Below are 140,508 nucleotides of genomic sequence, written 5' to 3' on the forward strand. Positions count from 1 at the left end.
TAAGGCTGCTGGAAGAAGACCGGCAATGAAATAGTACTTTGTAGGAGAGAAGCTATAGTAGCCGACAGGATTTGAAAGCCCTTCAAAGTCAGGACAGGTTCCCTTTCCTGTCTGTCTGCGCCTTTAGGATACAGCACAGACTCCTCCTCTCTGATCCCCACCCTACCTCCCCCACCAGCAGAAATGGGCGCTATTGCAAAGCTAGCAAGCCAGAAAGAAAAGCCTGTGTAAGATTTCCATGAAAACTCATGTTGTCTTACGCTTTTTTTTTTTTCATTATTGCATATCTATATGCTGAAAAGGAAAAGAAAAGCTCTGAGCAAAACCAAGTTTTTACAGCATGCTTTGTGCTCTGGGGAAACAGTTCTTACCCAAGTCCTTGAATGTCGCGATGAATTTGGAGCCTGCGCACAGGAAGGAGAGCTGTACACTTGAAATGGCATTTTCATTTAAAATTGAGGTTTAGTGTTGTGAAACTAAGGAATAATGGTTGTACAGAACCGGTTTTGGGCATAGCGAGCACTCAATTTATGATGGGTATGGTTATCGACCGGGAAATGTGGCATCCTTGCTACGCAATCCTAAGAGAAAATTATAGAGTCGTAGCTATGTATCGATCTTAGAGTAAACTTGACTAGGATGCATTTGAGAATAGTTTTTAGAAAGCATTATAGCTCATTTGTTGAAAGCATGCGTGGCTCTGAAAAGAGCCTTTGGGTTTGGGGAAGGAGACGCTTACTTGGCACGTTTACTTGGAGCTGGTGTACTTGGTGACGGCCTTGGTGCCCTCGGACACGGCGTGCTTGGCCAGCTCCCCGGGCAGCAGCAGGCGCACGGCCGTCTGGATCTCCCTGGACGTGATGGTCGAGCGCTTGTTGTAATGCGCCAGGCGCGACGCCTCGCCCGCGATGCGCTCGAAGATGTCGTTGACGAACGAGTTCATGATGCCCATGGCCTTGGACGAGATGCCCGTGTCGGGGTGCACCTGCTTCAGCACCTTGTACACGTACACCGAGTAGCTCTCCTTGCGGCTGCGCTTGCGCTTCTTGCCGTCCTTCTTCTGCGCCTTGGTCACCGCCTTCTTGGAGCCCTTCTTCGGGGCCGGCGCGGACTTGGTGGGTTCTGGCATAGTGACCTTAACTACCACACGTTCGATAAAGCTGGAGGAAAAATATCAGCCACCGTAAGACCCCGTTTATTTATAGAGGAGGCATTCGAATGAGTTTAGTAAGATCATTTACGATTGGATTAATTTTACTGTGTCGTCACAAATACGAAAGTAAAAGGTACTTGCAATTCTAGCGTTTCATTGGCTGCCTCGTTACTGTGCTTCGACCCAATCAGAAGGTCTAGACTTGGCTACCAAAGGTTACTATATATAATCTTCTTCAACGCCAGTATGTATTTTAACTTTGAGGTAGTGTAACGGAGATTTGTGTGTGGACAGTTTTTGTTGGTTAGAACAACTTCCTGCACTAGGTTGGGTGTTGCCCAGCGGAAGCCTGGTGGCCACTGGTGGCCAAACTGACGTCCTAGGTATTGGAGCTGGTGGGTAAGTGCTTGTTGAGGAAATGGCGCAATTCCATGATTAAGATAATGGAAAGACCATCGGAATACTTCATAGTTTTCTACCAATACAGTATAAAGATCCACGGTGACCGGAGTACTTTCTATTACGTGGCAAATCGGTTTCAAAGTTCGTTTTGCAAATAACTTCTCCCCTATGTATATTACCCCTATTGCGCCTTGTGGACTACGGGCCAATTTAGGTTGAACCAGCGCACTTACCAGACTAGAGGAGAAATCATTGTCCCATTTGAAATTTCCCCAGGCCCGTATGCACTTAACAGGCGCCCCTGTAGGTGTGGCTCCGGGCTCGCCAGTCTCCCCTCCCGCCACGCCCCCTTTCTGCAGAGTGCCGCAGCTCTTTTCGGAGGTTTGGGTGGCTCTGAAAAGAGCCGTTAAAAAGATCCTAAACTACTCTGTATTCTTATTTCTTCTTGGCAGCCACTTTCTTGGGTTTGGCCGCCTTGGGCTTGGCTGCCTTGGGCTTCGGGGCTTTGGTCTTGGCCGGACTCTTGGCCGCCTTCTTGGGCTTGGCCGCCTTCGCCTTCTTGGGGCTCTTGGCCACCTTCTTGGTGACGGTGGCCGCGGCGGGCTTCTTGGCCTTCTTCGGGGTCTTCTTGGTGCTCTTCTTGGGGGTGCCGGTCCCCGCTGCCTTCTTGGGCTTCTTGGCCGTCCCCGCCGCCCGCTTGGGCTTGGCCGCGCCCGCCTTCTTGGCCTTGGCCTCCCCGGAGGCCGCCTTCTTGTTGAGCTTGAAGGAGCCCGAGGCGCCGGTGCCCTTGGTCTGCACCAGGGTCCCCTTGCTCACCAGGCTCTTGAGGCCCAGCTTGATGCGGCTGTTGTTCTTCTCCACGTCGTAGCCGGCGGCCGCCAGCGCCTTCTTGAGCGCGGCCAGGGACACGCCGCTGCGCTCCTTGGACGCGGCCACGGCCTTGGTGATGAGCTCGGACACCGGGGGCCCGGACGCCTTGCGCTTGGCTGCGCCGGCGGACTTGCGGGCCTTCTTCTTCACCGGCGTCTTCTCCGCGGGGGCCGGTGCTGGAGGCGCAGCAGGAGCGGTCTCGGACATAGTGGGTTTTGGTTCCTGAAGATGAAAGGAAAAAAATAATATTAATCGAGTCTCGGAGTTGAGCTGCTTGGTTAGGCGTGCGTGTGTGCGTGTGTGTATATATACAACAAGGACGCCGCGCGCTGATTGGCTCCGAGCTCAGTCCTCCAACTTGACAGCAACCTGGTGTCAGCTCTGTCCAGGAATTGTGTTTGTTACAGTTGGGGAAAGCAAAAAAATTAAAATTTCCTGGGGAGGAATCACGCTGATTACACTCTATAGCGAAGTGGGACCCCTCATGCTTTGACATCTTCGTGTTTTCTTCTTCTAGTTTTCATCATCTGGGTTTCAGCTCTTTTCAAAAGCCCCTGACACCCTGAGAGATTCACAGGTCAGAGAGACAACTTCTTGATTTTCCTTTAAAATATAAATTCTTCGCTTTGTGCTTTCAATAACTTGCTCTCTAGGGTTATTCTATGCCTTCTTGGCTTCTCATATGTTCAACAGCTGCTTAGTTCTCATCGAGATTTAACCAGAAAATCTGTTTCATATGTAGGGAAATAACACAGGCTCTCTCCCCATTTCTCTACAAGAATGATAGTAAAGGATTCTTGTAAGAACTGCTAATTCTGACAAGAACGGTCATTATTTTGTCCGTAAAACCTTTATCATAGCTGCTAGTAACGATTTGCAGAGTTAGTTTGGGGTTTCTGCATTTAGTATTTGTCTAGAAAAATGGGAAATGCAGCAAGTACGATCCTCCTGACCTGGTTGTTTGGCTTATGTTTGTTTTAGATGATGATAGGAGATTTAGAAGTGGCATAAGAGAAGTTGGGTACCTTTATTAGTTGAAAATATTATCTTATATTGATTTTATTGGTAGAGATCAGTTACTGAAATGTGTACAAGTTTGGGTATAGAAATCTGCCATTCTTGAGAAAGAGAAATTTGGAAAGTATTAAAGTAACAAAGATTATAAACATGCACAACACACACAGACATGCACACACTTATGGCATTCCCTTGAGAGGGGGACCTTTTTTAAAAGTATGTTTTATATTCACTAGTATATTTTTCATTTATGGAAGGCATCACATTACAGCTTATGCTTACTGTTGAATGGGAAATAGGTTTATGGTAGGAAGTGATTTAATGTGATTTTCTTCACAAATTCCTTTTTTCTCTTTAACATATTATATTTATTTTGAAACATGAACTAATCTGTGTTCCACTATGACAGTGAAAGAAGGAAACACAGCAAAGCTCAAGAGGGGGAAGGTATCACTTTCCTTTATTATCCCCTCAAAATCAAGAAATGACTGATTATTTCTTTCAGTCAATCCAAGTGAAACATGAAAATTAATGTCACTATAGGTTAAATATTAACATGATAAAGGGGTGAGATATCAGCTTAGTATAAATAATTTTTACTTTGTGTATTCACTTTTTATAGAGCTTACGTATTCTTATTTCTTTTAAAGTGGTTTTGAAAAAAAAACTAGTTTTGATTCATTATAGTTGGTTTTGAAACTCATTTCAAGATTATTCTTTGATAATCTTCTTTGATAATTTGATAATTATTCTTTGACAAGTAATACTCCAGGAATTGCAGAGACATTGAGTCATAAGGCTGTGACAGTATTTAGTGCATACAAGAAATAGGAGAGTCAAGATTATACCCAAAGAGACACAGTGACACCAAGGAAGAGCTGTTTCTTGGACATGTCAGTGTAGGGAGTCTCTCCAAGGTACTGCCCCTATCACCTTCATGGATGGGCTTATGAGTCACCTCAATGTGAGTAACTTCGAAGTCTGTCTCTTCAAATCGGTCCTTTTGCCTAAATATCAAACTTGTATTTCTGGGCACTTGGTGGGTATTTGCCTTTGCACCTGTCTCCACTGTACTACATTCTCCCTATAATCTCTTTCCTGTTGCTAAGAGGAGAAAATTATTATTTTTTTTTTCAAAAAAAATTTTTCTTATTTACTTATGATAGTCACAGAGAGAGGGAGAGAGAGAGGCAGAGACACAGGCAGAGGGAGAAGCAGGCTCCATGCACTGGGAGCCCGACGTGGGATTCGATCCCCGGTCTCCAGGATCGGGCCCTGGGCCAAAGGCAGGCGCTAAACCTCTGCGCCACCCAGGGATCCTGAGGAGAAAATTATTGCCATTTACCCTTACACACCTCCATCAGGTTACTATTACGTATTAATTTCATGCCAACATTCATGTCATTTCCTAATGCTTCTCTCTGCACATTTTCAAAACCCAGAGTCTTTCAAGGCTCTGAAGATCCCTTTGACCCTTCTTTGTTCATGTCAAGGGCTTCTTTATATATCTGATAAGGCTTATGGGCCCCTTCCCAGGGCAATGTTTTTAAGAGTTTAAGAGAATATACATTGGATTATAATGGGAAAGAATTAATATTACAATACCTTTATCAAATCCCCAAACTGTAAAGTGTTAACAAATGTGTGTGGTTTCTTTTTAAAGATTTTATTTATTTATTTGTGAAAGACACACAGAGAGAGGCAGATACATATTCAGAGGGAGAAGCAGACTCTCTGCCGGGAACCCAATGTGGGACTAGATCCCACATTGGCTCACGCCATGAGCCAAAGGCAGATGCTCAACCACTTAGGCACCCTAACAGATGTGTTTTTTAATTAATCCGTTAGAGTCACAAGATAGCTCTTGTGAGCAAGAATGAACACAGTGTAGAAGGAATAAAGTGTCTAAATGGTCTTGAAAACACTGAGAGCTTCAGTTTACGTGACATGCACACAGGACAGGTCCTGCCCATCACAGTTTGCTGCCTATATTTGTAAGTGGAAGAAATGCTAAGCTTCAATTGAGGGATAGTACAGATAAAGATGGACTTATGTTCTATACAAGTTCCTAGATGTCTTGAATCCTGTCATTGTATCAGAGAGTAAGAACACAACTTGTTGTCTTACTGGCATTTTTCCCATGCACCGCCCACAAACTCAGAAATCAGTTTTAATGAACTATGTCCTCCTCACAGACCCTTGGGGAGAAGCCAAATCCCCACAGTCAACTAGAACCCCACAAACGGATTAGTGCTGAATTCAGTCTTTCAGTGCTTCTTGTTTTTAAGGAGTTCTGGAAAGAAATATGTAGGAAACGAGGATGCTGTTAGGCTCATCATTCCGAGGAGTGATTAGTGAGTGAAGGATCAGAGAAACATCCACAATAATATATCATAATCATTTTGTGAGTGCTTATTTGCGGATAGTAAACGCTTTACGTGGGTTTTCCCTTTGAAAATTCAATGCTCTATGACTTAGACTTTCTTATACATTTGGAAAGGAAAAGAAGCGAGTATAGCCCGCCCGAGGTCCTGTAGGTAGCACGGCGGCAGGCTGTGTCCAGAGCCGCGTTCTAGGTTATGCCAAAGGCCGGAGCACCAGAACGTGGAGGCGGACACCGCGCTACCTCTAAGCTGTGCATAACTAAGTATACACTGAAGTCGCAGAGTGGAGACTCACAGCAGAACCCGGCTCTCCTCCCTTTGGCCTACAGGCGTTTACAAAGGCTCAGCGCAGCCTTCAGGGTGGAACCTGACTTGACTTTGAAATGTTTAAGGCGATTGTGTCCGTTCCCTCCGCAGGGACCGGACAGCCTGCATCCCAGCCAGCCAGCCCTCCGCAGGGACCGGACACCCATCGGTGGATAACACGAACAGAATCTTAGCAATACAGATAGGATTAGCTTTAAATGTTCTTGAAAACCTCTCCTAGGGACGACAGCGAGGAGGATCTAAATATTTCTGCCCTTGTTTGGGAAATGTGAAGGACGAGGTCTTTGTGGAAAGCGTATGCATTGGTGGCCGGCATAGCGGGTGCCCGGCATAGCGGCTGCAAGTGCTGCAAGGCCACTGCACGGATCACATACTCGAGAGGATTTACGGAATCCCCTTGCCCCGGCACAGACTCCTGCTTGGGGCGCCCGGCCTTCCGGGTCTGCACAGTCTGAGCAAAGGCTAGAAGGGCGATGGGCGGGAACGGAGTGTGGATCCGCCCCTGCGCTTGCGGTTTTCAAACAGGTCCGTCAAATTGTTATAAAAATGCGGCGTGGGGGCAGCTGGTAGTGCCGTGCAGGTTCCGGAGATTCCGGTCTCGTCATGTCAGGCCGCGGCAAGGGCGGGAAGGGGCTGGGCAAGGGCGGCGCCAAGCGCCACCGCAAGGTGCTGCGCGACAACATCCAGGGCATCACCAAGCCCGCCATCCGGCGGCTGGCCCGGCGCGGCGGCGTCAAGCGCATCTCGGGCCTCATCTACGAGGAGACCCGCGGGGTGCTCAAGGTGTTCCTGGAGAACGTGATCCGGGACGCCGTCACCTACACGGAGCACGCCAAGCGCAAGACGGTCACGGCCATGGACGTGGTCTACGCGCTCAAGCGCCAGGGCCGCACCCTCTACGGCTTCGGCGGCTGAGTTGTGAGTTCAGCTCCAGGAAATCCCAGTTTGCAACCAAAGGCCCTTTTCAGGGCCACCTATCTAGTCTACAGAAAGAGGTGCTCACTTTGTACTATCGCTGTGAATTTCTTACTTCCGGCAGATTACACCTAGTTGGGTGTCTCCATTTGCCCAGGCAACTGTGCTCCCCTTCTAAATTTGACCCCTTAGCGCCGGTCAGTCGTGAGGCATCTTGTGGGGGGGAAGGACCTGTCCGCCTCGCCTCCACTGAATTCCATTCAGAGGTTCTGATCTTCCTCCAAGACCACCTAATGTACACGTGCTATAGGTCCACTTAAGAGGTGCTTTAATCGAGTGCCTTCGTTAATTATCGGACATAGTCTTAGGCTTCTGAGGTCCCTTCAGTTAACAGGTGATGGTTCTATGGTCTGCATGCAGCCTATCCTGACTGTGCGAGCCCAGGTTTTTAGGGCTTAAATCCCACCTTGCCTAGTATCAGCAGATTAGGGAGAAATTACGTTGGTTTTCTAGTGAGTTCCCGCTTTCTTGTTCTTAGGTTCTTTAAGCATGCCACAGACTGCCACCTTACCCCTGTATCCTTTGGTGTGATCCCAGTGTGTTTGGTTTTGTGGAGAGTCTTAGAGGTTCCTTGCTGTGTAGGCTGGCTTCCCCGCCCCCCCCCCCCCCCCCCCCCCATTAAGATTGTTCACTTGAACAGAATAAACTACACAGCTGGGCGGGTGGCCTTGTAGCCTTAGGCAACATGTCCCAGCTTTCCTGGAACACAGGTAAGAATGTGGCTAAGAGCTCCAAAAGTCAGAAGTCACTCCCAGGTCTGGGCTTTCCCCTTTCCCACCAGGTAAGAAGGTGATCCAACAGTCCCTTGGCAGGGACATCAGGTCCCAGGGGATAGCAGAGCAATGACTTGACGGGAAAAGATCCTGGACTTATCAGGAAGAGCAGAGTTGCCCTTCAGAGGTGAACTGATCACGGTGGATCTGTCCTGTGTGACATGAATAACTCCTTAAAGTTAAAGCTTGAAAGTACAAACTGAGTCTCACATGATTTGGGGGTAAATACAAGCAATGAGGAATTAATTTTCACCCTGATTCAGGAGGAAGTCATGAATTTTTCCTAAGGCCCACTGAAATGTCTTCCATTCACCCATCTGGGTAAATAACAGTACAAGGCCTCAGTATGTAGTAGTCTAGGTCTTTGAGCAAATCATAGGTTAAGTTTACAAGTCCCCAATATCATGTCAGGTATATATAAAATCTATGAAACTGGAAGCCTTGTACAGAGAGAGATTTGTGCTTGTGTTGTCTTTGGTTGAGTCACTTAACCTCTCTGTGTCTCTGTTGCCCCATCTGTAAAATGGGGAAAACAGTAGTATCGACCTTATAGGTTTGGGGTGAATAAAACCAAACCATTTGTCCAGTGCATGGTGCACGGTAAGTGCTCTAGGTTTTCTCTTTGATTATTATTGCTGTTACTATTATCATTATTGCTCATGACATTAGGCCCAGAGAAAAAGAAGGGGACCTATAAATTATGAATACATGCTCTTAAAGTCCTGACCTGTCTCTTTCTGTCTTTGTGGTCTGCAGCAAATCACTAACCACTCTCCATCATAGGTAACGTGAGGGTAAGTTAATACTTCTGTGACACTGAGCAGGATAGTGGAGGATGATTAACATGACCATATTTGACTTTACATGTTTCCCTGAGAAGTTGTGAGTGAAATGATGAACGATTTGTGGATGCAACCATAAAAACTCAATTCCAGTTTATTTAAGCAATGTAAAAAACCTTTGAAGGAGATGTTCTCCTACCACCCTGACAAAATTGCTGAGCAGGCAGGACTTTCTGTTCTGTCCTGTTTTCTAGTTTCTAGGAAAGCAAACCTAACTGATCCAGCTGGAGAGGTGCCAGCATCAGTCATCCATGATGACCCAAGACAGAGAGGAACAACATAGTGCGGACACTTAAAGCCTAGGTAAGAGGGAATACTCCTGAAGCTGTCCCCCCGAAATCTGGGTAACTCTTTGTTACCTATAATCCGAATCTCCAGTGAGATCCATTTATCATATGCAAAGGTCATTTTCCTCATCTCATACACATCACCATAGGTTGGCCATGTCCTCTTTCCTGACATACTCTTTTCTTGACTTTTGTGAGTCTATTCTCCTCATTCTCTTCCTAAGCATCTAGAATCTTTGGCTCCCTCCTTTTTCTCTGAAGTTTGAGTCATTCCTTATTCTTTCTCCATGGGTAAATACCAGTGTTAATGTGTGCCAAGCACAGTAAAATTGCCACTCCAAATATTTAAACATTTCTTTGTACAGTCCCAAAGTTGCCTCTGAATATCAGGTTCATATCTACAACTACTTACTTGACCCTCCAGTGGAATGTTGATGGGGATTTAAAAATGGTCCTGTCCCAGTTTCTGAAACCTCAGCCTGTCCCATGGTTGGTGATCATTCATCCAAGAACTTCAGCCTCATCGTAGGCTGTGGGCAAGCACACAACCTGTGGGCAAGCACACATCTGGTTCCACTCCATCCCCACACCTGGCTCATCCCTAGTCAACTAGACAGAGAGAATGGTTGTATGTGGGTACTGTGGATGTTGAGAAGGATGATGTGAGCTGCCCTTTAAGGAGAGAGTCTGGCACAGTGTCTTCAACACCTGGAAAGTGCTCCATCAATGTCATCCACACTTTTCTTTACCCATGAAACTGTGTTCATCAATGAATTCTTGGGACTTTCTCGTCCATAGCACCTGTAATAATTTCACCAGGGTTATTGCAATAACTCTTCCATTCTTTCTTCTGCTTGTTTCTACCTCTAAACCCACAAATACCATTTTCCACACAGCACCCTGAGTGCTTTCAAATTCTAATAGTTTCTCTTGACACAATAATTATCTGGGTGCCTTCTTTGGCCCACAAAGCCCAACATTTTCAGGCACCCGTTTAACCCTCGGTCTTATGTCCTAACACCTGACCTTTGCTTACAAGTCTCCCAGCCTCTGAGCCACCCTGGATCCCTTCCACCCATGAGCACAAAGTCATCCCTGCCCTAGGACTTTATTGTACCAACAGTCCCTTGCCCTGGACTACCCCCTAGGTCATTGGTTTCCTCATTGGAAGCATCATCTCATCAGTATCAGGGCACCTGTTTTATTTCAAATGATTTCATAGCGGTGAGAACTGCTATTTGAAATGATTGAGCTGAGGCATCAGTGTGATGATGATCTCTCCTCTCCCACCGGGATCTCAGGCCCAGAGAGCGGTCTCTTGTCCAACACTTCCTGCTGTAGCTTAATACCTCACACAGAGGAAATCAATATCTGACCAAATAAAGGAATTGCTTCAACTCTCCTCTGATTTTTCTTTCCTCATTTTTAAATAAGATTTTATTTGAGAGAGATCGAGAGCACAAGAGTGGGGTGGGTGTAGAGGGAGAAGCAGATTCTCCTCCGAGCAGGGAGCCCAAATGTGGGGCTTGAACCCAGGTCCCTGGGATCATAACCTGAGGTAAAGGCAGATGCTGAACTGACAGAGCCACCCAGGCACTCCTGATTTTCCTTTCCTCATATGTCATAAGCTCAACTTTACCATCAGAACCCCCCCCACCACCCCCCCCCCCCACACACACACACAGGAAGGGCTTTTGTTTGGCTTGTTCTCCATGTATCAGATGTTCTCAAAGCAGAGTAGCTACAAGCAACATTTGTATCTGTGGAAACTTGTTAGGAAGCCAAGTTCCCAGATTTTGCCCAGAGCCAAGGAACAGAATCTCTGGGAGTGGGTCCAGTAATCTGTCCTCCAGCAAGCCTCCAGGTGATTTTGATGCACTCATAAGGTTAGAAGCCCTGCTCTGAATCCCCAGGACACAATTAAGTGCTTGGCACCTGGGTAGGAATGACCAAATGGATGCTCTTTCTTTCTGCCTAGAAGGCTTTGTATCAGGCGGTGCCATGACACCACCCCTCCCCCCCTTTTCTCTAACGTTTTTCAGTGTTGTCTGGGTCTCCCCTTGCTGGTTGTCCTGTGCTCCAGGGAAGGCAGAGTTTCTCACTAGTCTCAGGGATCAGGTCCTGATTCAATGGCAGTAGTCCTGAGGGTCCCAGCCATTTAGTAATGATTAGTCTGGGGCTGGGAATCCAGCCAGTCCTTTGTGGCCGGCTGTGAGAGACTTTATTAGTGTGGCTCAGCTTCTCCAATAGCGTTTTGATTGAGCAGAAAGGTGAGTTGTTGATTTAAAAAACTGTGCGTCCGTGTGTTTGTTAGGGATGCAGTGGAGTTAAGGACATTTCAGGCAGAGAACATTTTAAAATCCTGGAGGCTGGAGATGTCACAGGGAATTCCTGACAGTGAAAAAAAGCAAACCAAGAAGAAAAGAGAATACTAATAATAAAAAAATTAGGGAAATAGCAAGAGGGAAAGAATCCTCTGAGGTTTGGTTTGAGTTTTAGGTGAGGGGCAGGGTATGGGCTCGATTTCTGATTTTGTGCAGCAGGGGAGGGGTCCCTGAAAGGCCCTGAGAGGAATAATACATGAGCAGGTGGGCTCCCTCTGGTATGGGAAGTAGATTCTCTACGCACAGGAGAGTTTTGGTATTATCTCAGAATGGAACAAGAGGATCAGAATTTGAAGTGCAGTTTTAATTTGGCAACCTGAAAATACTTGTTTCCTTGTGATTGTTTGCCTTTTTGGGAGAATAAGGGATAGAGGAGGACAGAGTTAGCTATTCCTGGGTGCGTTAGGTCTTTCCGTTTACAGGTGAGGTGTTCTGGACCCAATCCTTCTCACCTAACTTCGAAAAGGAAGCCTCCACATGGCAGCGTGCGGAGAAATGAAGCAAGGAGACCGATTCTACTTTTAACTTTTGGGGTGTAGGCTCTTGGGCATCAGGTCTCACAATCCACAAACCTTCCAGACCTTGGTGTCCCGCATCACAATGTTAAAACGCACATCCTGCTCTTCTCCGCTCTCTGAGCCCGGGTGTCGGGTCTTCTCTCCGGGATCACTGAGCTGGGGGGCCGGGGCTGGAGACAGGACAGGTGGACGGCTCAGAGGGGACTCGCCCGTGACAGAAAAGGTTGGACTCGGGGTGCTGAGCCAGCCTTCTCCTCCTGTGGCTGCGCTAGGGAGGAGACGGAGGCGCCTGAAGGCCCAGAAAGGTCTTCGCAGGTCATGTGGGAGTCAGGGACCCTGAGAGCGGGAGAGGAACGCAGTCTCCCCCATAACCCCTAAGCATCAAATATAACGAACCCCTTTTCAGAGCAGCTGAGGAAGGAAAGGGTACAGCCACGCCTGCTAACTCTACGGACCTGTGTCCTCACTGGAGCGTTCAGCCGCCCAACACACTTACAGACCCGCAGCAGGTGTCCAGCCAGGTCCCTGATAGCCCGGAGCAGGCGAGTGGGACAGAGGGAGGCGGGGAGGAATCCGAGCCACACAAGGAACCCGGGGTCGCGAGCCCTGTGGCACCAAAGAGGAAACCTCGCCTGTAGAAGGCGCGCTTTTCAAAGGTCCCTGTGGCCGTCCCCACCCTGTGGGGGGACACTGAACAGAAGGCGGGAGCCCGGTGCCTCCAGGTCAGTCCTCGGAGCGGAGATCCCTCCAGCACTGCCCGCGCCCGAACACCTCTCCGGAAGGCGATCCGGGGCTCCAAGGGCGAGGGCTGCGAATGGGGACCATTCCAATGCGCCTTCATTCACACTGCTGGGGACGCGCGTACACACCACGGCTGTCAAGAGTCACGGGCAGGGAGCCCGCCACCCGACATCGGCTACGGGCGGTGGCGTCCCGCAGGTCCCTACTAACCTGACCGAACCCCAAGCTACGAGTACAGCGAGTGCCAGTTGCGCAGCTCTGCTGGTGAAACCGTGTGGCTCTGAAAAGAGCCTTTGGGTTGGATGGTGCCTCGGAGAGGGCTCACTTGGAGCTGGTGTACTTGGTGACGGCCTTGGTACCCTCGGACACGGCGTGCTTGGCCAGCTCCCCGGGCAGCAGCAGGCGCACGGCCGTCTGGATCTCCCTGGACGTGATGGTCGAGCGCTTGTTGTAATGCGCCAGGCGCGACGCCTCGCCCGCGATGCGCTCGAAGATGTCGTTGACGAACGAGTTCATGATGCCCATGGCCTTGGACGAGATGCCCGTGTCGGGGTGCACCTGCTTCAGCACCTTGTACACGTACACCGAGTAGCTCTCCTTGCGGCTGCGCTTGCGCTTCTTGCCGTCCTTCTTCTGCGCCTTGGTCACCGCCTTCTTGGAGCCCTTCTTCGGGGCCGGCGCGGACTTGGCGGGCTCGGGCATACCGACTGGGCTTTCTCCTGAGAAGAGAAAATGGAGTCCGCCTCTGGATCCTGTCTATTTGTAGCCAAGGTTATGCAAATGAAGGATAGGCTTTGCCACCGCTGATTCGTCGGTTTGTGGTACGGCCTGCCGTCTAGTGATTGGCTGGAGTTCTGCTCTCCCATTGGTCAGATCTTGATGCAGCGGGTCAGCCTGGCTGCTTTAGTTAAAGGTGTTTTATTATAGTAAGCTCTGATTATTAATAGGAATGCCGATTAACTTATGGATTAATATTCAATATTAGAAATCACACTCTTGTATTTTCGAATGCCAGGTAGGCAATCTAGTGTATAACATATTCGGATTTTTTATAGTGTAGTTGTTCAGGAAGGGCCACTGCCCTGCAGTTGTGAGTCTTTGGAGTGTGGGTTATTTTGAGTTGAAGGCGCTTGAGACCCCGCATACCTGGGATATTTTTCTTCTTCTCTTAACGATAGAGGAGAATCTAAATTGGATAAAGGGTACCTTTCTCGAATAAGTATTATTAACAGAGATAAGTTTTATATCAGTGACACACACCTATGGTAGGTCAATCATCTATCAAACATCTGCTCTAGGTAGTGCGTTGGGTTCCTCCCAAACTCCTTCGGCGAAGCGACTCCATTTTCTCTTCTCTCAGGAGAAAGCCGGGTCGATATGCCCGAGCCAGGCAAGTCCGCGCCGGCCCCGAAGAAGGGCTCCAATATATATATATATATATATATATCTCACATACTGTATAGTATATATGTGTATGGTGTATATATATACTAGTTTCCTTAGTTTACTGTGGTATATATATACTGTATAATATATATATAAATATATATCTATATATACTGTATATATACTATATGTATATATCTGCTTCATTTTCCCTGTCTTTGGAATATCCGTGTCTTTGTGAATTCCCCATATGTACAGTGTATGGTTGGTTTTCTCTTTTTAAGTCTTTTCATACCAATTTGAGTCTAGCCTCAGGGAGCTTTGAAGGGACAGGATTATTTGCTCCCCTACAGCTGTCCTAAATGCCAGGATACTTTAACTCCTTGGATACTTCTTGCCCCAGACTCTGCTGCAGCTTAGAAACTTAGGAGATCTGCCACGTTGCTGGCATCAGGTAAGATTTATCATCTCTGCCTCTTTTAGTCTCTGTGGAGTGCAAGGGTAGTGATGGAGCAAGAATGGTAAGAATTCTTTTTCTCTCTTTCTACGTTTAGATTAGGAACAGAGAATATTTATGGGACTAGTTTCTTGGACTAAATGACTCTGCTTAATTTGACAGAGTACTCTTTGGTAACTAACTGATCCTTTCCTCCCAGAGATGGTCTTTGCTTTTTTTTTTTTTTTTCTTGTCTTTTATGCTGTTTGTGTTCTCTTGCTAAGGGACTTCTTGGGAGCCAAAGCATCATAATTTGTGGGTATGGATTGAGCACTCTAAAGCTATTTGAATGCTGGCTAGCGCAAGAAGAAGACACTCATGATAGGATAAGTTTGGTCTGGAAAGGGTTATGTTGACACTAGGTCACCCCCAAACTCAAATAAACTTCGTGAAGTAAGTACACTGGAAAAGAACATGGAGTCCCAACTCCACAGCACATACTTCCCAGGTATTAGTGTGGCTCCAGGAGTCCGAAGGCTTTGATCTGTTACTATTTTCCTTTTGTCTTGTTCTATGTCCTAAGAGCTTGGCTTTTGCCCAATGCAAAAATTCTTTTTGGTCTCCCCTGTCACCATCGGGAGGGTGCACTTACCAGGGTGCACCTTGGTGGGCAATCGAATCCACTGGGGATCAGAATTTCTCTGTTCAGCTGTGTCATGAGAGGTCCCAGTTCATAGGCATCTTTGTCGTCTCAGCATTCCTTCCTCCTTAGTGCTGGAAAGTCTCTTTCCAGAAGCGCCTACCTGATATCATGAATTAGTGGATCTGAGACTGGAGATGTATCACATTGTCATGAGAGACCAGGCACATCTTATTCATTATACCATCCTTACTGCCTGCGCAGTGAAGGTCTTTGCTCTCTTAGACTAATTTCATAAGTACACTTTTGGATCAGGGGGGCTGCATCGTCTGCATCCTCTCTAGACACCTATTGTGTCTTTGGTTAAGCCATCAGAAAGCTCATTGGTTTAAGTGACTATTAACAGGGGTCGCCTGGGTGGCTCAGAGGTTGAGCATCTGCCTTTGGCTCTGGGCCTGATCCCAGGGTCTGGGATCCAGTCCCACATCAGGCTCCCTGAGAGGAGCCTGCTTCTCCCCCTGCCTATGTCTCTGCTTCTATCTCTGTGTCTTTCATGAGGAAGTAAATAAAGTCTTAAAAAAAAGCAAGAGAAGTCACTATTAATAGATCCTAAGCATCAATGGCCACACAATGTATCATTCATTTATTTTTACAATGGATCCTTTAAATTGACTGTATTAAAATATATCTATTAAGGAGCCCTCAATTGTCTTATAGTGGCTCACCTTAGGGACTCCACTGACAAGATAAAAGACCAGAAATCAGATGGAAGACAAAAAGAAATGTCCACAGGCAATGTAAATTCTCCTTCTTAAAGTTTGGCTGCAAGTGCCTGTTTTAATTCCCCTTTCCTACAAGATTTACAGAGATCACTCTGGCTTAATCTCTAGGTTCAAAATATACATGTTGCTCAGGTAAATGCTGAAAGCCAGAAAATGAGTTTCACAAAAGCAGCAGGAGATTAGCAATCAAGGTTGCTTTGGTCCTACCTGCCTTAGCTCTGTAATCAAGTTCTGCAAGCCTCAAGCATGCCTATACAATCAATGCCCTTTGCAGGAGTATGCTAGATTGACTGCCCTCCTGTCTGCACCCAGCCCCACAGCAACACAACAGCAAAATCCAGTTCCCCTGGATCACAGCCAAGCTTTTCAATTATAAAGCTTTTCAATTATAAAGCCCCTTTACTCTGAAAGATTCTACCACATTTTGGGTGTGATTTGAAAGATTACTTGACTGTATTCACAACTTTGGCTTCTGAGGAAATATATAACCAAAATATCCCTTAGGCCCTCCGATAAATGATTTACAAAAGGCCAATATTCAGGCCCAGTTTAAATTGTGTATCCAGAAAAACAAGGCTGTTGTTTAAATGCTTTAGATAGACTTTACAAAGGCAAAAATTTTGGGCTTCTAATTTGGTTAAACTTCTCTGTAATATGAAGAAGTAAATTCATTTAAAAAGATGGGCCAATCCTTTGATATAATCCAGCCTTTTGGGAATTAGGAATAACTCTCCTTATTTTACAAATCTCTACAGAATCTCCACAACTCTAGAAACAAGTTAAAGCCCAGCTGTCTTTACGAATCTCCAAACCTTGCATATTCCTTTCAAAATGTTTGTGGATATTATTTTAAAAATCAGCATATTGGAACAAAATTGTTCTGTACTTTAAAAAGAGGAGTAAGTTTTTAATAGGAATTACCCTGAAACTCTTGACAAAAATTTCTTTTGCATTCTCAGTCCCTTGAGATTATAAATCTTACATGTCTTTGAAATATAAACACATTCCACAATTTCCTGAGACTGAATTTATTTTTATTTATTTATTTATTTATTTATTTATTTATTTATTTATTTGAGACTGAATTTAAAAAGAGGAGAGGGTAGGGTGGAGGGAAAGAGGCCTTTTTAACATGCAGGGGATGCCTGAGTGGCTCTGTGGTTGAGCACTGGCCTTTAGCTCATGTCCTGATCCCACAACCCCGGGATCCAGTCCCACATCCGGCTCCCTGCATGGAGCCTGCTTCTTCCTCTGCCTCTGTGTGTGTGTGTCTCACAGAAATAAATAAATAAAATCTTTAAGAAAAAATCAATAAAATTAAGTGCAAACTTCTGAAAAGTGCTTTTATGGCCAGAGTATACAGTACCTATGATAACAGGCAGAGATGCTCCAAATATCCACCTTCAAGAAAACTTATATACTCTCTCTCTGCTTTTGATATACATTTTCTACCTCCATTTTCTCTAAGACCCAGAGCCAGTCTTTTTGACATGCAAACTTTAGGGAGAAATTTTTCATAAAAATCGATAGATAGATAGATAGATAGATAGATAGACAGATAGATAGATAGATGGAACTATTTAAAAATTAGGCCTAGTAGCGCCTGGATTGCTCATTGGTTACATGTCTGACTCTTGATTTTAGCTCAAGTCATGATCTCAGAGTGGTGAATTCAAGTCCTGCTTTGGGCTCTGTGCTTGGTGTGGAGTCTGAGATTCTCTCCTTCTCTGTCCCTCTGCTCCTCCCCCTGCTTTCTCTCTCTCTCTCTCTCTTTCTCTCTCTCTCTGTCTCTCTCCCCCCTCCTCAAATAAATAGATAAATTTTTTTTTTTTAAAAATTGGAGCTACAATATCCTCTCCACAAATATCAAAATTTTGTTTGTATCTTGTCTGTATTTTGTGGTGTGTGTGTGTCCATGTATGTTTTAATGTGAGATATTTGCTCTCTCTCTGGATGGTATTGGTATAGTTAACACATACAAGAACTCTATTTAGTTTGAAGGTACATGTTTGTAGAGATTGGGCATTCCAACATTCAGAAAGTTAGAAATAAATTTAAACTCATGTAATCTGAGAACATATTTGGTATTAAGCTAAATTAAGTTTGTTGGCTTAATTAAAATAGTTATGTTTTTAGAGTTATCACCATTAAATATAAAATTTTTATTCTGCTTGTGTTTAGTAAAAGTCAAATAAGTTCATGGTATTTCTGTTGCAAAATTTGTCTGAAAGAAAAAAGCTTAGACTAATGTTGAGTCTGTCTAATGCCTCATGAAGTTTTTGTGGACAGTGATGTGGGAGAGAAAGGAAGAAGAAAAATATCTAAATTTCCTTACAACTTATAGCCCACTGACATGTCCTTGAAACAGGCAGAGTGACCTTCCTCGAGGGACTCAGCTGCCTGGTGTTCATACTTTGCTAAGGGCAGAAGGCAATCTTAGCCCAACCCCAGGACCCTGTAAGTCTACTTTATGTATGTATGTATGTATGTATGTATGTATGTATGTATTTATTTTTAAGATTTTATTTATTTATTCATGAGAGACACACAGAGAGAGGGAGGTAGAGACACAGGCATAGGGAGAAGCAGGCTCCATGCAGGGAGCCTGACATGGGACTCAATCTGGGGTCTCCAGGATCAGGCCCTGGGCTGAAGGAGGCGCTAAACCGCTGAGCCACTGGGGCTGCCCTATCAGTCTACGTTAACATATACAAACTTCTTTAGAAATTTCCCTTATCTCTAACCACCAAGGTATCTATTAGCAAGCATCTTCTAAGAATATGGCCCACCGATAGAAGTCTGAAGCATCTCATGACTCGGGTTTTATTAGACAGTAATAAATGACCTTTCTCAACAACAGCTAGCCCCTCAAGGTCCTGGCAACCTTGTTTGAAAATTCCTTAGACTGTGCTCTCCCTAACCCTCTTCCAACTTGAGTGCATGTAATAGGCCATTTCTCATGAGCTCAGGGCAGCTCTTCCTGCCCTTGGGTACTGTCCCTGGGCTTTAGTAAAATCACCTTTTTTTGCACCAAAGATGTCTCAAGAATTCTTTTCTTGGCCATAGGCTTCGAGCCCTCACTCTTTCCTACATCAGGTAATCTATGCATAATTGTTAAAAGAAGTAAATGAAATAAAATAAATTTAATTTAAAATAAATTTTAATTTTAAAAATAAAATAAAAAGCTTTTTAGGTAACTTCTAATTAGCTTCCAAAATCTTTGGAAAGCTAAAAATTTGAAAGTTTTGCTAAGGTAAATGATGAGTAAAGCGAGGTTTGTTAGTAATCTAGATCTCTTCCGAGTAAGAGAAAATAATGAACCATTAAGTACTGAACATGTCTATCTACTTCTGTCTTATTATAGAGAAACTAAAGATAAATTTGGGTCTGTTAATAAACACATTTTATGCTTTATTGAAAGATTATATTATAAAAAATACATGCTTCTAAAAATAATGAAACATATTCATAGATTTGGCAACCTGAAGAGTTCTGATATAACGGTTCACAACTACTTACTACTAGTTTTCACTAGAAATTAAGGTTTCGTTAAGCATTAAGAATATTAAGAAATGTAATTAAGGCTACTGGAAATGACAATTCTATGTGAGGAAAGTAAGATAGTGTTTTTGCTAAGAAGCAGCATGAAAAATAAAAGTACATAATTGTTGAGACTGAAAAGGAAGTATTACAGCAAGACTGGTTATTATAGAGGGAAAATTTAGGTCAAAATTTGAGTGTTAAATAAAGAAAGTTGTACATTTAGGGTGAAAAACTCTTTGGGAAGAAACTTTATGTGTGGTCAGTAGTGGCTAAGATTAGGATAAATTTAAATAAGTAAATAAGATTTATTTATGTATTTATGTATTTATTCATGAAAGACCCAGAGAGAGAGAGAGAGAGAGAGAGAGAGACAGAGAGAGACAGAGAGAGGCAGAGACATAGGCAGAGGGAGAAGCAGGCTCCTCGCAGGGAGCCAGATGTGGGACTCCAGGATCATACCCTGGGCTGAAGGCAGGTGCTCAATCGCTGAGCCACCCAGGCATCCCAGGAAACAAGTTTAATATCAAAAGTACAAGGGTGCAAAGTTTCTGTTTTCTCTTTGTTGGAAGAACAAAGTTTTCTTAAACTGTTGCTTTGCCCTTGATGAGAAATTGTAAACAATAGTTGTTCTTTACTTTTTAAATTATCTGCCTAAAAAAACCAATGATTCTAAGTTTCCCAAAATAATGTCTATGCTTATCGGGTCTTTGATTACTTAAGAAAACAGTCTTAATATTGAAAGAACCAAATTTTATTCACAACTATGTAACCGTCTGTATTTGCCTCTGCTACCTTTTCTTGTTGGTTTCATTAAATGGAACAATTATATATTGTTTCGTAATGACTGTGATCCTATTTAATCAAATGCTCAAACCTTCTGTTACATTTTTTGGACATACTTCCCACAATAAAATTCCAAAATTAAGTCCTTTAAGCAGAATCTAAGTGCAATTTCCCACCAGACCCCAGGTAGATTAAAAAAAAAAAAATTTTTTTTTTTTTTTTTTTTTTTTTTTTTTTAAGAAATAAAACTAACTAGGCTTATTTAGTATGTGAAATTACATGAGAAGCATTGCCAACAAGGTGATACTAAACCCTGTTAGGTTATATTTATGTAGACCTGTTATCTAAAATTATGTGAAACTCCTAGAAATATGATGTCTTGGTATGTTATTATTTTAAAGTATTGTATGTCACAAAAAAAATCAAATTTCCTTGTCAATCACATTGTAATGAACTCTAATCAGATCCTTAACTCTGGCCATTTTTAAGTCTTTATCATTTACAGACAGTTATACTTTTACTTAGATGCCACTATAAAAGTTTCCTGCAAACGTGCTACAGTTATGGAAAAAATTCCACGTATAGGTGTCTGGTAACCTTAAGATCATAAAACTGAATTACGTTGGGGAGCCTAGGTGGCTTAATTGGCTAAGCGTCCAAATCTTGATTTCGGTTCATGATCTTGGGGTCTTGAGAGGAGCCTCACTTTGGGCTCTGCACTGGGCTTGGAGCCTGCTTAAGATTCTCTCTCTTCCTCTGCTCCTCTCCCCTAGTCACTCTCTCAATAAAACCCAAACCCAAACCAAAACACCGAACTATGTAAAGATTTCCAGGACTATTGGAAAGATTGTATTCAAACAGAACAAGAATTAATAACATGGGATTGAATGACTTGAGGAAAATAATTATACTTTTTATGACTTTTTGTTTCTAACATTACTGGCTTTTTTTTTTTTTTAAGACTTTATTTATTCATGAGAGACACACGGAGAGAGGCAGAGACAGAGGCAGAGAGAGAGGCAGGCTCCCCACCCAGGGCCTCATGCAGGATTAGTTCCTGGGACTCTGGGATCAGGACCTGAGCCAAAGGCAGATGCTCAACAACTGAGCCACTCAGGCGCCTCAAAACATTACTGATTTTTAAAAAAAATGCCTCTTCCCCACCCCCACCCCAGAGTTAAGAATCTCTCAGGTTACCTAACTTACAACAATTTGACAAAATACGCCTTTGTGCACCAATTGAAAAATTTATCTTCTCGCCTTACCTGAATGCTCTGGAAAATCTCAGTGACAATTCTTATATTTTTATGGCAATATATTTATTTGCATAAGTGCAATAAACATGTGTTCTCCTTATGACAAGACATAATTGGAAACAGTAGTCATATTACAGAGGCTTTGACTGGATGTCATATTTGAGAGAATGGCATAGACTCAGATATAATTAGGCAGCTTTAAGGAACTAAAGCTGATTTTATGGAGCCAATAAAGACCCTTGGAAATGTTACCCTGATACCTTGCTTTCCGAATTCCAAACAACCTTACTAGGTGAGTAGAGGTTACCTCCTGGCATGTGCAGGAATCCCAGGATATATTGGGGACCTCGAGAAGAGTGGAATTCACCCAAACATATGGGTATTGCAGGTTAGGTCTGATGGCAAGGATTTGGCTTGGCTTCTGGCCTTAAGAGAATTTAAAGTTCGATTTAGAGTTTCCCCCAAAAGTTGAAAATAGAGCTGCCCTATGACCTAGCAATTGCAGTCTTGGATATTTACTCCAAAGATAGAAATGTAGTAATCCGAAGGGGCACCCGTACCTCAATGCTTATAGCAGCAATGTCCACAATAACCAAATTATGGAAAGAGCCCAGATGTCCATCAACAGATGAATGGATAAAGAAGATGTGGAATATTATGGAATATTCCAATGGAATATTACTCAGCCTTTGAAAAATGAAATCGGGCCATTTGCAACAACATGGATGGAAGTGAGGGTATTATGCTAAGTGAAGTGAGTCAATCAGAGAAAGACAAATATCATATAACCTCACTCATTGTGGAATTTAAGAATCAAAACAGAGGGTCATAGGGGAACAGAGGGAAAAAAATAAGATCAAATCAGGGAGGGAGACAAACTGTAAGAGACTTAATCATAGGAAACAAACAGAGGGTTGCTGGAGGGAAGGGGTGTGAGGGGACGGGGTAACTTGGTGATGGCCATTAAGGAGGGCATATGATTGGGGCATCTAGGTGGTTCAGTTGGGTAAGTGTTTCCCTTTGGCTCAGGTGGTGATCCCAGGCTCCCTGCTCAGCAGGGGTCTGCTTGTCCCTCTACCCCTCCCCCTGCTCATCCTTGTACTCTCTCTCTCTGTCTCTCAAATAAATAAATAAAATCTTAAGAAAAGGGAAGACACATGATGTAATGGGCACTGGGTGTGATATGCCATTGATAAAATACTGACCACTACTCCTGAAACCAGTAATAATATATGTTTATTAACTGAATTTAAATTTTAAAAATCTAAAAAAATATTTTAAAAAAGTTTTGATACGGAGACTCTTTGTGAAACCTCCAGCATTACAGATTTTAAAAAGTCTGTAGGGTTAACCACTGTTCTTGCTGCACTTATATGAATAATCAGGGCAAGATTTTTTTGATACTAGACTCATTTTGGAAACAAAATACTGTTAATGTGGCTATCTTTGGTAAAAATGAGGGGGAGTATAGAGAGAAAATATGTTTCAATAACATATCTTTGTAGATACACTACTTTAATACTATCCATTACAAACTGAACTCGATCGTAATTTCTTCTTAGTGTCCTCCAATGCGTGGCTTCAAGTCTCCAAACTAACATTTTGATTCTTCTCCCATTTCTCTGACTTCAAATCCTTTGAGATCTAAGACTTCCCTTTCTCCTGGAGCCCTGGCAAACTAAGTATAAATCACTTGATGTGAAGAAAGTGCCATAATAGCTCATGCATAGACAGTCTTTGTCCTGTTGCTCTATGGGCCACTCAAGAGATCCCCAGAGACATCTGAAGTATAATCTAGGAAGATCCGTCAGATTGCCAATATGTGACCTCATTCTAATTGAAGATGCTTCAAGTTTGACTTCAGAAGTTTTCTCAACTGGCTATCCTGAGACTCAGGATTCCACCCCTCAGGTTCCACCCCAGGGAACCCTGGGTGGCTCAGCGGTTTAGCGCCTGCCTTTGGCCCAGGGCAGGATCCTGGAGTCCCGGGATCGAGTCCCATGTCTGGCTCCTGGCATGGAGCCCGCTTCTCCCTCCTCCTGTGTCTCTACCTCTCTCTCTCTCTCTATGTCCATCATAAATTAAGAAAAACAAAACAAAAAAACTGGGTTAACGTTTGATCCAAACATTAACCATTGCTTCTCTTTTGTTTCCATAGAAATTTCTCTTATTTAGTGCCTGATTAGGCCTAAACTGGAGATTACAACTGGATCACTGCCTCCTGAAATGAGTTTGACTAAACTGCCCCATTGTCAGGACTAGGAGACTAGATCAATGAGATGAAACAACTTACCAGCTCAACTTTTAATATGTAAAACTCCCAAGGAATTTTTAGATGTGGAAACTGAAGAACAGTCAAGACCACTCCACTCCAAATGTGCCACTTTGGCATGTCGATTATTTTGAGGTAAAGGCACTTGATACCCCACAGTCTCAGGAGAACTTTTGTCCCTCTCTTAACCAAACAGAAGATTCTAAATTGGTGGTGTTTCCTAGAAAAAGAGTTATTAACAGAGATAAATTTTATCTGAGTGACTCATTTTTCATTTTTTAAAAGATTATTTATTTATTCACGAGACACACACACACACACACACACACACACAGAGAGAGAGAGAGAGAGAGAGGCAGAGACATAGACAGAAGCAGGCTCCCTCTGGGGAGACCGATGAAGGACTTGATCCCAGGACCCTGAGATCAGGATCTGAGCTGAAGGCCGACCCTCAACCACTGAGCCACCCAGGCATTCATCTGAGTGACCCATTTGTACGGTAGGGCAAACATCTAATTACCAAACATCTGCTCTTCTTATCCCTCTGTGAAGGGGAGACCTTCCCTCTCTATGAAGACCCAGACCCCTACCCTGTCTTCTTCATTCAGAACAACAAATATACCTTATTTTGCCTGTCTTTGAAATTCCCATATCTATGTGGCTTCCCCATACAGACAGTATTAAGTTTGAGTTTCAAGTCTTCATCTTCCCATATCAATTTGATTCTTAGTCCAGCTAAAAGGACCTTGAATTGCAGAGAAATTCTTCCTCCCCAACATTAGAGTTCTGGAATGTGCACCATATTTTATCTTTTTATGCTGCTTATATTTTTCTATAAACCAAGAAAGCATGTATGACACAAAATGCATAAAAACGTGCTCCTCTTGAGTCTGAAAACAAATCATGCATGGATTTGTAAAATACTAATAAAGAAAAAATAAGGATGGGGGAAAATATGCCTGGAAAATGTTACCAAGAGACAGCAAGTACAGCAATAATAATATTAAACAAATTTGAAGGCTCAAAGTATTCGATAGAGAGGTACACTGTAAGGACTTTTGGTTCCAGTGTGGACAAGAAAATATTCTGGAAAGCCACCCTGAAGCAAAATAGCTAAGGACTAGATAAACTGCAAAAACACTGTAACACATCATGGCCCAGAGAAGAAGAAACCAAGGAAAACTGATCTCCAAGAACAATACACATCTAGGAGCTGAAGCCTCATAAACACAGCTGATTGGGTTCCCTGGGGCAAATACCATGATCAGATTCTGCACTTTGTCAATTAATGCCAGCCTCTTCGGAAAAAAAGGATTCTAGGCTTTTCAACTGAACTGCAGACAGCTAGCATGGGGCCACGGCTCTTGAGAAAGCTCAGGCTTGAGGAAACAATATCTATCAAAGATTTCTAAGAAGGAAACCTGTTTGTCTCAGAAGTGGCACTGTGGAGAAAGGCAGAGGAATTTTACCATAAGGATTTCTCCAAAGGCCTAGAGTCTAGACTTTCATAGAAAGTTACCTGAAATTAAGGAGTGGTGGGCGCCCTCTAGTGTCTCAGGGCCTCAAACTTAAACCTTTTCCAGGAAGGAAGCATCTTTAACCCATGTTGTCTAGGTAGGTATGCATTTACTATCTATCTATCTATCTATCTATCTATCTATCTATCTATCTATCATCTATCTATCTATCTATCATCTATCTATCTATCTATCTATCTATCTATCCATCTACCTACCTATCCATCCATCCGTCTATCTATCCATCCATCCACCTACCTACCTATTTATCTATCAATCATCTATCTAAGTATTCACGTATTATTTGCTGAGCGCATGTTAAACACCAAGCCCTCTCCGAGCAGTCGGGGGTGTACAAATATAAACTCAAATTAATGTGACCTAATCGAGGAAGAAACCACACTGTGACAAGTTAGGCTTCCAAATAAAGAGATCACGTCCTCTCCCTCAGACAAATAATTTCAGATATTAAAATTATACTTAAAGTTTAACGAAGTAAGAATGCAATAATGTAGGTGAGAAGCAAGGGACATTCAAAACAATACCCATTTTTAAAACTAATGACATAGAACTTCCGGTCATGAGAAAGAACTATACTCCCTAATGACAAAATAAAAATCCCCTGGTAAGATGCAACATTCAGGGTCTTGATGCACCTGACCACACAGCCACTATGTATGGCGGGAACTGCCAGAATTAGAACTTCATGTTTATAACTGTAGGGCAAGTTTTCAGCATGGTACTCTTGGAATCTCATATAACCAAGGAAAACGCTTACGGTTATAGAAGACTGAACAATGAACATACTTCATCTGTGATTCCTGCACCTAACGCATACAAATATCTGATTTATTACAAGGTATACATTTATTATTATTTTTTTAGTTTTTTGTTTGTTTGTTTAATGATAGTCACAGAGAGAGAGAGAGAGAGAGAGAGAGAGAGAGAGAGACAGAGACACAGGCAGAGGGAGAAGCAGGCTCCATTCACCGGGAGCCCGACGTGGGATTTGATCCTGGATCTCCAGGTTCGCGCCCTGGGCCAAAGGCAGGCACCAAACCGCTGCGCCACCCAGGGATCCCTACAAGGTATACATTTAATAATTTCAAACTTCAAGTCTGGCTTCAGAAAAATAACAATATCCCCCAAAAAACAGTTTCACATATTCTGAACTCATTTATCATCATTTAACTAAACTGTAATAGAAAGGACTTTTCTAAGATAGAAAAGAAAAAAAATCTTCTCACATGCTTGCCAAGTAAAAGCAGTTCTAGATACATGGATGAGAATGACTATCATGAAAGAAACTACTATTCGAATATTTGCAGGAAGGGTCCTATAAATTTGGGACAGTCCTTGGGGCTGTGAAAGCCAGCTGTCCTGCGCAAGCTCCGCGAGGGTCCCTCGGCCACTGCAGACGAGGAGCAGGGCCAGCTCACGCAGCCGCACAGGAGGACACCGCGGTCCCGCTGCTCAGGCTGCACACTGCTAGGCTCTGCGTCCTTCTCTGCGCACCGCCCAGCGTTGCTGCGAAGGTCCAGAGGCAGCTGTGCGAGGCCGGGTGCAGCAGGGGGCGCCGCGGAAAACCGCCAAGGCGAAGGCGACGCGCGACCCCACGGGGGCGGGGGCGGGGGAGGGGGAGACCCGGAAGAACGTAGCGTGACGCACGCGGAACGGGAGGCTCCTTGGGGCACTGGGCGGGCCGTGTGCGCGGAAGCGGACCAATGAGAGGGCAGCGTGGAAGGCGTGGAAGGAGGGGCCACTGAGGGAGCCGGCGTCGGGGCGTGGCTAGGAGCCCGGGGACGTGGGGGTGGGGCTTGTCGGGGCTCGTGGTCATTTCCACTCCCTAGTGGACGCAGGGGGCGGAGGACGGCGCTGCCACTTCTTAGGACTTTCCAGTTCCCGTTGAAAGGGGAGTGTGATTGTTGTGTGGCTGTTTCGTATTAGTATTGCGAGGAAATCCCCTCTTCTGGTGGAAAGCCCATTTCTGTGGTGTGAGTCCTGCACCAGGAGCATCGCAGCAGCACTTGGATAACATGGAAATGCAAATAATGGGATCCTGCTAGAGATCCAGGGAATCAGGATCTGTGAGGTGGGCCCAGCCATCTGTTTTACAAAAGCAGTGCAGGTGATTTTGGTGCACGCTGAAGTTTGAGACTGCTTCCAAGTATTGTGATTCCCTTAATTCAGATGCTGGAGGTGACCCCTCAAATGTCAGCTGAGCTGAACCAAGCTGTTGACCTTCAAGATCATCACCAAAGCCAAACCAGTGCTTAGGTCTTACCCACTCAGACATCCATTCCAGGCTATAAAGTGAAAAACAAATTGTATGTCTGGAAAGGCGAGATCTAGAAGGATTGTTATCTACAATCAATGCGGAATTCCATTTCTCCAGATTTTATTAATCATCCCTTTTCATTTACAGACGTTTTGCACTCATTTAGACTTCCCAGCAAAGGTAGTCCGTGGTAAATAATGAATTCCCAATCACTGGGCCTGTAACAGAAGTAAATTCTGCTTTTATAATTAGAGCAAAAACTACAATGAAAATGCTAAGACACTTTATGTAGGCTCTTACTGAGGTAATGCTCTCACTCTAATGAATCAGTGTACAGCAAACCAGGACAGGTTAGATTTGAGCGGGATACACACACTAATTATTCTCAGGCAGATCAGACTTTCATACTTCATAAATTCCATGAGGTCATCCATATTTTCAGTTGCTGTTTGCATTCATTTCTTCTCTGCATTCGTACCTCTCCTATGTCTGAAGAAGAAAAAAGGGTTCTTCTTCAGTCCCATTTTGCCATCAGTATTAATATTTGTTATACAGGGAAGAGAGTTCTTTTAATATGTTTGTATAATGTGCTATGAGATATCTTTACTCCCGTGTTACGTGTGTTTTAGTCATTGTTAGCACAAGCAGTTAATGAGTCAAACCATTTTTAGTCGAGATATTCTTGAATGATATTATCTTTCTTCCAAATCCCCCAAGTATACTCCTTGAGGTGGGATTCTAGTCATCCGAAGGCTCCTATTTTCTTGTTAGTCTTTCTTCTGAGAAGAATTGGCTACTCCGATTGTCCTTTTAATTCAGTGACTAAAGAAAATGGACTTGCTAGCGATTGTTGCTTACTAAATGTCCATCAGTGTTGTTAAACCTTTACATGATATATCTCATTTAATCCTTCAACGTACACTACTTCCTAGAATTATTATTGTTGTTGTACAGATGTGGAAATAAGTATCAAAACGCTGAGTCACTAAATCAATGGGACCATTGCAATAACTCAGCCCTGGCCTCTCTCCTTATTGTTACAGATTGATGTTCATTGACAGCCTACTGTATGGGTAGAACAGCTTTGGGCATTTGGAGGTCAGCTGCAAAAAGAAACCTAACCCAACCCAGTGGAGAATGGGAAGAGGAAACAAATAATACACAGATTCATGTCAGTTAGTGCTAAGTGTAATGAAGAAGAATAAACAGAGCAAGTTATGAAGGAGATAGAAGGGTGCCATTTTACTTTTGCAGGTCAGAGAGTACCTCCCAGACATGGTAACATTGTAACCCATCCACTCGCCCCAAGACCCACGAAACGTGGGGAGTATTTCAATATGTAACAGGTGCTATGCCCAGGTGAAGTGCCCAAAAGATGATAAGGTCTATCCCCTCATCTCCCTCTTTTCCCTTTCTGCTCTCTCTGGCTAGTGTGCTCTGTGGCTTCTCTTCCATCTTCAGGCTCTTTAGCCATTTGCTGCTTCCATTCTTTTTCTGAGTCCCTCTCAATATCTCTCACCTTCTTTCCCTATGCTCCATGTTTCTCCTTAAAAAATCGTCATAATTTGGCTGTGATACTTATTATTGTATTGTACTATGAAATACAGCCTAACAACCTTCATGGTTAAACTTTTAGACAAAATTCTAAAACTTTAGTCCTTCACTTCTTCCACAATTCCCAGTCCCTATCCATGGTAGCAAATGTCATGGTTATGGAAGGAAAAGCCATTCAAATGCTGCTGTTCATGTAAAGCAAAGGGAGCCTTCTGTTCTGTGCAGCACTGCATGTCCACGACACCAAAATGAAACTTGAGAACTGTGGGCATCCCCCGGGTGATCTCCACCGCTCCTCAGTCTTCCTTCCAGCGCCAGGGTTTGGAGGACCACTGGAAGTATAAATCAGGCGGGACACAGCTGAAGTTGTTCATCTGAACAAAGTACAAAAAATAGCCTTCGGTAAGAAGTCTCCTCCTTATAACTTTTGAGTCCACACTCGACCTGAATAATCCAAACTATTTGACAGAACCATCAAAAGGCAAATAGTTGGAGAATTCAAGTTCTGGTCAATGACAGATATCTGATCAAAACTGTAAAAACATAGTTTTTCTTAAGACGATGTGCATAGTAAAGAGCTAATATTACGCGAAGGGAGGTGTGGCCTTTGCCCTTTGCTGAGAGGTGATGTGTAGGCCCTTGGAATGTCCTGCAGGATAAGAATACCTTTGCTTACAAAGAGGCCTTGGGCTGTTCGGGACACTGTACTAATGTCCTTTATGTTGGGGGCTTTGGGCCGTGTGGTGCCTGGACTACCTCCAGAGGGACTGCTGAGTAAGAGATCAGCCACGTGGACAGTAAACCATGTGTATGTGATGAAGCCCCTTGGTTGGCAATGTGTACTGTGTTGTTAAAATATTGTTGTGCTGCAGGGAGGCAATAACTCTCCCTATTCCCCCAAAGGGCAAGGACTACAGAAGCTCCGAGTTAGGAACCCTCAGAGACCCTGCTCTTCTGCTTCTTACATTGGCTTAACCTATTCTTTTGTTATAATAAACCCCAACTTTGAGTATAATAACTCTTAGTGAATTCTGTGAATCATCTAAAGAATAACTAAATCTGAGGATGGTTTTGGTAAACCCATCAACTTTGCAGCTGATGTCAGACATGAGGGCAATCTTATGGGACTATACCTTGACTTCGGACTATAGCACAAAGATATTAGTATTACTCTATTCTAAATATGACTAAAATATTTGGATGAATATTTTGCATCAATTTAATGAGTTCTGTACTTCCCATAAACCGGCCAGCAGATTTCTAAAGAGTGATAGACATTTTAGGTGTCAGTAAATGATTATTAAAATAAATAAATAAATAAGAAGCAAGCAATGAGCTGTGGGTTTCCTTGATCGCCTACAAACCCGAGCGCTCCAGAAGGACAAGAACAACCTCATCTCTCTTTGTATCTCTAGTGCCCAAAGATCTTCCATGACTATCTCTGGATTTATAAGAAATACTTGGAATGATTGCCATGGTACAATTTAGTAGGGAATTTAGACACATGTCAAGGGTCTCCTTATAAGCCTTCATGACGAAACTATGCTTTTAGTTTCTTCTTTCATGTCCTTCTGCTACCTCCTAATCTGTTACTTTACACTTGAAGCATTGTAGGTCATTTTTAAGTCTGACTCAATCATTAACTCAAATTTTGCCTTTGAAGTCTATTAATGTAGCTTTAACTTGTCCAATTGCAAAATTTATTAATTGGTCCTTCCATATTGTTAATTTCTTATATTTTCATAAGTTAAAATATTTTCTGGGGTTTTATCTTTTTATTTTGTTTTCTCTTTTAACTTGTTTTCTCCGCACCCATTAGTTTTGTTGGACATTCTTATAACCCTCATGAACCAGAGTCTTGTTGTACAGATGGCTGTTTAGGAGTTTTCAGATGAATTCATTCAATATTTTCTCTAAGTACCTGCAATGTGCTGCTATATGTAATGCAGAGACCACTGTTTGGTCCCTTACAATCTTAGGGAAAATTCGACCTGGGCATCATGAGGGAGTTTCATTGGATTTTGTGTTTATGGATAGTGGTCAATTATGGTCTAATTTCCTGGAATCCTTTTTTTTTTTTTTTTTTTTTAAAGATTTTACTTATTTATTTACCAGAGACAGAGAGAGCACCAGCAGTGGGAAGTGGCAGAGGGAGAAGCAGACTCCCCCACTGAGCAGGGAGCCCAATGCAGGGCTCCATCCCAGGACCCTGGGATCATGACCTGAGCTGAAGGCAGATGCTTAACTGAGCAATCCAGATGCCCCCAATTTCCTGGAATTCTTAAAGAGCTACCACTTAGAAAAGTATTAGGTCCAAGTGATTATACAGCTGACTTCTATCTACTTTCTAAAGCACAAATACTTTTATACAATCAAGTATTTAAAGCATAAAAAAGACAATGTGTTGGTTTCACAGTATGTTCAAAAATGTGCTATCCTTTCCTTGAAAGGTGGAGCCTAGTTGCCCTTCTGGGTATACGCCATTTTTTAAGTGACTTGTTTCTAATTAATAGAAAGTGGCAGAAGTGACAGCGTGTGACATTTGGAACTAGGTCGTAGAGACTCTGTGACAAATTCCTCCTCCCTTCTCTCTATGATTTGTCTTTGTGGAAGAGAGCCAGTTAGCAGTCCTGACAGGTCTATGTGGCTAGAGTCGGAGGTCCACCTGCTGAGAGCCCACAGGAACTTGGGTGGCATGGGAGTGAGCCACCTTGGAAGGGAACCCACAGTTAAGCTTCAGGTGACTGCTGTGCGTGTTTGCATCTTGACTTCAGCCTCATGAGAGATCCTGGCCAGAACTTCCCAGGAAATCACTTCTAGGTTCCTGATCCCTCCCCGCCCCCCGCAAAAAATAGATAATAAATGTTCATTGATTTAAGCTGTTGAATTTTGGGGTAGTTTGTTACCTAGCAGCAGATAATGGAGGAGAGGCTCACAATTAAGCGTTCAAAGTTACCATAGTCTTATTGACCAAATCTGATACAGGTTAACCAACAAGGGAAAATCACAGAATGACTTTATGTGTGTAGGGAGGAGGAAAAATCCCCCGGAAATCTAAAATGTGCGCAGCCAGTATTTAAGATACTAATAGAAAATGACCAAAGAAGATTTGGCCTTGGAATACAAGTATAGGGTAGCATTAGGGAATCTACTCGTAATTTATTGTAGCAGGCTTGATGTGGGAAAGCCCTTGATTTCATCAAATACCGAAAATTCACACATCATTCGTGATAAAACCTTTAAAAATATATTTAGAAGGAAACTAACCAACACACACAGATTATATACATATCCATGCATGCAAGCAAACAGGTATTTAACAAGTCAGGAACTACAAAAGCCACTTTAGTGAAAAGGAAGAAAATGACGGTGATGCCTTAACATGGCATATAGCGTGTGACATTAACTAACACAAAACCATGATAAAGATAGTTACAGAAATAGTTATTGGAAAAAATATCAAAGTTTCTGGTCTGCTAATGATAGTACTATATGTAACGAACTCAGGACAGTCCATTAAATCATTAAACATTGATTAGGTTTTGCAAAATTTGGTAATCAGATAGATATCAAGTGCATGTAAATAATCTATTTGTCAATTATCTTCCCACCCTCAGAAATCTATAACAGTGCTTCAGTCTATTGCCATCTAGCAGAACAGATTAGAAAACTAGCTTTACGTTTGTTTGGAGAATTTATGGGGTTTGGTTCACAGTGTGACAGAGTGACCCCCGTTTTGGTGTATGAGTTTCACCCTATTTTATTGATTTTGAGTTACATGAGTAATCCATTAACTCTGAAAAATTCTCAGCCATGATCATTGGAAGCTCACACCAGCATCAATCTCTCTGGTTGTCCTTGTGGTGCCATGATTAGACACATGGCAGACAATTTTACTACTAATTCCAGATCTCTTAAACTCACTTTTACATTTCTCTCCCCGCATTTTGGATAAATAAGGTCTGCTTACAGAACTCATTAAAATTCTTCATCTGGAGCCTATTGATTTTTTTTGGCCCATTTAGCAAGCCTTTAATTTTAATTTTCATATGATTAATGTATATATATAACGTGTATATCCACAACTTCATTTCTGGAAGTCGTATTTGGTTCTTTCGACTGTTTTTGGAAAATTCTTTGTATTCTTAATCCCTCAGCATATTTCACTTAGTGTTTTCCTTTACCTTTTTAAAGATATTCAAGTTAGCAACTTGAAGTTTGTATCTGTTCATTTTCTTTTTACTCCTTTTGTTTCCACTGTGCCTGTGCGCTTCTCTTCTTCTTGGTTACATTGTCTTGTTGAATTCTGTGTTGATTTTGGTTGTGAAGCTGCTCTTTCATTTTCTTTGCTATCTTATGTGTGGAGGATTTGCTGAGACCAAAAATGAAGCTTATTCCTTCAGAGAGGATTTGTATTTGCCTTGAGCAGGTGCTCAGGGGTACAAAGCCAGCTTGGGAGATCTCGGAGTTAATCCTCAGCCCGGGTGTTCCGAATCCCTGTGATGTCAGTGCCAGAAGCAAGTGAGTGGTGGTCGGAATTGTGGGTGGCACAATCTACCTTGCTCAGCACGGAGGGTGAGCACACACTGTTGCCATCTTCTGGGCGAGTGGGTGTGTGGGGGTGCCCATGTGCTGTCTGGTCCTGTGCTCATTTCTAGTTCATCCTTCTACCGTGAGGATGGAACCGGTGAGTGTGTCAGCTACACCCGGAAAGATAATCTCATCCGTTTTCTTGGGGGAACTCTCAACTGTTGACTGCTTACCCCCTGGCCAGTTCCTCCCAGCTCCCCAGCTTTTTCCCCCAGATTTCTTTTCCCCACAATAATCCATTCCCAGCAGCAGCAGAAACCCTTTATGCCATCTGACCTTGTGCAGCAGAAGCCACATCCTCCCGGGAAGGGCTTTCTTTCCCTTTCTACCTCCTCTCAGTCCTTGCCTCTCAGGGACACGGGGCAAGGGGCCAGGGGAGGAAAGGGGGCCTCAGTCCTGGGGTAACTATTGCCTATCCAGTCAGACACTTTATGGGATTGAGTAGCGGGCTTCTCTCTTGTGACCCTAGGGTCTTCCCAGCTAAGGCTGCTGGAAGAAGACCGGCAATGAAATAGTACTTTGTAGGAGAGAAGCTATAGTAGCCGACAGGATTTGAAAGCCCTTCAAAGTCAGGACAGGTTCCCTTTCCTGTCTGTCTGCGCCTTTAGGATACAGCACAGACTCCTCCTCTCTGATCCCCACCCTACCTCCCCCACCAGCAGAAATGGGCGCTATTGCAAAGCTAGCAAGCCAGAAAGAAAAGCCTGTGTAAGATTTCCATGAAAACTCATGTTGTCTTACGCTTTTTTTTTTTTCATTATTGCATATCTATATGCTGAAAAGGAAAAGAAAAGCTCTGAGCAAAACCAAGTTTTTACAGCATGCTTTGTGCTCTGGGGAAACAGTTCTTACCCAAGTCCTTGAATGTCGCGATGAATTTGGAGCCTGCGCACAGGAAGGAGAGCTGTACACTTGAAATGGCATTTTCATTTAAAATTGAGGTTTAGTGTTGTGAAACTAAGGAATAATGGTTGTACAGAACCGGTTTTGGGCATAGCGAGCACTCAATTTATGATGGGTATGGTTATCGACCGGGAAATGTGGCATCCTTGCTACGCAATCCTAAGAGAAAATTATAGAGTCGTAGCTATGTATCGATCTTAGAGTAAACTTGACTAGGATGCATTTGAGAATAGTTTTTAGAAAGCATTATAGCTCATTTGTTGAAAGCATGCGTGGCTCTGAAAAGAGCCTTTGGGTTTGGGGAAGGAGACGCTTACTTGGCACGTTTACTTGGAGCTGGTGTACTTGGTGACGGCCTTGGTGCCCTCGGACACGGCGTGCTTGGCCAGCTCCCCGGGCAGCAGCAGGCGCACGGCCGTCTGGATCTCCCTGGACGTGATGGTCGAGCGCTTGTTGTAATGCGCCAGGCGCGACGCCTCGCCCGCGATGCGCTCGAAGATGTCGTTGACGAACGAGTTCATGATGCCCATGGCCTTGGACGAGATGCCCGTGTCGGGGTGCACCTGCTTCAGCACCTTGTACACGTACACCGAGTAGCTCTCCTTGCGGCTGCGCTTGCGCTTCTTGCCGTCCTTCTTCTGCGCCTTGGTCACCGCCTTCTTGGAGCCCTTCTTCGGGGCCGGCGCGGACTTGGCGGGTTCTGGCATCGTATCGTTTAGTTAGAACACTATAACTAAAACTTGGGTAAAGCCCCAAAGCCTCGTTTATTTATAGATGCGGTATTCAAATGTGGTTAGTAGCATTTCGCTTGTGATTGGATTAGTTTTACTGTGTCGTCACAAATGCGAATTGTAAAAGATACTTGCAAATCTAGCTTTTCATTGGCTGCCTCGTTTCTTTGCTTCCTTCCAATCAGAAGGTTCAGAGTAGGGTGCCGAAAGCTACTATAAATAAGCCTCTAAAGCAATTGCGCTTGTTTCAGTGAGAGCTAATGAAGTTTTGCTAATAGGTTAGGTTTGGGACTTTTGTTATAGATTGCTCTCTGCTGGCTAGTAAGAGTTTCCTGCGTTGAGTCTGAGGCTTGCACGGGGGGGGGCACACCTGGTGGCCATGCGGACGTCCTAGATGCTGAGTTCTGGAGCAAGTGTAATTATACTCACAAGTACATTATATTCCTTGCCAGCTAACCTAATCGACTTAGTAGCAGGACGTGTAATTGTTAGCCTAAAAAAAAAAAAAAAGGGTCCCTACAATTTGTTCCCATCGCCCCGTAGCACTGTTATCACCTTTAGGAGGCAGAGGGATGACTGGGGAAACAGCATTATCTGCTCGGTTTCATGCACCATAAACCCCGGAACCTAAAAGTTGCTAAAGCATGGTGTGCGTGGCTGGCGTAGCTACGAGAATCCCGTCCTTTCGCCCAAGTCCCGCCCATTCGCTGTCGCGGCGTCCTTCCCGTCACGCCCCCTGCGCACGCACAGTGCCACAGCTCTTTTACTGAGATCTGGGGGTGGCTCTGAAAAGAGCCTTTGGGTTGTGTTGAGCTAAGTAGTTGGCCGAAGAAACTTATTTCTTCTTAGCGGCTGCCTTCTTTGGCTTGGCTGCCTTGGGCTTAGCGGTCTTTGGCTTGGCCGCCTTGGGTTTCACAGCTTTGGCCTTCGCAGGGCTCTTAGGCGCCTTCTTGGGCTTGGCCGCTTTCGCCTTCTTGGGGCTTTTGGCCTTTTTGGCTCCTGCGGCGGCGGCGGGCTTCTTAGCCTTCTTCGGGGTCTTCTTAGCGCTCTTCTTGGGGGTACCGGCCCCCCCCGCCTTTTTGGGCTTCTTGGCCGTCCCCGCCGCCCGCTTGGGCTTGGCCGCGCCCGCCTTCTTGGCCTTGGGCTTGGCCTCCCCGGAAGCCGCCTTCTTGTTGAGCTTGAAGGAGCCCGAGGCGCCGGTGCCCTTGGTCTGCACCAGGGTCCCCTTGCTCACCAGGCTCTTGAGGCCCAGCTTGATGCGGCTGTTGTTCTTCTCCACGTCGTAGCCGGCGGCCGCCAGCGCCTTCTTGAGCGCGGCCAGGGACACGCCGCTGCGCTCCTTGGACGCGGCCACGGCCTTGGTGATGAGCTCGGACACCGGGGGCCCGGACGCCTTGCGCTTGGCTGCGCCGGCGGACTTGCGGGCCTTCTTCTTCACCGGCGTCTTCTCCGCGGGGGCCGGGGCGGCGGGCGCGGCGGGCGCGGTTTCAGACATGTCGAAAGCGGGCGCGGGGAGAGAACTCGAGCCGGAAGCGGAGGCACTGGCCGGGACTCGGGCCGCGCCGCTGCGCCCTCCCGTTTATATAGGGCGGAGCTGCGCCGTGATTGGTGCGCTGTCCAGCCCGCCTCGCTGGCAGCCTCAGAGTGTCCTCTCGGATCCGGAGTTGTGTTTGTTACACCTCAAAAAATGCCAAAAATATCAAAATTCTCTGCATCGAATCGACCGGTTTTTCTCCGAAAATGATCCCTGAAGCCTCGGGCTTCACGCTGGTCTCAAATGATGAAGATAGCACCAAGCTTTATGCCAAAAACTTGCCATATTTCCCGCCGTGCTCTTCAAATTTCAACTCAGAGCAACAAAACTTTCTATTTTCTTCGTAAATTATAAACCGATCTTTAACTGTGTAGTTTTCTGACCTCTCAAATAGGATTCTCCAAGTGGTTAGCTTCTTATATGTCCAAAAACTATGCCACTGGCACTAAGATTTTTATTATAAATCTGCGCTTAAGTGAGGGAAGTAACACAGGCTCCTAGGAGAGTCCTGCCTATTGAGCCGAGGGCATTTGAGTTCATCAACCTGGTTTAGTTTAATGCCAAACAAATTGCTACCCATTTGGGGTTAGATTTTGAACCCTTGGTACATCAATCTATGCAGTCATGGTTTTATTTCTATCTGCTGTACCTGGGTTTTAAAATAATTCTTTAGGATAATTCTTTTCCTTTCTGCTCCCAATGGTTGGGGGCGGGGCTGTTGCTTCTCTTTTCCCTGGACAACTGCTCCATGAGTTTAGATACCTTGAATTCAGGATATTTGAGAAGGTAAGGGGATCCCAAAACACAGGGTATACAGATGGAAATGGATTAGTTTTCACATGACCCAGAGACGATGTCCCTAAAATCACGGGAAATGGAGGGGGACTTTGAAGTATTTGCAGTGTTGTTGAGTTCTTTTGGCACATTCCTCAGGATTAAGCTAATAAACGAGTTAGGACTGAAATATAAGTCTTGATCATAAGGAGAAAGAAATGAGAAGTGTAAATTATAACATATTTACTCTCATTATTAGAGAAGCGCAGACCCTGTTATTACTTAATAGTTGATGAATGGCTAGTCCACACACCAAATATGGCTTTAGTCATGAAGATCATAACCCTGTGCTTCCCAGAGTTCCATAACAAAGAAAACAAGTTACATGTAGGATTGAATTAGAAGTTTAGATTCCCATCTCAGAGGCAGATCTTTGAGGGATGATGCAAGTTAAGTCATTACCCTCTGAGGACTCCTTTGCAAGATCTCTGAAAGATGATTTATTAGTTAGCTGCCCAACCAGCAAAGAGTACACATTGGCAATGGACACCTAATTAAAGGAATTATTCCTAGAAAATGGTCTGGATGGAATTGTCTTTAAAAATTTGCGAGCCGTGAGAGACTAAGTACAATTTTGGCCAGTGCTATAAAGTGATGTGACACTATCCCTTGGGTGCAGCTGGTTGTAACACAGCCCTGGACATCACATTAATTTTTAGTTTTGTTGCTGCAAATCTTCTCCACACACAACAGATCTTGCTACTGAAGTAAAAAAGGATACATATCTTTGATACAGCATTAATTAAATGTTTCAAATTAGTGTTATTTAAATTAATGCTGATATAAAGGTCTTGTAAATTATTACATTTATATTATCATTATTTAAAGCCTTCATGTATAAACATTTCAATGTAACTAGTGTGTGTTAGTCAAAAAATATGCCCTTTGGTATATATTAAAATAAAAATGGGAGAAGATAAGGTTCCAAAACAGACCAGTTGTAATAACTAGGGAAACTGATTCACAGGGACTCAGTCCCAGAACAGTGTGTTATACTCATTTTCAATGACAATATCTCCTGTAAATGGCTGAAATTTACACAACTCATTGAAGTTTTCTCTTAAATGTCTAACTTGATTCGATGTATCCCTTCCTATTTCTGACTTGGAGGGAGATAAACTCTCCAAATCATAGGTGATCTTTCAACTCACCTATGCTTGTGTCCTATGGTATGGTGTGTTTTCCTATAAATAAATAAAGTTAAGTGACGGATTCAAAGAATATGTAGAGGATCTCCCACTATTAAAGCAAATATTTATTTGATACTCTTCTGCAATGAAATAGGAGTAACACCAAAATGCTCTACTTTACTATTGATTTGTCCACTTGACTGGCTGTATTTCAACCACCTAGTGTGTTGAGCATGTGTGCCTGTATTTAAAATATAGATTCCAAAGTCTTGCTCCAGATGATTCTGAATTGATAACTCCAATGAGTCTCAAAATCTGAATATTTAAGAAATCCTCTGTTCCCTTTGATGCCCAGCTGAGTTTGGCAACTACCACTTTTAGTGGACATGTGTGACAGGACAAAGTTGTTTTCCCACATGCGAGAGTTCCTATGGATTTCTGGACTTGCTGGATGTGACCCCATGTTGAGAGGATGGAACCAGCAGCAGTCCAGTCCTGACTTCTCTGGATTCTCACCTGACTGAGCACTAGAGTGGGCTCTAGAAGGAGAAAGGACAGTGATGACAAAGGCTCCTGTGCTTCATGAGTTTCCATCCACCTAGGGTGGACTCCCAGAATCACCTAGTACAGTATCTCCACTTCTCATTCCATTTTATCATTCTTAATAAAAACTACCCTTTTCTGTTTCCTGGTTATTAACATATATATTTTTTTAATTTTTATTTATTTATTTATGATAGTCACAGAGAGAGAGAGAGAGAGGTAGAGACACAGGCGGAGGGAGAAGCAAGCTCCATGCACCGGGAGCCTGATATGGGATTCTATCCCGGGTCTCCAGGATCGCGCCCTGGGCCAAAGGCAGGCGCCAAACCGCTGCGCCACCCAGGGATCCCATGTTTCCTGGTTATTATACACTGTGCTACCTACATTCTTAGTGCAAAAATCCCTAGGTTTGGATATTGTCACTATTTTACATAGGGGATATGGGCTTACACAGGCTAAGGGCTTCTGAATCGGCTGTGAGGTACATCTAGGATTCCAGCTCTCACCTCTCTGGCTCCAAAGTATGTGTTCTGAAAGTGTGCTCCAGACTGCAAGATCTGAATAATCATTAGAGGTCGTGAAATCAATTTAGTAGCACAGGCCAAATGTTTCTTTTTTTAATGAGCTAGGATAAGATATCAAATACTAGAGCCCCATTCATATGGTTTCAGTTATCCACTTAGCTATTTGTGTGGTGACACCCTCCGTGTGAAATGTGGCTCTTCTGTGCATGACCATATGATGAGATTGGGAGGAGTCTTCCTCATGCAACTTCTTGAACTCATGACATATTCTCAAGTATTAATCTCTAATGAGCTAAAAAAAAGTAATTTCCTAATATTGACTTTTTTTAAGCCTCTAAGAAAAACCTTCAGTGAGGGAAAGTGGGATGTACTCATCGAACATTTCCATTTTGGACACGATAGCAATTGTGCTAAGAGGAACAGCAATATGATTTGCAGAAAAGTTGAAAGGAAAGGGAGGCTTCTACTTAGTTCCCTTTACTCCACAATTCTAGGTTCCAAGCACTTGATTCTGGACTTGGCTATTCTAATGTTATCACAATCACTTTATTGAAGATAGTTTGAGGAAGAGGTTTTTATTTTTTTCTTTAAAGATTTTATTTATTCATGAGACACACACACACAGAGTCAGAAACAGAGGCAGAGAGAGAATCAGGCTCAGCATGGGGAGCCCACTGCAGCACTCGATCCCAGAACCCTGGGATCATGACCTGAGCCAAAGGCAGATGCTCAACCACTGAGCCATCAAGGTACCCCAACAGGTTTTTTTTTTTTTTTTACAGCAAATGAGTGTGTTGTCTCCCCTCCCTGGCTTTCTCATAGGAGGTGTGTTATGTGTACCATATGAAGACCACCTGTAGAACTCTGTGTGTTGGGACAGACTTTCCCTTTGTGGACTTTTAACAAGTCCTCTATCTCAGCTTTTGGTGTAGAACATTTCTGGAGGATTTTTCTTTAAAGGAGTGATATGTTACTTTTAAACTTGTTATTCTTGGGATGCCTGGGTGGCTCAGTGGTCTGCCTTTGGCTCAGGGAATGATCCCAGGTCCAGATATTGAATCCCACATTGGGCTCCCTGTGAGGAGCCTGCTTCTCCCTCTATGTCTCTGCCTCTTTCTCTGTGTCTCTCATGAATAAATAAATAAATAAAATAAAATAAAATAAATAAAACTTGTTATTCTTTTTATCTTATTCAGCCATCAAAAGTGTGGTTGCATATCCTATGCTATTGGTTGCCAGCTTGGCAACTATGAAATATTTGGAAGAACTTTAATATCCACATACAAGAGGGCAGTTGAATGAACTAGGGCATACTTGCAGAATTGAGGAATATGCAGCTACAAAAATGAGTGAGAAAGATCCCTATGAAGTAATAAGGAGTAAATTCCAGGATGTATGACTAAATGAAGAAGCCAAGTGCACGAGTATCCACAGTATGATACCCTCCATAAGCGAAAGAAGAGGATATAAGAGTTCACATTTTCTGCTTAGTTATGCAGAAGATAGACAGGAAGGATAAACCAAAAACAAAGGAGATGGGTTATTTATGGGGGAGAGTTAGAAAGGAGTAAAAGAAGGGAGAATGGCAAACAGAGTGGTAAGGATGAGGAGGGAACGGTTTATTGAGTATGTCTGTTTGTGCAACTCTGACTCTTACAACTATAGTAAGGTTTCACATACTAGCAAAATAAACTATTAAAAGTGATAGGATTGGGAAAGGAACCCAACACGGGATGTAAGCACTAACAAATGAGCCAAGCTGTATTAACTCAATAACATAATAACACTGAAAGGGTGTAATCTAATAAAAGTGTTTCAGGGATATGGATTAACCATTCTGAAACTACCGATGTGTCTACTAGAATTGACCAACAAAGTAAGTATATTGTAGAAAATGACATGTAGTGTTCTTACTGGTGGAAAGACAAATATTTGGTAGAAATGAATCTTATGGGCCTGGATTAGAACCAGAGGTATATCTACAGTTATATAGGTACAGAGACATAGTGTCTGTGCTGGATTAATATACACATGTATTTCCTTGCTCTGTCAGCTGACAGGGCCCATAAGTAGTGACACCCTTGCAGCAATCAGCACACCTGATACACAATCTTTGACTTTTAAGCATTATTCTCCAATAGAACCAGATCTTCTTGGATAACTGATTGATTCCAAGGATGGAGCAGGGAAAATACAGGATGGACCTGGAACATCTTATGGTACCAGAAGACAAGGAAATGTTTTTAAAATATGGAAACGTCATGCCAGCCAGTCTTAAGGAGCAACCAATGGCCAAAACTGGTGCCATTTGAGCAACAAAATAAAAATGGATAATATTGAACTTTTTAATTCCTCAAATAAAATATGTATCCATCAATAAATACAGACATAAAGAGAGGGGATAACTCTGCCCTGTTGCAGATACAGTCTGCAAGTGGATTCTAACATCACTTGGTGAGCATTTAAGGAGCAATAGGATCTTCAGTCTCAAGAGTGTCTTCCCTAAGACACCTTTCAGCTATGAAGCAAAGGTAGAAAGTGTACAGTGGCTAACCTCAGCAGGCATCACCTTCACGAAGTGAGCCAGGTAAACATGACAAGTAATAGGACATATTGACAGTGAAATCCTTGCGTTGAGAAGACACTTCCTCATTTTTGTGATAGTTACTGGCAGAAATGCACAAACTCACTCCAATGATAAAACATCAGACAAACTCAAATTGAGTGGCATTCTTTAAAATAACTATAAATCCTCCTCCAGTGTGAAGGCCATGAAAGACAAGGACAGACTACAGAACTGTTATTAGATTTGCAAATACTGAGGAAAGCAGTAATTTAATTCAGTATAGGATGCTGAATAAGATCCTGGAACAGAAAAAGGACTGGGGTGGAAAAGTTTGTCAATTTGAAAAAAAGTCTCAAGTTTAGTAAATAATATTGTTCCAATGTCTACTTCCTGTTCTTTTGTTTTATATTGTTTTCTTGCATTTCCTGAATTTTTTGTACAATGGTTATGGAAGTCATTAACTCTAGGGGAAGTCAGTTGAGGGATATAAGGGAATTTTTGTACTAGTTTTGCAACTTTCTTGTAAATCTAAAATTAGTTCAAAATAAAAAGTTTTCTAAACAAGTTTCTCTTCACATTTCATCATGATATAACATTTTTTTCATAGAAAGGGAAAATATGGCTAAATATGACAGAGATTATCTATAGCATTGGAAATGTAGATGATTTTTATTCTTGTGCTCAAGCTTTTGTGTTTTTTCAAAGTTTCTACCATAAGCATAGATTACTTTATTATTAGCAAACAACATGTTTCTCTCAAAAATATAATAAATTTTTCTTTTTAATGTCTGCTAAGTTTCCCAGACATCCAAGTGATATAGTCTGTACCCTCTTTCTACCTTTATCTGGACTTTCATTCTTTCATTGAAATTATTTCTTTTTATCGAAGATTAATCATATGATAATAGATAATATGCATAGATTATATATATATATGTGTGTGTGTGTGTGTGTGTGTGTGTGTGTGTGTATCCATGAACTTTATGGTTTAATTTGTTCTGGTTTTGAAAAGTATATATAAGAAATCATAGTGTGTTTACTCTTTTGTGTCTTTTTCCCCCCTTGATAGGAACCATCCATCTGAATTACATTGGGACAGAGAGCTTGAGTTTGTTGATTTGCACTGTTTTATATTTCATTGATAAATGTGGCCCAATCTATTTACTTATGTAGCTTGTTGCTCATGAACATTTTCATGGTTGCAAGATGAGGCAAATTTAATTTTCCAAAGATGATTGCAACAGTTTCTCCTAACCCACATTCCCTTCTCCAGCATGTCTTGCCTCTTGTGCTCTCATCAAATCTAATTCTTGGTCCATTGAATCTGAGCTTGTGACAGCTTGCATCAAGAGAGCGTGGAGAAAGTAAGGCCTTGCTCTTGAGCAACACTGGTTGTGCCTTATTTTCTGGAACCCTCAGACTTCCATCTCGAGCTACCTCCGTGAGAATGTTGGTGATTTTGGAGCTGCCGGGCCATGAGAAAGCCCAGTTGTGTTGGAGACCGTGTCTGGGTGCTTTGGTCTGCTGTCCTAATATTGGAAACATCCTAGTTCAAGAGCCAGAAATAGGAGAGGAGTCCCAGTCCCAGTTATTCCAACTGGCAGTGGTCAAATCTTTTCAGCTGAAGTCCCAAACATCATGGCAACAGGCCAACTCCATTCTGTTCTACCTAAAATCCTGATCCAAAGAATCTGGAGATATAATACAATGGTGGTTGTTTTTAGAAAATTAAGTTTGGGCAGCCCGGGTGGCTCAGTGGTTTAGCGCCACATTCAGCCCAGAGTGTGATCTGGAGATCTGGGATCGAGTCTTAAGTCAGGCTCCCTGCACAGAGCCTGCTTCTCCTTCTGCCTGTGTCTCTGCCTCTCTCTCTCTCTCATGAATAAATAAGTAAATAAAATCTTAAAAAATAAAAATAAAGTAAGTTTGAGGTTCTTTATAACTTAAATAGTAATTAGGTTTCAGTTTATGTTCATATGTTTATTAGCAGATCAGGTTTTGTAAAAAAACTATTTTTGGCCATAATCTGCATTAAGAAATACATTTTATATCATTATGCTCACACTCACTTAACTGCATGCATGCATGCCCTAATTGCAAAGCAAAACAAAGTAGTAGGTATGCCTTTTTGATGAAATTTGTTCTGCTACCTTCTCTTCTTCCCTTCCAGGCCATTCCGTTTCCTTTATCTTCTCTATTCAGTTTCAACAAGGCTGATCACAACCAGCTGAACTGATTTTATCAAGAATGTGTCTCATTCAACAGACTGAAGGAAGCCTGTGTTAGACAGCTGCAGTTTAAGAGGTGGCCTTAAACTATTTTTATACCTTATAAAGTATTTATATATCATGTATATATTTCTCTATATTATGTATTTACATTAATAAGTTCTAAACTCAAATTGTCCATTGGCTCAAGGCTAAATAAATCAATAAAATAAAAACAAAAAATAGGGAAAGAGTAAATCTAATTAATCTAAACTTAATTTGGATGTGGAAGCATATTGAGACTTTAAGAATCCACTTGTTTCAAGATGAAAGCCTGAGAGAGGTTAATGATTTGCCCTCTGGGTTGCCAGCAAGGAAAACCTATGGTATCTGAGTGAGAGAAGGATCATTGTAAAAGGTACAGGTAAAGAGCATTTTGGATCTGGGGATAAGATGAAGGATTGGAATGTCCTTTCTTGGCCTAGAAGAGCTTAAGAATATAAAACATAAATATCTATATATATGCTCTTAAGAGTCAAAACACAGATTCCTTAATCCTGGCAAGATCCCAGCAAATACTCTCTTCTGTCTGGAAAGAAAGATCCTAGAGAAACAATGACTTCAGAAATATTAACTACCTCTTCATTAACCTTGATACTGAACTCATGATCATTTTCCTAATCAATCTCTTCAGCATCTCTTTATTCCATTATGTTACTGGTGTCTTCAGAATGGATGGCTCAATGAACAAGAATAGATTGCATTTCCTCACTTTCCCTAAAGTCTTTATCCATGATACTTCTGATTACTATTTTCTCGGCATCCCTTTACTTCCCTTCTTCACTCCCCTGAATTATATGCATTGGCTGTTTGTAAATGTGACATCTATGCATTTACACAGATGGTTAATTCCTACATGGTGGCACTTTGGCATAATGGTTAAACAGAACCTTATATAGTTGTCTACTGCTGCATAACAAATTATCCCAACATTTAGTGGCTTAAAATAATAATAAGCATTTATTATCTCACATAGTTTCCATGGGTCAGGAATTTGGGAGTGACTTAACTAGATAGTTTAGATTTGGGATATCTGGTGAGATGGGAGTCAAGATATTACTGGGGAGTGGAGTCATCTGAAGACTTGACTAGGGCTGGAAGACTCAATTCCCAGATGGTTCATATAGTTCCCATGGGTGTCAAGTCAGTGCAAAGTCCTCAGTTCCTTGGCCTCTCTGTAAGGCTACTCTAGGACTCTCTATATTGCTCCGATCTCCCCAAGAGATCACTTGGATCCCCAAGTGATCCAAGGGAGAAAAACTGAAATCACAATATCTTTTATGACCTAACTTTAGTAGTCACAATATTAGTTACATAGGTCAGTCTTTCTAGTTTGGGAAGGGAACTATCCAAGTGTGTGCACACCAGAAGGTGAGATTATGAGGGCCATCTTAGAATCTGGCTATCATAGTTCTGGAGACAGATGAACCCATTTCAAATCCCAATCCTATCACTTACTAGGTTTATGACTTAAAGAAATTTATTAAACTCTATTTCTCAATTTTCTCAGGTTTAAATTTGGGATGACAGTAGTATGGTAGATTGTACTATTATTCCCAAATTTTTGCTGCACATTTTGGAGAATTATACATCTCTGCCCATCAATATGGATTTATAATACACCTCCCTATGTGAGGAGTATAATTCCCCACCGCATCAACATCGGTCATTACCACATGAGTTGCTTTGCTTGATAAACTATGAAAAGTGACATGTGCCCACTTTCCAGCACAATCATTAACAGTGATAAGATCCCTTTATGTCATGTTCAACCTGGTTCCTTATATGAAGAAAACGTGGAATGGAGCCATGACTGATCCACAAAGAAACACAATGTGAGTTTGAAATAACCTTTGTTATTGTTATGAACTAAGATTCATTATTTGTTGTATAATATGGCAAAAATCTAATTGATTTAACTATTATCTACTCAGTAGGAGTATTGCTAGGATTAGATGAGGTCATTTTTTTGAAGTGCTTTAAAACTGTTTCACACATAGTAAGTAGCCATACGTGTTACTTATGACTATGATTATACAATCCTAATTCACATGAACTGAGTTTATAAGCCATGCTAATTGAGGAAACAAAGGCAGAAGGAAATGTAGATAAGATTAAATGTCCTTACACTCTGCCTTTCTCAAGTATTTGAGGGTTCTGGGCTGTAGGTTATCATGCCATTAATTAATTTATAATGAGATACACTTGATATTAAAAATAAATATCAGACGTGTGCTTACTTTCTGGTCAGAAGGCCAAGATACAGATTAGAGGATATTTTTTGAGCATCAAATTATAATAAGGGATGTTTTTATCATACAATGGTCTCTGAATCAATCAGCATCTCCAGTCCAGGGACACTTGTGTACTGTGTTCTCATTTGTGGGAAAGATGTGTTGAACAAGTCATCATTCTTGAACTCTTCTTTTTATAGCTGACCACAAACTTTCCTTTTCTCAGATTTTCTCTCACATGAACTTTCTGGACTTCTAGTAACCACATAAGTAACTTATATAACTTATAGTAACCCAAGGTGTTAAGCTACAAGAGTTTACTTGTCCTTTCTCTCTTCCTGGTAAAATTATTCCAATGATCAGCTCCTTGACCATTTGTAATTTATTATTATTCCTAGTACAGTGAAATGTTATTTTTATATTTTTAAACTTTATTCTTAAGCCTTCTTCTTTGATTTGGGGGTAGGGAAGAAAGCAGGGGGTCCAGTAGGAAATGGAAAGCAATTTGTAGGACTATATACTTAGTTTATGAAGCCCTAGCATAATCCTTGTCAGCTTCACCCATGGTCACCACCAGTAACATTCCCTTCTCTGACATGGACAACTCAGGGTTTTCAATTTTGTTTATTTTCTTCTCCTCCCTCCCCCCACAACAAAATACACACTTTGGTTTCATATAAAGTGCTCCCAATTCATTTCCTGATTAGAATATGGTTCCTAAGCTTTCTCTATGGTGAAATTCTGAGATCTAAGAGATCACAGATGTCACAAAGCCTACCATGTTCTCAAACAGAAAACATGAGCCCTGAGTAGTAAAACTCTATCCTGAAGAAGCATCCATCCTCTGGACTTCCAGCAGCATGAGGACCAGGGCAGGTATTTAGCACTAGAAAATGCTGTAAACACTGCTCTGTACATCAGTCGTTCAAGAAAGAGCAATGTTCATCAGCTGTGTTTGATCAGTTCAGTTAAAAAAGAGAAAAAACACTCTAGGGATTTCATATAGAAGGGATTTACTTGAGATAAGTATATATACAGATGATGAAAGAGTCGAGAAACCAAAAGAAGGGTGAGGAGTAACCCAAAGATAAGCAGCGGCAAGAAGTTGCCACCTCTCCAAGGGCTTCCAGGGACAAAAGGAAGAAGAGGGGATAACTATCACCTGGGTAGGAGTTGGGGCTGGAACAGCACAGGCTGGGGTGGCAGGAGCTGAGACCACCAAAAGAAGGGCCATCTGATGAGACTGAGCCAGTGTACCAATGAGGCTGGAGAAACCCCAGGAATTGAAGAGGGAAAGAGGGGGAAAGTGCCCTGGTCCCACCATTGTGTAGCACCAGTGTCTCCCATTACTCAAATCTACTGGAAACCAGAGAGCAAAGGAGCCTGGGAAATGCAGTTTCCAGTGACACTCAGCTGCAGCAGAGTACACAGGCAGAAATGCAAACCAATAGTTCTGCAATTTTTGATGCCTGAACATATGACCCAATCTGCACCCAACCAGGTCCCCTGTGTGTGAAAACAGAGATGCACTTCCATTTTTCAAGATGCTGAGCCACGAAGACAGTTTCCCCTTGTTTTAAACAGGTGGTGATATATTCCTTGTGATAGGCATTCTCTAAGTTGACCCTCAAAGATCCTTGCCTCTGAAGGTTCATACTCCTGGGTTATCTCAGGTCATGATCTCAGGATCTGGGATCGAGTCCCACATCAGGCTCCTGCGAAGAGCCTGCTTCTCCCTCTGCCTATGTCTCTTCCTCTTTCTCTGTCTGTGTCTCTCTGTATCTGTATGAATAAATAAATAAATCTTTAAAAAAAATAAAATCAAATATCTTCTTGCTTTCTTAAAAATGAACGTTTCTCTCAGAAATTCTCTCTCTTAGAATGGCATAGATCACCAAAAAATAAAAAAATTAGTAGAGTTTTATTTCTGGCATGCCTTAGTTAAAGACAAAGCCATGGAAGACATTATGAAATTGGTGTAATGACTGAGGCAAATCAAACAAACCTCCAAAGAGACAGACAGTTCTTAGCTCCTTGCGATATTAGAACACTGGTATCATTGTGTCATAAAATAATATGACTTGGGCAAGTTATTTATGTCTCTGTGTCTCGGTCTCCTACAAAATGGGATAAAGATAGCACCTCTATCATAAACTCCTTATGAAAATAAAAATAAGTTAGTGCTTGGCCTATCATGAACATTATAAGCTAATTAATGAAACGAGATAGGAGTTCCATTCCTCACAACCCAACTCTAGTTTGGAGAGCAGTAAATTTGGGTACAGGAACGTTTGTCTGGACCTGAGGCACAGCGTCTGAGTAGATCCCAGCAGCATGGTTCCTGATGATGGAGCCAGAGGACTGCTCTGCACTACTGCTTCACAACACAGATGCCTGCAACCGAAGCCCAAGCTGCGCTCCTTGGAGACTGGGTCCCACTGGAGCATCCACGGAGCCCAGGAGTGGTTGGGTCTATGCATATTTCAACACAGGCCACCTAGGGTAAAACCAAAAAGGTGCTTTTCAAAGGTGCTCCTTGAAAAACAGATGATGCTAAGTGGCAAGGAAAGAGAGATTGAGGGCAGAGGTGGTCAGTAGAAAGGAAGTCTACAGAAATAAATGGAAATTTACAGAAATAGCAGTTGGATCCTAGCTTTCATGAAGGACATTTGGGAAGATAGACACAAGGAGATTTAAATAATGTTTTAAAAGTTAGATCCCAACCCCTTAGTGAAAGCTATCCATTCCTGTCCACTGACTACCACCCCTAAAGGTCATGTGACCCCTACCAGGTCTTCCTATTTGGGGTTCTCATTGGTCCTGTGTCCACTGGCACTGGGGGCCAGAAGGCTGCTGGTTCAGTGTCTGTTCTCATGCCACGTTCAGGGGGCTCATTCCTGGGGAAGGAGGCCCTGTGCCCAAAGGGGCTGTGCTCCAGAAGGGCGCCCACTGTCTGTGCTGTTCCCTCTGCAGAGAAAGCATGAAAGCAGACTTGAATAGAAGAAACATTTTCTGTGTGGGTGTCAGCTGGGAACAGCAGCCTCCCAGCACTTAGGAACACTGGCTGATCCTCCCACAGGGAGAGAAGCAGCCATTGTTCTGGGTTCATTGCCAAGCAACCTGCAGGAGGTCCCTGGGGTCACTGGCTAAACAGCCCTGTTGTGTCCTGGCCATGCCTTGCTCATGGCATTCCTAGTACTGTGGTGACAGTCCATGCTCCCAGAGTCACTACCTGCCAGACTATGGCCACTCACCCGCTCTGGAACTAGAATGATGTGGGAGCAAAAAGGAAGTGAGGGGTGAGGCAGGTGAGTATCCATCTGAAGAATGTTCTAGATTTCCTCATAGAACTTGGAAGGTAGATATGAAAACCCAGCTGATGAGTAACAATGCAGAAATAGACATGGCAGGCATAGATTGTGGGAGTGTGGGGTTGAAATCAGCCCAGAAGCATGGCAGCTGAGGCAGGACCCTTCCAGGTAGGAAACTAGTGTAGGCCAACAAGTGTGTCCTTCCTGGGCATGAGCAGTGAGCATTCCCGGCAGAGGTGTGTCAGTTGGCATCTCACAGGTGGCTCTCCAGAAGGAAGCAAAACACCCTGATGTGGAGCATGTACTAATTCCCATTGGTAAATAGTGCCACTCTGGCCACCTTCGGGCTACTGAGGATACACTCAATGCAGAGAAGAAAGAAAGGAAGGAAAGATTCCAGATGGCAGGTAGATGGGCCATGGGAGGCTTGAGAAAGTGAAGACGTCAGGGCCGAAATATAACTCAGCGTGTGGACGTGTACAGAGCACTGAGTTCTTTAGTGACCACTCACAAGACCAACTGTTTCAGAGCCCTGGTCTCTCCATTCTCAACCTGAATGGACTGAGCTACAGGAAACAGAAGTTTCCTCTGTGGGCTACCCTCGTGAACTCTGTCTTCCCATAGGCCCACCTGCTCAAGAGCCTTCATTTTTCTTTTCTTTTTCTTTTTTTTTTTTTAAGATTTTATTTATTTATTTATTTGAGAGAGAGAGAGAGAGAGAGAGAGAGCAAGTAGGGAGAGGAGCAGAGGGAAAAGGGAAAAGCAGACTCCATGCTAGGCACAGAGCTGGACACAAGGCTCGATCTCAGGACCCTACCCGAGATCATGAACTGAGCTGAAACCAAGAATAATTGGCTTAACTGATTGAGCCACCAAGCCACCTTTTTTTTTTTTTTCTTTAAAGATTTTGTTTATTTGAGACAGAGAGAGAAAGCGAGAGTGAGCTGCGGGAGGGGCAGAGGGAGAGGCAGAAGCAGACCCTGCTGCTGAGCAGAGAGCCTGATGTGGGGCTTGATTCCAGGTCCCAGGATCATGACCCGAGTCGAAGGTAGATGTCCAACCGACTGAGCCACCCAGGCACCCAGCACCTTTCTTTCTAATAGCCTCCTGAGTTTTCCTTTTCTCTGTCAAGGTTGCTCAGATACCCAGTCGGGATGAATTCTCCCTGTCGAGGGACCAAGGGGAGTGCAGACAAGAGTGGGCAGTGTGTGGGGCATCCCTGTCTTGGGAGGCTCTGTTCTTGGAAGGCAGCTCAGCTGAGTTTAAAAGGCCCACCCAGGTAGCCGGGGCTGCTGCTTCAGTCCACGGGAGAGTCCTGGTGGGAGGTGAGTGGGAGCATCTCCTGTCACCTCCACACTGTGTGTCTGTCAGACTCCCTTCTGGGAGCCTCTTCCCGGCAGAGGCCCAGCTGCCACCAGAAACAGGTAGTGTTCCAGCTCTGTCAGTCCTTAGCAGAAACCAGCGAATCCTCGGGGGAGTCCCAGCATCCTCTCTACTTTTGCTTTCCTGCTTTCAGAGATAGACAGATGGATCCATCCATGATAGGTAGATAGATAGATCTCCATCGACATAGTTTTGCACATGTTTATATTAGGCTTTACAAGGAACAATATGCTTTTAAAAAAAGATTTACATATTTAAGAGAGAGAGCTTGGGCTCACATGTGTATGTGCAGACAAGTGGTGGGGAGGGGCAGAGGGAGAGGGAGAACCTCCAGCAGGTTCCCCCATAAGAGTGGAGCCTGACCCAGGGTTCCATCCCACCACCCTGAGATCATGACCTGAGCGGACATCAAGAGTCAGCCGCTTAACCAACTGCACCACCCAGGCGCCCCTGAACCCTGTGTTTTCTCATATGCCACCTCATTTGATTCATTCTTAAAACTCTGAGAGGTGTTGTCCCATTCCAGAGATGAAAAGTTTAACCCTCAGGTATGGCAGGTCACTTACTCCCAGTCAGACAGGTAGTTATTGGCACAGCTGGAACATGAACCCAAGTAATTCAGCTCCAGATTCCCATGCCTTTCCAGAAGGTATCCCTGCATGTCTGCTGTGTGTAGATGTATCTGTGTGTGTGCAGCTGCATGAACCACTTGGTATATGGATTTGTTATATAGAAGCCTCCTTCTTACAACCCCACCTTATGAAGTCATCAGCTGTTTCTTGACTGACCAGTGTATGCCAGCAAAGTCAGGCACCATGGGGACAGCTGGCCATATGGCAATGCACCAGGCAGCCCCCCGGCCCACAGCACAAGCAGACTTTACAGTGTAGCACAGATATTTTCAAAACTTGACCTTAGAAACAAACAAATACACAAATAGACAAAACTTGACCTTGATTGAAGAAAAAAGAGCAATAAGGAGACAGATGCAGGGAAATTGGAAGAGTGTGTTTTCTGACTCCTGTGAAGAGGGCAGGAAATGGCCATCTCACTTGGGAGATGTCTTAAGCAGGTAATTGATGAAACTGCCTTCCTGATTCCATGTACCACCTTTTACTTCCTCATAACTGCCTGGAATTTGGGGAATCTGTTATTATTGCAATATATTATCTATGATTCTCACTAAAGAAATGGTGTGGAAAGTTAAATAATCTTATTTGTGCTGTTCTTTTGAGCTTCAAACAATTCATACATGTGTTTTTTTTTTTCATTGTCATAGTCTCTTAAGGTATGTATTACCTCCATACTACAGATGAAGAAATCGAGGCTCAAAATTACTAACTTGGTTAAGACAATTTCGTTTCTAAGGCAAAGAACCTGAGTCCAACCCGAAAGTGATTGGTGGCTGTTCACTTTCCACAACCCCAGCAGAATAGGAGGACAATTTCAGTTGTGTCATAAATCAGGGCTTATCACTCTAGCATTGTTTTATGTGCCCACCAACAGGGGACAGGTCACATAAACTAAGATGCATTGACACAGTGCAATACCATAGGACAGCACACAGAAAGCTCCCTGCTTTCACATCTGGAAAGTTCTCCAAGATAATTGTTATGGACAAGAGCAAGTGCAGAATGGTGTCTATGGTCTGCTATCTTTTAGCAATGAAGGCGAGGGGGTATGGGGCTTGACTCACATCTGCATGAATTAACAATGGCGGATAAATAAGAAAACGAATGGCTACCTAGTGGGATAAACCAGTGGAGGAGTGGATTCTCATTAAATATATTGTTATCTTGATTTGTTTGAATTCTCTGAATATATTACTTACTCAAAACATCAGACATATTTTGTACTAAAGAGAGCTTCCCTTTAATCATGTTTCTCTCCCCTTCCTCTCCTTATCCCCAAGGCATATGTATGTGTACACACAGAGACATAAACCCAGAAAAGTTTTCAATAGGAAAAAATTTGCAGGTGCAGAAGCGATCACTGATGTCAGAACACTGGCACCATCCATTCATTTATTGCTGAGAACCGATGAGTTTCACAGACTCGCTTGACCCAGAGATCTCTGTAGTGAGAAGCTCTTGAAACCTAAGGAAAGAGTAGAAACCAAAGTAAATGTAGTTAGGAACTTCTTTCTCAGCCATCCTCAACACATGCAGCAAAATTTACAGACTCGTTTCTGGTATCAGCCCTTCTCAGTTCCTCACAGAGAAACTCCCCATAAAAGGACCCAGGTTCCCAGGGAAGATACTCTCATTTTGCTTTCAGGCAGGGTTGCCTGTTTGGCAAATACAAATGAAAGATGCTTGGTTAAATCTGAGTTTCAGATAAATAATTTTTGTTTTACTATAGTATGTTTCATGCAATATTTTGGAGCACATTTAGTCTAAAACAATTATTTGTTGCTTATTTGCCATTTAGATTTAACTGATCACCCAACATTTTATTCTTTTTAAAAGAGTATTTAATTTTTTTAAAGATTTTATTTATTTATTAATGAGAGACACACAGAGAGGCAGAGACATAGGTAGAGGGAGAAGCAGGCTACCTGTGGGGAGCGCAATATGGGACACAGTACCAGGACCCCAGGATCACGACCTGAGCCAAAGGCAGATGCTCAACCACTCAGACATTTAGGTGCCCAGAGTATTTATTTTAGAGAGTGAGTGAGTGGGGAGAGGGGCAGAAGGTGAAGGAGGGGTAGAAAATCACTGTGCTGAGTGCTGACCCTGAGATCATGACTTGAGCTGAAATCAAGAGTTGGACACTCCACTGACTGAGCCACCCAGGCGCCCCAAGCATCCTGTATTTTATCTGGCAACCGTATATCCTCGGAGCCACCTGGAGGAAGTTGATTAAGTGCTCTTGAACATGTTAGCCCAGAAGGACAAGGATAGGTACTCCCAATGCTATTGATAGAACTTTCTGGAAGGATAGAAGTGTTCTATATCTTTGCTGTCCAGTAAGGAGCCATCAGCAACTTGAAATGTACTTAGTGCAACTGAAGCCTGAATTTTTAATTGTTTTATTTAAATTGAAAATGTCACATGTGGCTAGTGGCTACTGTATTGGACAGAGCAGCTTTAGGACCAGTTACATACCAGTTACATATCTCCCTCCAAAATGAGCAACTGGAATTTAAGGCAGAGTGATGGTTAACATGGTACACAACCCAGGAATAAACCAAGTCCCTGCAGCTTAGTGATTATTCCCTTTCTGTGCAGATACAAGTTTTGTTGTCAGCACATTCATTCTGGGTATTTACTGAAGATCTATTATATGGGGAGGAGGTGAAGTGCTGGGGTAGAGAGACACAGAGGATAGAATTCTTCAAAAACACCCGGGAAAAGAGCGTGTTAACTGGATAATCTCAGCATTAGAATGTAAAAGCCAGCGAGGTGCCCTTCTGCGCAGAGCAGACATTGTGAGTGGATGAAAAGCATTGATTTTGTCACACACACCAGCTGTATGACTCTTTTCTTTCCACGATTCAGAGCAAACATTTAGTTACCACAGACCAGTTAGCAGTAGCGTATTCAAGAGGATTCTTTTATGCATGATAACAGCCAGCAGAGAACAGGCCCTTAGAAGAATGGAGGGCTTCCAGAGGGTTATCATGAGACATTAAGTCTGGAGAGGTTAGTGCACAAAGCTGGGAAGAGGTTAAGTGTGGAAAGCAAGTGGGCATGTTTCCCCGTTTCACTGCATGCCTGGAGACTGCAGAGGGCTAGCAGACAAGGTATGGACAGCGGTTAGTGGGCAGACAGCTTTCCATAGAAATTCAGATCACTGTGTGCTGGGCTCAGAGAAGGCCTCTCTGGGCTACAATATCCATCCCCTGTTCATTCGGCAGAGTTGAGTGGTCTCCTCATGCCAGGCCCTCTGCTGTAGACAGAACAGGTCCCTAACTTGTGGAGCAGAGGATGTAATCAGAAAAGGCAAAGGGCAAGGGATCCAATAAATAAATCGTGGGCTATTTTTTAAAGAATCTAAACAGTGATAGTAGAATGTGATCTGAGGTGAGAATTGAACAGAGAGGTTACTTTTTTATTTTACTTTTTATACTTTCAGTTACAAGCTTACTACATGCTCATTTTTACACTTTACACTCAAATGCTTATAAAAGTTAACAATCTCACCTCATATGACCTTACATGGTGGGGCTTTTGTTTCTAGATGGCAGGCACCCTTTTTTTTTCCAAGTGTCTAATTTTTTTTCCTGTTTGGTTTATTTCATTATTTATTTAGTACTAATTTGTTGTACAAAGGCCAAATGTCTAATAATACATTTAAATACACATCACCAGGAGAATTTTTCAGAAGATTAAAGGCAGTGGCAATTCATCATCCTCAGCAGGCCTACGTATTATTAGTTTCAGTATCCCTTTGTTGCTGTTATACACAAAACTGAACTACCAGAAAGGTTAACTTTTTTTTTCCCTCAGATGCACTGGCCATTTGAATTTAATAATAGACACCAAATATCCTGTTTGGTCTTTTTTTCTATTATATTGTGTCTTAAATTTCCTTTTAGCCTATGTGGCTCATGTCCTTTCTTACATGGTTTTGTGTTTCCTGCCTTGCTTGATAGCAACATCTACCCCTCAAAACACACACACACACACACACACACACGTACAAAACTGAGGTTAAAGTGTTTCCTGAAATTTCATCTAATGTTTGCCTTTTGTATTCAGATCTGTAATCTGTCTGGGTAGGTCTATTTCAGACAGGCCTGAAGGTGGAGAAGGAGCTTGCTGGAAGACACATTGGAGCATAGGTATTTCAGAGAATAAGAGTGCCAATGAAAGTGTCTTGAAGCAGCAAAAAGCTTGACAGGAGGGAAGAGACTAGTATGGCTGGAACAGTGAGATGGAGATGAAGTCCAGGACATGGGCAGAGTCCAGAGGTGGTCTTGGGTGGCTCCTCAGGTCATGATAAAGGAATGTGGAGAATAGATCAAGACATATGTTGGGGTGTAGGTGACATGACCTAAGATAGTCTAGATTTGTGGAGATGAAGGGAAGGGGGTGAGGCTCACTTTTAAAATTTTGGCTCAATCAAATGGCTTTAAGGCTGTGTCACTTCCCGAGCTGGAAAGATAGGAGGAAATAACAGGCTTAGAGACCACAATGTCAACTTCTGTATCTTAGATGTATTCAGGCTGAGAAGAGAGTTCCAAGTGAAGGTGTTAAGTAGAAATGTGTATACACACATTTGCTGTTCGAAGGAGAGGTCGGAGCTGGAGATGTAAACTTGGAACATTACGGCATCTAGCTAGCCTTTGAAATGCACTACTGATGAAATCATCAAGAATAGGAACTAGTGGGGCACCTGGGTGGTTCAGTTTGTTGAGCGCCTGCTTTCGGCTCGGGTCATGATCCCAGGGTCCTGAGATCAAGTCCTGAGATGGAATCCCGGGATGGAGCACCAAGTCAGGTTCCCAGCTGAGCAGGAAGTCTGCTTCTCCTCTCCTTCTGCCCCTCCCCTTGCTTCTTCTCTCTCTCTCTCTCTCACTCTCTCTTTCTCTCTCTCTCTCCTTCCCTCAAGTGAATAGATAAAATCTTAAAAAAAAAAAAAGGAACTAGTACCAAAATCCAAGGTTCTAAAATTTAGAGCACATCATTGTCTGACCCTTTGAAATAGGCCTTTAATACAAGAACAATTTGTTGTAGTGCCAAGTCAAGCCCAGTACTTCCAGCTCTGGCTATCTCCAAATGTAGGAGGGAATGGACATGCTCACCTGCCACCACCTGGTGTCCCTGACAATGAGGAATGTGGTCAAGGTTGAAACTCCAACTGGCAGACAAACCACATAGGGCAATGAGTCTGAAGCTTAGCACACTTGCTTCTTTCAGAAGGAACCTCAACTATAATGAGGTACATTACTCCTAAGCCCCTAAGGGATGCTGGTTCTGTCGGCCCTGCCCAGACTACAGTTCAAGCAAACAACTGCAATATAATGTAGTCCAATGAAGTTCTGATTTTTTTTTTTTTTAGGAGGGCTACACTAATTTCATGCCTGCAACTTCACTTTATTTTCAAGTTTGCATGCCAAATTCTACATATGAGGCCTTATTTCCGATTTCAGTATATGCCTGGGGAATCCTCAGTGAAATTCCTAATAATCTCTAATAATACACACACATTATATTTAACAGGAATATTTGCACTGATAATTACAACTTAGGATCAAAAGACGACAAACCCTTAGATGGTAATGTCATTGACCTGAAAATACATATATAATTTTTATAACTAATTATAAAATATATCATATTCCTAAAAAAAACAACCAACCAACCAATTCCAATGATCACAGAAAAATTGTTAGTGACTGTGCGGTGGACAGAGGAAAGGAAATCTGCCTAGATGATTTGGAAATATAAAATGGGATTTTCTAATTGGTAATACTGTATCATACTGATCTGTTTTGTTGGTAATGTCCTATATCACCAGATAATGATTCTGTCTTAGCCTCACGTCTCAGTAAATCCCTGAGATCAACTTTTTGTCCCTGGTGTCCAGGTGTCTTCAGTAATTGGGAGGCCTGGGTTTATCATTCTCAGGAATTTGTCCCAGTTGAGATGATCCTCCCCAGGACCCTTGAGGCATGGCGGGTGGAGACCCGCCCAATAGCTGGAAACCAACTGAAACTACTGAGAGTTTATTGCTCACTGGAGAATTTTCCAAAGACATAACTAGGGCTTTTGGATATAAACAGTGAGGTTTCAAAGTAGAAGGGAAAGAAGCATACTTGAGAAGAGGAGCTAGAAGATCTCTGAGGCGTGTCCTCTGGAGAGCCTTTTGGCTGTAGCTCTTAGGTAAGAGCTGGTCAATTGGCACCTTCTGTGTTTCTTTGAAGCTCCCCAAATAAGGTACCAGTGCAAATTAGATTTTCAGAAGAGATTTTCTACTGGAAAGAGATGTTATTAGCAACCTGTTAGTCTGGTGTCTAATTACCGTCTCCTCTAGAACAAAGTGTTTCTTAGTGGCCCAGCCATTGACTCAGCTCAAAATTTACACAATGCCTAATTTTCAAGTGTTTATGGTCTATGTTGACTTAATAAGTTAACAAGATGGGGTCTTTGACTTTAAGGAGGTCTTGTCCAAGATGAAACAAACAAAATTAACACAATGTATTATTCATCAATCATATACAAAGTTTTGTTACTGGAGCCCCGAAAGAATAATTCAAAGTCAAATCTAACTCCTTCCTCATTCATCACAGAAAATTAGTTTATCAATTTCCTGTAGCTCTTTACCAAACCACCTCCAGATTTGTCCCCTTGATTCAAAAGTGCATTTGCTTTCCCCAGGTTTACAGTGCTAACCCACCGCCAAGATTCACCTTCCTTTCTGTAGATTACAGGGGGAACCCCGCTCCTCCTTCCCTTAAATTCTTCAGTGTAGTATGCAACCGGTAACCTTCTGGTATGTGGACAAAGTTAACGCATCATGTATTGAGTTTTTACTGGTTTCATTCTTTTGACAATAATCTCTTAGGGAGCAGTGTTCACAGACCAGCCAGCGTTAAAGTGCTTGGCTTCCTGACCTTGGGACTTAGACAAATTTTTTATGCTCTGTTCCTGTTTCCTCCTCCTTAAAATCCAGGTAGGGATAGCACCGACTGCTGGAGGGTTGGGTTGCATGAATTTTCTGGAAGCATGAACTGTGCCGGACACAGTAATGCTTAGTAAGTGTTGGCCATTACTCCTGAGTGCCTGCTGAGCCTACTCATTTCATCATGAGGTGAGCGAAGGTGAGCAGGAAGGAAGGAATGTAAGCCGGGGAGGTGGAGGCATCAAGCCCAAGGTCACGCACCTGGTCAGTGCTGGAGCCGGCCTGAAAAGCAATCTGGAAGGTTAATGAAGAGGATTGCTAGGCTTATACAAAGCGATCTGACTTAAGGAGCCATGTTCTCCAGCATACAAGAAATTGAGTGGAATAACCCAGTCGCCTGAGTAGACCCCTAGCCTAGAACGCTGTGGGGCCAGACATCCCCGGAGTGAAGATTTGCAGTCGGGCTACATATAAGAATCGTTAACAGCTAGCTCCAAGGGAAATTCTAACCTGTGGCCATTTCCTGCCACTTTTCCTTCCCCAGACTCACAGACACTAGCCACTTTTTTCCCCTGATGATAGCAAGGCCAAGGAAGGGGAGGCGGGGCTGGGGGCAGGTGGCAGGCGGGAGGGGGAGGAGGAGGAGGGCGGGGGAGGGTGGGGGCTGCCTCCAGACCACTTTACGAGCTGCAATATTTTGAAAGTGGGAGGCGCGTCCAGGGGGGGAGTTTAGGTTTAGATTATCTCCCGGGCTCAAACAGCCTTTGAAAAAGACATGGTTTTTGCTTGGGCTGTCCGAGTCTCTGCGCGCAGAGGGAGGCCGAAACTGCGGCGCACTCATTCTCCAAAGCATAAATCAAGTCATCCTGAAGAAACACTTCGTGAAATTCGACCCTACAGAATAAGACCGTAGGAACTTTTGCACGGCCCCCAGATTGCTACTTTTGGAGCTGGAGCAGCTAAAGTACCACATCCTTGGGCTGCCTTATAAATCTAGACATTTGAGCCTCGAAATGTAATTCACTCCAGTTCGTTGACTGTTAGGCACTGATCTAGGCTAGGGGCTTTACGTGGTTTAGTTGGGACAAAAAATGCAATTATGACATCACCAACTTACGCCGATTTAGAGAGGACACACCCGAGAAACTAGCCCCAAATACGATTACCTTGTGAACAGGGAGAAGCTGCAATTCGAATCTGGATCCACTCAGTGTTGTGACCCACCTTATATTAACGCCGAGAAGTCATTTCTCATAAGACTTTCACTGCCTTAGGCTTCAGGGATTGTTTTACAACTTACAGGGGCAGAATCTATCTCTTTTACAATTTAGTTAACAAGGGTTGCTTGGAGCCGAAGACGAGGCGTCTAAGAGGGTTGGCGTATGGACATTATCGTGCTACTTGGTTAGTTTGCTTTCAAGAGCACGCAAGTTTGCAAGACAAAATTTAGAGGCCGCGGGAAGAGTTCTGCGGTTAAACCACTCCGTCTGATAGGCGTGCATTAGGGAGGTCACCAAGTACATTCAATGGTCAGATGCTAGTCAATTTGCCATTTCCCATTATTGATAGACCAGCATCTTGAACTTTTTCTCGAAACCGGAGAACCCTCTATATCCTACTTTGGCAAAAAGCTGAACTTACCTTTTCCCATTTCCTCCCTTATCTAAAGTGCGGCATTAGCTCTTCCTTTGAATTGGTGGGGGGCTCTGAAAAGAGCCTTTGGGTTTGAAAGCGTTTCCGAAAACGCAGAGGTTTACAAAATCACTTCCCCTTGGCCTTGTGGTGGCTCTCGGTCTTCTTGGGCAGCAGCACGGCCTGGATGTTGGGCAGGACGCCGCCCTGCGCGATGGTCACGCGGCCCAGCAGCTTGTTGAGCTCCTCGTCGTTGCGGATGGCCAGCTGCAGGTGGCGCGGGATGATGCGCGTCTTCTTGTTGTCGCGGGCCGCGTTGCCCGCCAGCTCCAGGATCTCGGCCGTCAGGTACTCCAGCACGGCCGCCAGGTACACCGGCGCGCCCGCCCCGACCCGCTCCGCGTAGTTGCCCTTGCGGAGCAGGCGGTGGACGCGGCCAACGGGAAATTGCAGCCCAGCACGAGAGGAACGAGACTTCGCTTTGGCCCGAGCCTTGCCGCCCTGCTTGCCACGTCCAGACATCGTAGAAGAAAGGAGACGCCAACGCAAGAAAGCTATTTACTTGCCAAACAAACCTAGCAGTGAAGTAGGTAGAAACATGGCTGCTTTTATAGACATTTCCTGGGGAGTATGTCCGGGTGTCTGATTGGCTAATAGCTAGACTCAGTCAAGTAACCAATAGAAAAGCTCTATTTCCATACCTTATTTGCATAGTTCTGCCCATGGATGACAGCCTCGCTGCTTGTCTTCCAATGAACTAAGACTCTGTCTGCATCCTTCATTAGCATAAAAGCCCTATAAGTAGCAGAGATTCGCTTCCTACTTTCATTTCGCTTCGGACACTGAGGTTTTAATATGCCCGAGCCCGCCAAGTCCGCGCCGGCCCCGAAGAAGGGCTCCAAGAAGGCGGTGACCAAGGCGCAGAAGAAGGACGGCAAGAAGCGCAAGCGCAGCCGCAAGGAGAGCTACTCGGTGTACGTGTACAAGGTGCTGAAGCAGGTGCACCCCGACACGGGCATCTCGTCCAAGGCCATGGGCATCATGAACTCGTTCGTCAACGACATCTTCGAGCGCATCGCGGGCGAGGCGTCGCGCCTGGCGCATTACAACAAGCGCTCGACCATCACGTCCAGGGAGATCCAGACGGCCGTGCGCCTGCTGCTGCCCGGGGAGCTGGCCAAGCACGCCGTGTCCGAGGGCACCAAGGCCGTCACCAAGTACACCAGCTCCAAGTAAACGTGCTAAGTAAGCGTCTCCTTCCCCAAACCCAAAGGCTCTTTTCAGAGCCACCCACCGATCTTAAGAGAGCTGTAATTTACACTTAACAGAAGTTTTGCATGATGACAGTTGGGGCAAAGTGTCCAGCTCTCATTAGAAAGTCCTTAACACTTGAGAAAATTTGTAGCATTTTCTCTTACTGGTAGGGGGCAGTACAGTGCTGAAGTTGATGTTAATAACTGCCAGAATTTATGTGCCAAACGTTAGGTCCTGTTACTCTATGCTTCTAGGGTTGATCTCCATTAGAACTCCTGTTAGGAGTTTGCTCAGTTTGTCGTAATTTTGTTGAATCTGACGATACAAATTTACGATCTTTATAGGTGTCTGGTGGCTTAGTCAGGATCGACCTCCTCTGGAAGGCTCCAGCTCAAAATTGCTGGGTAACTTGTCTCCCAGAGAGCTGAAACGGCGGAGGAACGAGGTGGGACGACAGGAAGGACGCCTTTGAACTGGGCACACTCAAGAGTCTCCCAAAAGAGCTTTCACTTAACATATCGCCGGTAGTCTGCAGGCTGGGAAATCCTACTTTAAGCACTTGAGAACTTCGCTCCAGGTAAAGATTTTGAGGTGAACGAAGCCCTTTCTCAACATTTGTATTATCCAAGTCTGGAACACATTTTCAATACTTCTGAGTGAAATTTGCTTTTTCTATTAGAAACGGGAATATAAGGGGAATAAGTTTTGTTACAAAAGAACACAAAGTCTTGTACAATTTTGGGTAAAATGTGTAGCTTAGATTAGCAGGTTACTTAACATAAGGACCTCATGATCTTAAACCAGCAAATTTCATTAATATTTGGGAAGAATCCTAAGGGCTTGCCCGGCACTAGACAGGCTTCCATTGGAACACAGCTCTGGTTGCCTAGCTTGGAAGAGTTGAGAAATGGTATAGCCCTGGACTAGTTAAGGTGGACATGATAATGCAGGACAGGCAGTTGGAGAGGTTTGTCACACTAGCTCCTCAGCCCAGCTGTAAAGTTTCCAGAGTCCTTCAACAACTGAAATTGGATTTTTTTTCCCCCTGTGTGCCTAGCGAACCTGCTCAAGGACTGATGCTCCAGTTCAGGCTGACCCTGACCTAACTGCCAGCTAATCAGGTTATCCAAAAACTGTGCAGATTCACTATTACCAGCCTGACTACAATGTTTTGTTTTTTGTTTGTTTCCTTCTCTTCTCTTTTATAAAAATTCTGGTTTGCCATTTGTTGGATGAGATAATTCTATAGCTTGTTCTCCCTTTTATACAAGCAATGGGCAGGCTAATCATTAACTACTTGATCATTTATTTCTGAAAAATCACCAAGACGTTTACTGAAGTCCTGCCATAGGACTCAACAGAAATGTGTGACCTGGTGAAGTGCCTTGCCCAGTCCTGGGCAGTTTGAATTTTATGCTTATCTGCCTTTGGTTCTTGCATGCTGAAATGTATTCTTGCCCAAATTTATTTCTTATTTTGGCTCTTATTCTGATGGCACTCTGCCAGTTGGTTACACATTAGTGCTTTTATGTCAGATCGTTAAGCGATTTAGTTGGTGGCAGAGGATAGGCAATCTGAAGTCTAGTTCTTGTGTTAATCTTTTTTAGGTTGATTGTCTTTGGGGATTCTGATATTCTTTAGCATTTGAGAACACATGAGCAGGAAGTAGGTGTTTTTCCTTCTGGCCTTTAATGTGATCCACAGAGTTTGGTGTTTTGTGTTTGTATACTGTATGTAGATTCCTGAAACTGAAGATACTTGCCTCTTTCTTCCTTTCAAAACGATCATTTCCGTGTTTACTCATTATGTATCCAAATAGTTGTCAATATCTGCAAAAATAGAGTTTCTGCATCAAAAAAAAAGCAAATATAAATTGGCAATCTGTAATAACTTTTGACTTTCATAAAGTGGCTAGGCCTTACAGGAGACTGATGACAGGAAAGAAAAGTTAAACAAATCTCCAACATGCAGGGGCCTGACTCTTGCTCTGCGGAAGCCTCTAAAGTTTATGATTCAGTAATTCCAAATTATTATCCTTTCAGGCTCTTTAAGTAAGGTTAGAGAGAAGAGAGAAGAAACATGGTATTATAAATCAGATTACTGAGCCATACAAAAAGAGAAGGCTTCCAATACTTTTATAAAATAAACACTTAATGGTTTCTAAATCTTAATGTGTTTATTGTGAGAGCTATGGCACTGGAAAGTAGAATTTCCTACAAAACTTAGAAAGATATCAGCAGTTTACTCATATTCTCAGTGTTGGCTGAGAGATCTCTGCTCTTAATTACATCTGTTTCTCAATGATACCTTTGTGTTTTTTAAAATCTGATTAACACACTTAAATCTGGCTCTGTTTTTCCTAACTTTAAGTTTTATTCTGGTTCGCCATTAGCTCCTCTAACTTCCACAAAGATTGAGAATATTTTTGTTTTATGAATACAAGTCAATTTGAGCAAGTCGTCTATCTCAGCAGGAAATTAGTAAATTGTAATGCAAACTCGTTTTAAATGGCTTTACATAAACACTAAAAACCATGATTTAAAGAGAAATTAGGAGCTAGAGGGTATTATGCTAACTAATCGAGATAAGTCAGTCAGAGAAAGACAAATACCTTATAATGTCACTCTTATGTGCGATTTAAGAAACAAAACATAGGATCATAAGGTGAAAAAAAGAGAGGAAAACCTCTTGACTAGAGAACAAACTGATGGTCACCAGAGGGGAGGTGGAGGATGGGGGAAATAGGTGATGGGGATGAAGGAGGGCACTTGTCATGATGACCACAGGCTGTTGTATTGAACTGCTGTCCCTGAAACTAATATTACACTGTATGTTAATTAACTGGAATTCAATAAAAACTTTAAAAAAAGAGAGAAATTCAAATCAAAATAAAAATTCTCCTGATGCTTTAACTGTGCTACCTCTTTAAATTGTAGCTTAGAGAAAACAGGAAAGTTTAACTGAATTTAATTAGTGGTTTTAGTTGACAGGTTATAGTAATAAGAAACAAAACAGAACTTCTCTATTTTGGAACAACTTAAATTTTTTAGTTCATCGTATATAATTTCATAGGGAAAAATCATATATTTTAAATTAAGATTACTAATTTTGCTTTAAAAATGGTCTTATGTCCTTTTCTTTGTTATTGTCATGAAATAAGAATAATGTTAGTACCATATTCTAGTTCATACCAGTCTGGGGTTTATTTTCTTTAAAAAAAAAACAAAACAACTCATTAACTCGAATTTACTAAATTCCTTTCACTAGGTTTACTAGTTAGAAGAGTTAAAAATCATTTTATTTAAAATTATACTTCTGTATATTATGCATTGAGTTAAATTAAATCACAATAATGTCATTTTTAAAACAGCTAACATTTATAAAGTTGCATGCAAATCATAAAAGCTCAATGTGTCAGCTTTAATGCTGAATTCATAATCCATAGATAACTCTAAGAATTGAGTGCCCAATCTTTGGATACCTGGACAATTTCTAAATTAGAGGATACAAAATATACATCCCTAAAAACAATTTGATCCATGCAAGTCTCATATTTTTACACAGTTTAGAATGTTCCTGAAGAAAAATCCAAGTAGATTTTTACTGTTATGTTTTAACTTTAACTATTCTCTATAACTCAATCTACATAATAGGTCAGAGATGAGAACGTCCCTTTGCTCAAGGCTCAAGAGTTGACATATTTACTTATAGTAGATATGCCGGGGGGTTGTTCATTTGCTTTCCCTTGTATGAAAACCAAGGGGTTTTCTTCAGATGTCTCAGTCAATATAGGGGCAGGAGTCAGGGAAGAATAATAACTCAGAAGAGGAAGAGGAGCAACTAAAGAAAATCTGAGTGGTTAAAATTAACATGACACTTACGAAAATACCTCACATTGAAAATACCTCACATACAATGCGAGAAACAGCCTTTCAAGGTTTCATTACCATCAGTAGTATAACAACAATGGTCTAGTCTGATTTCTAAAAATAAAATCAAATATAACCAGCCCTTCATTAAGAATTGGCTATCACAAATCTCCCATACTGTTTGTGTAGCCCCACCATTTTCAGACTTTCTAATCGTGTAACAAAAAATAACTCCAGTGATAAACCAGTTCCAAATTTTACAAATCTGTTGATTAGCCCAAAGACTGGACAAATGATTGAATCTTGCCTTCTCTATAATTAATAGAAATTGCAAAAGTATAAAGTTGGATCAATGCTTCAAACCAAACCTCAAGAACCATGTTAACAAATTACTTTCATGTTATGGTTAAAATATAGGGATTTTTTTCCCCACCTGGTATTGCCTTTACTACTTGTAAATGATAAAACTGAGAGTAAAATAGTTTCAAAAATCTGTATAAAAATATTCTTATTGGATAGATCCCATCAGTCCACTCATCTGGTAATAGAAGAGAATTTAAAGTAAAATGTGCTCAAAATAACTTTAACTTAGCATGCCAGTATTTTTGTCTAATCATGATAATGTGTCCATGCCTAGATATTCTCATAAACCCTTATCATTTGAAATTGTACCAAAAGATCCATGTGACTTGGTTTTTCTTCTCTTTTGACATGTTTTGCTTTGGGGCATTCTGATATTGTCAGATATTACCAATGACTAATGTTAACTACACTCTCGTAATTGAACAAATGGAAGAAGATGTCCCCAGATACACTTCTATATAATATATCATTAAAGACTATATTAAAGGAGACTTCAAGAAGTGTCAACTTTAGGATGTGAGGGTGATTTGACTGCGACATCTATCACCCCATTGATCACCAGGGTTAATTTGGCTGATATGGCTGGGCAGGGGGGTGTTCTCTTTCTCCCTCACTACTCCATGTATGTCCCTCCTGGATCTGCACATTCAATGAAGGAGGACAACTCTCTGATGGAGGAGGACTGCTCTTTTGTCAAGGGTATAGGTGTAGCTGTGCTTCCCTGCTAGAACTTCTAAACAAGCTCTCAAGGTCCAAGCTTCCAAGATTCCAGACACCTCCAAATGAGGCTCTGCATGTGGTAGTTTGCCTTTCTAAAAAGTTAGATAAAATAAAATATTAAAAAACTCAACTTTATAGCAGTGGTGGAAAGGGCCATTATCAGTACTTTTAACTAAAAATATTGCTTTAATGCTCTAGGACAGATGGATATTTAATTCCCACTGCAAACACTTTAAAATCTCACCACTTGGATATACATTCCCATTGAAAACACAATCCTGAGACTCATTAAAACCTCTCCAGAAGTCTGGAAGTAGGAAGCTCTTTCCTAAGTTCTACAGGTCAAGATGAGATCTAGAGTAGACCACATCTTCCTTCTTTGTCCTCTTGTGTTATTGTTTTGTCTTTTTCTCCATTATCAGTCTTTCTAAGGATTAGATTTTGAATTTGCTCTTCCCCAGTATTAAATAAAGTAAATTCCTCAGAGCCTAGACCTCTACACCTTGACTAGAATTTCCTAAACAACGATAGATGCTACATGATTTATTTCTGACTATGGCTCAAGTTACAATTGAAACAATAATTAGGAAAAATGATATTTGTTTAAGTGAAGTAGATCAAAATGACCTTCGAGAACTATTCTTCTAAATAAGACACACCAGGAGTGCCTCTTCACTCAGTCAATTAAGCATCTGTCCTGGGATCAAGTCCCACAGCTGGCTCCCTACTCAGTGGGGTGTCTGCTTCTCCCTCTGCCTGCTGCTCCCTCTGCTTGTGCCCTCTCTCTGTCAAATAAATAAATAAATACAATCTTTAAAAATAAATAAATAAGACATGTAAATTAAATACTTGGAGACTATATGGATTTCAAATACTTCTTAATATATTTGTGATTGTCCTCATAACTTTTTTGACCAAAGTGGGGAGTTGAGCAATTCCAATGTGGGAAATAGTGCAGATATGGCCTTTCCACCCACAGTGGAAATGCTAAGGGTTGGATGAATATATTTTGCAAAGGCAATCTGTCACATGCTCCATAGACAACCTTGAGAGTTTTAAAGAATCACTAACTGTTTTCTTTGAGAATCCTCTTTAGTCTAGCTTAGAATAGATTGTCTATACTAAAAATGATGCACAAATACGATATTCTATTCTTATTCTGCAGACTTTTTCTCCCCTCTGTTATATAATCACTTTTTTTTTTAACTTTATTGGATGAAATCAATCTATTGTTTGATATCCTTGTACGCAAGAAAACAGTGTGCTAATAATTAACTAAATGTTTTTGAGTTACTGTTTGAAAAACCTCACTCTGAACCAGTAGAGTGGTAATAATTACTTACTAAGGAAAATGGGGTGAGGATTAAATGAAACAGCAGATATAAAATACTTGTCCCAGAAATGGTATCATGACACTAAAATGGCTCCATGATGAAAAAAGTGTCGTCTCTAGAGGATGGACCTTCTAAATTTGACCCCCACCTCACTACTTATTAGCTGTGAGACTGAGGCAAGTCCATGTTTCATGTCTGTGTTCTCATTTGTGTTCTTGAGGATGATGGTAATAGCACCCACCTAGACGTTTGTAAATATTAAAGATCTTGAATGTGTAGAAGGCATTTTGGAGAGTGACTGGCACAATGTAGACACTCAGTGTCTGCTATTTAACAAGTTTAATTTATAACCTTCTTTCTACCTATAGCCCCTAAGGCAGCTGGTGACCGAAGACCCTGGTCAAAGCCAGTTTTTCATAAATCATGGGAATTTCACAAGATATTTGATATAAAAGGAATGTCAACTGGGGTGCCTGGATGGCTCAGTTGGTTAAGGGGTTGGTATTAACTTGGGTCATGATCTCATGAGTCGTGGGATCCAGCCCTACCTCATGCTCCACAGGGAGTCTGCTTGAGGTCCTCTCTCTCTCTGCCCCAACCCCCCACAAGAATGTGTGTGTGTGTGTGTTTCTCTAAAATAAATAAATAGGGGATCCCTGGGTGGCTCAGCGGTTTAGCGCCTGCCTTTGGCCCGGGGCGCGATCCTGGAGTCCCGGGATCGAGTCCCGCGTCGGGCTCCCTGCATGGAGCCTGCTTCTCCCTCTGCCTGTGTCTCTGCCTCTCTCTCTCTCTCTATGTCTATCATGAATGAATAAATAAATCTTAAAAAAAAAAAAAAAACATTTTAAAATAAATAAATAAATAAATAAATAAATCTTAAAAAAAAGAAAAAAAGAATGTTAACTGATTCCACTGTGTTTACCTTGGTCCAACAGGTTGAAAGAAAATGAATTTTTTCCCCATGCATACTTAATTACCTCTCTAGGCATATTCCTAAAGACATAAAGTCTTCCAGATTTGGAAGGGCGCATGGACTCAGCGATTTGCTAGCTGTCCCAGCAGTCCTCAATTAAAAGGCATTAAATATTAGCTTTTCCAAATTTTCACCCTGTGCCATCCTGGATGACTAAGCATAAAAATAAACTGGGCCGAATACACATCTGCTGGTGACATTTCTAGGCCAAGACATTGCAGGCTCTGATGAAATTTTCTGGCCTCTGACAATAAACTTGACGTATTTATTTTTAAAAGGTAAAATAAAAACTTTATTTTTCTTATTCTTTTTTTTTATAAATTAATTTTTATTGGTGTTCAATTTACCAATATACAGAAAAACACCCAGTGCTCATCCCGTCAAGTGTCTGCCTCAGTGCCCGTCACCCATTCCCCCCCACCCCCCGCCCACCTCCCCTTCCACCACCCCTAGTTCGTTTCCCAGAGTTAGGAACTTGACGTATTTTCAGGTGTTCTGGGTTCATTACAATTTAGGAAAGAGAGTAAATCTGGGAAAGGAGCTACTTTCTTGCTCTCTTACCTCAGTTCTGAGAGGGGAAAAGTAAGACTTTGGTTGGCTAAGTTGAAGACTTATGTGGCTTTATCATCCCATGAGCAATGTGTATGGTACTTACTACAAGGCCTGTTTCATCATCTTATTATGGGTTTTCATGGTATTAGATCTCCCAGCTGTAGGCTTTGGCCAGAAGAAGGAATAATCTGATGGGGCTTATCTCCTTCCATATGCCTAGACAATGACCTGTTGGGGTAAAACCTTGATCTCAACACTTACAGGCCTCAACTTGTTTCCAGACTATATCAGGTTATCCAAGTAAATGAATTGTATTCAAAAGCAACAAGGATAAAACTTTGTTCTTGTTTCTCTTTTCTCCCTCCTCCCCTCTTTTTCGCCTTTATTTTTCTTTTCACTTTTTTGCTCCTCTACCATTTATTACTGGCGCAAACTCAGGTGAGGGACAGCTTATAAAAATATAAAAATTGGAGCACCTGGGAGCTCAGTTGGTTAAGCATCTCTTGATCTCAGCTCAGGTGTTGATCTTTGGGTTGTGAGTGCAAACCCCATGCTGGGCTCCACAATGGGTGTGGAGCATACTTTAATTTTTTTTTTTAATTTATAAGGATTAAAGATTAAAATGTGCCCCTTTTACTGTTGGACTTGCTTAAATAGTTGGGGTGATAGATATTGGGTGCTAGGTTTAAACACACATACACACATCTGGGCTTCCATGAACTGAACTCAGTTCACGTGCTGGTCTGGAATGGGCCTGAAGGACCTGGCTCTCTTGCCTTCAGGATCCTCCAAACGTCAAGAAACACAATTTGAACAGGGGCTTTCCCTGCCCAGTGTCTGGGACCTCCTTCTCCCTCTCTCTTTTGTGTTCCGGATTGCAGCAGATTTGCACACACCCTGCTCTCCTGGTTCCCTGCCTCCCACTTGTACTGGACCTCCATCTTTTTATTTTTTTCTCCCCTTCCTGCCTAGCAAACTCCAACTTATCATCATCTTGCATATATCTTCTAGCTCACCAATGCCCCCGGGGAGGTTTCTCTGACCGCCCCCTCTCAAGGGTTTGGTGTGATCATTGCTCAGTTTGCAATTATTTGTTACTACTTAACTAGTTGTCAGGTCCAATAGGCTCTGAGTTTTGATTTGGTCACCACAGCATCCCAGGATCTGTTACCGGGCTCAGCACAGGGTCAGTGGACATATATGACTGAATGAATGAATTCATTGAATAAACTTTTTGAATGCCAACTGTGTACCAAGTTCACACGTGTATATCATGAATAAAATCACAAAATCCCTTCGCCCTGAGAGGTGGGACTATGGGATGATAAAACTGAAAGACATAATGACTCCAGGCAGGAGGCTCCAGTGTATGTGGGGCTTGAAGGCACCTGCATGTGGGGTGGAAGCTGTTATGCCCAGTGTTTGTTGGGGGATAATATTTGCTCATCATTGACTAGGAGACCAGATCTAGGATCAAGGTGCTACTACTACAAATGGCAATGTTGAGTATGCTTCATTAGACGACCCTCAGGTCAAAACAAGGTATGTGATACTTTCTGTTGTAAGAAACAGATTCCTAGTGCTCAGTGGTGAACTGCAGTAACAGTTGTCAGCCATTTACATGATACCATATAATATCCTGTCACAAAGGTGATGGGACAGCAGCACAGACTTGCCAGAGAAACAGGGGACTGACTGTAGATGAGCTATGTGGACCAGCAGAAAAGGAGCTGATGGATGCGGAGCAAGTAAGCTCAGGAATCATAAGGTCCAGTTCCCTTTTGGTACCCTCTCCTCCCCTTCCCTATTCCTCTCACCCTTCTGTCCCTTTGGGGGCCCACAGTGGCTTTTCATCAGCCAGTGCCAAGGGCCAGCACAGAGAGAATGAGGACATAAGTAGGGAAATTCTTCCTTTTCTCCCCCCGCCCCCCTGCCCTGAAGAACCATCCTCTGCCTCTTCCTCCATTCTCAGTGACTGTCTCCTTGGAAAGTCACTGCTATCAGGGAGCTGACATCTCGGCTGCAGAAGACAAACAACAAACAATTGTTATGATACGTCATTATACAGCATGTGAGAAAGGAGTAAACCGGATGGGGAGGGATGGGAGAGAGCAGGGAAAAGTGGCTCAGGCATGGCAGTAAATGCAATTTTTATATTTTCACTAACAAACACGCTTACTCTAACCATAGATGCGGGCCCTGGGATAGCACTTAGTGTGTCCCAGGCACCATTCCAAATGTTTACTCTATGAGCTCAATGAATTCCCCAAAAATAACACATTAGCCAGAAAGCATATAGGGATGAAGCCCTTGCAAGAAGAACCAGTAATGGAGGGAGGAGGTGAAATCGAAGCCCTGTTCTTCTACCTTTGGAGTGTTCTGAGTGCCTATCCCTCCTTTTCTGGTACTCAGGTCAGTGTCTTCATTTTAGTGTGAGCTTGTGAGGTTGTGTGTGAGTGTGAGGACACGGAGGGCTGTGGTTCCCTCTAGCACAGGCTTTGAATCTGGGGCCTTTTCAACAGTGTTTAAGACAACATGTGGCACTCAGCATTGTTGAGATCATTGTACTTGAAGCCACAATAATTCTGCTATGTACTATGGGAACATCAGGAGTCACATCTGGAGTCTGCAGAGTTAGTTGGTCAGTGGTTTGTGGGGGAGACTGCCCCTTACCAGCTAAGGAGAGGCCTGCCTTCCCCTTGCCCACCCCACCACTGCCACCAGCTTCTGCTTCTTAAACTCTACTGGAATGTGACTCCCATCGCACTTTTATAAGTGCATACAAAACAGGCAGCAAAAAATCTTTGTCTTTGTAAATGAAATGATCACTTTGGTGTTAACTTTGTCAAGCATGGGTTATAATTAGGAGTCCTTAGATTTGCCAGGCATGCAAACACTTGCCACAGAAACCCCTGTCTCCCGGCCCAAGTAACATGTCAGTCCACAAGTATAAAACGGGATTCTCTACTGAGCAAACCCTGCATACATTTTCTTGCATGGGATTTGGCCACCTGTAGAGGATAAATCAGGTTTGCCTTTGTTTGCTTGTCAAGAGAAGGAGGAAAAGTGCATTTTATAACATCCAAGAAACAGACTAAGCAGTTATTTGGGTACATTTCCATCAGATATGTTTCATTTAACTTACTTAACAGCTATTGGGGATGACCTCATCTGTTAGCAGCCCAGAGGGATGAGCAGCTGAGAGAAGGGTGGCTTCTGGGAACAGTTTCAATGGCTCCGTGTGGGAATAACAAGCTTGAACTGTAACCTGTGGTCCTATAAGGACCTTCCTCATCCCTCACAGGCTGTTCAAGCTGAGTGCTCACCCTCAAGCACCCCACCTTAGACAATCTCCACCACCTGGCCTTTGTCACCGTGTCTCCTTTGTGAAAAGCCCTAACCTGACAAATTTCTATTCTCCATGCAAGACTTAGCTTAGGGGTGCCGGCGTTGCTCAGTTGGTTAAGCATCTGCCTTTGGCTCAGGTCATGATCCCAGGGTCCTGGGATTGAGGCCCCAGGAGGGTTCCCTGCTCAGCAGGGACTCTGCTTGTCCCTCCTTTTGCCCCTCCCTCTGCTTTGTGTGGACTCTTTCTTTTTCCCTCTCTCTCTCTCTCTCTCTCTCTCAAATAAATAAAGAAATAAAATATTAAAAAAAAATTAAAAGACTTAGCTCAAATGTAACTTAAAGGACACTAGCTAGACCATATTCATCCTTTACTTAAGAGTATACATAAGACTCCAGCACCAAATGGTATGAGTTTACTACTGAGAGTCACCATCCAACAGCTGTATCACCTGAGAAATGCAACCTTAATTTTCAGTCATCTATACAGCAGAGAGAATGACCTACTAGGTACCTCATAAGGTTGCTGCAAGATTAAATGCATTGGTATCTATAAAGTGCTTAGGACACCGCCTAACATAGAACAAACTCCCTGTGAGATTAGCCATCCTCATTATTGCTGTTGTTCTCAGAGTCAAGTACGATATTAGGTAACTGATGAATTATAGAATTCAATTGATCATTCAGTCTTTCTCTTTTCATAGGAGGAGCAGACAGATCTTAGACATCTTTACCAACCACTGCTCATTGCTAAACATCATTGCATCTCACACATACAGCAACAAGTGATGCTATAAGAAGATAAATGGAAATATTTTTAACAATCATGAAAGGATCAGTAAGAACCTGGCTAATATATTTTTTTCCAAGTATAAAAATGTTGAATGTTTATTGTAGAATTTTGTAAAAAGAGAAATATATAAAGAAAATGAAAATAACTTAGTATCTCCTTTTAATATATAAATGACAAATATGTATAGGTAAATGTGAATACATATGATACACCTATAGTGCATAAAGTATATTCAGTATCATGCCGTATATGCACATATATGATTTTCTAGGTAATTTACTTAGAAACACAATTTTTAATGGATATATCATTACTCACATAAACAGTCCTCTGTTATTAGCTATTTAGATTGAAAATTATATTTCAAAGTTTTTTTTTAAGATTTTATTTATTTATTCATGAGAGACAGAGAGAGGAGAAACACAGACAGAAGGAGAAGCGGGCTCCCTGCTGGGAGCCCAATGCAGGACTTGATCCCCAGACCTGGGATCACACTCCGGAAGCCATAGGCAGATGCTCAACTGCTAAGCCACCTTGGTGTCCCAGTTTTTCAAAGTTTTTTATTTTTTATTTTTATTTTTATTTTTTCTTTTTTTCTTTTTTCTTTTTTCTTTTTTTTTTTCAAAGTTTTTTAAAGTAATCTCTACACCCAGTGTGGGGCTTAAACTCATGATCCTGAGATCAAGAGTTACATACCCCTCTGATCAAGCCAACCAGGCACCCTCTGAGTTTCATTTTTATGCATTATAGATCAGATCACATATCTTTTTTAAAAATATGTGATTATCTCTTTAAGATAGACTTCTAGAAATAGAAACACTAAATCACAAGGTCACAACATTTTTTAAGACTCTTAATATAAACATTACCAAATTGCCATCCAGAAGGACCATGCCAATTTATAAACCCAACGTATTATGAAAATCTCTATTTTACAGCACATGTATTTACACTGATAATTTTTTTTAAGCATCAATAGCTTGACAGGCTAAAAAAATTTTTTTAAATGTCATTTCCTTCATTATTAGTGAGGGTACTTTCCCCCCATGTTTTCATTAACCATGATCCCATAAGAAATGAACTGCTGCTCATGATCACAATCATTCCATGGAAAGGCACCATATGTAGAGTAAGCAGGCTTTGAGGTTAAGACCAAAAATTGGTATTTAGCAGGTGCCTCCTCTGTTCAGGACTATACTGGAATAATAAACTACATTTGGTTGTGTGTGTAACTGAACCTACTTTTATCTACATTGTCTCTTACAAGCCTCCTAATGACTCCATGAGAAAGGTGTCTAGTGTCGATTGAAATATGTCCCCCAGAATTCATATGTTGAACCCCTAATCCCAATGTGATTCTATCTGGGGATAGGCTTTAGCAAGTATTTGAGTTTAAGAAGTTATAAAAGTGAGGTCCTAGTCAAATAAGATTGATGGCCTTAAGAAGAGGAAGAGGGGAAGATAGTTCTGGCATGCATGTAGCAGAGAAAACCCATTTGAGTACAGAGCGAGAAGGCAGCGATAGACTAGGCTAAGAGCTCTCACCAGAATTTGACCATTCTAGCACCCTGATTCCAGATTTCAAGTCTCCAGAGTTATGAGAGAATAAGTGTCTATTGTTTAAGCCACCCAATCTATAGTTTTTTATTCTAGTAGCTTCAACAGACTAAGACAGTGGCATTTGCTGTGACTCACAGACAAGGAAAGGAAAGGAAGAAAACTCAGAGAAATAAAATTATATTTGGCTATGATCACAAGGGTCAGAAACAGGCAAGGTTGGAAGCTTACCCAGTTCTTATTCCAAGGCCAGGGCTCCAGCATGCAGACAACAGAGTCTGAGGGCCAAGAACCACATGTTTCCAGAGCCAGTAGTAAACTAAGACTCGTCATCAGAAGATGGATGTTTAATCTTAAATAAATATGCTATGGCTGCTCATGTTTGAAAAACATTGAACTTCATGCAAAACTCAAATGCAAATTGTGTGCAAAACCACTTTTGCCTACCCAGTGGAAAATGATATAAAGCCTAAAGATATTCTTACAGCATTGGGATTTGTATGTGTGGTAGATAGGCTCTCAAACTGGTCCTAGAGTAGTGCATCAGACAGGCAAATAAACTGGAAAGATATATAGAAAATGTGTTTTTTTTTTTTTTTACTCTATATTTTTTTAAATTATTTAGTCATGTGAGACACACAGAGAGAGGTAGAGATATAGGCAGAGGGAGAAGCAAGCTCCCTGCGGGGAGCTTAATGTGGGACTCAATCTCAGTACCCCTAGATCATGACCTGAGCCAAAGGCAGATGCTCACTGAGCCACCAAGGTGTTCCTTTTTACTATATTTTTAAAAGATGTATTTATTTATTTGGGAGAGAGGGAGGGTGGGTGGAGGGCAGAGGAAAGCAGAGAATCTCAAGCAGATTTCGCATTGAGCATGGAGCCTCACCCTGGGCTTGATCTCATGACCCTAAGATACCAACCTGAGCTGAAACCAAGAGTTGGGAGCTTAACTGCCTAAGGCACCCCTAAAATGTATATTCTTTTAAAAATAGAAGAAACATAGGAGATAAAGATGGAAATTGGATTGACTATATGTCCATCCATTCACCCAATAGGTCTGCATAGATGAGCCCCTCCCACACACTCGGCATTGTTCTAGAAGTATTCAGTAATATGCATGGTAGACCAAAATCCCAGGCCCATGAAATTTGCCTGCTCATGGAAAGGTACTATCCACTGAATCAATTTTGAATGTATTGGGCTACCCTTCATAGAAATCCATGTAATAAATAGTGCGTTAACCAGAAAGAGATTTGTTTTTCCCAATTAGCAGGAGAGCTCAGCTGGTTTGTCAAGGTCCGTGGGGGAACTGCCAATTCTACCCAAGCATTCAGGTTTCTTCTAGTATCCTTGCTCTCAATCATGCAGTTTTCATCCTCTGTGTAGTTTTCAACTTCATGGTTCTCTTTAACTCCTTGGGAGGGCAAATCTACACCCCAGGTTGGAAGAAGGGGTAAAAGATCAAGGGGAAATAGGCATGTGCCATCTGAGTCTACCAGATCATTATTGGGTAATTTAAAAAAAAGACTTCCTGCTTTTTTTCTGGTGATTCCATATTCTGTATTAAAGTGCAACAGAAAATTCACTCCAAGTGATAATGCTTGTGTCTCCCTACTTTCAAAGATTGGCTTGTTAGCATCCATGTAGCTTGGGAAAATCATTTCAGTCACCTAGCGATGACATGTTCACAGAAAGGTTTTAGATATAAGTTTATGGTGTTTGCATTATACATATGGGTCACAAATTAAGAAACAGCATGAAATGAGTACCTGTCTTTGTTTACACATAAATAGCTAATAAGAGAGGTCCGAATATCAGGAAGAACAAAAATAGATGACCTGAATGGCTCCTCCAGGGGTTTTCCAGTTATGCAAATAGCTTTTCTTGGAGGTCTGGCTCTTCCTGTGCTTTCTAATTAGATTGCAGTGGGTTAATTCCTCTGTCTTCTGAGAAGTTTCCAGAACTCCTTCTGAAGGTGTGCTGTTTCATAAGGAGAAGTGGAAACAGACTGAACCAGTCATTCAGGTCCATGTGACTCAACAGAGGACATTTTCCCTGCCCCCTCTCAAAGGGATTTCTCCGTCTTGAAACCTTGAGCAGATTATTGTTTTGGGCACTGATTTTGGTACCAAATAATTGTTGTCATTGTGTATATTTAACTCTTATCTCCCAAATAAGGAAAATGGTAATTTCTTTAGTTTATAGACCAAGTAATATTTATTTTTTTATTTAAAAAATGTCAATTTTGGAACAGCATCATCTCTGCATTTGATATTTAATACCTGATGATTGTAGAGACAATTTTTACAAACCATGGAATTGTACACATGCCCTTTTTACAAAACAAACAAAATAATTACTCAATAGCTGAACAAATAATCAAAATAGAATGATTAAAAAATGAAGAGATCATTTGAAAAAGAGGTAAGGTTTAGTGTGAAATAATGTTTATTAAACATAAATGAAAACCAAATACAAAGTTCAAAAATAGCTATTGCAAAAAGAGGAAACATATGAAAAAGGGATACGTTTTAAAAGGTAGGCCTAAATCTTAGATACCAGGAAAATCCAAGAAGCCTATAGGGTAGACAGGTTGGTAGGTGAATGTCTGCTAATCTCACTGAACAGAGCGAAAATCTATAGATACTTTTATATTAGTCACACACACATATACATAGAGAAATATAGAGTAAACATTTTTAAAAGATTTTATTTATTTGATAGAGAGAGAGAGAGAGAATACACACACACACACACACACACACACACACACACACACATATGAGTGAGGGTAGTGGCAGAGGGAGAGGGAGAAGCAGACTCCCTGCTGAGTAGGAAACCTGACTCCAGGCTCCATCCCAGGACCCTGAGATCATGACCTGAGCTGAAGATAGACATTTAATTGACTGAGCTACCCAGATGCCCCTAAACATTTTTTAAACATTTTTAAAACATTTTTTAACAAATGTTTTAACATTTTAAAACATTTTTTAAAACAATGCACTAGAATGTTAAATTAATATTAAAAATGGGCTGTACAGTTTCCAAGTTTCCATATCATGAGAGAATAAGTTTATTATATTTTATTTTATTTTATTTTATTTTTTTTTTTTTAAGTTTATTATATTTTAAAAAGAAAACAGTTCTTTTATTTTGTGACTGTTTTCCTTACTTCATTATTCAGAAGTTCAGAAGTTAGGCTAGTGAAAGTTGATCTAAGGAAATGTTTACAGCAGTATTATTTCAATAATGAAAGTTCAAGAAGGTTGACATTCCCACAATAGAAAACTTTCCAAAATAAAATCACAGTATTGCTACACACACACACATAAATGCTATAAAAATGTGATTACATGAACAACAGTTCTGACATATTAAGAGGAAGGAAAAAAGAAAAAAGACCCAGCAGGGGTGATATACATAGCCAGAGCCTTTTGAAGTGAAAGCATCCTGCATCTTAACTCTAAGAACTTTGGCAAGTTTTCTGACTTTTCTGTTACTCAATTTCTTAACTATAAAGTTAGTTTCTATATTTTTTTCATTTTTTTGAAGGGGAAAAACTTGGGATGATGATTGACAAAGAGTAATAAGCACTATGTGTGTATGTGTATGGAAGCTCTAAGACTTCTAATGCAAAATATGAATCATGGTTCTTTCTCTGGCTCTTAAATTATGGAATGTAATAACTTTTTTAATTCTTCAATTCTTTGTTACTTTTAAAGCAATGGAATGCTATATTCTGTAAGCCTATAATTATAAGGATCAATCCACTTCACAACCTGGCTCCTAAGTACAAGTACTCAGGGGTCACAGAGGATTAGAAAAACCAAACACATGTTAAAACATAGGGTCCTCGGTAAAACGCACCTGTAACCTGCCTTTGAAGAAAGATTTTTCAAATTTAGGGTCACATTAATGCATTAGTTGGGAAATCATCCCACAGTTTGCAACCAGCATTTTAAAAAATAGATTATAATACATCAGAATGCAAGCACTTAAGTTGGTATTGTTTTCTGAATTTTTGTTTCAGGTGTGTATATAAGCATGTGCCCGTGAGACAAAGAGAGGCAGAGACTTTGCTACCTCACTTTGCAACCAGAAGTTGGAAAGTCTCATCATTTGATATCTGCCTCACAAATATTTCAAACCTACTCTCCTTCCCCACACTGTCTCCTTAGGTGAAGCCCTTGTCTTTCTTTTGAGACTATTACAACAGACTATCAACCTCTGACATTGGCTCCTTTCCAATAATTAGTTTTTATGTGAAAAATCTAAAAAACAAGACAACCACAAGAAAAAAAAAATACACAGATCCTCTTCTTAAAAACTTCCCCCGCCTGTAGAATAACAAATTTCTCATGCAAACATTTGGGGGTCTCCACAAGATGGTCCTTTTGGGATTTTCCTCTGCTGAAGCCTGAGCTTTGGCCACGTTGCATTGCTCTCTCACTATCCTCCTGGAAGGTCTGGCCATGATGAATAAACTCCCATCTGGATCCCTTACAAAGGCAAGTCCTAGGACAAGCCCAAAGAAGTATCCTGGATCCTGTTCCAATAATTCTTCTCCTGCTTCGGAGGCACATCTGCCAGCCCAGTCCTCCTAGAGATCTGGGTCTCTAGTTCTCACTGAGCACTTCCCGACACCCTTCTTAGAGTTACTGTGTGTGTGTGCTTGGCATTTAGGAGGTGGAGGGGGTTGAAGTGGGGGTGGGGCTTGACTTAAGGAAATCGGAAGCAAAATTCAGTTGAGGACACCAGCCAGAGGTGACCTGATTTGGGCTACAGAGGTATTGTGTGTTAAATCCACGTTACTTACTGCATTCTTGAGGGTGTTTTATCAAGCCACGGGGATGGGGGACCAGGTTTAAATCACAACTCACATGCCTGGAGATTATAGCTTATTAGATTGTGTTTGCCCAAGTAAAGTCGTACTCTGCAGTTTTCTGGCAATTCTACAAGTATCTTTTAAGCACACAGTGAGACATTTAAGAGGTCTGTGTTACTTGCTTCACATACATAAATAATTTTCAATAAAAAATCAGTGTGTGAATAATTTATTTTCTCCACCGATTGCAAGCCAGCTGTTTGGAAAACCACTCAGAAGAGCTAAGGTAAGCCTCGTCCTCAAAATTACTTTTAAATTCACAAGGAAAAGGGGATATTTTCTTCTTCTCCTTAAGGTTGGCTGAAAATTGGGAGCCTTATTGTAATTGTTTTGGCCTTCGGGATCATTTCTCATGAAAAAGTGAACAGGCCTGGGAAACCCGAGTCTCCACGGATCATCCAGCAGCAAAGCCTGGGTGATGCTGCCCAGAGGATTTGTGTGGGATCCCATTTTTTGGGGTGAAACAAACACAAACGCTCCTTCCCCAGGGGGCGGGGCGAGGCTGGGGGATGAACCAATCACAGCACGCCCTGCCCTATATAAGGGCTTGAGGTCCTGAGACGTTTTACGCTTTTCAGGGCCTGTGCCCCGGTGCCGTTAGCTTGTCTTCTTGTGATGTGTGAGCAGGTTCCAGCGGCTGCAGCTGGCACTGCTTTGGCTTCTATGGAGAATCCTTCAGCCAAGAAGAGAGGAAAAAAACCAAGGGGCATACCAGAGGCCGCCCCCAAGGCCCCAGGCCTCTCTGTGTCCAAGCTGATCATGGAAGCCCTCTCCGTGTCCCAGGAGCGAGCAGGTATGTCCCTGGCCGCGCTCAAGAAGGCGCTGGCGGCCGCCGGCTACGACGTGGAGAAGAACAACAGCCGCATCAAGCTGGGCCTCAAGAGCCTGGTGAGCAAGGGGACCCTGGTGCAGACCAAGGGCACAGGCGCCTCGGGCTCCTTCAAGCTCAGCAAGAAGGCTCTCCTTCCTACACCTGCCAAGGTCAGGGTCAAGAGGCTGCCTTCCACCAAGACCAAGAGGCTGGTCTTGTCCAGGGATTCCAAGTCTCCGAAGGCTGCCAAGACCAACAAAGCCAAGAAGCCCGGGGGGGCAGGCGCACAGAAGGCTGCTTGTAGTGGCAGGAAGGCCAAAGGCGTCAAAGACAAACAGCCCCGGAAGAGCCCAGGCAAGGCCCCCACTGGGAAACCCAAGGCGGCCAAGCCCAGGCTCAACCAGCAGAAGGTCAACCCGCGGAAGGCGGTGTCCAAGAAGTGAGCCAGAGCAAGCCCCCTCAACGAACCCAAAGGCTCTTTTAAGAGCCACTCCCAAGTGCTTTAAAAGCGGCATGGCACTGAACTTGTAGAAGCCTCTATACGGTCACTCATGAGGTCTCTTAGTAAGAAGTAGAAAGGGTCTTCTATTTCAAAGTCCTTTGCCTCGTCGAAAAGTGGGTTGCTGCACACTATAGTTAGAGTAGGGCACATGGCCTTGGATAACCTCTATACTTCTCCGGGCAGACTAATGCTTAATTAAGGTCATGCATGGAGATCAGCTCTGCCCAAACCAGACTTCTTTCTGAGTGGTTACGTTGCAGTTTGATCTTTTATTCGGTGCTGTTGTACTAAGTAGGGTTTCATAACTGTCTACAACTTTCTGGGTGTCAGTACCTGGGAATCAAATAACGATTTGGACTGGGGGGTTTTAAGTCATTGAGGGAGTTTTTCATTTGGTAAAAAGTAATACTAAGTTTACAGTTGAAAGCATACTGAAATAACATTCTTATTCCCAAAATACTATAGTTACATTTAAGAAATTGGTTTGATAATAGCTTTAGTCGAATACAATTGTAATTTTTTTTTTTTTAAGATTTTTTTTATCGTGAGAGACAGGCAGAGGTTGAGAAGCAGGCTCCCTGCGGAAACCCCATGTGGGACTCCATCCCAGGACTGAGGGATCATGATCTGAGCCCAAGTCAGACATTCAACCACTGAGTCACCCAGGTGCCCCTAATTCTATGTATTTTATGAAGAGAGTGTGTAGGCTTGTCCAAATTGTGTTCCACAAGCTGAGAAATATTAAGCCTTTATGGAAATATTGCAGCTGCCAAGTTAAGGTCCAAACTGAACTAAATCACAAAAACTATTATTAGGTTCTCCAAGGTCCAAGTTAAAGCATTTCTCATTTTAAGCAAAATTAGTTTTTCTGCTTTCACTTAATTGGGGATTTAGCACTCCTAAAAATTACTATATTAAATTGATGGTGTTAATCTTATTTTGGGCCTTGGGTGTTTGGGGCAACCTTGAACAAAGCCCAACACAAAACTTGTATATGCAATCTTGCATATATAATCTTTAATATACAAGTTTGTACTACAGATAACTCACTAGGGCCTAGCCTTTCTAAACTCATTTATGTAATTGGGCCTCTGACAATGGGAAATGAATAAGCATAGTGGTTTAAGGTTGTATAGAAATCAACCACAGCCCCTGCTTGCTTGGGTATGGAGGCCAGTTTGCTTTCAGGCTGGCAAGGCCTCAAGTCCCGAGTGCAGCGGCCACGCCCACGAGAGGGCTGACCCGACTCCGCCAGGCCGCCCGCAGGTCCCGAGCAGTGCTCGACTCTGTCCAGAACTGGCCCTGCGATCCCGAGCGCCTGGCATTCAGCAGCCTAAAAAAAGTTAAGGTTTTTCCTACGGTTCAGTTCCGGGGACAGCTATTCAACCCTTTTTAGCCAACAGAATATTGCCCTCTAACTCCCGCCCTTTCAGCTTCCCTCCCGCGAACACCGGAGTATCATCCAATCATCCCTTGTTCCAAAGTACCTTCGGTGACACTTACGGCCCTGCGTTCTAAACCAATTATTAGTGGGTAAAACTCACCCATTTCTACCCCGAAGCCACTTCACTTTACATAATGGACTTTCTTATGATATTTTGCAAAGAATTACTTTTCTGTGGCGCTATCCCATCATATGCGAACCCCTGCATACACGTTTACGAGCATACGATGCAGAAATCCTGTACATAATACGGAGGGAACCTCCGTAACCCTGACGATTTATACCAAGCACAACAGCCCCTTAAATAATTTCGTGGGCGGCCCTGAAAAGGGCCTTGGTGTTTACGAAAATGGCGAATGCGGCGCACTCAGCCGCCGAAGCCGTAGAGGGTGCGGCCCTGGCGCTTGAGCGCGTAGACCACGTCCATGGCCGTGACCGTCTTGCGCTTGGCGTGCTCCGTGTAGGTGACGGCGTCCCGGATCACGTTCTCCAGGAACACCTTGAGCACCCCGCGGGTCTCCTCGTAGATGAGGCCCGAGATGCGCTTGACGCCGCCGCGCCGGGCCAGCCGCCGGATGGCGGGCTTGGTGATGCCCTGGATGTTGTCGCGCAGCACCTTGCGGTGGCGCTTGGCACCGCCCTTGCCCAGCCCCTTCCCGCCCTTGCCCCGACCTGACATGGCTGCCGAGAAAGTGACTCCTCTGCCGGCACGCAGCCCTTTAAATAGGATATTTGCGGACCTGATTGAGAACAGCACGCCCTGATGGTTTTCCAAATTAGGTCAGCATGGGGGCGGGACAAGAAGACATCATTACCATCTCGATGTTTTGATTGGCCAGTGCAACCTCACTCTTCGTCGGAGCGTCTTCGCCGACGCACAGGTTATGGCTCTTATTCGGCTGAAAATTTTCTTTCCTGCGTTGTTACTTCCTCGCGCGTTTGCAAATTTAATGTTTTTACCAGGTAAAGCCGCTGAAAAAAAGAGAACCACTCATCGTTTCTTCTTATTCCCGCCCAATAACTAATAAATTACGTAATTCCTTAGGGGAAAGGATGTAGAGGTAATATGTGAAGGATGGAGGATTTATAGGTCAAGGGACCTTCCCTCTCGTTCTTTTAATATTCCTATTTAACTGTCGCATGTAGAAGGCCTTCTTTATTCTGGACAAAGTGTAAGCTTGGCCATCTAAAAGCTCTGGCTCTACGTTTGGAAACAAAAAAAACGAATAATTGCAAATTAAAAACTTCTTGTTCTCTTTCAGACATTTATTGGGTGACTCCTGTTTCTACAAGTCTGGGAGAGAACCTGGGAACCTAAAGATAAGCTTGGACATCCCTCCCCAGGACCCTCTTCCAGGCCTGCTGGGCCTTCCTGATCTGCCTGCAATTCCTAATAAGCTCCCCTTTCCTCCTCAACTGATGCCTTTTCAAAACTTCTCTGGGTTTATTTATTTTTTTTTAATTATTTTTTTTATTATTTATTTATGATAGGCACACAGTGAGAGAGAGAGAGAGGCAGAGACACAGGCAGAGGGAGAAGCAGGCTCCATGCACCGGGAGCCCGGCGTGGGACCCGATCCCGAGTCTCCAGGATCGCGCCCCGGGCCAAAGGCAGGCGCCAAACCGCTGCGCCACCCAGGGATCCCTTTCTCTGGGTTTAGAGATGAGAACAAACGTTTTGTTGAGTTGGGGGTTAATTGTAGGGCAGGGCTAATACTTGATTAAGGTCATTACAAAGCCTACAGGGCCCTGCCCTGGAGGGCCTTTGATAAGATTATTGGTGTTTTAAACAAGGCTAATCACATTAAGTTAAAAAAAAAAAAAAAAGAATAGATCAGAATTGGATCTGAATGTGATTGGGAGAAGCCCTGTCGAATCAAAATTTTCTCCTTAGCCTCTCACAGCTTTTGAAAATGTCTATGATCAGATTTACTCTAGTTGAAACAAGGTTTAACCTCTGTCCATCCTGGTTAAAGAATAAATGCCTATTTTGGATATTTAAAATGATTCCATGGACCGAGACAGATCACATATTATATATAACCTCCTAATCTTTCAGGTGAAAAGAGAGAAGAGTCCCAAGAGAGGGTAGAAAAGCTCTGAATGGCGTATGATTTGTAACACTTCTGGAATTATTAAGTAGTTATACTCTTTTCCAGATTGAGGGTTTTTAGGTTCCTGATTTAACCCTCTCCCCACTGCAAACAGATACTTTATAAGGGGACTTAGCTAGGAAGAAATGTCAAACATTATAGAGAAAAGGTGCTGGGTCTGAGGTTATAAGTAAAACTGAAATCTCAACATGATTTTTAATTCATGGAAAGAAATAAAAATACCACGTATATAATATGATAATCTCATGCAAAAATCTGTGGTGTGAGCCACCCTTGTTAGGCATCCCAGCAAATGCCCTCTGCAACTCAACCAGAGGTTTAGGCCAGCTTTCCCTCAATTTTATTTTGTCCACTCTGTCATTAATAAAACTTCACTTTTATTTTGACACCTTATTCCTTTTTCTATTCCCTTCTCCTGATGTCCTCTTTTATAAATTTTTCTCAATGACATTGACTCAAAAATCACAAATGTCAGGATAGAAATATTTAAAAGGCATACACATACAGATGTATATTAAAAATGGATCCTTCCACTCTGGGAAGAGTACAGGTCCTACTTGGTCATAAGGCTTGGCAAAGCTGGTGCTCTCGCTGGAACCTGTAGATCTGGTTTTCTTTTTACCTCCCTCTCACCCTCAAAGAGAACCTGGCTTAAGAGAACCCCATTCATTCAACATGTGAGGTAAGCCTTTCAGCTAGAAACCCTACAAATTGTGGCTAATAGGTCACATCATACATTTGAACGAATAAAACCATGATGTTAATCAAAAGTCTTATAAAAATATGAAATGCCCACAACACCCTCTGCAGCAGACTAACTCAAAGTATCAGAGCTGAGGAATGGTATATGTATATATGATATGATGTATGTATGTATGTATGTATAGTATGGTATATATAGAATGGTATATGTATATATTCCTATATATATATGGTCAACAAATAATTCTGATACTTGCTCAGTGTTGAGAATTCCCAATATACATCATCACCTTTTTTTAAAAAAAATATTTCATTTATTTATTCATGAGAGAGGCAGAGGGAGAAGCAGGCTCTCTGGGAGGACCTGATGAGGGACTGGATCTCAGGATGCTGGGATCATGACCTGAGCCAAAGGCAGACAGACGCTCAACCACTGAGCCACCCAGGTGCCTCTACATAATCACTTTTACATGTATAATTGTGAGAAGAAATCCTAGGGAAGAAATATTTTTTATTTATACAGTTGAAGAAAGGTGTAAGTTCAACCTGACCCAACTTAGTTTCTAGGGCTTTATAAAAACATTATTTTCAAGCATTTGGGGATATCACTCCTGGTCTGGGACAGATGGCTTTTCCAGCCACTGGCTGATGGATCTTATTGCAATTTAAGGCTTCAATGCATTTCTCTTTTCCATCCACCTAACCTTTTTCTTGGTATGAATACCCATTGCCTTATTCACTTTCCTTAAATTTAATTTTCATTCCCATTGGCATATCTGTGTCCATAACATATACCATATCTTTCCCTACTTGCTCTCCTTCCTGTTCTAGAAAATGGTCTACTTTTTCCTTTCAGTCCAAACATTTTACTGTAAGTTTTTATCCCTTCTACTCCCTGCCGTCTTTGTGTGGTGTGGCCTTGCTCCTATTCTCGGTTTATTTTGACCTATCAAAAGAAAGTTCCTTGGACAGAGAATTTCGGTCAATATCTTTACTTATACATTTATTTGTTTCAAAATATTTATGTGTCTAATTAAATTTGATTTTCAACATTCTCTGGAATGCTTTCTTAATCACATACACAAAGCACAAAAAGTATTTTACACTTGTTTTAATGGTGAAATTAAATGTGATTAATTAATTAATGTGATTCCACACATACCCAAAGGAAAGACCATTAAGTGTTACATCTGTATTTAAAACAGATGCTCCCTCTTGTACATATTGTCAAGACCAAAGGTGGCAGTATCAAAGTTGGTTATTGACTGCTTTTTGAAAATGCCATTGTGGTAACTGTTTAAGGAATAAAGTTCAGGATGCTTATTCAACCCATAAAGTAAGGTTAACCAAGGAGACTTACACTGGGGGTTATACAGATACAGGGACTTACCCACTCCACCCTTACCCTGTCCCACCAAGAGTACACAGAAGACTCCAAAAATCTTTTTTAGACTCTTAGGATCAAAACCTAGACTTTCATATTTAAAAAATAACAATACTTAAAAAACAACAACAACAATAGTTTCTACCCAAATCTGATGAATAAAATGATTCATAGGTGTTTCAAGGCTATTCATACCCAAATTTCTGCCTTAATGGTAAAGAGAATAAATAGAAATTTGAATTTATTCATTAAAAATTTGTTCATTAGGAAAAAAAAATCCTTAAATTAAAAAAATACACCTAAAGAAAACATTTCCACATATTTACGAAAAAGTTATAGGGATATGGCAAATTCTGAAATGTTAAAACAGATTTTCTCCTCACTGCAGCAAATATCAGAGGTGTTGCCACCAGGAGCATTTCAAAGACATGGTAACAATGCTACACAACATGTTTTCTTGACACAGAAACAGGTATTACAGAGTGGTTATGGCCTTGACTCTGAGCCAGATGAGCTAGAATAAAAGTTGAGCACAAGAATTTTCTAGCTGTGTAACTTTCAGCAAGTTATGCAACCTCTCTGTGCTTTCGTTTCCACACTACAAAATAAGGGTAATGAAATAACCATGGTTCTTCACTGGATTCTTCAGAAACAACATACCAAACAAAGGCCTGGTATCTAGTAAGTGGTAATCATTATTTGCTGAAAAAAATAAATAAAATAGTTTTAGAAAATATTCATGCCATGGAAGGCATGCATGCAGGATGTCAAGTCAACCCAGACTTTGTAACAAAACTGTCACACAAATTTATTAATAATGAATCATTAACACTGATTCCAAAAGAGAAACAAAAATATAATGTCCCAAAGTCTACAGAAGGAATCAAAGTCTCAAATATGTCCGTCAATTTGAAAATCTTAAATGTTTAAAGTCACATGTTCTTGAGTTCTGGTCATTATTAGATTAGAGAGTGATTAGAAAAAACTGATAGTTTAAAAATGGTAGCTTATAAGAATTTTCCAGCATTTTAGAGAAGGCCTTATGTTTTCAAATGCGTATGTGTGCGTATGTGAAGAATGTTTTGTGGTGCATCAAGCACACTCAGCCCTGTAAGACTATATTGTTAAAACATAGCCAAGAATTTTTGCTTGTATCTCCCAGCAGATCTTAACCAATGACGGCACCTGAACTTCAAACATTAACAAAGGTTTTCTTCTGTTCTGTTCTCAGCTCAGGTAGCTCAACGGTGCCCTGTGATCGAACTAGCTGGTGACTTGTTTCTTATTTCTTCAAATTCTCAGGGGTTTTTCCCCCACAAAGGATCTCCAGTGCACACCTCTTCTCCATCTACCTCTATCCCTGCCAAAAACTCGCCCCAGCTCTATTCAGTCACATGACCTCTGTGACACTTTCCACCATAGCCACCAGGTGGCACCCTTCTCTACCGCGTTTTGTTTGTGGGTGGTTTTGCCAGAGGCAAAATAGGATCAAGAATTTAAAATACAGGTCTTTGATTTTTTTTTTTTTTTAGATTTTATTTATTTATTCATGAGAGAGAGAGAGACAGAGAGAGAAGCAGAGGCATAGGCAGAGGGAGAAGCAGTCCCCCTGAGGAGCCCAATGCAGAACTGACCCCAGGACCCCAGGATCACAACCTGAACCAAAGGCAGAGGTTCAACCACTGAGCCATCCAGGTGTCCCTGACTTTTTAAATGTAGTTGACCTTAAGCATTGATGAACAAGGGCAGAAAAATTAGGCTAAGAAACACTCAAAGAAAATAGAGCTTTATAACTCCCATTATAAAAAGAAAGGTAACAGGCTACAGTTGCCAATGGTTAGCAAATCTGCCACTGTGAAGACTAGCGCGTTTCTGGAAATCTCAGCCTGTGTGAAAGAAAACCAATATAAAACACACCACCGCCTAATTAATTGTAACATACTCTTAATGAGCTAGAAGAGCAAGGGAAGCTTTTTGGCAATCTGTTCTGAGTACAGAATGATATATAAAGAGAAAGAATTTGGGCACCTGGATGGCTCTGTCAGTTGAGTGTCTGCTTCTGGCTCAGGTCATGATCCCAGGATCCTGGGATCAAGTCCCTCATCAGGCTCCTTGCTCAGCAGGGAGTCTGCATCTCCCTCTCCCTCTCCTCCCTTGCTTGTGTTCTCTCTCTTCCCCACTCACTCTCTTTCAAATAAATCTTTAAAAAAAATAAAATAAAGAGAAAGAATTTGTCAGTGTGTTTGCAGGTAAAATAACCAACATATTACAGCTCCGATGATAATGTTTCTAGAATAAGGAAAAACAATTAATTTAGCTACCAGAGTTTAATGAAGACATTCCATAAAGCAAAATGTAAAAAAATTGGAAACAGTATCAATGTCCCACCAATGACCCAATGATTAGATTGATTAGTCCGTAACATTGATAAGTACATGAGAAAAATCATGCAGGGGCGCTCTGGGCTCTGTGCTGGACATGGAGCCTGCTTAAGATTCTCTCTCTCTCCCTCTACCCGTCTCCCCCTCTAAAAAAATGTGCAGTTACACAACAGAATTAATTGTATGTTTATTAAAATATATTTCTTGATTTTATATGTATTTGTTGATTTTAATATAGCAGTACTGAGAGGAAATACACAAATAGTTAATAGGTTTATCACTAACTAATGGAATGATAGTTTCAATTTAACTCATTTTCAGTTTTTCTACAATAAGCACAAATTACATGTACTTTTCTCCATTCAACTTTAGTAACCTTCTGTTAAGCACACTCAACCCTGTAAGACTACATTGCTAAAACATAGCCAAGAATTTTTGCCTGTATCTCCCAAGAGAACTTAACCAATGTTTTCTTTTTTTAGAAAAAAAAGTTAAAAAAAATGGTTGAGGTCTCTTTGCCCAAATTCAATACCCACCAAACAAACTGTTGAGCTTTATTTGATCTTTTGAGGCACCTACCCTCCAAGACAGAATGCCTTGTTCCAGAGTTATGCAGACAAATGTACAGAGCAGCATAAAATAATCACATGCCATCTGGGTGTCTATGTTAGTATTCTTTTGAACATGGTCAGATGAATTACTTTTCCAGAATCCAGTAATTCCTGAGCAGCCTGGTTAAAGCAGTTTCTTTTTTTAGATTTTATTTATTTATTTGAGAGAAAAAGAGCACTAGCAGGAAGTTTGATTGGTGTAGGGGCAGAGGGAGAAGCCAACTCACTGCTGAGCGGGAGCCCGATGGGGCTCAAACCAAAGACCCTGAGATCACAGTCTGAGCTGAAAGACAGATGCTTAAGCACTTAACCGACTGAGCCACCCAGACATCCCGATAGGTTTCTTTTTTTAATATGCACAATTGGGGAAGAGAACCAGACTCTCGGGAACCCCAGGAAGATGCCAGGGTATCTCCAGGCCACTCAGTGGCTCCCATTTTGCCATCTTTAATATGACAGAGGTTGCTCTGTTTCATGGAGGGAAATGCCACCAGGGTTCTGACTCTGGAGGCACCAGCAGAGCAAAAATAGTTCAAGGTCCACCATAACCACTAACTGGCACCACCGATCACCGTCCTGACCCTGGGGCCTAGGACAGATGCCAGACAGAGCAGACGGGTGGTGGCAGACCAGTGAGATCCACATCCTGGAGTTCTCTCACCAGAGACTTTGAAAGGAAATGACTGAGCTTATTTTCTGCTGTTTCCCTCCATCTTGGTCAAGCTCACTGAGCAGTAAAACACTGGGACCACAGAAGAGCCATGTCCCTCCTTTCTCCATTTCCTGGGCACAGTTCAACCGTCTGGATGCAGTGGTGTGTGAGATGGATCAGAGTCAGACTGACGAGCTGGAAATCTGCCTCTAGCCCTGGCAGGCTGTGAGACACTCCGTGCTTCATTTTCTTCATCTGAAAAAAAAAAAAAAAAAAGGATGATAGTACTGACATCAGAGAATTATTGTAAGAATTATAATGCATGTAGGTGCTCAGAACTCAGTCTGGCAGAAGGTAATTCTATTTATTTATTTATTTACTATTTTTTTAATAATTGTCAGCCACCTTATCATCACCACCATTATCCTCGTGATCATTTTCCTTATCATTTCTTTAGCAGAGAGCAAGTAGGAAATTACTGTGTTATTTCAAGCCTGGCATACCAGAGAGGAATTGTGAATGCATTAATGTAAATCATGAATCTGAAGGAATCTATGTGATGCTTTTCCACCAATTAGAAAAAGATAGCCCTCCTCAAGACTCTTCCCACCCACTTTCTGGAAAACTATTATAAATAAACACAGGCATCCACAATGGCTCTTCTGGGAAAGGCGCCTTCTTGGGTTGTGCAGTGCACGGCCTTCATTGCTGTACAATGACCCTTTTCACCCCCTGATGGAAGAGACCACAGGGCTTGGTGACAGGTGAATTACTGGAAAACAGAGAGAAAGAGACAGAGAGAGACAGAAAGAGAAAGAATCAAAAGGAAACGAATGGGCCTAGGAAATGCCTGGATGTGTGTGCAAAATTCTGGTAAGGATATGAGAGTTATGTCCTGAGGAGAAAGTTCATCGCTTTTCTCAAATGTTGAAAGGAACTTGTGAGTCCCCAAAATTTCAGGAGCCCCATTCCAGAGGTAGGAGATGAGATGACATGGGCCTATGGAGCCTGCAGTCATGCAGAAATGAAGGCAGACTCTAGAGGCAGCTCGAGATTCAAGAGAGGCAGTTCTGCCCTGAGCCAGCGCTGGGACTCACTGGCCTGCAGGAACTCAAAAACCTAAGTGGGAGAAACTTCTGAAAGATGAACAAGGAAGGCAGTAAGCAGAGAGTTCCTGGGGCAGCTCCCATTTGTTGGGCACGCTTCTGCCCTGGAGCTGGAGGAATGTCACAGGGGCATTCGCTCTCTGAGTCTCCCCCAGGGGCCTGCAGGCTGTCCCTCACTTACATTCGGCCAGCACGTAGTCACCCATGGCTCCTCCTGTAGAGACAAGAGACAGGAAGGGGCATCACAGGCCGAGCACCTGCTGCCTCATCCCTGGCCTTCGCCCCCCCCTCACCCATTCACCCCCACTGGGACCACTGCTGCCTGGACAGCTCCCAGGGCTCCCACAGCCTCACCTCTCACCTTGCTTATTAGCTTCTCCCCGGCTTCCTTGCCTCCCAATCTCACCTCCTGACACTCCTGCTCCAACTGCCGACTCTGTACACCTGACTGTCCCTGTCCTGGCTTCCCAGGGCCCCTCAGCTGCCATCCTGGAGGCCCCCAGAGCTCTGCATGGCTGGCTTCCATCTGTCCCTCTTTCCCCCACACCACAGATGCTCAGGAGGCAGGAAGGCGCCCTGGTGACTGACAGGATGAGGCACAGTCATTTCTCACTTCCCCCTATGCCTCATGCTTGGCCATTTGCATGGTGGCTCCAACTGTGCAGACCTCCTCCCCTGTTCCCCACCCCTTCTGGAGCAATCCACCTCACGGCCCAGAACACCTTGCCAATCCCCAGCAGAACATGGCCATTCCTTCCTTTGACACCCCAGAGAATATTCTTTGTGTTTACTTGTGCTATGGATCTTGTTGCTCTCTAGATGTGGGTTCTGAGAATAGCAACGATGATGAATTCAACCTTGGAGCCTGAGCACTACTTTATATAGCATCTTACAAAACAGCAGGTGCTCACAAGAAGTTTGTCCACCTTGGAGCTTTCATTCTGGGGAAAAGCATGAATTCCTACTCCTGGGGTGGCAGTGGAACCAGTGTTCCCAAAGAGAAAACGGGGAAGAGGCCTCCCACGGATGCCTGCCAAAGCCACTTTGCCCTCCCCCGTGGCCCCACTTCCTGATGAATTATTATGTCCTGGATTCAGAGGGACCAGGAGACTTCCTCCTCCTCCCTACTCACTTGAAGCCTGCCTCTTTCTTAAGATTCTGAACAGAATTCCAGTAAAAAGGACGATGATGCAAACAGCAATCCCACTGATGATGCCAAAGACCAGCGTGCCGGACATCGGGGCCTCTGAAAGAGCAAAAGCTAGTTCAAGCTGTAACCATGACCCCAGCCTCATGCAGAACCCCCTCACTGCCACGCTAACCCCTCTGGTTCCACCCACAACAGATTTCCTTAGCACCTGGCTCCCAACCATACCCCAACTGGCAGTGAGGGGCTGATCCAGGCCTGGGTGCTCGACCTGGCAGGTGTATCTCTGCTCTTCCCCAGGGGCCACAGCCAAGGCTACCCATCTCTGGTAGGTCCCATCCCCGTTGGGCAGCACATCCTTAGGCTCAACATCCTCGGCATCCAGTGGCTGCCTGTCCTTCAGCCACTTCATGGTGATGTTCTGGGGGTAGAAGTTCAGAGCCTGACACCGGAGGGTGGTCACTGCCGAGGTCACATGATGAGTCATCTTCACCAGAGGGGGCACTGGACAGGAAGGAGGAAGGCTCTAGAGAGGGGAGCTTTCTACCCTTTCCAGGAAGCCTCAAACTTTCACTTCCCCTCCTCTCTGAGTTAAAGGAAGAAGACAACCTTATTCAGACAAAGCTGTAGGAGAGTCACCATTTTGTGCCTAAACCATGTGGCAGGAACCAGCTCTGATGTGGTGCTACAGGGACAAAAGTCAAGACCATCCTCCCGTCCCCTATACAAATGTGTGGACCTGTAGCTCATGGCTTCTGCTCTTTGTCAGTACAGGAAATTGAATGAGATAAAATCACCCTGTAAGTGGATTGGGCTGAATAAGCCCTATTGGCAAATTCTACTTATTGGTTTCAACCCAATAAGTATTCAGGTGAGAAGGGGCCCCGGAAGATTAGCAGCCTTCAGGGACCATCTCTTCTTTAACCACCAAAGGATTCTCCTACTCTGACTGGTTGTCTCCCTGGGTAATTTCTTGACTTGGCATTAATGTGATAATTGATATCTCTGAATTTCTAAAAGGTGTAAATATGCACAGTATATTTAAATCAAAAGATCACAGATACTTCTTCCTCAGCCACATGTAGGGAGGAAATAAAATGAAAACCATGGCTCTTGGCTGTATCCTCAGACCTCAGGTCCTGCCCAGAGAGTCCCCCCTCGGCACCCCCTCAGCAACCCCTGCCTAGGACCTCGCCCCGCGCCCCCTTCACCACATCAGGAAAGTACAGGGTGGGGAGGGCAGAAGGGCACTTCCTCCATACCTTGCCGGTCTAGAACCCCTCTTCCCAGCTCCAGCAGCTGCCGCAGCTGCTCAGGACAATCCCTCTGCAGGTAGGCCCTGTTCTGTTTGGCCCGAATCTTGTTCACTTCCCACTCCAGCTTGGTGGCCTGGGCCTTGGGCGCCGCTGCTCTCCAGTCCAGCGTCTCAGGGCAGAATTCCAGATGGTTCTGTCCGTCATACCCATACTTCCAGAACCCTGTGGTGCTGTTGTCCTCTTGCACCTCACAGCCCAGGATCACTTGCAGGGTGTGGGACTCCGACGATACCCCGAGCTTCGTTACTGAAACCAAAGGAGGAAGCCCCTGTCTCAGCATGCCCAGGGCCCAAAGGACCGCAGACTGCCTGCTTACTCCCCCAGATGCCTCAAGGTAGAGAAATACTCTGCCCATGTCAGAAAGGTGAGGACCCTCTCCCCGTACCCTTGCTGTGGTTGTGATTGTCCATAATGGTCCAGAAGTCGACGATGAACATGTGATCCCACCCCTTCAGGCTCTGACTCAGCTGTAGCCACAGCTGGCTGGCAGCCCCTGTCCGGACCCACTGGGCACGAGGCTCTGCACGGCGACTCTCGTGACTGTAGGACACGAACAGCTGGTCATCCACGTAGCCCCGGGCCTCAAACAGGGGCAGCCCAAGGTCTGGCACTGAGGCACCCATGAAGAGGTAGCGCAGAGAATGGGATCCTGGGGAGAAGGCAAGAGGACATCTCTATGCACCACACGCAGGGCTGGGAGGCCAAGGGACCACAGCCCTGAGATCAACTCGCTGCACCTGCTGTGTCTGGGCCCACCCCATGTAACCAGAGGTGCAGTGCCTCTCTTCTCTCCACCACAGGCCTGGGTGCCCTTGCCCTGTGCAGCTGTTGTCACCCCCTCAGAACTTCCAGTCTCTGCCCTGCTTTGCACATTTAGGGCAATCTCCCCTGCAGCCAACAAACTCCATAAGATCCTAGAGGGTCTCCAGTGGGGCAGCTGAGCTCAGGAGTTGATGCTCAGGGCAAATTAGATCCAAGTCCAGAGGAATGTGCTATTGGTCCCCAGAAGAGAAAAGTATCAGTGGCCCCGAGGTGGCAGTCTCTGCTTCAACTCAACTTGCCGGGTCCACTCAGCTGGCCTAGGGAACACTGCTTCCAGGTGGCACCACCCCTGCTTCCTTCAGATCTCTGTTCTATTGCCAGCCTGAGAGAAGCTTGCCCTAGCTCCCTATCTCACCTGTCCTTACAGCTCCTACTGCTACCTGGTGCTCTGATTCCTTTTATTCGTTTATTGTCATCCCCTGACTAGAATGCAAAATATTAGAGGGCAAGGACTTGGCTCCCTGCTATCTCCCCAGGGCCTGGAACAATGCAACAGACGCTCTGTATTCCCTTTATACCTGCGAACAAAGAATATTTCTGTTCCACATCCAGTTTATGTGTCAGCCTCTACTGTGGTGTGACATTTAAGAACCACAGCTAGGGAGACCCCGGTTCTGCCTCCAAAGCCCAGGGTAACCTTGAACAAAATCACCCAAGAGCAGGTCATGCCTCATTCTTGTCATCTAGAAAATGTGGATACACATTCCATCTACCCTCCAAGTGTTGTTCTGTGACTGTGTAAAAAGGTATGTAAGGAGTCGCTGTCAACAGAGATTAGGAACAGTTGGTGGTACTCCATTTTACATCAGAGAACCAGATCGCCTAAATTCTTTCTACCCTGGGGAAGGAACCTAACCAGAGGGCCAGACAACACTAGTAAAATCACCCCAGGACTGGCTCCTGCCTCCCAAATGTTTAGTCGATTTGAACCAGATCACAGATAGGAAGGTGATTTAAACCTGAGTTAAGTGCTCCTTATCATCACGCTGCATCCTCTAGCAAGGGCCTGTTAACTATACGTGGCACGATAAATAGACATAGCAAACCAACACCCCCTCCCCCGCTGAAAAGGAGAACTGTTGCGTTCAGTTCAAAAGTCCAGAAATCACAGATATGTTACTTTTTCCAGAGAAAAGAACAACCGCCAGGAGTCCGTGAGGCCAGGGTTGTCGGGAGACCAACCCCACCCCGAGGTCCAAAGGCAAGGCCGGGTGCAGTGCGCACCCGCACCCGGTGCAGCCCAGGCCTGCGGCCCTCCGCCAGCCCCGAGCCCAAACCCCCGGCCGGGCCTAAAGCGTCTTTGCGGAGAAGAACTTCCTGTTTGGGGACGACCCGACCGGGGAAACAAGACAAGGCCAAAAGCGGAACAAGAGCGCCCAGATCCGAGTCTGAGGACCCAGGAGTCCGAGCTCAGCTGGCAGGAGAAGCGCACAGATTTGTAGTTAAAGGCGTCGCAGGCGGCGGGTGGGGGCGGGGGCCGCGGAGGGGAGCGCTCCAGGGGACGGGACCCACAGCCGCGTCTGGCACCCCTCGGCGGAGCCCTCCCGGGAGGGTCCGGCAGAGGCCGCGCTACCGCCGCGCGCTCCTCGCGCCCTGGGCGACCCCGGGGGCTCCGCCTGGCGGATTTCGACCTGGTCCCCGCCGCGGCCCGCACTCACGCGGAGGCCGCCGCTGCGCGGCCACGGTCCGCAGCTGGAGCAGCAGGAACAGGAGCAGCAGCAGCAGCAGGCGCCGCGCGCGCCGCGCCCCCGGGCTCATCTCCGCTGCGGCCGCGCGTCCCGAGCTTCCCCGCCTCCGTGCGGCGGCGGCGCGGGCACGGCCAGCAAGTCACCCTGGGGCCACCGCCCGGGCTGCGGGGATGCCAGGCAGAACTTCCTGGCCAGTGCGATCCTGTTCCGGGCCGTGGGGGAAAAGAGACTCCAGAACTCGAACTCTCCTCAGTCCCAAGCACTTGCTGGTGAAACCTTCCGTGACCCCGCTGTCCCTGGGAAGTATCAGTCCTAAGGGGACGACGTCACTGGTGGAGGAAAGTATACTGCACTTTTTCTGATCTGAATAGTCACATTTCTGATATTCAATATCTAGGAAGTAGGTACTTTAAAAATTCAGTGGTACGTTTTCAAAATTTTTATCTGAAGTTCAATTTGGCAGTCTTGTTATTCAATTTAAAATATGATTTCTGGGTAAACCTTTCATCTTATTCCCACATTAGAAATAATTAAACTCCTAAGTTTAACAGAGTAGAACCTCTTGAAACATCTTTCACAATTCACAAGGTTAAATTAAATTTCACAAACTTAATAACACATTGGAATCACCTAGAAAATCATTAAACTTATTGATGTGCTGCTTTTTACCCTCAGCTACTGATTTAATTGGTGTGCACTGCTACCTGGGGATTGGAATTTTAACCCCTCCCACCCCATGGGCACACACACAGTTTGGGAACTACTGTTTACATACTTCCAAACATATTAACAAATTTAATACATCTGATTTTCCTAAAACCTTTAAATACCTAATAAATCCAATGAGCAATATTTTTGTAAGCATGTATGCCAATTTTGGCCATCTGAGGAAAAGATTCAAACTTGGAAATTGGAGCCTATCTGTAGGGGCATATGAAATGCAATTGGGGAAATGTCCAATACAGTTGACGAGTGGTTGGGGTTGATTGTAATATTCTTTTTTCTTGGTAACAGTTTTATTATCAAGATTTAATTCACATACCGTATGATTCATCCACCTAAGGTGTAAAATTCAGTAAGTTTTAGTATTTTCACAAAGGCATATAACTATTACCGCAGTTTTAGAACGTTTTTCATCCTCTCCACAGAGAAATCTTGTGCCTTTTAGACATCACCTCCAAATCCCTCTACCTCTCCCACCCTACCCCAGGCAATCACTAATCTACCATCTCAATAGAATTACTTCCTCTGAATATTTCATACACATGGAATCATAGAATATGTGGTTCTTCACTATTGGCTTATTTAACATATTATTGTCACGTTTCTTTTTCATGCACAATAAAAACTCCATTTCCAGACCCTCTACCATCTCTTGAGGATAGTTGGGGATGGGGGAGGGGGGAGGTCAAACATTCCAGGCTTCTATTCATGTCTTGGTTTGATGGTGACCCTCATCTAGGGACCACCAGGAACACACCCAGAGTCATCTCATTAGAACAAAAGACACTCCTACCACCCAGGAAATTACGAGTATTTCAGGAGCCCAATGTCAGGAACTGATTGAGAGTCCAACATATATTTTCTCTTATCTCGTAGTGTGGATATTCAGTTGTCCCAGCACCATGTGTCGAAAAGATTATTCTTTCTTTACTGAATTGCTTTGGCACCTTGTCCTAAATCAATTAACTGTAAGCATGAGGATTTCTTTCTAGACTCTCAGTTTTATTTCATTGATCTATATTCCTGAAAGTATGTATATCACAATTAAGGATTCTTGTTCAATGAAGGTTACCATAGGTAAAGTTAATTAACAGCTGATAGAATGGCAGAAAGTTATATATGATGTTGGAAACAGAGGATTAGTAATTAGAAGAGAAAAGGAACTCCTCTAAATCAAGAAGACCAAGGCAGGGGATCCCTGGGTGGCTTAGCGATTAAGCATCTGCCTTTGGCTCAAGGTGTGATCCTGGAGACCTGGGATCAAGTCCCATGTCAGGCTCCCTGCATGGAGCCTGCTTCACCCTCTGCCTCTTTGTCTCTCATGAATAAATAAATAAAATCTTAAAAAAAAAAAAAAAAGACCAAGACAGAAATCCCAGATCAGAAATGAGTGAAAAAAATGAACAAGAAATTTACATACAGAAAAATCCAAAGCACTTCGTAAAACAAGGTAATGAAAAGGAATATATCATTTTGTCTCTTAGGGTGTTACTAATTAGAAAGTTGAATACTGCTCAGTTGTTGTGTGGATGTGGGTGTGCAGACTGAGGCTTCAACTCCATTCCAACCCTTTCTAAAGATTTCCTCAAGTGTATCCCATAAAGGGATATGTCTGTGTATGACCGGAAAGTGCAGGCAGGGTATCCTTCACTGAGAGAGGAAAATGGGTAAAATGGGGACCAGTACCATATGGTATTGGAAGAAACCAAAGACATTAGTTTAGTAAATTAAAAATGCATGCAATGCAAAACAAGGACATTCTCCAGCCAAGGACAGTTCCAACCAAAATTACTCATTTAACAAAGGCAATCTGCAAAGGTGGGGTTGGAGTGGGATACAGTGGCAGAGAGGGATACATAAATAGGTTAAACATACACATACACACACTCCTTTGTGTATGTGTTCTCGGGAAGAAATAGGGGATCCTGGAGGATTGGGGGCCGGAGCCGTCTACACTTCCTGGACAGCAAGTGGCCAGGGATGAAAGGATATTGGAGACCATAAATGCTGTGTCGCCTGGGTCCCCAGCAGCTGGCCGTGCAGAAGAGATTGACAGCAAGCGCTGCTGTGAGCCTTCTTAGCTTTCCTATCTGACTGGAATAGCTTTTCCAGAGAACGCCAATTCCAGCCATGGCCAAGATGTTTGCTAAAATGGGCACTGGAGCAATGATGTTCATGGAGTCTGATGAAAGCTCTGTTTGAGGTTCCATGGTACTGAATTTGGCTTCTTTTCACACCTCACCAGGGTGTGAGATTCTGGGTCCTTTGTGTCAACCATCTGCTCAGGTGAATAATATGCCAGAGCCACCCTGGGCTACTGACCCTGACAGCCTAGACCTTCACAGCATGTGCTAGTGGTGGCCCCATTCGGGCCTCAGTGCTCAGTGTGCCAGGGGTATGTGGTTTCTTCTCCCAGAGGGACAGTCACATTCATCCAGCACCGACAGGTTCCATTCTTGTCGGACCAGCACTCTCTCTTGTCTGAGTGCAGGCCTTCCTGGTCCCCTAGCAAGGAATGGTATCAGTGTGGTAGCACAGAGGAAGAACCACAGGGCACCGTACCACTGTGTCCTGCCAAGAGGTCCTGTGGTAGGTCACATATACTGAAGGGGGTTCGGAAGAGCAGGGGTGGGAGGAAGAATGGGCCCTGGGCCCTCCCTTCTGAGGTATTAGCATGCTCCCCAAGACCAGCAACCACTTGTAGGTTGGCTTCAGCCCCTCACATCTCGGGAGAAACCCTTGTGGATGGCAGACATTGTGGGTTGAAATGCCCCACTAAAATGGTTGAAGTCCTAACTTCCCATACCTGTAAATGTGACCTTCTTTGAAAATAAGACTTTGGGTAGCCTGGGTGGCTCAGCGGTTTAGTGCCACTTTCAGCCTGGGGTGTGATCCTGGACACCCGGAATCGAGTCCTGCGTCAGGCTCCCTGCATGGACCCTGCTTCTCCTTCTGCCTCTCTCTCTCTCTCTCTCTCTCTCTCTGTGCCTCTCGTGAATAAATAAATAAAATCTTTAGAAAATAAGACTTTTTATAAATGACCAAACTAAGATAAGGCCATTAGGATGGGATCTAATCCAATAGGACTGACATTGACCCAGAGAAGTTCACAGAAGGAAACTGTGAAGACACAGGATACACCTGAGCACAGGCTAGATGCTAGGAGAGGGACAGATTTTCCCTCACATTATGCAGAAGGAACCAATCCTGCTGACACTTTCAATCCAGAATTAAACTCCCAGAACAGTAAATTTCAAATTGTCTAAGTCCTGCTTATCATCTGAGGAGAGAAAAGGAAAAGGAAATACAATTTGCAGAATGCTAACCCTGTAGTAAGGATCATGCTAGACTATATAGGAGAAACTTACCCTCAATATCCTAAAAAAAATATATTATCCTGGGACACCTGGGTGGCTCAGTCAGTTAAATGCCCGATTCTTGATTTCAGCTCATGATCTCAGAGTCCTGGGATGGAGCCCCGCATCAGGGAGCCTGCTTCTCCTTCTCCTCCTCCCTCTACTGCCCCCCACTCTCTCTCTCAAATAAATGAATCAAATCATATATATATATATATATATATATACATGTATGTATATATATATATACATATATACACATATTATCTCTATTTGCAAATGGGGAGTTGAGGGTCTTGCCCAAATTCACAGAGGCAAAAAACTCTGTGAACTCACAGAAATGAATAATTTTTTTTGCCTTAATAACTACAATAGAACCCTTAGAGAGGAACTATACCAGGTTGGACAGAAGCTATATTTTATTCCACCTCACTCCTGGTTGTTCCTTTGCCACCTTCTGAAGCAAGTGGTCTCAAGCTAGGGTGAATTCCTAGGAAGGCTGGGATTTGTTAGGATAACTTGTTTTTCTGTCTTCCTCTGTACATTCACACAAGGAAACATGTATTGGGCCCTTTTCTGGTGCCCTTTCACCTGTTGGCTCCCCTGGCTGCTCTCCCGGCCCCCAGAAAGGGGGAAAGACTTGGAAAGACTTCCTGGCTCTCTATATTCTCAGGGCACCTGGTACATGTGAACACTACAGAATACATTGCATAGATTTACAAGTATATATTAATATGTTACCTCTTGCAGTAGATTCATCACTGCCTGAGACTCTTTTCTTCTTGATAATCCTATTGCTTTGTGGAGTAACCAGCACAGAGCTACACAGTTGCTTCTATCATAACCCAGTGTATACATTCCTGAAAAACTTCATAGTCTGAAAAAAAAATTACACTCACTTTCAATAGGGTTCATGGTAAGCTAGGAGGGGGCAGACAATTCAAAACTCTTTAACAGGGGTGCAAAAGGCAGGACTAACTGCTTTCCCCCATATGCTCAGAGTGGATCATTCGTTAACTCAGAACCTTGCACTGATACTCAGTTCAATTAATTGATGGATGATCATTAAATAGACAATTAGATACATTTCCTTTTATTTTTGGTAAGATTTTATTTATTTATTTATTTATTTATTTATTTATTTATTTATTTGAAAGAGAGAGCAAGAGCTTGTGTGAGGGGAGGCACGCCTGGGTGGCTCAGTAGGTGAATCATCTGCCTTCAGTTCAGGTCATGATACCAGAGTCCTGGGATGGAACCCCACGTCGGGCTCCCTGCTCAGCAGTGAGCCTGCTTCTCCCTCTCCCTCCACCTCTTTCCCCTACCCCTCTCCTGCTCAAGCTTGCTTTCTCTCTCTCTCTCAAATAAATACATTTTTCAAAAAACTAAAAGAAGGAATGAATGAGCTCAGGAACACAGAAGGAGAAGCAGACTCCCCACTGAGCAGGGAGCTCAATGCAGGACTCAATCCCAGGGTCCTGGTATCATGACCTGAGCCAAAGGCAGATGCTTAATTAACAGACAGAGCCACCCAGATACCCTTACTTACCTTTCTAAGTAAGATAGAATACTGAGATACCTTTTAAGCAGTATTTTAAGTTCATATGCTTTTGCTTTTTATTTTATATGCCCTAGAGAGACTGTATTTTTTGGTCTGTTAAGGAGCATGTTTACTTTTTCCACTTGGAGGAGCTCTACATAAACATTCATATGCTTAGCATCCCAGGACAAGAGGAAGAGTGCAGGGCTGACAGAATCTGTGAAGAAATAATGTCTAAAAATTTCAAAATTTGGTGAAAAGACATACACTGCATAAAACCCAAGTAAAATGACCAAAGAAACTCATGCCAATCACTTTGTAATTAAAATTCTAGAAAGTAAAGATAAATTGAAGAATCTTAGAAGCAGCCAGAAAGAAACAAGGAATGCGGGAACAATGATGATGGTGGGTTGCTCATCTGAAAGAACAGAGGTCAGAAGCGAATGACACACACTTTTGGGGTATTGAAAGAAAAAAAATATTAACTTCAAATCCTTTAGGTAGAACTACCTTCAGGAATGAAGGAAAAATAAAGACATTCTCAGATGTAGGAAAACTAAAAGAATTTTTTGCTAACAAAAATGACTGAGAATGACTAGAGAAAGTTCTTGACACAGAACGGAAATGATAGGGCACTTGGGTGGCTCAGTGGTTGAGCGTCTGCCTTTGGTTCAGTTTGTGATCCCAGGATCCTGGGGTCAAGTCCCTCATCAGGTTCCCCACAGCAAGCCTGCTTCTCCCTCTGTCTGTGTCTCTGCCTCTCTCTCTGTATCTTTCATGAATAAATAAATGAAATCTGAAAGAAAAGAAAAGAAGAAAAGAAAAGAAAAGAAAAGAAAGAAAAGGAAAGAAAAGAAAAGAAAAGAAAAGAAAAGAAAAGAAAAGAAAAGAAAAAAAAGAAAAGAAAAAAAGAAAAGAAAAGGTACAAGAAGGAATCTTAGAGTACCAGGAAGAAAGAACCAAGAATAGGAAGACCAGAAGTATGGGTAAACACAATAGATTGTATTTCTCGTGAGTTTTCTAAATCATATTTGGTGATTGATACAAAAATTGTAACACAGTTTGATACTCAATACAATATTTTTAAATAGCAAATATAAAAATGAAGGGTCCGTGATTAACATGAGGTAATAGTTCCTAGTAGACTATGAAAAGTCATATACATCGTAAGACCCAAGAGTAGGGATCCTTGGGTGGTGCAGCAGTTTGGTGCCTGCCTTTGGCCCAGGGTGCGATCCTGGAGACCCGGGATCGAATCCCACTTCGGGCTCCCGGTGCATGGAGCCTGCTTCTCTCTCTGCCTCTCTCAATCTCTGTGACTATCATAAATTTAAAAAAAAAAAAAGAGTAAACACTGACAAAACTGTATAAAACATACACTCAAATATATTATAAATAAATCAAGATATAATCTTTTTTTTAAAAAAGAACAAAACAAAAGCGTTTCCAACCCAGTGGATATTCTTACATATGTTACCTGGAAACTAAGTGGACTACCCAAGCACCGTGTGATTGGAAGTGGGTGTAATCTGGATTCTGCTAGATTTTGCTATTTTATGGCTGAAAAACTTGGCATTCATCCCAGCAGCTGCCATGGATGGATTTTGGGCGAAAATGGCGACTCAAGTGTGGCTGTGTGGAGTGGAGTGAATGTGGCAAGTGTTTCTCTTCAGGAACTGAATCCAGAAATGCGAACAGACAACAACAGTGAAAATTGGAAGGAAGTGCATAAGATGGTGGTTGAAAGTGCCTATGAAGTCATCAAGCTAAAAGGATATACCAACTGGGCTATTGGATTAAGTGTGGCTGATCTCATTGAATCCATGTTGAAAAATCTCTCCAGGATTCATCCAGTGTCAACATGGTGAAGGGGATATATGGTATTGAGAACGAAGTCTTCCTGAGTCTTCCTTGTATCCTGAATGCTCGGGGTTTAACCAGTGTGATCAATCAGAAGCTGAAGGATGATGAGGTTGCCCAGCTCAAGAAAAGTGCAGATACCTTGTGGGATATCCAGAAAGGCCTAAAAGATCTGTGACTTCTGGCTTCTAGGCTGTAGAAATTTAAAACCATGATGTGATTAACTGTGAGTCTTTAGTTTTTCATCCATATACGTTGATCACGGTTTGCTTTTATCTTCCTAAATATGTGAATCTGTGCTCACAGAATCAAAGCCCATGCTTGCAGTATGAGCCTTGAACAAATAAAATTAACTACCATAAAAAAAAATAAAATAAAATAACCCACAGAACGGTGACGAAAAAAAAACAACAAAAAACAGAGGAAACAAATAATAAACACAGATCTAAACCACCACAGGTCAAAAAATCACCTTAAATAGAAATGGTCTGAATACCTAAATTAAAACAGAAATTGGCAGAGTGGCTAAAAAACACTAGAGTTCTTACCTTTATCTATCTATCTAGAGTTCTTAATTCTTAATTTCTTCTCCTCTGATCAAATTTGCATTTCCCATTTCAGGAAATGTCTCTGCCTTTCATTCCATGGCTAAGGCCGAAATAACTCACATTACTTTCAGTGTCTCTTCCACTGGAATATAAGCTCTACCAAGCCTTTGATTCATAGATATAGATATTATTATGGGTTGAATCATGCCCAGTCCAAAAAAAATTAAAAACATTTTTAAAAAGCTATGTTTGAGTTCTAATTCTTAGCACCTGTGAATGCAATCTTACTCAGAGATAGGGTCTTCACAGAGGTCATCAGGTTAAAATGAGGTCATTAGGGTGGGCCCTAAACCAATATGACTGGTGTCCTTATAAAACAAGGGAAATCGGCACAGAGGCATCCATGCTTGGAGAGAAGAAGAAGACCATCTACAAGTTGAGGAATGCTTGAGGCTGCCAGAAGAGGGACTCCAGGGGCAGATTCTGTTTCTCAGTCCTCAGAAAGAACCAACCCTTTCAACAACTTGGTTCTAGATATCGAGCCTCCAGAATCAGGGACAATACACTTCTGTTGGCTCAATCACCCAGCTCACAGTACTTTGTTACAGCAACAAACTAAAACGAGCTAAAGCTATTAGCTTAAATATTTATGGCACTTGACTCAGTGCTTTACACACAGTAGATACTAGATTAAAAAAAATTGGTTGACATATATAGTAGGAGACACAAGCCTGGGTATTGGTATTCTAGGAGACAAAAGATGAAGGAGCTGGGAGAATGTGAGGATGCAGATTCTCTTCCAAAGCCCTATTTTTAGTTTTGTGTTCACCTTTGTAGTTAGCTGTGCCTGATGCCTCTGAGCCCAGACTCTCCCTGACTGAAAATCAACGAAGGAAAACCCTCAGTCTCCTGCCCAGCTGGATTCCAGCAGTTGCCTGGCTGTTGGTGCAGGGAGGTAATGTGGGCATCCAAGTGCCTCTTTCACAGGGTTCTAGTCAATCTACCTATTTCCGGTCTAGCTCACCACCCTGACTACAGAGATACTTGGTGTCTCAAAGACATATGTTTTTCTAGGCTTCTATTGTGGGGAATTTATTTGTTTTTTATTGGTTTAGTCACCTTGCAGGTGGTGAACACAGCTTTCTCTGGTCTGGCAAGGCATTCATCCATCTGCTCTCTGACTTCCAAAATTACATCTCCAAAATTACATCTCTCATGGGTTGTTTCGTCTCCCATTCTCTTCATCTTTTAGGGTTTATGCTTTCTTTGTAAAATCCTTAACTGTAAAAGGGTAGGGTTTGAAGAAGGATCAGAGACTGACAGGTGTCTAGGCATCATGGTTCCTTTAAATAAAAAAAATGCAATGTAATAGTGGTAGAATGAACTGAATTTGCTAGGAACCTTGTATGAGCCTTCTGTATACCTGATCTCATTTCATTTTCAAAGTTATCTTTTCCTCTATCAAGGAGTTGAAAAGGTATGCCCTATTAAATTAAACAGCCAAGTAGCAGTGTCCTGGAGTTCTACTGGATTATAATCAGTAGGAGAAATAGGTGAAGGTGTAAAGGTCCACAACTGGAATGACAATTCAATTTCTTAGTGCAAATGTTATCTAACTGTGAGTCCAAAGACCTGGCTGCTTGTTCCTGTCCTTTTACTATACTGTTTACTGGTATTTTTATTGTACTACGGTACGGCCTCACTTCTAGCCTCTCTGAATCTCAATGTGAAACCACATCTGTTATATGTGGGTAATAATTTCTGATCACCAGTTGATTCCTTATGTGAATGGCCTCTTAGAGCTATTAACAGATATAGACACCAGTAAAGGTAATAATTACCCAGCAGATTAGGCATGAACTGTATGCAATACATTTTGGTTTCGAATGCCATCAGAACTAGTGACAGACTACAGTGTAAAGGTCCAGTTCAGCTGGGAAGAGCTGGAGGTCAATGCAGTGATTATTTCTGTTAATTGTTATCCTTTGGCAGCCCTAAAAACTTTGAGTGAGGAAGTGTCTTTGATATTTAATATCTTCCAACAGAAACTGTCCATATATTTTTTCATGACTGATAAGAAAAGTGACAGAGTCCATGCTTGTTCACTTTGGTGTACAACCTGAGATTTTGTAAACTTCCCCATCATATATCATTCTTGATGAGCACCTGAGTGGGCTTTAAAGTCACGTGAATTATAGTCTACAAGGCAAAATTATATTGTAAAGCCACTTCAACTCTCTAGGTCTTAACTTTCTCTTTCGTAAAAAGATAATAACAGCAGCTATTTCATAAATGATATTGAGAATTAAATTTCAAAAAGCAAATGTATAAATGAAGCCCTCGCCACAGTGTCTAGCATATAATCAAGGCTATACTATGATGATGATAATGATGATATACTTTAAAATATATATTATGTAATATACTATTATATATTCTAATTTAATATTATATAATAAATACCATATACTATATTATTATATATTCTAAAATATTATTATATAACATATAATAATAATAATATTGTCAATGATATTGCTGATTTGAGGATGCTATTTCCCACCAGGTAACCGGTCAATATTTTCCTACAGATTGCCTATACTGTGGTTATCTCACTATCAAAAATAATAATTTTTAAAAGATAAAGCATATGCAGTGTCTCTGGGTTGCTGGGGTTCTTATGCCTGATTTGCTACTCACATTTAAGGCACAGTTGACTGGCTTCTCTGAGACTGTTTCCTTGCCTTTGTTTGGCTACACTGGCTGTTCCTCCCTGAGCCTCTGCTCTGCACTGGGCCATGAGCCCTAAAGCACTCCTGCCCAATCTGTTCCTATGTGTTTTCTTCTTTATTCTATACTGTAGGTACTGGGAGCCTAGTTATCTGTATTTCTTCCCCTTAGTAATTGTCTGCGGGCAATGGGTTTCTTGTCCAGGACATTGTATGTCTCTTTATAAAGGAGTACTGACCCCAGAGGTCCTGGCAGATGGCATCCCTACTTGAATGTTCTGGGCCCTTACTCCGTCTCGTCTCACTGCTTCTCAATACTGTCATCGTCACTTGTAAGTAATAATCAGTTCTAACTATCAGAAGACTGCATAGGAATGAGGTTTGAAATCTGGGTAACACAATGTCAACACAAGGTTAATGATTGATGGCTTTGCTGGGCAGGTGGCCTGAGAGTCCGCAGTCCTGCCGGGCGTCGTTTTAATCTGGGGCGCCATCTAGTGTCAGTTTTGCAAACAGCACGCTGTATCGAAAATTCCCTTGGGCGTGAAAGGGTGGAGGCCAAAGCCAGCCTGTTTATTAATATCACACGGTTATCCTGCAACAATTCAACCAGCCCTGAACACTTCAAAGGTTAAAAAAATAACTTTTATAGTCAATACTTTAACACGCTTTAAAATTATTCGTTAGCAATCGGGTGCTTTAAAATCAATTAATGTTCTGCATCTCGAGGGCGTCTTCTGTCAGACTTTGATGAACCCACACTTCGGTGCAGGGTCCTTTGGGGGCTTTACGTGAGGTTCTTGCAGTACAGTCCAGGTGCTGGGTTAATCTTAGGCGCATCGGCAAAGTCACTAATCCTTTCAATACGCAGTGCTTAGTAAATTTATTATTACTCTTATTAGGACTATCATCATGGTCATAACTGATATACTTAACCAGGAATCTCGTAATTTTCTTCCCTACTAGGGAGTAGAAGAGCCAATTCCAGTGTCTGCATCTCTGCACAAGAGTTGTCTTCCTTCTCTCTGGAGTTACTGAACTTTGAAGATAAAAAGAAGTATTTGATTATTTTAAAAGTTGCCCTTGTAAGATTCCTAACCTCCTCCTCCCTCCCCTGGCGAAAATCGACTATTCACCTCTTTAAGGACCATTCTCATCTCTTTTGCACGACCACCATTACCCATGTTTTCTTAGTTAATTTGACCAAATCTTTCCACCATAAGGAAAAGAGCCTGTCCTCCTTACTCTCTTATTCCCTGAGCCCAGTCCAGTGTTGGCCTTCTGAAGGCGTTGATGAATTCTTCCCAAATGAAAGCATCATCCAGCATGATTTCTCTGCACCACTTAGACCAGAGTCCAAGTCACTGTTTGTTCCTCTCATGTTCTTTCCTCCCTGTGGACTTCCTGCAGTGTTAGGGCTACCAGGAGCTCCCGGATCACTATCCATCGACTGGGGATAGTAATTTCTGTTCACCAAAAGGGACAGAAAACTGTTACGTGTATAATGAGATGCTAATAATTACATAAAGGCCTGGAGACAAGAAACATACCTGCCGCTAAGATAAGCATTGGTTGGTTAGGAGCGCCACCTAGTGTCAATTAGAACAAACAGCACCGTGTATTGTAAATTGTTTCTGTCCAGAAGGTGTAAGGTCCAAATAGATGTGCTTGCGTGTGTGAAAAAGACTTCTACCTAAAATTCACTAAACAGAGTAGTAAGTAATTGATAGCTGGGCTGTCTTTTAATTGTATACACTTTATATACCAAAAAACAAGTCTTATCTCCGACTGTAGTTCAGTTGATATTTGTGTGTGCGTGTGTTTAGGGACATGAATTGTACTCAGTCTTCTGGTCTCTCCCAGGAGAAATCTGAATTCCCAATCTCCATTTTCTTACTGATGAAATGATAACGAATGTAAAGGATGTATAGGGTGTTGGTAAAGAAGGAATGAAATTAGTGTATGTAATGCTTGGTCCATACAGAGTGTTCAGTTACCTATTATCTTTATTAGTGTAATTGACACTCTTAAGCCAACCATTTCAGGATGGTGCTGGGTCGTGGTGATAGTAATATATGTATTCTTTTAAAAATAGTATGTATCTATGTATGTATGTATGTATTTAATAGGTACATATCAAATTTTGTACTTATGGCAGATACTATTCTAAGAGCTATATAAATATTAACTTGTTAATTCTCCTGACAACGTACGAATCAGGTACTAATAGTGACATTTATAGATAAGAAGAGTGAAACATAGAGACATTAATTAACTTGTCCAATGGTAAATTTGAACTTGAACCCAGGCATTCCTGCTTCTGAGGCAGTCATTTTGATAAATATATTATGCCACCTCTCTATTTTCTTGGATTATTTTATAAAATTAAGAGGAAATATATGGGGTGCGTGGGTGGTTAAGTGTCTACTGTTGGCTCAGGTCATGATCTTGGGGTCCTGGGATTAAGCTTTTCATTCTCCCTCTGTCCCTGCTCATGCTCTCCCTGTCTCACTTACTCTCTCTCTCTCAAATAAATAAACAAAATCTTAAAAACAAAAGAGGAAATATAAATGCCACCACCATTAACCATGGAAAGTATAAGAATCTATGTATTAACTGAAGCATAGCTACAAGCTACAAATCCATAGGTATGTTAATGTAATAAGAATTTGGTCGCAACAAGGATTTCTGTTTAACTTAAGCAGGTTTAGTTTAGTATTTAGTAGTACAAAAAAAAATCAGGGGTGATGGAGTGCTGCCTTGGTCCCTCTTACATACTGGTAACACACAGTTTTCCCTGATAGCCATACCTGCCTGCATTGAAAGTATGCACACACCTAGAATGCAGAGGGCAGACCAGGTGACTATGTGAGTGTCATTATCATCTCTTCCCATAGACTTTTAGGCAAGGTGTGAACTCCAAGAACAGCAATACGGGGCTTAATTCTTAGCGACAGTGATAGTCCTGAGTTCTATGCTCACCTACCACTCCCCAACACACAATTGCATGCATGGATACACACTCACGCGCACACACACACACACACACACACACACACACACATATCTCCCTTCTCCCATGTTCTGGCTTCATCTCTTGTTAGAATCTCTTCCTAAATTCTTCCTCAAGATAGCACCTAGCCATGTTATGTTTCAGAGGCTTCCAGGAACAACATCCATAATTGGAAAAAAGTGAAAAAGCTTGCTGGATGGCCTATTCTCACCCTCCTCCAAATTAAGGAGAGTACCAACTTTCTCAGGGTCACACCCAAACAGCAGAATCCCGTGTATGTAACGGAAAGAAATCTCAAATTGGAAGCAACTGTGCGTTCAGCCCAGTCTCAAGAACTATGTGTGTGTTATCTAATTTAATTCTCACTATAGTCCTAGTGGGAGGTGCTATTGCCCTATCACAAAGGAGGATATGGAAGTTGGGAAAGTCTGAGAACATAGCAGGGTCACCCTGCTCCTTTGTGGGGGAATTGATATCTGAAACAACACGCTTGCTCCAAAACTACTATCGTCCCACCCTTTTGCACCATGAGCTCAGCCTGTTCTCTACTTGCAGGAGCCTGACAAGTTTCGGGTTAACCTGGGGCTACCAGGATTTCCAACAGGTTAGGGAATGCAGAAGGTTTATGAGTTGTCCTTCCATCATTTATATATGCAATATAATATATAAAATATAATGTACTATGATATTATATGTGGTATTCTATACTATACACTATACATACAAATCCATAATATACAACATAAATGAATATGATATATGCCATACGTTAATTATATATAATTATAAATATAATTTTGTACTCAGTGAATACTACCAAGAAAATATAGATCTACATTATCAAATTAGTTTAACACCAGCTGTAATTCCTAAAGCAGTTAATATGTCTATATGTGCAATCTTAATAACAAAATTCTGGGGGCCCTACTGATTTTTAAGACTGTAAAGGGATCCCAAAATCTAGAAGTTTGAGAACCACTGCTCTAGGCTGAACTCTGATGTCTTATTTTCCCGACTGGATTGGTAAGGACTTGAAGGCAAAGATGTAATCAGCACAGGAACATTTTAACTTTTTTATTCTTCTCTTCCCCCATTGTTTTGTGTTTTTTCAGATTTTCTATTGCACAGTATGATAATTATGCTTGTCTGTGTCTCCTGAACCCATTATAATTCCTTGAGAGAAGGCACTTTGCTGGGCTAATCTTTGTTTTTATTATCTTTTCTGGTGTCTTTTGCTTAACAGGTACCCTGTGTATGCAAAGCTCACATGTGGCATTATGATGGGCTAGGAATAAAAACATAGTAATACATCCTAACAAATCTATCAAAACTGGTATATCCTCGTTTCCTCCAAAATAGTCACTCTGTAAGGCTCTATGCTTATTCCAATTAAGGCTATTGCCTAAAATATGTCTGCATCTTGTCCATTATAATTACCTTTATTACAGGCCTAGACTGGAAAGCTATTAAAATGTAAATATTGTCACTATTGACAAATCCTTTTCTTTTGAGGGTGGATTTGACTTTTGAAACAGTTTAAAGTCATTTGAAAACAAGCTTAAAGAATAAGGAAGGCTATGGATGACCTAGTTTCCTATGTCACTTATGTGGTTCTCGTAGCAATTCCAAAATGTTAGGCAAATATATTGGAATGTATAGCTGCATTTGTGATATTCTCTATGCATTTATTAAGCTTCTACTGTGTGCTTCACCACTATGTTCTTTTTCCCTTATGTCTTTTTTTTTTTTAAGATTCTATTTATTTATTCATGAGAGACACACACACACACAGAGAGAGAGAGAGGCAGAGACACAGACAGAGGGAGAAGCAGGTTCCATGCAGGGACCCCGATGTTGGATTCCAACCTGGGACCTCAGGACCATGCCCTGAGCCTAAGCAGACGCTCAACCACTGAGTCACCCAGGCGTCCCTGTCTTTTTTTTTTTTTTTTTAAAGATTTTATTTATTTGTTCATGAGAGACATAGAGAGAGACATAGTCAGAGGGAGAAGCAGGCTCCTCACAGGGAGCCCAATGCTGGACTTGATCCTAGGACCCTGAGATCATCACCTGAGCCAAAGGCAGATGCTCAACCACTGAGCCACCCAGGTGCCCCTCCTCCATGTCTTTTAAGGATCTGTCAGGCAATAAACGTACAGAGCAGTGGTCTCCGCTCTTATGCTGCCCATAGGCTGGTGTGGGAAACCTTTCAGATCAGGTCTGAGTCCCTAATTGTTGCCTATTTGCCTACAGAGACTGGGTTATTTGTCAGAATGGTTTGTGGGGCTGAAGCCAGCTAACAGACGAAGAACTTACAATCTTCTTTAGGCTGTGAATTTCCCAAAGCTCTTTCCTGCATATTTTTTCTCAGGCTGTCCCATATTATCAACCCGGCAGGCAACCAAAGCGTTAACCATTTGCATTCTTGAGCAGGCAAGCCATTGGAGTGGCTGCTATTATTAGCTTCATCTGTTGGTAAGTCAGGAAGAATCAGGTTTTAATCATCCCCGTTGGGGCCTGTAAGAAGTTTCACTTAAATCAGTTTAGCTGCCTTCAGAAGCAGACCGAACCCTATTCTGGCTCAGTAAAAGGAGGATCCATGCACCTGCTCCAGCAACATCTCTCATTGTTCTTGCATATTTCTCGCTCCTCAAGTCTCTCTCCCCTACATGCTCTGTCCAGCTGCCACTGCTGCCTTTTGGACTTGACATTCAGCTCCAGATACTTAATTTCATTCACCAGCTTTCCAGACTTGAAGAACATGAGAGAACATTAGCCAATCCACAATATTTTGAATGTGTGTAAATACAAGAATACACAATTTATTGCATTGCAATATTTGTGTCCTCAGGTTATTGCTGGCTACCTTGAGGCCATCAGTTTTGAGTGGAAAGACCACACACTCTTGACTTGAATTTTCCCTTAGAGCCAATTTTAATAGGCTTTTTGTTGCTCATAGGCTTGTTCAATCTTATTTCAAAGCCTGAGACTCCATGACACACCTACCAGAATCTAAGGTTACTTTAAAGTTGATGGCCAAAAAGTTTTGTGTCTTCTGATTTTTTGAATGGTTTCTAAAGATCCTGATTTAGAGGACTTAGAACAAACTGACTAACCAGGTGCCAAAGTATAATCTTCAAGAAGTTAAAAACATGTGTCTCATACAAGTACTGTTTACAGAAGGCTCATGTGTGGGACAAAGAATGATGTAAGTCATTAATGAGGGGGCAAGTAAGCAGGATGACAAAGTTGGCTCAAAGCAGGATATAGGAGAATGAAAGATGTATTTAGTTAGGGAAAGAAAAAATACTGGGAGGCTAAAAACTCAGATACAAACTGGTTAATGATCTATTGGGCAATGCAATCATGACTCTTAGGGTTATCTTCTCTACTGGAAAGAGTTTATTTGCCTCTCTACTGGATAAAACTCTTATTAAGTGTATCAATCTTCTACAAGTGAATGTCTAATTTTACATACTATGGACCTAATCAAAGAGTACCTATGAAGTCAGTTACCTTCTCGAAAGCTAGGCTGTCCAGACGATAGCTAAAAGTCACAGGTGGCCAGTGAGCACCTGTAAGGTGGCTAGTCTGAAATGACATGTTTTACAAATATGAAGTACAGGAGATTTGGAAGACTTGCCATTTGAAAAAAAGAAACATAAACTATCTTATTTTTTAAAATATTGATTACATGTTGGAACAGTCATTGTTTGGATATATTGAGTGAAGTAGAATATATATATATATTTTTTCTTTTAAGAAATTTATTTAGAAAAATAACCCTCCCCTGCCTGCTCCCCAAAGTAGAATATATTATTAAAACTAAATTCATCTTTTTCTTTTTCTTTTTGCCATTGTGACTACTAGAAAACTCACACATTACATGTGGCTCACATTCTATTTTATTGTAGAGCATTCTTAGAGCATCAACTGACCCACAAATGAACCTAGAAAATTTCCTAACGCAGCTTAGAATGACATGAAGAAATATTTTTCCCTTGTTTTTAAATTTTAGGTAACTTTTCTCATCACAAGTTACAGGGATCTGGAGAAGGGTTGCTTGTTTCTCTGCCTTCTGGCCTCTACCATGAGGCCAGGAGGTTGGGAGAAAGACTGAGAAGCTGGTGTCCTAATGACTTGAGATCTGGACATCAGATTTGCATGTAGGGAGATGTGTTTTGATTGATTCAACTTGAGTGATCATATTAGAGAACTAAACCACAGTAATCAAATTTATAAGCTGCTGATTTGTAAATCAGGACACCAATTTATAGTGAAGGGAAGTCCAGTGACCTGGTAATCGAGACTCTGCACTGCTATTTTCCTGATGGTAAAGTACACTTAACTGAATTTCAGATGCCTGGGGTGGAGGGTGCTGGGTAGGACTCATTGCACAGAGAATCAGAACAAAGTGGCATGTTCTTATTTTATTTTATTATATTGTTACCAAAGTATATTAGCATGGCAAAAGTGCTTTAGTTATTCAAACACTTTCAATAACTTCTTACAATTCTTACACCCAAAGTCACAGTGAGGGATGGCAGGTCTAAAGTGGTTTTCTATGGCTGCTAATTCATCCATCACTAATCTTATTAGGCTGTTAATTCCCAGAGGACATGATCAGGAGTAGACACAATTTCCAAATGTTGAACAAGTGTTATTCAATAAAACCATGGAGTTATCCTTAGTCTAAAAGATGCCTCATTTTTTATCACTGAACTTAAGTTCTACATGTTGATTACAATCTAAGGAAGACATCTTTAATACATATTTTCATGTAGCTGTATATTTGAATGAGAATTTCTGGTAAGTTGTAATGCTCCCTTTGTCACTAAATATAAATATGTAATTATACTAAATACATGACTAGTGGGGTATATTCAATTTTTTCAATTGTGGCAACCAAAGGCTGAAATCTGAAGTACCAAACCTTAAAGAAGTAAAGCAAACAAGAATACAATAAGTAGGACCAAAACGACAATGAAAAGAATATGTAAGACCAGCTTTAGAGGGGATGAGAAGAGGCATTCTTATCAACAACAAAGAAATGGCCTGATTCTAGTACTTTCCCTCTATTTCTATTTAAAATTTTGCCATCTGTTTTGCTTTACTTCAAACCTATAGTTCATCTTATAAAAGTGTATCACATTAAAGTCAGCTGCTTTACTTCTATCGAGATCTTTGAATTCCCAGTGTCCTTCTATACCATAACACAGGTCAGATATTGTTCCTGGGTTACTACCTAGAATTTTCCGGTGCCGAAATTTGTCCCTTTATTGAAACATATAAAAATAAATACATAAATGCTTGTTTTCTTTGAAAACAGATTATCTCAATGTCTATAGCTGCCAAGTCTATTGGGGAATTAAATTATTTATTTATTTATTTATTTGCAGCCTTAGGGGGTCTCCCTTCTCCCTCATTATCTCTATCTTGAGGGTCAGGCCCCCTGCTTTGCTCAACCCAGAGGGGAACCGGAGACCTTTTTAAAAACTGCCCAATTTCTCCCCTTTGGAAAAGTGAAAAGTGCCCCGCCCCCACCTGTGAAGAGAAGGATTTGATCAAGAATTTCAGTGTCTTCAAGTCTACGATTTAAGTCTCTAACCCCACCACCACCACCACGATCCAGGCCGCCCCCCAAGGCTTCCGAACCCCCTTTCGCCCGACCCTAACTGCTTTGGGCTGGCCCGGGGATCCTTGTCCCGGTCCACGGGTCCTGTGATCTGTGCGCGGAATTCACAGAGGACCTGTGTTACTTCCCTCGCGAAGAAACAGAATTATCGTGAACACTGAAGTGGAAACCATTTCATTTTTGTCTCCCAGAGAAGGGAAGCATGAGCCCAACCACCCCTGAGAACAAGAACTTTCAGGGGCAAAGGAGCGAACAGGTAATTTAGAAGAAAAACAGAAAGTGGTCTCCGACCGTCCTGGACTTCCCTCGGAGTTGGGGGACTTGGGGGCGCCTGGGCGCGTTGTCTTGGGGCTTGCGGGAAAAATGAACCGAGAGCACGAAGCCTGAGGCTTCTCGGATCCTTTCCCGACCAAAGCCGGGGAATTTGGTGCGGGGCATTTTCACATATTCCCCCTTTTGTGAAGTGGAACAAACACAACTTAGGCGCACGGCGGCGGCTCGGAGCCTGCCAGCCAGGCGGGCGAGCGGAGCACCAATCAGCGCGCGCCTGCGCTCTATATATATGGCGGCCCGGCCGCGGCGCACCTACCGCGCTTTGCCACTCGTCCCCAGCCCCGGAGCCTCAGCATGTCGGAGACCGCGCCCGCCGCGCCCGCCGCCGCCCCCCCGGCGGAGAAGGCCCCCGTAAAGAAGAAGGCCGCCAAGAAGCCTGCGGGGGCGCGCCGCAAGGCGTCCGGGCCCCCGGTGTCCGAGCTCATCACCAAGGCGGTGGCCGCGTCCAAGGAGCGCAGCGGCGTGTCCCTGGCCGCGCTCAAGAAGGCGCTGGCGGCCGCCGGCTACGACGTGGAGAAGAACAACAGCCGCATCAAGCTGGGCCTCAAGAGCCTGGTGAGCAAGGGGACCCTGGTGCAGACCAAGGGCACCGGCGCCTCGGGCTCCTTCAAGCTCAACAAGAAGGCGGCCTCCGGGGAGGCCAGGCCCAAGGCCAAGAAGGCGGGCGCGGCCAAGCCCAAGCGGGCGGCGGGGACGGGCAAGAAGCCCAAGAAGGCAGCGGGGACCGGCACCCCCAAGAAGAGCGCCAAGAAGACCCCGAAGAAGGCAAAGAAGCCCGCCGCGGCCACCGTCGCCAAGAAGGTGGCCAAGAGCCCCAAAAAAGCGAAGGCGGCTAAGCCCAAGAAGGCGGCCAAGAGCGCGGCTAAGGCCGTGAAGCCCAAGGCGGCCAAGCCCAAGGTTACCAAGCCCAAGAAGGCTGCGCCCAAAAAGAAGTAGGTTGTTGACCGTTTGCTTCTAAAACCCAAAAAGGCTCTTTTCAGAGCCACCACTAATCTCCGAGAAAGAGCTGAGCATTCTGTACTCCGTTCTCTTTAACTCTAAACGTGTGGTGGGTGGTCGGCTCGGAGGCCATGAGCCAGCGGGAACGGGGCCGGGGAGTGCATCCCCGGCTCCGCGGTGCCCCGGGCTTCCTCCCAGGAGGGGTGCGGAAGCGCCGTCCCGAGGCGCGCCCTCGCCCGCCAGCCCCGCCCGCCCCGCCCGCCCCGCGCTGCGAACACCGAGAACCACCATCCATCCCGCCTGCCAGTCCCTGCCTTCACGGATCCCCCGATTGGGTCGGAAAGTCCTTTAAAAGTCCCGCCCTGCTCGCGGGTTGGCCCATCTCGCCGCCCCGGATTTTCGTCGTGAGTTTGTTATTGGGTGGTGTCCGGTCTCCTGGGTACTCGGCTCGTTGTTTCTAGCCGTTTGACTTCTGTCCTTTTCACTTGATGAAGACGGGAATCCGGTACTTGGGGCCCTTGCCGTGTCTGGAATCCTGCCGGTGGGTCCGGTCTGGGGACGGCAGCCGGCCGCGGGGAGGGGGGGGGGAGAGGAGGGAGGGGAGGCTCGGACGCCTGAGCCCCGCGCGGTCGTGCTCCAGCCGGTGCGCAGCTGCCCGCAGGCACCCGGCCACCGCGCACCGCTGGGCCTTGTCCCTTTGCGCCTCGCGTCCCGTGTCTTCGGACCAAGGCGTGATGGGTCGCAGCGCAGCAAAAACAACTTTTTGTCGGCCATTTTGTCCTGGTAGCGGGCCACGGAGCTTCATTTCAGGCAGACGTCAGCCTCTGGACACGGAGGCGTTCCGATTGCGTGTCTGTGCGGCCCCAAGTCCCCAGTTTCCACGCGAGGAACCACGTAGGGGGAGACTTGGAAACCTACATATATGCGGGTGCGGGTGTCTCTAATGAAGGGCTCGGGTTTATATTCCCGGTGTTACCTGTGGGTTCTTTTGCAGTGTCCGGCGTTTCTTCCGGACAAAATCCTGGTCCTGGTCCCGGTTTTACTCCGGTGAACACTTGATTTTTCCTTTGAGACGAGTTCCAAGGAACAGGGGCTTCTGGAGATTTGCAGCTCAGTTCGTCCATCGCCACAGTGACGGATCTGGTTGTTAATCTAGATAAGGTCTCCCGTTACCCGTGGTGACCACGGGTTTCAGCCCCTCCCAAAAGAATTCGGATACTTTAATGTCCGTTTTCGTACACTAGAAAGACCTCCACTTTTGAGAGAGCAGCGCGCGCGCGCAGACAGCATTTTCCCATGGCTTCTTCCAGCGTTCTCTGTGCTGTTAATTTCACATTTAAAACAACCCAGCCCTCTCTATTTTATTGTAAGCTTAATAAATGTACCCGACCCTAACATTTTTGCCTCCCTACCTCACCCTCATTTGGAGATGCCACCTTTTTATCTTAGGCTAAATTACATGGGTAGGTGAAGTAATTCTTGATTTTCTACTTTGTTCTTTTGATCTTTCTTGGCCATTCCTCAGGTGTGATCACACTCTTAAGGACTGTTCACGGGACTGGTTTAAATGCTGAGAATACATGACCTATAGTATTTATTATATAAGAATTGAATGTTTAATAAACGTGTTCAAACATGACTAATAGCTGATAGAGCTCATTCCCTCGCGTTGCTCTTCTTTTTCAGGATTTCCCAGTTATTCTATTTATTTTGTTTTCCAAATGTAATTTAAGACACTTCCTCCCTCTCACCTCTTCACCCCTCCATTAGACATAAAAAGCCCTCAGTTTTCATACCTGTGGAGAATGTTTTAAATTTTCTCCGACTACATCTTCCTATTTCTAATTACTTTTATTCCCAGGTATTTTGTCTTTGTTACTGTCGAAATGGCAACCTCTGAGATTTTAGCTTCCTTGAGGACCAGCATCCCATGAAGTACACACTGAAGATACCCAGCTATGGAAAGAATCTATATTTTGTGAATTAACCACCTCTAGAATAGTACTGTCTATAGCCATAACATAAATTAGGAAAAGAGAAACAGGTGAAATCAATTTTAATAAGTTATTTAACCTAATATATCCAAAATATTCTTGTTCAACATAAACTCAATGTAAAAATATTTGAGATATTTTACATTCTTATTTCTTATAGTATGTCTTTGGAAACTCTTTGCATGCAGTACCTCTATGTTCCTACTATCCTGTTTCAAGAGGTCAAGTTAAGTGCATGTGGCTCATGCCAACCACGTGGACAACAAAACTCTAGAACACTCTCTGGCCCCAAATATTCTGGTCTTCTCTAACCTTATTTCGACTTAAAGCTTGCATGTCACTGTGTCTTAATATATACCGTCTTCTGTGGCCTAAACTTTGGTAAAACATCTTGACCTTTAAGAATGGTTGACTAGTCCGAAGGTCATTGGGCTGATATGAACCACCCAAAATTTTGTTTATAAACTGAAACAGTTACAGAAACTAAGGGGACCTGAAGTCTGGGGAACTGTCTTCTTAGACACTCCTGGAGAAACAAAGAGGTCTGGTGAATAAACAGAGCAGAATGGAGCCCAGAATAAGCAAGAGCAGAGAGGAGTGATGCATGGAGATGTGTTCTCTGGGTTCCTGACATCAGAGTTCTTGGTTCCCCTGAGCCATCTTGACCTCCTGCCACTGGGGCCACCACCTCACTTGGCTCAGGGTGGTTTGAGTTGTAGCAACCAGGAGACTTAATTAAGACACTCCAAATATAATCACAGTTTGAGCTTACAGTAATGGCATCCTGCGATGGTAATGACATCTGTATTCCCTTCCCCATTCAAAGACTTTCAAGTCCACACTCTATTGGAGTATGTATACTTGCAACTGATCCTAACATCAATTGTCTTCCGCAAACATATCTGCATAGGTGACGAGTGCCCTTTACTTTCAAATGAAACTTCCTCACAAACAAATAGAATCGCCCTTCTCTAGTAAAGGTAAAGGGAGAATTCATTCACAGAAAGCTAAAAGTTGTCAAAAAAAATCTCTAATTTTGCCTAGACCTTAGATACAGTCAGTCTTCACCAATGTTTCTCTGATTTTGTTCCATTCCCTCACAAGCATTCACAAACTTGGCTGGCTTAGGTCTGATACTGTAAGCCATTCATTAGAATCTAATTTGGCTGGGGGCACCTGGGTGGCTCAGTGGTTGAGTGTCTGTCTGCCTTTGGCTCAGGCCATGATCCCGGGGTCCTGGGATCAAATTCTGCATCAGGATCCCCATTCTCCCTCTCCCTCTACCTTTGTCTCTGCCTCTCTCTGTCTCTCATGAATAAATAAAATCTTAAAAAAAGAGAGATAATCTAATTTGACTGCTTTTTTCGTAAAGGTCCTTATCTTGACTTTTAGTTTATGATTTCTATAATTTATTTTGACATTATTAATAATCTTATTTATAATATTCTACTTATAATATTGATACAGCAATAATATATTCAAATAATTGCCTGAACATGGGTGGTTAGCTAAAACTGGCAATGAACACTGCATAAACTGCTGAGTGATAATTCAGCAATGACATGATAATTCATGATCTCATGTGATATGTATGACAAAAGTGCTAGTAACACAGAAATTAAAGGCTACTTGTAATGCAGTATACCAAACTTTTTTTTTTTTTTTCCCTGCACATACACAGTGCTCTCGTGGCCAAAAAATTAAATATCCTATTACTTCTCATAGGCAAAGTTCTAGGTGCCATTCTATGCCTAGGGAAGTGTAAAAAGTAACTTTGGGTTGAAATTCATGCCAGAGATGAACAGGTTTCGAGAAGCAAGATTATATCATTAGAGGATTTCATAGTGGAGCAGGGATTTAGGTCTCAGTAGGAACATGGATATTGAGAGCTAGCGTTTTCTGAGCTCTAATTTACAATGTATTCAGCTCTCTCTACTTATTACCAAACGCCCTGTCACAGCACTTTGAGGTAGGTGTCATTAATACTAGGGATTGGTGATATTAAGAAGGTAGCTAGGTAGTTTCCAATAAGTAAGCCAGTATAATTATCCTCTGTATGTTGGTTGCTTAATGCTCATACATGGCTTAATGGTCATGCAAGATACTGATATCTTGAACAATATAGCTCGATAGTAAACCGTGGGGAAGGCGCAAGCAAATACTTACTCTGTAGCAGAATCCAGAGTTTCCAAGGAGATGAGTGTTCTGAGCTGGTTGTGAAGCTCAGAGAGCATCCCTAAGATGTGATGTTCCTTCTACTCATCCTACCCACTTCATCTCATACCAGGCCACTGACCAGAGGACTCTGACAACAGAAATTAGCCCAAGCCAGGCCACTGCAACTCTTAATCATTCAGCCTAATCTGTGAGACAGTTTCCTTCGAGGAGCAACTAGATCTAAGAATCCTTTTCCGGGCAATCTTACTGATCAGAAGATATTTAGAGTGTGGGCTTGGTGTGAGATTGCCTGACAATGATATTAATTAGGAGTATGAACTTGGCCAATCAACTAAAATCTCTTAGACTCAAGTTCTTTCTCTGTAAAATGGAGACAGTGAGAGAACCTGAATTTCAGTGTTGTTTTAAGAATCATATAGGGACACCTAGGTAGCTCAGTCCATTGAGAGTCTGACTTGATTTCAGCTTCAGTCTTGATCTTGGCATCCTGAGTTTGAGCCCTGCATTGGACCCCGTGCTGGGCTTGGAGCCTACTTTAAAAAAAAAAAAAAAAAAAAAAAAAGGTAAAGTAGGCTTTTTAAAAGCCAAGGTATATAATAATTCAGGACAACCAGCTCATGTGGTACTTGACCCAAGGAGAACTCTGAATGTTAGCTATTAGACTGACTCCAATGAAAACACGGTTTTATTGTTCCTCTCGAGGACCTCTTTGAGGGAGGATGATAGTCCAGAATAGATCTATAAACCCTGCATATTGTTCCAGGGAACTCACATTTATATTGAAAGGGTTCAAACTTCTCAGAGTTGAATTTATATTCTTCCCACTAAGCGTTGTCCTCCTGGTATCTCTGATGATCCAAAGCATCATGCAAAGCAAAACTCAGATTGTCCCAGAGCCTAAAAGTCATCCCAGGGCAGCCCTGGTGGCGCAGCAGTTTGGTGCCGCCTGCAGCCCAGGGTGTGATCCTGGATACCCGGAATCAAGTCCCTAAGTCCGGCTCCCTGCATGGAGCCTGCTTCTCCTTCTGCCTGTTTCTCTGCCTCTCCATGTGTGTGTGTCTCTATGAATAAATAAGTAAAAATCTTAAAAAAAAAAAAAAAAAGTCATCCCAACCCAGTGATTCTCAACTCCTAGGGCTCTCTGCTGAGGTGTCTTAGAACAGGGTGGTAGGAGGGCAGGGGAAGTCACGTGTAATTTAGAAAAGCATAGTTGGTGCTCAGAAGCACATTTACTCTGAAGCTAATGAAACTCAAAAGTTAGGCCCAGTACTTCCAAAGCCCTGAGAGGGGCTCTGTGGAGTGTGTTCACTTGGTCTCTCTTTTAAAAAAAAATTTCAATGTGAAGATATTTACAGCTGATTAAACCTGTTGTTTTTTTGCCACTAAATCTTCCCTTTCATTACAATTCACCTTTTGCCTGATTCTGTTGGGTATTAATGAACACACTTGGATTTAGGTAAGAAGAAATTTACTTAATATCTGTTTAGGGATAATGAGATATCAAATTTGCAAATGTACTTAATACAGAGTTCATTCAGTTATTCTAGCCAATTGGATGTAAAAATGGTTTCAAGAAATAAACTCCTACTGCTCACTGACAAATTTACCTGGATTTCAGGCAGGAAGATGTAGGGCTAAATGTCATATAATGACATCTATGTATTTGTAGCAGCCACACACTGGCAGTAAGTATATAGTACAGATGAATCCAGATTGGAAATGTATAGAGCTGAAAGCTAGTCCATTAAAAATCCTTCCAAAGTTTACAACTCCCATATGAAGAACTTTGACAAAGGATTTCCCAAATTTGAAAACCATCTTAAAAATGACACTACTGGGGTGCCTGGTGGCTCAGTCAGTTTAAACATCAGCCTTCAGCTCAGGTCATGATTCCAGTGGCCTTGGAATTTAGCTCCATGTTAGGCTCCCTGATTAGCAGAGTCTACTTTTCCCTCTCCCTCTAGACCGCCTCCCTGCTCCTGCTCGCTCTCTCTTTCTCTTTCTCTTTCTCTCTCAAATAAATAAGTAAAATACTTAAAAAAAAAAATGACACTATCAATAATGTGTTTTGAAGCTGAACTTAGTTCTAAGTTATCAAGAAAACAAAATAAGCTGTGATCAATCACCCTGGAGGAAATACTGCATTCTCTTCTGTTTATATAGAAAATATTCCAAAATAATTTTCAGGTAAAAATCGAATCAGAGTATATAGACAAAAATATAAGAAAATAAACATTGTAGTATTATATTCAAGAATTAATAAACTGCTATTTTTCTGAACTTTCTAATGGCTATGGTTTTATTTGTGTATAATTGGAATTTGGCTCATCTTTCAATTATAAATTAATACCTGCTATCTAGTTTTGTATTTAAAATTTTGAATTGTAATTATTAACAGTTGCCAAGTTGTGTACATTTTAGGCCTCGGAAAACCGTGAACTACTATCAGCTTATAATTTTATACTTAGAAAATTAAAGAAATTGACATTTGTCAATGAATTTGTATTTATTAAGAGGGGACATGACTAAGAGATGCTTTAGTGTTGCTACCTGTCAGTTATCTCAAATCCCATTGCTTTTCAGATGTATAGACAAAAAAAACCTTTGGATGATAGGCAAGTCTTTTTCTTATTGCAGATATATTTAGTGGGTCTTTGCTGGTGACTAACGAAGTTAGTTTCTATCACCTGAGCGTCAATCCCTCCTCAGACCAATACAGGATTCTGGAGTGGGGAGACATGACATGTTTTGTGAATTACTAAAAATTGTATGGATTCGATAATGCTGTTAGATTTACCTACAGTATGTTAATTGGACCAAAAGGAGTTACAGGGGATGGTCAGGACCCTCTACAAACTGCACATAGCTAAATGCTGTTCTAAGTCCAACTCGACAAAAAACTACCGGGGTTTCAGAGAACTGCATCAGAAATGTTTAAAACTCCCTGAAGCACTTTAGTCCAACGAAAGGCTTATTTTGCCTTCCATTCCTTGTACACATGTGAAGCTTTTGTCTAACTTTTTAAGAAATCAGAAATGCATTCAAGGCACATTAACACAAATGTGCCTAAAAAGGCACTTTTAACGGGGACTGAAGCCGGAGAAAGGACTTCGGGCAAACATTTAAGAGACAGTACCAGAAACATCCATACTCAAACGGTTCTCCTACCAGTTCTGCTTCAATAGTTGGAACGCCAGTTACAACCGCTCTCAAGAGATTGTGGGTGGCCCTGAAAAGAGCCTTTTTCAACTCTAAGTTTTTTTTACGCCCTCTCCCCGCGAATGCGGCGCGCCAGCTGGATGTCCTTGGGCATGATGGTGACGCGCTTGGCGTGGATGGCGCACAGGTTGGTGTCCTCGAAGAGCCCCACCAGGTAGGCCTCGCACGCCTCCTGCAGCGCCATGACGGCCGAGCTCTGGAAGCGCAGGTCGGTCTTGAAGTCCTGCGCGATCTCGCGCACCAGGCGCTGGAACGGCAGCTTGCGGATCAGCAGCTCCGTGGACTTCTGGTAGCGCCGGATCTCGCGCAGGGCCACCGTGCCGGGCCGGTAGCGGTGCGGCTTCTTGACGCCGCCGGTGGCCGGCGCGCTCTTGCGGGCCGCCTTGGTGGCCAGCTGCTTGCGCGGGGCCTTGCCGCCCGTCGACTTGCGCGCCGTCTGCTTCGTGCGAGCCATGAGACGAAACTAAAGACACACCGACAGCCTAGCGGGTAACAGGCGAAAGATTCCATTATATACAGTAAGAAGCATTCTGATTGGCCTTGTAATTTTTCAAAAGATCTGGGCGCTAAAACCTTTGGTCAAACGGTAAGCACATTGATTAATTACCGGAGAATCTGATTGGATAAATTATGCCACCTCTCTTTCTTTTCGGTATGTTTTATACTTTCACGAAGTACAGTATATGCTTAACCAGCCAATTAAGAAATAAACATGTAAAATGTAATTTGTGGTTCTGTTAAGTCTAGGTCGGGCCTGAAATTCTCCAAATTTCTTAGACTCGAAGGTTATTAATCCTGCTGGTCTGCACCCTTCATGGAGTACAATTTTGTCCTGTCTTTTCCCTTACGTTAGTTATTTTGAAGTAAATATCGGGTCGCCTAGATTGCCACTTCCTACTTCTTTGGTCATTATAGCTCCCTTTAATACCGAGTTTTTCCCGTGGACTACATGACAGGGACCCTGGGTGTTATCTGGAACATCACACGTAAAGCACCTGGTCTGGTAATGCTAGATACACACAATGACCCCTGAGATAAAATGGTTTTTCGTAAAACTAAAAATTGTAAAAACCTAACGAGGTTGTATTGGTCAAAAAGCAAATTTCCTTTGTACATTTCACTCTACCTTCTTACAGCGAAACGACGTCGGCTATGCCCGTTTATTTGGATCGTAGCGTTAACTTAACCTTATCTGTTACACAAAATGTTAAGAACCATCAACATGACATAAATTGGGCTACCAGCCTTTCTTGTGAAATATAGATGGCTCTGAAAAAAGCCTTGAATTTGCTGTAGTAAAACTGTAAGCAAGTGCCCTCTACTAGATTTTACTTCCCTTTGGCCTTGTGGTGGCTCTCGCTCTTCTTGGGCAGCAGCACGGCCTGGATGTTGGGCAGGACGCCGCCCTGCGCGATGGTCACGCGGCCCAGCAGCTTGTTGAGCTCCTCGTCGTTGCGGATGGCCAGCTGCAGGTGGCGCGGGATGATGCGCGTCTTCTTGTTGTCGCGGGCCGCGTTGCCCGCCAGCTCCAGGATCTCGGCCGTCAGGTACTCCAGCACGGCCGCCAGGTACACCGGCGCGCCCGCCCCGACCCGCTCCGCGTAGTTGCCCTTGCGGAGCAGGCGGTGGACGCGGCCCACCGGGAACTGGAGCCCGGCCCGCGACGAGCGCGTCTTGGCCTTAGCGCGAGCCTTGCCTCCTTGCTTTCCCCGACCCGACATTCCAGACAGCGGCGCTTGTGTTTCCACACAAACGTACACAGCTCTGCTTGGGGTGGGGCGGGGGAGGAAAAAAATTTTTATACGCAGTGCAGGGATAAGCCAACAATCTATCCCATTGGTCAAACTATGTTTGTCTCTGAATCCAATAGGAAGAGAAAACGTGAACCCTTAATTTGCATAAACCCTCCCCTTAGCGAAAGAGTTCTGATTTTACCCAACGAGAAGTGACAATTTTTGATACTTCATTTGCATTGAGGAACTATAAAAGAATGAGCTCCGGACCCTTCACAGCACTAATTGTTGTGACTGCAATTAACGTTTCTTCAGCTCTTAGGAAAGAACCATGCCTGAGCCTTCTAAATCTGCTCCGGCCCCGAAGAAGGGCTCCAAGAAAGCTATCACTAAGGCGCAGAAGAAGGACGGCAAGAAGCGCAAGCGCAGCCGCAAGGAGAGCTACTCCATTTATGTATATAAGGTGCTGAAGCAGGTGCACCCCGACACGGGCATCTCGTCCAAGGCCATGGGCATCATGAACTCGTTCGTCAACGACATCTTCGAGCGCATCGCGGGCGAGGCGTCGCGCCTGGCGCATTACAACAAGCGCTCGACCATCACGTCCAGGGAGATCCAGACGGCCGTGCGCCTGCTGCTGCCCGGGGAGCTGGCCAAGCACGCCGTGTCCGAGGGCACCAAGGCCGTCACCAAGTACACCAGCTCCAAGTGAGCCCTCTCCGAGGCACCATCCAACCCAAAGGCTCTTTTCAGAGCCACCCACTTTCTCCAAGAAGAGCTATAACCGCTATTTCGTAGCGGTGTAATTCAACTCTGCTACCATACGTTTGCGTCCTAGAGAGTCTAAAAAATAGGTGATCATTGAGGCAATTGTAGACCCGAGAATGGATTTTGAAAGTCCCATGGTCTTTTTTTTTTTTTTTAAGAGACTCCTTTTTTTTTTTTTTTTTTAGTGATAGTCAGAGACACAGGCAGAGGGAGAAGCAGGCTCCATGCACCGGGAGCCTGACGTGGAATTCGATCCGTTGTCTCCAGGATCACACCCTGGGCCAAAGGCAGGTGCTAAACCGCTGCGCCACCCAGGGACCCCAGTCCCATGGTCTTTAAAGCGAAATACAGCACTGAGCGTAACGCCCAGCAGGGAACACCCATCTGCTGCGGGCTTTCCCTAAGCTTCATGATACTTAGGATCCATCCCTTCCCCGTGTCTGCACGCTTCTAAAACATCGGGATTTCCCTGCTGGGTAAAGAAGTGGTTAGAGGTTTTCTGAATAGGGATAGATAATCCAGACTTGGGCTATTGGGAGGAGGCAAGGTCTGGGCGGTAAAAGAGCAGGTAGGGCCATAGATAACCTGGCCCTAAATACCCTAGCCTAAAGCACTGGGTAAACTAGACATAGTCGCCCGTGGTTCCTGTGGGCACCTCTATCGGGTATCCCTCAAGCTCTTTGCGCACAGATAAAATGAATTTGCTCTAGTTTCACATTAGAATTGTTTATCGTGGGGATCCCTGGGTGGCGCAGCGGTTTGGCGCCTGCCTTTGGCCCAGGGCGCGATCCTGGAGACCCGGGATCGAGTCCCACATCGGGCTCCCGGTGCATGGAGCCTGCTTCTCCCTCTGCCTGTGTCTCTGCCTCTCTCTCTCTCTCTCTGTGACTATCATAAATAAATAAAAAAAAAAAAAAATTAGAATTGTTTATCGATGGCAACATTCAATCTAGAGCCGTTTCAGTTTTGTTTGGGTCCCAGGAATCCGAGCTCCCATTTCCTGTTCTGAGTGTCCCTGGCTTTTCTGGAGTGCCAGTAGAAGGGCGGGGAGGATGGCTCTCTCGCTCTGGGAAGAACAAAAAGTTTGAATTTCCCGCTCTGCTCTTCCTATCGCGCCACTTCATTGGCTGGCAGGGAGGGCCTGGGTTGGAGAGGAAGAGGTGCTGGCTTTTCTTAGCAAACCTTTTTCAATAAACGGAGACTCCAAAGATAATACCTAAAAGACAGAAAATGACGTTGTTTGAGGTAGAGGAGCTAATGGGACAGGTCTAGGTCCCGGGTTGGGGGCGGAGAGGCGGATGGGTAGGACTCAGCTGCAAAATGCCTATGAAAATGAGGAAAACAATGTTTTTCATTGGCTTATGAGCGTTTTATGGAGGTGACATGCAACAGTATGTCTTTGGATGAAGAAATGAAATCCACAGAATTTCCTTAAAAACATCCCTTTATGAAAAAAATGTAAATGATCTTTTCCCAGATTCTACAGGTCAGCCAACCGTTGTATGAGAAGTACTTCCAGTCTCAATAACGACAAATATAGTTGTGAAAGAGAGGGACGCCTGGGTGCCTCTGCGGTTGAGCGTCTGCCTTTGACTCAGGCCTTGATCCTGGAATCTCGGGATCTCTGCCGAGAGTCTGTTTCTCCCTCTGCCTGTGTCTCTGCCTCTCTCGGTGTGTCTCATGAATAAATAAATAAACTCTTAAAAGAGAGAGAGAGAGAGAGAGAGAGAGAGAGAGAGACCAGCCTTAAAAATTAATAATTATGAAAAGGCCTCCTCCCCCACCCTTTCTTTAAATTATTGACTTCAGGGTATAATTTAAGAATCACTGACCCTTATGTTCTTCCCGTGGAGAGCTGAGATCTGGGTGGTAATATTATTTATTTTCTTTAAAATGATCTGATTTAGGGATTATTTTCTCCCCATTTTTTCCTTCAACAGACAGACTTTGGTCTGTCTGCTTGCTTTCTTTTTTCTTCCTCTCTTCTCTCTCTCCCTCCCTGCTCCCCTTCATTCCTAATATTTGAGGCTTTACCTAACAACTCCACCCTTAATTGACAAGTTCAAACTAAACTTGTAAACTAGTTTCGTAAACTCAAACCTAGGCCTTTTTGCCACCTCTGCTGAATACCTGGCTGATCTTTAACAAGTGAACTGAGAATTTAAAGAAATAAATAAAATAAAAAATCAGATGCCTGGACTCTGTGGTAGACCCCAGAGCGATAGGGGGTAGTGGTGAGAAAGCAGAAAAAAAATGCATAAAATCTCTCTGGTTGCATCTAATGAGGCACCAACTTTGGACTCAGCTGAGCCAGAAAGTAAGCCATCAAAGTGAAATTCTACAGGGTTTTATACACCCTAATAAACCACCCACGTTTTCTCCACAGTAAAAAAGCAATTGAGGAAAAAAATAACCTCTATTACTTCCCTGATTCTCCTTGCAGCCCCGGGAAGTTTCGCCTGCCTTCCTATCCAGCAAGGATGACCTGCCCAGGGCTAAGTTCTGGGTGCCAGGAACAGGACAGAGGTCATTGGGGAAGACTTTTAATTTGGAAGTTGAGAATTTGGAAAAGAGAAGAGAGATCCACAGGCAGATGGGGGGGAGGGGGGCAGAAAGTGTTCATGATTTAGGAGGACACTGTTAGAAGTGGAATGCCCTGACCCTGCTTTGTGGCAGGTGATAGGATAAACTTCTCAGGTCTGTCTTTAGCATTGCTCAGCAACATTTAATGTCTTTCTTCTTGGCTTTTCATTTCCATTACATAACATACACATTTAAGTGAATTCTTTTTAACTTCCTTGCAAAACCAGATCTGCCCCTTATTTTAAAATAATAAGCACCAACAACAATTTCAAATAAACAAATAAAAATCAACTGTAATTCCAATATCCAGGAATTTTTTGCCATCCATCTTACAGAAATTTTACTTTGTGCAAGTCTATACATATAGATACGTAAATGTCATATGAGATCATACTTTCTCTTATCCTGTAAAATTAATAGAGATCTTGGTACCAGGTGGACAGGGAAACCATGGGCCCTGGAGCCTCCACTTGGGCCTTCCCAACAAGGTCACTAAAGTTTCTTGGTCTTGTCACCAGGAAAAATTCAAGAACAGACTCACAACACGGAGGACGAGGGACACAAGTAGGAAAGTTTATTGATGTTAAAAGTATACTCTTGAGCTCTGAGAGAGGGAGAAAAGAGCTGCTTCCCCCAGATGGGGGTTTCTATTATCAACAGTTGTTAACTATGGGGCGGGATATCTATTATTGGAGGGGGAAGAAGGGTTTCCCACTCTTTCTTCCTAACCTACTCAGGGGTTTCCTGTTGTGGCACCGCCATCTGGGGCCTATCTGGTGCGAAACAGCTCCTAGTGGAGTGCTGTCAGGACAGGCTTGGACCTTTGCCATGGCTGGCCATGGCCTCCCGCTTGCTGGCTTCTGGGCATCCCCTTAGAGCCTCACTGCCTGCCTATTCTAATAGTACTAAAAAGAGAGCTATTGACAGGGCAACAATCCTCTCAACAACTGATATTTTTCTTTTGATCTGATTTATCTGAAAGGCAGGGCAAACAGCTGAATAACCAAACATCTAGTCTTATCTTCCTGTGATTCGCCAACCTCTCCTTTGAAGCTCCAGGTCCCTACCCCATTCCTTAGCTCAAGATGGCACACAAGCCCCAATTGCCTTACTGCCTTTGGGTCTCATGTCTTTGAGAGGCTTTCATACATAAGAAATTATATTTGTTTTTCTGCTGTTAATCTGCCCTGTGTCAATGTAACTTTTTTTTTTTTTTAATATTTCATTTGTTTATTTGAGAGGGGGGGAGCACACAAACAGGGGAAGAGGCAGAGGGAGAGGGAGAAGCAGGGTGCTTGCTGAGCAGGCAGCCCAATGTGTTGCAGAGCTCAATCCCAGAACCTTGGAATCATGACCGAAGCCAAAAGCAGATACCCACCGTGCTAAGCCACCCAGGTGCCCCTGTGTCAATGTGATTACTAAACCAGCCAAAGAGCCTAGAAGAGAAGAAGGGAACATTTTTCTATATTACCATTGCTGATTTACAGATGAAAACGAGCCATTTGTTGACTTCTATATATTTGCTAACTTTTTGTCTAGTTGTTCTATCAATTTTTGAGAGGATTATTGATCTGTCTACCTGTGATTGTGGATTTGCCTATTACTCCTTGCAGGTGTACCATTTTTTGCCTCATGTATTTTACAAGGCTGTTATTGGATGCTTACACATTTAGAATTGCTCAGTTTTCTTATCCGGTTGACCCTTTTATCATTCTATAATTCCCTTTTCTGTCTCTAGTAATTTTCTTTGCCGTGGTTTAGTTACCTGATATTAATATAGGCACCCCGATTCCTTGTGTCGATATTTGCAGTTTCTCTTCTACCCTGTCATTTCAACCTGAATGAAGTGAGTTCCTGTAGACAATGCAGAGGAACATTATTTGCCACCCTAAAATATGCCTCTCAGGCATAAGGATTACCTTCAACTTTTTTTTTTTTAATAGCAGACATTTAAAAAAGCTTTGAAGACATTTAAAAAAGCTTTGAAAAAGTAGTAGACGTTAGTCTTTTATAAGAGAAATTTACATTACAAGGGAAATCTGCATTTGCAACAGTTTCTCTCTCTGTGCCAGGAAAAGAAGGATGACTAAAACTGAGAACCCACCGGAGAAGGCAAAGACTTAAATCTATCTAACAACCATAGTCTTGTTTTCTGTGCTTTGCCTGGTATCATCCCCAAACTGTCCTCCCTCCACCTGGAACATTTTTTGCCATTAGCTGGAGATGGTATTTAAGGTGGTGGCTTGGGCCATTTGAGGTATTGCTGAGTACTGGGTCTCACCAATATATACAGGAGTTATTGTGTATGTGTGTGTGTTTTAAAGCTGCTCTTTTCTCCTGTTAATCTGTTTTATATTATTGGAGGGGTCTCAGCTAATAATCTAGAAGAGTAGAGGGAAAATTATTTTTCCTCCCCTACCACAGCATACATTTGGAGCATATACTTTAATCTTCACTCGGATGACCTCTGTTTTTTAATGGATGTATTTAGACCACATACATTTAATTCAGTTATTGACATCGATGGGGTTCAGAACATACTACCCCCAAAGATGGCACTTTGATGTACTGAATATCTTAAGATAAGAGGAGTTTGGGAAAACGGTAAAGCAGGAAGGTTACTTTGACCTCCTCTCCCTCATCCCTCTTCCTTAAAGGCAGGCTTAGAAAAACATTACCAGAAACAGGGAATTTAGGGCTGAGAAGACTATATGAACAAACCTTGTTACTTCTTCACCATTTACTACCTACTGCCCAAAACCCCTGTCTTTTCATTTCTTTAGAAATGGATTTCAGGGGCACCTGCGTGGCTCGATTGGTTAAGCATCTGCCTTTGGCTCAAGTCATGATCCATGGGTCCTGGAATCGAGTCCCACATCAAGGCTCCCTGCTCAGTGGAGAGTTTGCTTCTCCCTCTTCCTCTGTTCATGCTCACTCACTCTCTCTCTCAAATAAATAAATAAAATCTTTAAAAAAAAAAAAAAAAAGAAATGTATTTCCTTGTGTAAAGATATAAAAGCTTCCTACTTTGGTCACTTCTGTAGGCCTTCATTTTTTTAGGAAAGCTTCTTAAAAAATGTAAAAGTTCCAATAACATTTGTATGTTTTTCTCCTGCTAGCTTATCTTTCTCAGTTTAATTATCAGACCCAGCCAGGGACTCTAAAAGGCTTTAAGAGAAATTTTTCTCCCATACATGTTAGGCCTTAACTTTGCCCATTTTACTTTTTATTTACTGGTGAATTTGTTTTTAATTTTTCCTTCACTATTGTTCATTTCTTTTTTTTTTTTTTTTTTTAGTTCCTGCTTTCCTGTGGGCTATTTGAATATTTTCTTGAGGCACTTTGAATTTGACTCATCTATTGTCTTTGGAGAGTTTTTTAGTGGTTGTTCTAGGTATTAGATACATATAACATCACGGTACACTGGTATCTACATGTTACCAGTTCAACTGTACAAAGCTTATTCCCTTTTAAAATTTTTTATCCTCTCTTGTTTATAATTATCTGAAATATTTCCTCTATATACATTGAGAACCATATCAGATGTTAGAAATTTAGCTTCTAAACATAATTTAGAAAACTCAATAGGATTGTATTTACCCATATTTCTTTTTTTTTTTTCTTCCTTCCTTCCTAATGTTCCAAAAAACTTATATCATTTCCTTTCTTTTTTAAGAATTTCCTTTTGCCATTCTTCTATGGATAAATATGCCAACAACAAATTCCACCCTACCTCATTTGAGAATGTTTTTATTTCTCCATCAATTCCTAAAGGACAAGGAATTCAGAGTGACAGTGCCAGTTCTTTTAGCTCTTAAAAAATGTCACATTTCCTTATGATATGTTGTTTCTGATGAGACATCTGCTGTCACTTGAATTTATTTTTCCCTTTTATACATAGGTTTTGTCTTGCTGCTTTCAAGATTTATGTGTGTGTGTTTAGTTTGCATAGGTTTGATTATGATGCATTTTATAGCAAAAATATGTTTTGGTTTATTCTATGTGGGTGTTTGTGTAGGTTCTGAAATTTATAGGTTTAGGTCTTTTGTCAAATTTCAGAATTCTTAGTCATTTTTTCTTCAAATACTTGGATGTGGAGTCTATTTTTAAAGAAATAATATATATTTTTAAGAGGTAAACAACAGGTGGCTCTCAGAATAAATTAATGAGTCAAAAGCATTTATAACTGTAACTCTTGCAGTGTTCATGTGAGTGAGTCTAGGCTTGAACATCTTCAAACCCAGGGTCTTCCAAATGATTCTATTTATAGGGGAGGAACAACTTTTCTCTATACTGGGTCTAAGAATTCACTGGGTTTCCAACTGGGTCTAAGAACTCAACTGACACAGATTAATGGGATAAAAGTGAATAAGTTTTACAGGGCACCTGGGTGGCTCAGTTGATTATGTGTCTACCTTTAGCTCAGGTCATGTTCTCTGGGTCCTAGGATTGAGCCCTGCATCAAGCTTCCTGTTCAGCAGAGTCGGCTTCTCTCCTTCTCCCTCTGCCTCTCCACACTGCTTGTTTTCTCACTCTCAAATCAATCTTTAAAATAAGAAAAAAAATATACAAGTTTTAATTATTTTTCTTTATATGCACATGGGAGTTTTTGCAAAAAAAAAAAAAAAAAGAAAGAAAATCCAAAGAAGCAGTTAGAATTTAATGCTTACCTAGTGTGTTGGACAAAGTACAGTAAATTATGATAAGGTGACAGGCAAAGGGGCTGGGGCTAGGGTAGTTCATTGTGTGAAGAGACAGGAAGATAGGAGTTTAACAATATTTGCACAGATTTCTCTCAGCCTCAACTTCCTGTCCATGGTGAGAAAGATGACTCTTTCTGGTGTACGGAGGACTTCTTTCACATAGGAATTTCAACTCCTGCTTTTAAGGGTGAAAAAAAAAAGGAGAAAATGAGATTGTCCTCACAGCTGTTCTTTTTCAAATTCTTGTAACTCAAACTAGTCTATATGCCATAGTAGCATACTTGGGGAGGGCATGTTCTGGACTCTTTCACCAATAACCTTAATGCCAGCTGATTTTTTTCAAGTGTATTCAAGTAACATCATACTTTTTTTTAATTTATATTCAACAAAGAACAGGTATTTTCTTTCCTTATTTATACAAACCCATATGCGTCAAAGTGTCCTGCACCTGGCAGAAGAGGTGTTACTGGGGACAACTACTTTTTTTCTCATATTTTTGGAAGAATGTACACCATCATCTCCCTCCTCATATCTGCCCTCCACATTATTTTTCAGAGACAAATGCCTAGAATTTGCTGATTTTGAGAACTTGCTATTAGGATCTCATCAAGTTGTTCTACTCATAGCAGAGGTCCAGTGTTTGTTGATTTGTGTGACACAGGGCTACCTAGATAACTAGGTTTATTCTCATTCATGATTCAGTGGATATAGATTCTTGATGCTATGACTGTTCGCAGTTCAGCTTCTAGTCTGGGTTTTTGAAACAGCCCTTAATCCTACCTTCTATTTTGCCTAGTGCTGTACATGTACATACCCACTGCTCCATCCAAAGTGACCTACAATGTATTCAGGAAATTGAATCAGTTCTATCTCCTGGCCCTTGGCTGCTGATATTCCCTTGGCCTTGGATGCATTTGGCCTTTTACTGAAGCATTTATTCTTCTTGTTCCGCTAGCTTTTTCACCTCTTTCAGGTTCGAGCTCAAATGTTACCCTCTTAGTGACACTTGCCCTGATTATCCCTGTATGTCTCATGTATGCCCATTTCCTACTTTTTGTTTGTACCACTCATCACCAAAAAATGCATCATAGATTTTTACTACATATTTAGCTTATTGTGGGCCTGTCTACACTAGAAGAGCATCACCACAAGGGTACACACAGGATGCTATCTGCTTTTTTCACTGCTGTGCTCCAAGTACCTGGAACACTGGCATGTATATATACAATGACTGAATGTTCAATGTTTATCTCCCTTGTGAATTCTCCTGTCCCTTCTAATTCACAGGGATTACTATTCTCCTCCACATTACTTCTTCTTCTTCTTCTTCTTCTTCTTCTTATTATTATTATTATTATTATTATATTACTATTATTAAAGCCTTCATTTTGGGATGTAGAATGCACAACTCTTTAGAATCCAGACATACAAGCCTTCCCTTTCCAAAAGAGTATCAAGATTTCAAGGCAGAATTTGAGATATCTTTTTATATCTCCACCTGGGGTCTTGCAAAGACACTGAGCCAGGGGTTATTGTTTATCACTGCTGTTGATAGTGAAAATAATGATAAAAAAATTAAAAGGAGGTTGAATATTGTTACAAGAAAAAATCATAAGAGTGAAAAGACTTAGGAGGCAAAAAAGAAACAGAAGATGAGCACCTTGACACTCCTGCCAGGTTCCCTGGATCAAAAGATGGTTTTCAGACAGAGTTGGTTTATGTACAGATTTTCTTACACATAGGCTCTTGTTCCTTTTACCATCCTGTTTGGGAATCAGAAGATCTTTAAGCTTGAGCCTGCAAAGATTCCTGAAAGAATTATTCCCCTCCATCTGGGCCCCATCTAGTTCTATCTCATGGACTGTAAAAGGAAAAACAGCAGCATTTCTCCCAGCAATCTCTCTTGACAACAGAGGAATTTCCTGACCCAACTAGAATCCTAGTTGGGAAAAGAGAAGGTAGAATTGGGAATGGCACTGGGAATGATGACTTTCCCAGTCAGGAGTTTGCAGTCCTTGGTCTCATTAACTCAGCATGAGCCTGCACAAGGTAAAACAATGGATCTCAGTCTCTGTAAATTTTTCAATCTCTAAAATGAAAACAGTGCTCTATATACCTCAGGGTGGTCCCATAAGGCCACAACTGTAAGATAAAGGTCAAAACAGAAAACTTGCTCTCGTAGGTCAGGGGCTGGACAGTCCAGTTCCTGCCTTCAGTTTTCATTGTTCAGATATTTTGAGACATGGGCTCTGACAAAGAATAGTGTGGGGTTTTTTGTTTGTTTGTTTGTTTTAGATTTGCTTATTTATCTGAGAGCAAGCATGGAGGAAAGGAGGAGGGCAGATGGGGCGAGGAGAGCAGAGGGAGACAAAATCTCAAGCCAACTCCACGCTGAGAGCAGAGGCCCACCCTGGGGCTCCTGGGGCCCAGTCCCACAACCCTAAAATCAGGACCAGAGCCTACACCAAGAGTCCCATGCTTAACCAACTGCGGTACCCAGGAGCCTCGGAAGAATTGTTCCTTTCTTTTCTGTTGTGACTTTCAAAAAGTTAAAGCAACTGCTGGCATAGATATACTTCTTAAATGTTATTTATTTTGCAATTTTTGCTTATTCTTTTCCACAATTGATCACAATCCTAGAAAAACGACAGCCAAAAGACAGAGCAATGAGGAACATCACTTCCGCTTCTGATTGCATTTTTAAAAAGTATTATTGAAAGAATTAAACTCAGTTATTAACATTAAAATTAAAGCCTTTTGTAGCATTTAAAAACCTCCCGCTAGACAGAGGGCTTGTATGCAAATGAAGGATGCTGACTCTGATTTTCCATTGGTAATTGAATGTAGCCAATGGGAGACCGGCAAGCAGCCTACCTCCTGTTAGTATAAATACTTCTCTCGCTCTCAGCCCGACTCTAGATCGCTCGCGTTATTCTTAGAGCGCGTTTCCTTTCTCTTATATTTGCCATGTCAGGTCGCGGGAAGCAGGGCGGCAAGGCTCGCGCCAAGGCCAAGACGCGCTCGTCGCGGGCCGGGCTCCAGTTCCCGGTGGGCCGCGTCCACCGCCTGCTCCGCAAGGGCAACTACTCGGAGCGGGTCGGGGCGGGCGCGCCGGTGTACCTGGCGGCCGTGCTGGAGTACCTGACGGCCGAGATCCTGGAGCTGGCGGGCAACGCGGCCCGCGACAACAAGAAGACGCGCATCATCCCGCGCCACCTGCAGCTGGCCATCCGCAACGACGAGGAGCTCAACAAGCTGCTGGGCCGCGTGACCATCGCGCAGGGCGGCGTCCTGCCCAACATCCAGGCCGTGCTGCTGCCCAAGAAGACCGAGAGCCACCACAAGGCCAAGGGGAAGTAAGACTCCCCCCCCCCCCACCCCCCGACGGGCTTTTTCCTAACCAAGAAAGAGTTAACAACCTAAAAAGGCTCTTTTAAGAGCCACCCACATTTTCCATGAAAAGAGCTGGTTCGCTTTTAAGTATTAATCTTTGAAAATCGAAGGTGAACTATCATCAGTTTTCCTCAGAAACCTTTAGTTCCCGGAAAAAAGTCCATGACGTTCGTTTCGACGGTACTGTTTAGCCACACGAGGTGGGCTAGTTTCCAAGTCCAGCAGAAAAGGTATTTACTCTATTCGACATAAATACCTTAAGTTTGAAATGAAAGTTCTTCGCAAGCATCGTAGCTCACGTTTTCTAAAACAATAATAAAAGCAGCGGAAATTTTCATTTGGACGTTTGTAGTTTTAAGATGTTGGGAACCCAAGTTCTCTAGGTCTATAGGTCTAAAGTTGATGGGAACGCTGCACATAACCAGTCACAGACCCTTGATAGTTCGCGCTTGTAAATAAGGGGCATTTTCCCAACTCTCCACAATATTTGTGCCACACCCAAGAAATAATTTCATTTTAGACGCAGCCCAGTTGTATTTTCCCCTAAGCACCTGCAAAATACCTTGATTCCTTCTTTTTTAAAAAACCATTGGATATTACTATATTGCTTTGCACGACTACCTTACATTTCAGAATAACCTGAAGCTCTATGCATGCAGGATTTTTGTACTCGGTGGATATAAGAAGGGGAAACGGTAAATAAATGACGTCAGAATAGCTAGAGTGAGGGGCAGGGTTTAGGATCTCTTCACCAACCCGAAAGCAACTCTTAATCCGGGCACCCGGCACGGAGCTGGGCCAATCGGGTAGGGCGCGGGTAGTTTTGAATGTTTGGGGGCCCAATAGTTGTCGGCCTGGCTGTATAAAAGAAGGAGAGCTATTCGGCTTTCACCGGTTTTTGGGAAGGTCTTTTCCGCTCTCAAAATGGCTCGCACGAAGCAGACGGCGCGCAAGTCGACGGGCGGCAAGGCCCCGCGCAAGCAACTGGCCACCAAGGCGGCCCGCAAGAGCGCGCCGGCCACCGGCGGCGTCAAGAAGCCGCACCGCTACCGGCCCGGCACGGTGGCCCTGCGCGAGATCCGGCGCTACCAGAAGTCCACGGAGCTACTGATCCGCAAGCTGCCGTTCCAGCGCCTGGTGCGCGAGATCGCGCAGGACTTCAAGACCGACCTGCGCTTCCAGAGCTCGGCCGTCATGGCGCTGCAGGAGGCGTGCGAGGCCTACCTGGTGGGGCTCTTCGAGGACACCAACCTGTGCGCCATCCACGCCAAGCGCGTCACCATCATGCCCAAGGACATCCAGCTGGCGCGCCGCATCCGCGGGGAGAGGGCGTAAGTGTTTGGTCAAGGAGCGCCAACTTGAAACCCAAAGGCTCTTTTCAGAGCCACCCACTTAATTCTACAGAAGTGCTGTGATCGCTAGTTAACCAGGACCACGCTAAATGTATTAGGAACCAGCGTTTACCTGATCATTGGCATCCCCCACCCCCCCGGCTGAAGGATCATTTTTCAACAACGAAAAGGGCAAAAAGCATTTACGATTTTTTTTAAATGAGTGCAGGTTGCGTGAAACAGTTGTTTAAACACCAGTGTGGCACGTGGGCTGTCTAATTCAGCTGTTTAGATCTTCCTGGGATCTTTTTAAAACCGCAGATTCTAGAATATAACCTCTAAGAACCTCTGCTCATCGGTGTCCATGAGGTTTGGAAAGTGTTCAGATTCTGAATCCAAGTTTGAAAGTATAACAGATATTTACGTATTTTTAGTATTTATCAGATAAGACTCCTCACCTAAGTTTTACGTTTTTATTTTTTGGTTAGCCTGAAGTGGTCTCATGACTGGTAAGGCTCCAACTTCTTGCATATTTATTTATAGCTACCTACCCATTCATAAGTGTTGATCAGTTGATGAAGCATAATTTATCAAGTCCCTTTATTTAATACATTATTTGTGGCCCTTCTACAGGTTGGTTGTATGGCTTTATTTCTTACAGGGCCGTGCTACATTATTTTTTCATTTCTTACAGGGCCATGCTACATTATTTTTCATTTTCTCAGCTG

At 42.9% G+C, this 140,508-nt stretch overlaps 18 protein-coding genes across 24 annotated transcripts in view; 8 read left to right on the top strand and 10 right to left on the bottom strand.

The window, feature by feature from the left end:
• LOC140594612 (histone H2B type 1-M) overlaps positions 1-1,129 on the bottom strand; it is a 6,581-nt gene extending 5,452 nt beyond the window's left edge. The window contains exon 1 of the mRNA XM_072728937.1: positions 740-1,129. Within this exon, the coding sequence (XP_072585038.1) occupies positions 749-1,129 (381 nt within the window). The 3' untranslated portion in view covers positions 740-748. The remainder of the gene's footprint in view (positions 1-739) is intronic.
• LOC112920442 (histone H1.3-like) overlaps positions 1-2,699 on the bottom strand; it is an 8,151-nt gene extending 5,452 nt beyond the window's left edge. The window contains exon 1 of the mRNA XM_072728936.1: positions 740-2,699. Coding sequence (XP_072585037.1) covers positions 1,991-2,632 — 642 coding nt within the window. The 5' untranslated portion in view covers positions 2,633-2,699 and the 3' untranslated portion in view covers positions 740-1,990. The remainder of the gene's footprint in view (positions 1-739) is intronic.
• A 2,972-nt stretch (positions 2,700-5,671) lies between these two features.
• On the top strand, positions 5,672-10,432 carry LOC140594613 (histone H4). The gene has a single exon (XM_072728938.1). It carries the CDS (start codon positions 6,757-6,759, stop codon positions 7,066-7,068), a length of 312 nt encoding a protein of 103 aa, XP_072585039.1. The 5' UTR covers positions 5,672-6,756; the 3' UTR covers positions 7,069-10,432.
• A 2,547-nt stretch (positions 10,433-12,979) lies between these two features.
• Positions 12,980-13,375, bottom strand: LOC112920443 (histone H2B type 1-C/E/F/G/I). The gene has a single exon (XM_025999232.2). It carries the CDS (start codon positions 13,373-13,375, stop codon positions 12,995-12,997), a length of 381 nt encoding a protein of 126 aa, XP_025855017.1. The 3' UTR covers positions 12,980-12,994.
• A 13,791-nt stretch (positions 13,376-27,166) lies between these two features.
• Positions 27,167-35,350, bottom strand: LOC140594620 (histone H2B type 1-C/E/F/G/I). 2 transcript variants are annotated; one of them, XM_072728953.1, is made up of 2 exons: positions 34,931-35,341; positions 27,167-28,055 (listed from the first exon to the last, which is right to left on the bottom strand). In XM_072728953.1, exon 1 carries the CDS (start codon positions 35,318-35,320, stop codon positions 34,940-34,942), a length of 381 nt encoding a protein of 126 aa, XP_072585054.1. In that variant the 5' UTR covers positions 35,321-35,341; the 3' UTR covers positions 27,167-28,055; positions 34,931-34,939. The 2 variants fall into 2 exon arrangements, with proteins under 2 accessions (XP_072585054.1, XP_072585053.1); XM_072728952.1 differs by lacking the exon at positions 27,167-28,055 and adding an exon at positions 28,739-29,494 and having other exon boundaries at positions 34,931-35,350.
• Positions 35,351-36,123: 773 nt separating this feature from the next.
• Positions 36,124-36,885, bottom strand: H1-4 (H1.4 linker histone, cluster member). Its single transcript, XM_025999233.2, has one exon. It carries the CDS (start codon positions 36,837-36,839, stop codon positions 36,180-36,182), a length of 660 nt encoding a protein of 219 aa, XP_025855018.1. The 5' UTR covers positions 36,840-36,885; the 3' UTR covers positions 36,124-36,179.
• Positions 36,886-51,169: 14,284 nt separating this feature from the next.
• On the bottom strand, positions 51,170-61,457 carry H2AC6 (H2A clustered histone 6). Of its 2 annotated transcripts, XM_025999250.2 has the most exons (3): positions 60,884-61,457; positions 58,437-58,595; positions 51,170-53,767 (listed from the first exon to the last, which is right to left on the bottom strand). In XM_025999250.2, the coding sequence occupies exon 1, from the start codon at positions 61,394-61,396 to the stop codon at positions 61,004-61,006; it is 393 nt and encodes a 130-aa protein (XP_025855035.1). In that variant the 5' UTR covers positions 61,397-61,457; the 3' UTR covers positions 51,170-53,767; positions 58,437-58,595; positions 60,884-61,003. The 2 variants fall into 2 exon arrangements, with proteins under 2 accessions (XP_025855035.1, XP_025855034.1); XM_025999249.2 differs by lacking the exon at positions 58,437-58,595 and having other exon boundaries at positions 60,884-61,396.
• LOC112920475 (histone H2B type 1-C/E/F/G/I) lies at positions 61,453-87,147 on the top strand. 2 transcript variants are annotated; one of them, XR_011995644.1, is made up of 3 exons: positions 61,481-62,119; positions 62,473-62,705; positions 84,771-87,147. XR_011995644.1 is itself a non-coding variant. In XM_025999251.2 (2 exons), the coding sequence occupies exon 1, from the start codon at positions 61,730-61,732 to the stop codon at positions 62,108-62,110; it is 381 nt and encodes a 126-aa protein (XP_025855036.1). In that variant the 5' UTR covers positions 61,453-61,729; the 3' UTR covers positions 62,111-62,119; positions 62,473-65,040. The 2 variants fall into 2 exon arrangements, 1 of the variants encoding a protein (XP_025855036.1); XM_025999251.2 differs by lacking the exon at positions 84,771-87,147 and having other exon boundaries at positions 61,453-62,119; positions 62,473-65,040.
• On the top strand, positions 81,138-84,540 carry H1-6 (H1.6 linker histone, cluster member). Its single transcript, XM_072728956.1, has one exon. It carries the CDS (start codon positions 81,138-81,140, stop codon positions 81,774-81,776), a length of 639 nt encoding a protein of 212 aa, XP_072585057.1. The 3' UTR covers positions 81,777-84,540.
• Positions 83,647-83,958, bottom strand: LOC112920483 (histone H4). The gene has a single exon (XM_072728957.1). It carries the CDS (start codon positions 83,956-83,958, stop codon positions 83,647-83,649), a length of 312 nt encoding a protein of 103 aa, XP_072585058.1.
• Positions 87,148-89,791: 2,644 nt separating the features above from the next.
• On the bottom strand, positions 89,792-97,422 carry HFE (homeostatic iron regulator). Of its 4 annotated transcripts, none has more exons than XR_003235075.2 (7): positions 97,173-97,411; positions 95,078-95,341; positions 94,639-94,938; positions 93,648-93,880; positions 93,362-93,475; positions 92,411-92,443; positions 89,792-91,378 (listed from the first exon to the last, which is right to left on the bottom strand). XR_003235075.2 is itself a non-coding variant. In XM_025999252.2 (7 exons), exons 1-7 carry the CDS (start codon positions 97,270-97,272, stop codon positions 91,266-91,268), a joined length of 1,200 nt encoding a protein of 399 aa, XP_025855037.1. In that variant the 5' UTR covers positions 97,273-97,422; the 3' UTR covers positions 89,792-91,265. The 4 variants fall into 4 exon arrangements, 3 of the variants coding, with proteins under 3 accessions (XP_025855037.1, XP_072585055.1, XP_072585056.1); XM_025999252.2 differs by having other exon boundaries at positions 93,605-93,880; positions 97,173-97,422; XM_072728954.1 differs by lacking the exon at positions 97,173-97,411 and adding an exon at positions 96,474-96,567 and having other exon boundaries at positions 93,605-93,880.
• A 1,889-nt stretch (positions 97,423-99,311) lies between these two features.
• LOC112920566 (L-lactate dehydrogenase B chain-like) lies at positions 99,312-104,906 on the top strand. The gene is given in 3 exon segments (XM_072731932.1): positions 99,312-99,375; positions 104,250-104,678; positions 104,681-104,906. Coding segments are annotated over 3 exon segments (672 nt in total). The 3' UTR covers positions 104,860-104,906.
• Positions 104,907-117,175: 12,269 nt separating this feature from the next.
• Positions 117,176-119,517, top strand: LOC112920479 (histone H1.4-like). The gene has a single exon (XM_025999255.2). It carries the CDS (start codon positions 117,234-117,236, stop codon positions 117,873-117,875), a length of 642 nt encoding a protein of 213 aa, XP_025855040.2. The 5' UTR covers positions 117,176-117,233; the 3' UTR covers positions 117,876-119,517.
• A 3,984-nt stretch (positions 119,518-123,501) lies between these two features.
• Positions 123,502-125,723, bottom strand: LOC140594621 (histone H3.1). The gene has a single exon (XM_072728959.1). The coding sequence runs from the start codon at positions 125,721-125,723 to the stop codon at positions 125,313-125,315; it is 411 nt and encodes a 136-aa protein (XP_072585060.1). The 3' UTR covers positions 123,502-125,312.
• LOC112920410 (histone H2A type 1-E-like) lies at positions 123,502-126,990 on the bottom strand. The gene has a single exon (XM_072728960.1). It carries the CDS (start codon positions 126,988-126,990, stop codon positions 126,598-126,600), a length of 393 nt encoding a protein of 130 aa, XP_072585061.1. The 3' UTR covers positions 123,502-126,597.
• Positions 126,991-127,320: 330 nt separating this feature from the next.
• Positions 127,321-127,750, top strand: LOC112920481 (histone H2B type 1-B). The gene has a single exon (XM_025999258.2). It carries the CDS (start codon positions 127,334-127,336, stop codon positions 127,712-127,714), a length of 381 nt encoding a protein of 126 aa, XP_025855043.1. The 5' UTR covers positions 127,321-127,333; the 3' UTR covers positions 127,715-127,750.
• Positions 127,751-138,023: 10,273 nt separating this feature from the next.
• LOC112920480 (histone H2A type 1-B) overlaps positions 138,024-140,508 on the top strand; it is a 5,409-nt gene continuing 2,924 nt past the window's right edge. The window contains exon 1 of the mRNA XM_072728962.1: positions 138,024-140,508. This exon is cut by the window's right edge and continues 2,924 nt beyond it. Within this exon, the coding sequence (XP_072585063.1) occupies positions 138,024-138,416 (393 nt within the window). The 3' untranslated portion in view covers positions 138,417-140,508.
• Positions 139,374-140,508, top strand: part of LOC112920484 (histone H3.1) — a 4,059-nt gene continuing 2,924 nt past the window's right edge. The window contains exon 1 of the mRNA XM_025999261.2: positions 139,374-140,508. This exon is cut by the window's right edge and continues 2,924 nt beyond it. Within this exon, the coding sequence (XP_025855046.2) occupies positions 139,374-139,784 (411 nt within the window). The 3' untranslated portion in view covers positions 139,785-140,508.

The sequence above is a fragment of the Vulpes vulpes genome, chromosome 12 (assembly GCF_048418805.1).
Source record: "Vulpes vulpes isolate BD-2025 chromosome 12, VulVul3, whole genome shotgun sequence".
NCBI lineage: Eukaryota > Metazoa > Chordata > Mammalia > Carnivora > Canidae > Vulpes > Vulpes vulpes.

Coding starts and splice junctions, on each gene's coding strand:
- LOC140594613 (XM_072728938.1), top strand. CDS start 6,757: ATGTCAGGCCGCGGCAAGGGCGGGAAGGGGCTGGGCAAGGGCGGCGCC.
- LOC112920443 (XM_025999232.2), bottom strand. CDS start 13,375: ATGCCCGAGCCCGCCAAGTCCGCGCCGGCCCCGAAGAAGGGCTCCAAG.
- LOC140594620 (XM_072728953.1), bottom strand. CDS start 35,320: ATGCCAGAACCCGCCAAGTCCGCGCCGGCCCCGAAGAAGGGCTCCAAG.
- H1-4 (XM_025999233.2), bottom strand. CDS start 36,839: ATGTCTGAAACCGCGCCCGCCGCGCCCGCCGCCCCGGCCCCCGCGGAG.
- H2AC6 (XM_025999250.2), bottom strand. CDS start 61,396: ATGTCTGGACGTGGCAAGCAGGGCGGCAAGGCTCGGGCCAAAGCGAAG.
- LOC112920475 (XM_025999251.2), top strand. CDS start 61,730: ATGCCCGAGCCCGCCAAGTCCGCGCCGGCCCCGAAGAAGGGCTCCAAG.
- H1-6 (XM_072728956.1), top strand. CDS start 81,138: ATGTGTGAGCAGGTTCCAGCGGCTGCAGCTGGCACTGCTTTGGCTTCT.
- LOC112920483 (XM_072728957.1), bottom strand. CDS start 83,958: ATGTCAGGTCGGGGCAAGGGCGGGAAGGGGCTGGGCAAGGGCGGTGCC.
- HFE (XM_025999252.2), bottom strand. CDS start 97,272: ATGAGCCCGGGGGCGCGGCGCGCGCGGCGCCTGCTGCTGCTGCTGCTC. Junction 95,342..97,172: donor CGCGCAGCGGCGGCCTCCGC/GTGAGTGCGGGC, acceptor CCTTCTCCCCAG/GATCCCATTCTCTGCGCTAC. Junction 91,379..92,410: donor TGACTACGTGCTGGCCGAAT/GTAAGTGAGGGA, acceptor TTTTTTTTTCAG/ATGAAGAAAATGAAGCACGG.
- LOC112920479 (XM_025999255.2), top strand. CDS start 117,234: ATGTCGGAGACCGCGCCCGCCGCGCCCGCCGCCGCCCCCCCGGCGGAG.
- LOC140594621 (XM_072728959.1), bottom strand. CDS start 125,723: ATGGCTCGCACGAAGCAGACGGCGCGCAAGTCGACGGGCGGCAAGGCC.
- LOC112920410 (XM_072728960.1), bottom strand. CDS start 126,990: ATGTCGGGTCGGGGAAAGCAAGGAGGCAAGGCTCGCGCTAAGGCCAAG.
- LOC112920481 (XM_025999258.2), top strand. CDS start 127,334: ATGCCTGAGCCTTCTAAATCTGCTCCGGCCCCGAAGAAGGGCTCCAAG.